Source organism: Vanessa cardui, chromosome 26 (assembly GCF_905220365.1).
Source record: "Vanessa cardui chromosome 26, ilVanCard2.1, whole genome shotgun sequence".
In the NCBI taxonomy this organism is placed as follows: Eukaryota; Metazoa; Arthropoda; class Insecta; order Lepidoptera; family Nymphalidae; genus Vanessa; species Vanessa cardui.
In genome coordinates, this window is record NC_061148.1 from 5,676,383 (window position 1) to 5,820,561 (window position 144,179).

A 144,179-nucleotide genomic window follows, 5' to 3' on the forward strand; every position below is an offset into this window, starting at 1 on the left:
AAAATAACCACTATAAAACGTATACCAAAATAACATTTTTTTACAATTTTTGTCCGTCTGTCTGTTCCGTCTAGTCTCTGGACCAGCTAGACCGAGTAAAGCCCTAGTAAAGAAGAAATAAGACTATTTTAATGAACACATAAAGTAAAACTATGAAATGCTGCTTATATACTAATAATATTAGTATTATACTAAAACTATTTTGGAAACACGCTGCATGTTTTGCTTTATGTTGTATGTACAGACCTACAGGCATCTTAACCAATGATCTCATATTCGAACCAAGCACTTTTTAAACATTTGTTTACAACATAAAGCATTTGTTTACAACCTCGTGCTTAGCGCTGAAGGAAAACGTCGAAATAACTTGCTTGTGTCTAATTTCAATAAAATTTTGGTCTGACTTGCTTATAAATATTGGAACAGCGTGGTGGAATACGCTCCAAAATCTACACAATAGCCTCCACCTTAGCCCAGCAGTGGGTCATTTAAGGCCATTACTTCTACTAACTTAAGGAACCCAAAAAAGGTCCCTTATATAGTTAAAGTCAAACAAAAGTCAGTCAAATGTTATTTAATACTAATAATATCAAATGGAAAATACAGCAAAAATATATACATATATCTTGTTAAAATCAATGTTTTGCGCCTCATACATTTTAATAACGAGACCTCTTCACACAAAAGAATGGAATATAAGGGCTTCACCTCTTAGCACCCTAAAAGAGAAAATTCATATAAGTTTCGTGTCGGAAGGGGTATAACCGCCCTCTCAAGGGCCCACTTTTCTATTCATAAGAGTAGACTCGGAGTCAGCGGCAAAAATTCAATATTTGAAAATGTTTTGATTTTATCAATTGAACGTTTATTTACTTCTACTTTAATGACGTCAGGAAACGAATATTCTTTAAATATATGTATACATGTGCGTCTCGGGATGTATTACAGGAGTGATAATGTAATATAAACTACTTAATATTGAAATTGTTTTACTTGAGAAAAGCTTAGATTATTACTAAAATTTTATGTATAATAATATGACAATTTATGAGCCAAGATGACTCATTGATTAAAACGCGTGCATCTGAACCAATGATTGCGGGTCCAAACCCAGGGAAGCGCCATGAAGTTTGTAATTCATCTCGTGCTCGGCTGTGAAGGAAAACATAATAATAAATACGAACCTGCATTGGAACAGCGTGATGGAATATGTTCCGAACCTTCTTCTCAAAGGGAGAGCAGTGGGAAATTTACAGACTTGATGTTGGTGTTAATTTAAGGAGTAGCAACTAGCAATTTATTAATAAAAAAATGTGTTGATTATAATTTAATTATGTACTGCAAATAGCTTCATCAAGCATAACACCTTGCCTTATTGCCTCAGCTGGTGACAGCGCTGGATTTTTTTTAACCAGAGGATCGTGCGATTCAACGGGGAACTACTGCGAGCATTCTTGCCACCATACCTTGCGGTTAAGATTTATACAGTAATTATTTTTAATTCATATTTGTATTATATTTAAGCACTTCATGTTACTAATTCTTATGTTAATAGACATTTATAATAATTCATGAATATGCAACATACATTAGGATTGTATGTATGCTCATTATAATTATTGCCTGCCTACCTCTACCATATGCATATGCATAGTGAAAGGGTAGCCAGATAGGCTGACGCTATAACGCGTTACGTAACGAAGCCTTACCCTCCCATAAGAAGTCATTACTTCAAAATTGTATTACTATATGTTTAAATGTCTTACTGCTTAGGCAAAAGATTTCTCTACGCTCGATGCTTTGATATTACTACACACAACCTACTTGTGGAACAAATTAACCAAACACATGCAAAATTCATCATATAGTAAATATGATGAATTTTGCATGTGTTTGGTATTATTGTGTATTTCATCCTCGAACACGATTTTCTTTTATACAGTTGTTTTATAACAACATAAGTGGAATTTAAGTTTAATAAAACAGTTGCAAGAGATCAAAATGTAGGTATCTTAAGTCTGAACTAAGAAATAGTTTCAAGCGTCGCTATCAACACAACCATTATTACTTACCGACTACCACATACCACCAGAAAACAGTTGACAGTAAAACTTAAAATATACTACATCTTATCTTGGTCAAATTATCTTTTATATTTAAAATTTAAATATAAAAAAATATATATTTTTAAATGTAAAAAAAAAGAGTAATTATTGAGTTTCTTGCCGGTTCTTCTCAGTAGAATCTAGTTTCCTTTAATTGTAAAATGACGATTTAAAAGTGCTTGTAAAAGTCCACTTGAATAAAGTTTATTTTGATCTGATTTGATTTGAGTTGAGTCGTCTACAATTAAAACAACTGTTTTTCTATACTTAAGCATAGTAGTAAATATATTGAATAGAATATAAATATACCTAAGTGTCTATTGCTCTTACACGACCGAAATACTGAATCAAATTTGATGAAATTTGGTATTAAACAAGTTTTAATTCCAAGGAAGGACATAGGCAGTAGAGAAAAACAAAATACTAGATTCAGTAAAAACTTTTTTATTTCCATATCTTCAAATATCAACATACTCATTTGTCAAACCATTACCATTAATACACGATTATTCTACAAAACACTATTAAGGGTCAGTCACACATGCGCGATTCGTGCTATCAAAAAGGATAACAATTCGACGTTGAAGACTTACTTTATCTCAAAAACGATACTTTACATATTTGAGAAACTGTCAATAAATCCCGTAAGTGTGACTCTTGCCTTAATCCACATCAGATTATTTTCTATTTACACATATTTTTACTATGCTACATTTTTAATTTTCGATAAATTTATCAACGTTTTAGTTTGAAAATTTTAAACAATTAAAAAAAAATGCAAATTATTTTTTATTTATTTTCGTTAATGCATGAACAGCTTAAGTAATGGCACTTTTTTATAATTACAGTTTAATAAAAAAAAACCTTTTATAGTTAATTGCACTAAAATCACCCAAAATGTTAACAGTTCATTAACCAAACCCATCAAAAGTTCACTAACTATTCCGTTTAATAAACTAAATAGTTTACTGAAACTAAAAACACGCTCGTATTATGTTAGATAATCATAAAATCATAATTGCGTACTCAAATAGAAAAGTGTTCAGATACATCAACTTAAGTATATACATTCTTTCATATTAATTTTACCTGATGGTATCGCTTTGTGCAAGCCCGTCTGGGTAGGTACCACGTTCTCATCAGTTATTCTACAGCTAAACAACAGTACTCAGTATGGTTGTGTTCTGGTTTGAAGGGTGAGTAAGCCAGTGTAACTACAGGCACAAGGGACATAACATCTTAGTTTCCAAAGTTGGTGGCACATTGAGGATGTAAGGAATAGTTAATATTTCTTACAGAGTCATTGTCTATGGGTGATGGTGACCACTAATCGTCAGGTGGCCCATGTGCATGTGCGCCAACCAATACTATAAAAAAACTCAAAACTTTCAACGTAACTTGAGTTACAAAAGAGGATTTATACTTAGAGAACATATAACTTAATAATAAGTAAATATGACATTTCTACACTGAAAGTATGAGACTAATGGCACCAAACAGATTCGTAGCGGCGAGTGGTCAGCGGGCTTTCAGTTCAATTGCTTAGTGAGCGTAAGCCACGACTATCCCAGAACTGAACGGTCCCTAATTCAGTGTTACAACACTGAACGCATTGTGATTTGTGACCTTTTGGAAGTACATTGATGCTTTCGAATCGTTATAGCACTTACTCACACTATGTCGTTGATAACAAACGTATGACATACACACACATGTACATAATTATCATTACATAGTATAAATCACATTACATTATAAACTCCTAAAATTATCAGTGTTTCTTCATTATATTGTCCATATATTATTTACAAAAAACCGTCCTCTCAAATCACTCTATCTATTAAAAAAAAGCCGCATCAAAATCCGTTGCTGACTTTTTAGATCTAAGCATACCTAGGGTCAGACAGCGGTAAGCGACTTTGTTTTAAACTATGTAATTATGTAAATGTATGTATGTACATTATATGTTATGTAATATGCAAAAAAATCGATTCAAAAGGATCAGTGTACTTTCAAAAGGTCACAAATCATAATGTGTTCTTCTCATTATTTTTTTCCCTAAACTAAAAAAAAAACTGATTTACTACCTAACTGTTCTAATGAAAACTTAAGCTGATCATACACGAACGTCAGTTCCGAATATTTTTTATTTATCTATATTATTTTATTTTTATCGAAATTATCATGAGCTATTTACATGAGATCTCTTTATAAAGCTAAAATTATTCTATAAAACAGCATTCATAAAAAAAAAGTCATCGAAATCTATTAAAATTACTATATTTAGAAATATTTTACAAATCATCAGTCTTAGTAAATAATTGATATTATTCGTGAAATTTATATTATTTAATTTAAAGTAATACATAATTACATACATAAATGCAAGTTAGTGAATGACACATATGATCAAAGTAAACATAGTGTTACGACTTCGAGGCCGTTGACAATTAAATGACTTTTAGTGATAGTGTTGCCATATAAAAAATAAATAATTTCCACTAGTAAAAATATTCAACGTAATATTTTTTTAAAATTCACGATTAATTCTAAATTTAAACGGATATGACAAGACAATCTCAAGTTATATATTTAAAAACTGAAGCAGGGCAGGCAAAACCTACCACTTAATAAGGAATTACTTTGATGGCAGTGATTGTTATTTTTTTATTTTGTAACCCAAACATCGAAAGATCGTTTAACAGTAACTTGTCATTTACTAACAGACCATAGCACTATAAATGTTTCAAATAATTCCTTACGTCATCACCACGAAGTCAACGGTTTAATATAGCTTAGTGGTAAAAAATCTTGTTTAATTTACAATATTAAGACAATAAAAAACATTGCCGAAAAATCCAATTAAGAATTTAAAAAAAATATACAATATTGTCTAATTAACTTTAATTACTTTTGGCCACCATTTTGTTTTCAAGACAGTCCTGTCGTTCGTTTTTAATCACCCTTAAATAGACTTAAATAGATAACTTAAAGTAGAATTCAAATCTTTGATATTTATACTTAAAGCTTTAAAGTTAGGCTTTTTAGGATCGTTCACGAATAAATGACACATTAGAAAATACCTAGAAGTACATAATACTTCTAAATAATAAACATCCTAAGTAACTAGTATCGAATAAAGCTTTTCATCCTATTGAGACGGTTCAAAACCATTTATAGTCGTATTCTAGAATATTCGTTTGTTTTGTTACACGTGTGTTCCAGAACCTGTGGGAGAATAATTAATTTAAAGCATTCGAAATTTAAAATCTTCATTGACGTCATTTATGTCACTTTAATTGTTGCTTGTGACAGTTTAATATATATATATGAGACAACATCACATACATTACTCTGATCCCAATGCAGCTAAAGCACTTGTGTTATGGAAAATCAGAAGTAACGACGTCACAAACACCCAGACTCAAGACAACATTGAAAACTAATGATAATCTACATTGACTCGGCCGGGAATCGAACCCAAGACCTCGGAGTGGCGTACCCATCAAAACCGATGTACACACCACTCGACCACGGAAATCTTCAAGTTTAAGAAGTCCTATATATATTCTACGAGAATAAATTAATGATATAAAATCGAAACAAAATATTTTTCACTATAACAAACTCAAATAATAATCCAAAACTGATTTTTAATATTCAATAGAAACAAAAATCAAAATAATATCCATTTGTTTGCAACATAGTTTACAAAATATATTAAATAATAGAACAAAAACTTCTAGTATTTCTACATTGTAAACTAAAGAATTAATGTCAAACAAAACCAAAAAAAAATGATTATTTTGAACGCAGCACGAATAAATTCCATTTTCGAAAATACTTTTTTTAAATATTCATACTTCTAATCAGACGTCAGTCAAATATTTTGTGCCTGTTTTGAAGGCTTTGATATTACTTTTTCCCCTCCAACTAAGCGTAAAGCCTGCCCCAGAAGTGGGTCCGGCTGTCCGAGGGGTCAAGATTAGGCTTGAGATGTCCGCGCCCCCAGAGGGCGTTGCTTTTCAAAAATCGAATACGAATATTCAATAGAAATAACGAGTGAGTTACCTTTGGTAGATATCTGTGACGAATGCATATTCCCCTGGCTCGTCGGTGGAAGGATATACAACGCCCCGGACGTTTGTGGGGGGGTTTTAGGCACCTAGATTGACAAAATCTATCAATTTGTATTAAATGGTACGATTAAATGAATACACAATAATATTGAAAATAAAAATAGTTTGATTTAAATCAATTTGCAATTTTAAATATTATTACAATTAACTTAAATATCTATGTATGTATCTTTATATTAAATGATATATTTAAGAGCCGAGATGGCTCAGTGGTTAGAACGCGTGCATCTTAACCGATGATTGTTGTTAAAACCCAGGCGCACCACTGAATACACATGTGCCCAATTTGTGTTTATAATTCATCTCGTGCTCTGCGAGGGTAATCATAGTGAGGAAACCTGCATGTATCTAACTTCATAGAAATTCTGCCACAAGTGTATTCCACCAATCCGAATTAGAATAGCGTCTTGAAATATGTTCCAAATACTTCTCCTCAAAGGGAGAGGAGGCCTAAGCCTATTAGTACGAAATTTACAGGCTGTTGATGATTTTTATATTTGTATCATGATTACTTACTTGGGGCTGAGCACTATTATTAGTAGGTGATGAAATGGGCGGACTGGTGAAGGGTCTTGTTGATGATGAAGATGGTGACGTCACCGACGTACCTAAGGACGATTACAAACTTTAAAATAATGCTATAATAAACACATAACAAATCACCGAACTAAATTTTTTGGAATACAAATGACATTTAAATAAAACATGCTGTATAATAATAATACATATAATATAAATATGACACAACATCACAAACATTACTCTGATCCCAATGTAAGATCCCAGTGTAAGCTAAGCACTTGTGTTAAGGAAAATCAAGAGTAACGACGGTACCACAAACACCCAGACCCAAGACAACTAATGGTAATCGACCTCGGAGTGGTCTACCTATGAAAACCGGAGAACGTCTGTATAAGTTTTTTTTTTTTTTTATTTAGTTACTTTAGATATGATTATATTTGTAAAGAATAGTTAGATTTAATGCTATGTTGTAAATGAAAACTAACTTACTTGGTGGACGATGATTTGTGTTTCTTAGTGTATAATACGGCGGTGGCGCGTTTTTAGCTGCGTTATTAACTGAAGGAACGTAAGCTGCAAACAAAATATATTTAAGACTATATGAGCTCCGCGTATTAACTCGTTATATATTGTTTTGAACCAATATTTGAGGAATTCGCTTAAATCTGACGATTTTAATGTCAAATATTAAAATGTACTTAAAACACCTGTATAATAATCCAATTATACACTTTACAATCATTACAAAAAAAAATTGATACTAATAAACATAAGAGATTACATTGATTCCACACAAAATAACTTAAAAGGTAAATGAAATAAACATTATCGTATATAACTCATTCCTTTTAGAAATTTTACAGATTAACTTTCATACTTAACTTTAAATATAAAGTCTAAATGTCAGTTCATAGAAATGTTTACAGACGGTGTAAGCTGGTGGTAGGCTGTCATAGCTTACTGTCAGTTTATTAATTTTTATTTTGCCTAGCATATCCCAATATAATAAAAAAAATCAAAACTCACGTAAGGGTCCGGCGTTCCCTCTTAAGTATGGATTTCCGTAAGTCGCCGCGTACCTCACATCCATTCCTGTCATTATAACTCCAGGGTTAGCCATCGGTATTACTGTTAAAAATCCATTTATTAAACTTAAAAAATATTCAATTAAATTTTTGTGTATGTGTGAGTAACATTCACATATGCACACCCTCACACACACTCACAAACAAAATTAAGTTTTGACCCATAAAAGCAATTTGTATTTTTAATAAAAGAAAGTATACGATACGATAAGATACCGTTTTGGATGACTTCGCTAAATAATTAATCCTGAAGTTATATTTATTCTGTAATAAATATTTCAAAGGAAAAGTTATTTGAGAAGAATGGATAAAGTAAACTCCAAAACAAACATAGTTTATTATGGTAACAGTTTGTAAATATCCCACAGATGGACTTAAAAGCTCCTCTCCTATTCACAGGATGAAACTTATTCCCTTACATTTGCCGTTTTGTTGGGTGTAATTTTACACTTGGATACACTTGAGCCAGCAAAAAATCCAATACTTTCAAGTACAATCCACATTATTTTGTTTAGCTTGTGAGGTTCGAACCCACAATACCTGTTCAGAATCTTCTTATCTAATCACCAAACCATCTCGGCTCATAATACATGGTAAGCTCCATAATATTCCCAGTAAAGTCTGACTAAGACAATATTATTGCAGGTACAAAACAAATGTCAATTTAAGCTTAACGCTCCACAGTCTTGCATATAAATACAACGTACCTAAAACAATACTACCAGAGGGATTATGACGTACTTAGTGTACCATCCATGCTAAGCGGGTATTCCATTAAATAGTCCAGCTATAGACTATTCCAACTAGAGCACTAGAGACAATTATACATCTGTGGCGTTAAATCGACGATATCATTTGAGATCTTGAATAATTAATATTAATTATGGATTGCCGAAAAAATTGGGAAAGTTGGTAATGGAACTTCGGTAGTAAACGCTAAAAGTTGGTGGTATGCCAGCTGATGGTAACTGGTGATCTTTAACCATCAGGTGGCATATTTGTCTATTTGACAACTAAAAAAACAAATCTCAAACAATGTAATATTTTCAACTTCTGCCATTAATTATACGAATACCCTTTTTCTTATTTTAATTTAACATTCATAAAGAGAGCCGAGATGTCTCAGCGGTTAGAACTCGTGCTAACTGGCTTAAACCCCGACAAGCACAATTTAATTTATATGTGCTTTGATTGTGTTTATTATTTATTTAATGTTCGGTGATGAAAGAAAACATCGCAACAATGAAATTTGGTTTCATGTGTATCCACCAAATCGAATTATAGCATGTTGGAATTCGTCCTTTTCCTCATAGTGAGAATAGGACCATTTACGAGCTGTTACTTACCATCTGGTCCTATCATTCCTCCGAGCCGACCACAGCTGCCTTGACGATTCAAAGAGCCACAGTGGCTCTGATATGTAGAAGCATCAGTACTTCTGGATAAAGACCCTGTCATGGAGTCATTGGACTGAGGTGGAGCGTAGTCTCTGGAATAGTCCACATAAGGTACGTAGCCATTCTGATCGTGAGTCTGTAAAGATGGATTTTATTATTCAAACTGCAATTGATAATAATCATACAGGCAATATGGCTAAATATTACTAACTACCTTGTTGGTCTAATGGCTATTTCTCATAGTAGGTTCTCAGAACCTAACCTCGAATTGAACCAAAATGAATATTCTCATAAGAAGTCTCAAGAGTAGTCTAGAGTTTGGTAGTGTCATGTTTCGGAAAATATGTTCAACCGTTTACCATACACCTGGAGTGTTTCTGGTCGTATATAATATGCTCTGCTTCGGCAGGCTTAAGGAACTTCCCGAATGAAGCTTATTAAGATACATGCAGATCGTGAAATGGTTTTTAATTTTATCCAATCTTAGTTAGGTATTTTATTAATTGATGACAAAACGATATTGGATTTAGAATTAATTACACCCTTACAATTATCTTAATGACATTCAAATTTTAATGTAAACTCAGTTTCATCGGATTCTGTATCAAATTACGGTTCCTATTCTAAAATTCGTATCACGTTTTGAATTATTTCACCAAGTAGTTTATAAGGAACCAGTTTTAGAAGATTTCCTTCTCTTAAGTAACCGACGGCTGATATAACTAATTAAAACTGATAGCTAGTCTTCTTCAGTCATAATCAAAGTTGTTTCTTTACTTGAATAAGTTTCAAGTTAAATAAACTCGTTAAAAAGATAATTTAAATATCGAATTTATATTTGAAATAAAACAAATTCCTTTCGAATGGAATCTCAGTGACTAAACAATCTTTTGTAAATAGTATTGTATCTCCTAGAAACAATTAAATCTAATTTAATCTATTGATTCAATATAATCCACATATTATGGGCTGTTTCTTTGGAAATCTGTTAATATATAAAGTTTTGAAATATATTTTGTCAAAATATGGTCAGTATGCATTTCCAACGTAAAATGTGATCATGAAATGGCATATGATTGAATATATTATTATTAACCCGACCCGAATTATATTATTTGAAACAAATTAACAGAGAAGACCGACTTTTGAATATTTTGTACGAGGGCCTTAGAAAAGATTAATTTGAAATTGCCGAGCTCTATTTCCTATGTACATTTGCGCAGAAATTAAGGAATATGTTCCAAACAACAAAAACAACAAGAGCCTGTAAATTCCCACTGCTGGGCTAAGGGCCTCCTCTCCCTTTAAGGAGAAGGTTTGGAACATATTCCACCACGCTGTTCCGATGCGGGTTGGTGGAATATACATGTAGCAGAATTTCTATGAAATTTGTCACAAGCAGGTTTCCTCACGATGTTTTCCTTCACCGCCGAGCACGAGATGAATAAAGACAAATTAAGCACATGAATCAGCGGTGCTTGCCTGGGTTTGAACCCGCTATCATCGGTTAAGATGCAAGCGTTCTAACCACTGGGCCATCTCTGCTCTTTCTGTTCCAAACGTTCTCCTCAAAAGGAGAGGAGGCCTTAGCCCGGCAATGGGCAATTTACAGGCTGTTGTTGTTGTTGTTGTAAGTAATTAAATATTATTTTAAAACAATGCTTTTAAACAGTTAATATAAAATAGTAGTAGCCAAATTACGCATGCTTGTAAAACATATTCGAAAGAGCACTCGAATGAAGTATATTTTGATACGAAAACTGATTTAGTGCTCCGTCATTGTCCAGTGTAAAGCATCGTGCTTTGACTCGAACAAATAGCTGGCCTGCACAATAGTAGCAGATGACATCATTGTGGATGGCCTACATTTGTACACGGTCGAGGACATATCTCAGATGAATTTAAATTCCGTAACACAGTGTTGTTGTTTAATGTCGTAATTTTCAAGTGGCATGAAGCCAAAACATGAACGGATCATTGGTTTGTTACAGCCTGTTTATAGTCCGTAATGGATCGCTGGAAATATGGGGGTAGTGCTAAACTTGAATAGAAAAGTTTAATGATTTAAATCGTTTAGTACACGACTGTACCATATGTCGAAAACTAAAAGTACAGTTGTATCATATTGTCATCAAATATCTCTTCAAAAGAATAATAATAATAATAATACATATATACATACATACATAATTATTACAATCAAATTTAAATATTTTTAATGATATTGTTTACATTTATGTTCATTAATATTATTGTAATTTTACTTCTTGATTTTTTTTACTTTGTAATTAGTAAACACACTGTATGTTTCCCAAATAAAAATAAAATGAAATAAAAAATAAATAAAGAATATACATGAAAATGTTACAGTACACTCATTAACGCCGTGGCTTAGGAGATATCAATTGCTTGACTAAAGTATTAATGGCATTATAAAGTGAATCCTCTCATAATGACTAACTAGTAGTATTCACAACATTTCGATGACGTATAAACATATTGTGGGACGCACATCATTGTTATTTTGAAAGAGCTGAGTTTGTGAAATCTTGGAAACTAACTTACGCTGTTTTCATGCGTGCCATAAAGTTATAATAGTTAATGACACATATCACAATCTATAGGGTTATTTCTCAACAAGAAAGTCGTATATCTCCACTATACACGTATGAAAATGGCATATTACTGTAAGTTAGTTGTCAATACTTCACGAGTGAGATACGAAGTGAATTATTACAGAATCACACTTCCTTTCTGCGGTGAGTTTCGAGTACCTACAATGTATAGCTCTACAAGTTGGTAAATATAACAAGATCGCTCTTACTTTTTAGTAACACAATGTATTAAAAATATCCTATTCAACTCTTTTGAACCTTGTGGGAATAGAGTATATTTAGGACAATAAATTTGGAGTAATATAAAGAGAAATATAAGTACCTTAAAATGGATGTTATGCAATGGCTGATTAAAGTCACCGCTGTATCTCTGATATTGTTTCATCAGCTCGTTGTCGTAGCCGGATTCTGGTAAAGGAACCGGTCCGGCTAATGGAAGTCCCAAATTAGTTGTCAAATGCAACGTCGTGTGAAGTTCCGTTTCAGACCCGTTGTTTGAAATATCCTAAAAGAGGTTTTCTAATACTTTCTTATCTCTATTCAATACATGATGACAATTAATAAAACTTCATAGAAAAAAATATGCCAGTGGATAAAACATTACGTTACATATTGGGCATTGTTTGGTTCGACCAAAATTGCGAGCTCAAGTCCAGAATCGTCGAATTAAAATAAAATATTTTACGAAAAATTACACCATTTTTATCATTAACGTTGACAGGACGGTCTATAATCAGCGGAATATATAGTCCATTAAAAAAATTTTTATAAAACTGTTCCAAAAATAATTCATAAATTAATCTATGATTATTTCTTACCATATCACAGCTTCCTTCAACTTGTCTCAGTTCCAATTTCAAGTCACTTATGTTTGAATTTCGATCACTATCTTTAAACTGATCACAAGTTTTACCTATTTCGGTAATATCTGGTTTTTTAACGTCTGATTTGTTAGTTCTTCGATGACACAGCATTATAACGAGCATTATAATAAGAATAGCTATAGTTATTGAGGAACCAGCTCCAACGATGACTATAAATGGAAGAGATTCTGTAACAAATTTATTATCATTAGAACTAAAAATTGCTTGAACTATTTTGTTCTTTTTGACGAACGTAATGAAGGTTATTCATTGATCATAGAATATATAAAATCAAATCATTTTATTTATTGAATAGTATTAACACCAACGATTTTAAAGGATTTTCTAAAAATCGCAGTTAAATATTTTAGATTTAATTACACTTTGAATAACAAAGGGGTATTAGACCAGTAATTAGGCCTCGTGAATTTCAATTAAAGATTGTTCTTAAGATGTGCTTGACAATCAAAATTCATATCATGATAATACATGGGTGTTAGATGAAAATCTTTCATATTTCTATTGCAGAACTAAACTAGGTCCGAAAACCCTTTTTAAAAAAGAGTTAGAAGTTCCTGTTTAAAAACATAAAAAAAAAATGTTAACTGTATCACTTTCTTTTGTCATTGTTATAATATAAATAAAAAAAGGTAGCACATGATAGATTAAAACTGGCTACTTTTCCAAAATAGATATTTAAAAAAAGAACAACTTATTGAAAAACAAATACTCACTATCCGGTATAAGGTTTATTTCCGCGCTGTCACTCCCGTAGGCATTTAAGGCTGTACAATTGTATGGACCAAAATGCTTCGCTTCACTTTTTCTGATAACCAGTGTGGATTTCGTTAGACCGTCCGGCAATGATTCTTCTAAGAATACGTATTCCTGTACAAAATCATATCATTACATAGTATAAAACAAAACTTACCTGTCTGTCCCTATGTTTGCTTAGATCTTTAAAATTACAACAGATTTTGAAGCGGTTTTTAATAGATAAATTGATTTCAGAGGAAGGTTTATATGTATACTACAAAAATTTGACACATGTGTAATCAACCAATCTGCGGTTGTAGACTAGTAGAGGTACAGTCAGAGTAAGAAAACCTTCGTCAGTTTTCAAATTGATTCCTTTACCAAGTCGTAAACTCTTACTACCTTTTGAAACTAAAGCACTTAACTGATAACTGCATATAAAATTAAACTCAAACTCAACACAAACTCAAATAACTTTATTCAATATAGAAGCATTACACTTTCTTATTGATGGTCAATTGAAACACTACCACCGGTTCGGAAAGAAAATACCCTGACCTGAGAAGATCCGGCGAAAGAAACTCAGCGGTTTTTTTTTTTTTTTTGTTTGTTTAATGTATTATATAAATAAACAATTTAATATGAGATGAAATAGCCAGGAGGCGATCGTTTCATTCCCAAGGTTAATAACGTTTTGCACACAAGCGCTCCTTAATAATTTTTTTAAATTTGGCAACAGACGCATTTTGAACGCTTTCTGGAATCCTGTCGTAAAACCGTATACATTGCCCCACAAAGGAGTTACTGAATCTACGCAGTCGAGTAACAGGAGTAACAAGTTTGTGTTTCTTCCTTGTACCAATGTTATGAGTATCACATTTTCTCATGAAATCATTAATATTTTTTCGTACATACATAACATTAGAGAATATATATTGAGAAACAACAGTCAGTTTCTTGATTTCTTTAAACTTATTCCTTAACGATTCTTTAGCTCCTAGGTTAAAGGTTGCGCGAATAGCCCTCTTCTGTAGCACAAATATGGTATGGATAGCGGCTGCATTGCCCCACAGCACAATACCGTATGACATTATACTATGAAAGTAGCTGAAATATACTAAGCGAGCCGTATCAAAATCGGTACATAATCTAATTTTTTTGACCGCGAATGCCGCAGAACTCAGTCTACTTGCCAATCCGTTAATATGGGGGCCCCATTGCAACTTGGCATCAACAATAAGGCCAAGAAACTCAGCAGAATCAATTGGATCCATCGATTCCCCGTTGATGAGTACATCGGCTTTTACATTTTGTACATTTGGTGTACTAAATTTCACAATTTTAGTTTTATTATTATTTAGTTTAAGATTATTTACGCTAAATCAATGTACTATATCAGCTATAGCATTGTTTACGTCGTCGTACTGTACCTGTTTTCTATTAATTTTAAAAACTAAGGAGGTGTCATCAGCAAGCAATACTATATCATGTTTGTTCCCAACAAGGAAGGGCAAGTCATTTATATATGTGAGAAACAGAAAAGGTCCAAGAATTGATCCCTGAGGGACCCCCATACCAACTGAGACCCTTTTTCCTTTAACGTCAACCCTCTGAATTCTATTGTTAAGATAGGAAGTCAGAAGGTCGAGCGCAGTTTCTCTAATTCCATAGTGATAAAGTTTCCTGACCAGAGTCTCATGTTGAACACAATCAAAGGCTTTGGATAAGTCACAGAAAATCCCTAAGGCATCCCGTAACTCTTCCCAGGCTTCATAGATATTCTTAATAAGCTCGATACCAGCGTCTGTAGTCGAGCGACCCCTCGTGAAGCCAAATTGTTTACTATGAAGCAGATTATGTTTGTTAAAGTGTTCTAATAATTGATTTAGAATTATTTTCTCAAATATTTTGCTCAGGGTAGGTAGAATTGAAATTGGCCTATAGTTGTTGGGGTCTGAAGAACTACCAGATTTAAATATTGGAATAACTTTACTATGTTTCATCAGGTCAGCAAATATACCACGTTGGACACAACTATTAAATATTAAAGCAAGATAAGGTACAATCACATCAATAATCGAATTTATAACCTTTAGAGAAATACCTCATAAATCAGCCGTTTTCTTCATGTCTAGTGACTTAAAGGCGCGTATTATGTCGTTGGGGTTTACAAGGTAAAATTGAACTTAGATTTGCAAGCTCTTACATTTTTTTTCATCAATGACTCTTCTTTGAACTTACATCCTATGACAAATTAGTTCTAAATAGTGTGACATCTTTGGACTACGTCTAGTTTTATATCAACATGAAACCTTTTTAATGGCGTAATTAGTCAATACAAATTAAAATTAGATATGATATCTTCTACTGAATTGTCAAAATATATCTGTCCTTTTCTTTTTTCTCTAACCTTTTCTTACCCCGACAGTACAATTTCTGATTGTAACTTTAATTTTTAAATAATTTGATAAAACTTACCTGATTATGAAAAGAATTAATTTCATTTCCAGCGAAAGTCCAAATCACCAGATCAGGTTTTGGTACAGAAAACGACACACATTCGATATGTACACTTCCACCTTCGACGCCGTATTGTGTTTTATTGGACATAATTTTTGGTGGACCTAAAAATGAAATCATGATTAACCAGGCCAAAAATTTTACTGAAAATACTTTTTTACTTCATAATAGGACTTGAAGCAAGCTAGTTTGGGAAGGTACCATACCGTCATTATATATTCTACTGGCAAAAATAGTAAATAGGTACGTTGTGTGTGTGTTTGGGTGTGTGCGTTTGTGTGTGTGTGTGGGTTGTTAGCAACTTCATAAATTATATGATACACTGGCTTTGTAGTGATGATGTACTTCTTTCTACGCAAATGTCTATAAGTGATGGTGACAATTTACCATCAGGTGATTCATTTGAACACCTTATTGTAGTATAAAAATAATTAAACAGAACTAACACAATACACACACCTACGATATACTAAGAATTTTTTATATGTGTAAATAGTCAAATCATTACTAATATTGTAGTTACGTCTTAGAGTATTATTTATTAAATTTAAGACATAATAATTCATTGATGAATTCAAATATAATAAGGTTTGCTATCGATATTAACACAATATGTTCTTAACCTATATTTAATAAACTTTATGTTATAATAACAATGATATTTAAACTAATGGTTGCTGTAATATTTTACCTGCTATAGCGTATTATATTCTGCATTTATAGCCGATGAAGGAAAACATCGCGAGGACACCTACGCTTTAGAAAACCTATCAATCTCGCTAACGAGTATTGGAACTCACGTTCTTTAACGGGGATTTAAACTAAATAATAACTTTTTACTGACGTATCCAAGTAAAATTGTACAAGACTTTTAAATTTTCAAGATGCTTTAAAAATAGAACGATGACGCGACTTCTATAAAAATTATGAACTCTCTTTCTTTTGTTATGACCTTCAGAATCTTTTGTTATGCTATACTTCTACAATATACGGATATTGATACATTGACACAAAAGAAGACATCTCTTATTAACGTAAACTAGTAGAGTACGAGTTGTGTTTGGAAATTAGAACTTATGACCATAGTTATTGAAACATGCCCAAAACAGTAGGGTATACTTGAAATGGAATATACTAGTATATTTTTAGAATTGAAGAAAGAAACAAGTACCAGCTGTTTTGTCATTTTTCATTGTGTTTTGCAAGTTAATTAACCTGACTCACTGAACAATTAGGTAAGTATTATAGCAATAGAAATAATACTGCTTGCCAGTGGTAAATTAATTGGTTAATTTTTGAATCCAATAAATCTGCATAAAGTGTCATGAGACTTGGCATTTAAGGTGAGACGGCAAAGGTACAACTACTATGTGTAAACTTCCGTCGACGCTATAGCACTAGGATCGTATATAATATATAAGGTGAGTGTTTTGATTAGAAGGCTGCCTTTTTAAAATCAATGTACAAAAACCTACCTTTTACGTAAACCATGGCTGGCGCTTCGATGTCTTGGTAGCCTTCTACACTAGCCCTACACCAGTATTGTCCTGCTGTATGCTTATTGATGGTGACTGTGAGGTTTGATGATTTTCCAGCTCTCTGTCAAAAGAATTTTCGTTATTACGAAAGCAATGTCAACATTTTTTGGTTCAGAAATGTTTCGAAAAGTTGGCTCAAAAAAAGCTTGCATCCACAACTGATTTCTAGCTTTCAGATTTTGCACGGAACGGAACGGATTTCGTACAAAAAATCATAGAATATGTAGCCTTATATGCGTAGCACTGAGTCCAACGAGTAAGGACTCCTAAAATCGAAATTAAAAAATATATTTTTTTCAAGAAGGTCATTAAGAGGACCTCTGGACCTTCATGTTCCAGTATAGAATTAATTGTAGAGCCTCCATCGACTCGAAAAGTAATCTTAATAGTATTTATATGTCTTTAATATTCGTTATAATCATTGAAAATAAAGTTATAATTTAAGATCATCGAAAATAATAATATGTTTAGTTGATATATTTTGAAATAGCAATACTAAAAATGTAGCCAGTTCAGAATATTATTTATAGAGTCATCATTTGCGTGCTCTGAACTGAAATATCGACATTTAATTGGAGTCTAACACGGATTAGATACAGCGTCGTAGCGTGTAGCTAACGTAATATGATTTGATCCTTTGCGATAAACAAACAGTCAGTAGCGTACTGACAGCTTTGGAGCATCGCATTTTGATTACTTTATTTTACTACGCTGAATCACAATTTACTGCTAGTCATTATTTAGTAACTGAAGTTGCAACTCACAAGATCATCAAATTATCCCTTCAATCTTTAAATACTATAGTCCCCACCTCTAAATTATATCAAGAATTTTTCACTATATTAGCAGAACTTGGTTGTACGTTAATTATCTAAGGCACTCTCTGAATAGCTTGAGAGAATCCTAAACGCAAGAGCAAGTCCTATACAATGTTTTGAATATTTTTTATGGTATAGGTACGTATAAATCCACCCATAGATGTTGATGCTGCAACCATTCCTTACATTTCCTATACCATCACCAAACTCGGTTACTTAGATGTTACGTTTCTTGAGCCTGTAGACACATTGACTCACTTATCATTCAAACTAGAAAACTCTAAGTGTTTGGCGGTATACCTGATGAATGGGATAACCTAGTAATCTCGCTACCTGAGCTGCCATTTCTTTAAATCAGCAGCTGTTTTATATGCAAAAATAACACCCAATAGTTTCCAAGCTAATATTCAAATAAGCTGAGCGAATTACCGAAATTATAGTAATGGATTATGAAAGGTGATAGGAGGTCTTTTGATATGAGAACGTCTTTTTTAGAAAGAATGCTCGACTGTATCACAGTTCCTCAATAGTTATTATACAAGTTATACTTACAATGATTTTATCGTGGTCATATCTCAACCAGAGAACCTTGGGCTGAGGATGTCCATCCACCAAGCAAGTCAGTGTTGCTGTCGATCCTATATCACCTTCCACGTTCTGAGGCTTGGATTTGAATGCAGGACCATCTGTTTTCAAATCCACTACTTTATTCTTATGTTACAAATTATCGATTAAAAGCAGAAAATTAGTTAACATACAATGTGATAGGCGTTTACTTTATACATTTATAAAAACCAAAACACAAACCTCATATGTAAATATTTAAAATATAAACAAATGCAAATTAAAAAGACGAAAGGAGAAAAAAAAACTTATCAATAATTAACCAATTAAAGAGGGTAACACTTCCTAATGTGATTGCTATTATAACTCTACATATCAATGTAAAGAGTGATATAATTGATCTGGTATAGTGTATAATATCTCCAAACATATAGTTGCTTATTTTATTGCCTCCATTGTTCCTTCTAATGCTAAGTGCTCCTTGGTATAGTCGCCAAGAGAATCGGAATCGCTATTCAACAGACAAAGGGTAACAAAAATTCCTCCAAACATTCTACATGGTTATGATCTTTACTTTTGATATTTCTAATGCTGATATATTTATAAATAAAGAAACTAAACAAAAACATGATATTAAAACAACTAAAATACTGGTACAAGCAATAAGAGATTCACAGGCATAAGTGTCAGACTATCATCAAACCACGTTTGCTAATTCTGAGAAGTTAAACAAAGTTCGTGCTGATAAATCTTCATTCGTCTGAAGCAAATTTAACAGCTACACCCATGAGGTAAAGGCCTATCAAAACAATCCGAAGTGAAACGTGTTTAAACTAAAATTCAATTAACTACATAGAAAATTACCTATTTAACAGTGACATTACACATACATATGAGAATACACTCACACATAAACACATGCATATTATTTTAATCTGACTAACAGGGTTCATTGCAGTAACGACAGCTACTAGTTAGAGATACTAGAAGTTACTGAATTTTAGATAGCTACCATTTAGATTCCCAATAAATCAACGTTTATATGATATGCACGAGACATGCTGGTATAGAAACTTACAATCAAAATATTTGATAATATGCGGTAGTATGAGTTTTGTCGCAGAGCACCTGAATATTTAATAAGAAATTCGAGTCTAAAACTTGAACATGCCTTTGAAAAGCGACGTCTCAAAGTTTAATACGATCCCGCGGGTATCGCGCGAAACTGTAGCCAAATGTATTTATTTTAAATCTCATATGAATCAATGTTTAATACCACTTCGAGACACTAATAATATTAATAATTTAAAATTACCATTTAAAACTAATAGCACCTTTATTTTTTTATCTTCATATTATTCATAATAGGCAAATCTGAATCGCGCTTTCAAAGTTTTCTATTAAGATTGCTATATATAGAATTAACTAAATTACATAGTAGACAATTGTTCCCTTGTGTTGTGCTTTTAGATATATCAATTACAATATTAATAACACAATCGTCATAATAATTAATAGTCAACAATCATCATCAACAACTTTAGTGAATGTCGAAAAATAATGTCGCATTACAGTTCTAAATTCAAATTCCATTTTCAGATACTGGATCACTCTTCATAATTCAAAATATAAACTGCCATTTTTAGAACAATCTATTTACACAATTCCAAATTCGAAAAGACATGAAAACAATTGTCTAAATATTGAAAAAAAAAATAAGAACAATTCTATTATATTTATCTACCAAATAGAACGTTGGAAATATAATTGGAATGACTTACAAGAAACTTCCAGGGTTTTAGACTCAGCGCTGTTGCCAACTTCGTTCTGAACATCGCATTTAACGGTCGCCTCATTGTACTTCCGAGACACATTTGATAAAACCTACAATAAATGGTAAATTCAGACTGGTCTTTCTTGGCAAATAAGCTCATGTTTCGCTTTAGAGCAAAAATGCTCTAGTTATTTTGTGGAAATAGAAGATCAAATTCAGAAACGATTCCTTATTTTTTCAGACACCTTAATTCTTCCTTCGTCAAGAGTATCATAAAGGAAATAAATAGAGTTGAAATTAAAAAGAATACAAAAGAATTATATCAAGATTTCATATTGCCAATCAATGAGGCTTAAACACTTTTTATTAATCTTGTATTTTTTTTTTTATATATATTTCATTTTAAGAAAACATCGTGGGAAACACTTGTATTAGATCACTTTTAGCTATTCTTGTATCCATGTATAGGAGTACAAACTTGTATGTGTCAGATAATACTCTGCTTCAAATGTACCAATCTGAATTGGAGCAGTGAGTTGAAGATGCTACATAACCTCCCCATCACTATCAACAGGATGAAATTTTCAGGCTGATAAAATTGCTGATTAAAAATGCTCGCATAACATAATAAAATGTATTCCAACAATCCAAATCATTAGTATTTTTAATTGAATTATGTGTGTGTTAAATAATACGGCAGAATAGTTGACGCAGTAATATTTTCAGGTTAATGAGCCGCAAATAGGTTGCCCATTTATGGCACATACGTAACTTTAGTGTAGGTGTGGTGTTTATTCCAATACAAAATAATGCACTGGTGTTACTTAATTGTATTTATTTAACCATGAAAATATCATATGTAGTCCATTTATGTGCATAGGAATATCGACTTTCACGTCGAAGCAATGTCGATCCATGTCGGTAAATTTACTGTGCTTTTTACACAAGGATATTGTCTGTTTTTTTTTTTTATGAAATTGTTACGTAAGCCAACTGAACTGAGACTAATCACCATAGACATTGGCGCCATAAGTAATTTTATTTTTATTTATTTTTATTTTTATTCATTCCTTACATCTCCAGTCCATCTCCAACTTTGGGAACAAAATTGTTATGTCCACTGTGCCTGTGTACACTAGTCTACTCAACCTTCAAACCAGATCAGAATATACTGAGTACTGCCGATTGGCGGAAGAATATAAAGTTGGTAGTACCTATGCAAACGGATTTGCACAAACTCCTACCACATACCGAGTTCTTCACCGCCTATACCTGATCAGTATACCGCATACAGTTAAGTAAAGTAAAGTAAAGTAACAATCTGTAAATTTCCCACTGCTGAGATAAGGCCTCCTCTTCCATTAAGAGGGTTTGGAATATATTCCACCACGCTGTTCCATTGCGGGTTGGTGGAATGCACATGTGGCATTTCGATGAAATTAGACACATGCAGGTTTCTTCACGATGCTTTCCTTCACCGCCGAGCACGAGATGAATTATAAATATATATAGTGGTGCTTGCCTGGGTTTGAACCCGCAATCATCGGTTAAAATGCACGTGTTCTAACCACTGGGCCATCTCAGCTCCGCATACAGTAGTACTAATAAAACCCGGCACACGTTTTCCTTTTTATATTTATTTAGTTCTATATCGATAAAAACGTACGATCTATATTGGCGAATAACAAAAAGGGATGGCAATAAAATATACCTCCATGCTCAAATGCATATCAATTGTCATTGTGATCGGTTCAACTGACTCACTTCTACATAAGTGGTAGCGGTGAGCTTTTCATCCAATTGTGAAAGTACGAAGACCTTATTCGGGAAAAAATTCAAATTCTAATATGGAAAATTATTTTACGTATACAGGTGAGATAAAATCGATGCAATCCTGAATATTTTTTTTTTGGTTAAATTTCACATCAATATTTCTAAAAGAGTCTAGTCTAATGGCATATCCTCTAGGAAAAATAATTAAAGCGTCTGCAACACTTGATAGAATATATTTTTGTGTGTTGTGTAATGAATGTATTCTTTCTATATCGCTTCATCTTATTAACACTCATCCTTTTTATTAACATCGTAAATCCATTTTTGTTTCAGTTATTATGGGCCGATAGCTGCACATAAAAAATCTGTTCAGGTCTCATTTTGAAGACCTCAAGCCATAGATATGCAGACATTTACAAAATTGTTTCATTTAACCAAAATATATTTTTTGAGAGAGAGAGGAAAAAAGGTAAGACGGTCCTAAAAATGTGTTGACTATTTGTGAAGTTTGGGAAACCCCTTAGTCTCATTGATAATGCTAAAAAATTGTCAAACATATTGGTCTCAAATGTTGATGAAATATTGCTCACAAATTTAACTTCAAATTTTTAAAGTCATTGTAACCAAATAATTTAATTCATTAAATATTACATATCAAAAAATAAATAGTAATGGTTACAAAAATTTAAACAAAAATTTCCCGAATAAAAATACTACACACAATTTGGTTGTATTTTTACTAACAACAATTTCATGATTCGAACAGGATCCTCACCGATCCCATACCAAATTCAATTATCGCGCTTCCTTATTTATGGCGTTAGTAACTTTATAAGGTAAAATTAAGTGGCGTTTAGCAGATACACGATTTTCATTTCTTTGCACAGATTTATTTGTACTAATATACTTTTTTTATTGGCTATTAGTAGTCGCCTGTGGTTTCGCTCGTTTTAGGATGTTGGTTGTTATATTATGTGTTATTAACACTTGACTATGAGGAGACAGAAAAAATAATAATGTAATGGCTATACATAACCATGTACCGTCGAACACACACGCGCGATCATACACACACACACACACACACCCACATACACACACACACACACACACACACACACACACACACACACACAAACACACACACACACACACACACACACCTAGTTTGGGCTCCTGTCTCCCACACATAATAGTATTCATTATTAACATACGTTTAAACTGTAATGTCTGTAATGTGGAAGAGAATAAATAAATTATTATTATTATTATATGTAAAGAAAAAAAGCAGCCTATGTATTTTCTTGTAGTTCAAGTTTGCTTCATAACAAATTTTATCAAATTCGGTTCAGCGGTATTGTCTTGAAAGAGCGACAGATAGACAGACAGACAGAATTACTATCACATTTATATATGAACTAGCGACCTGCCCCGGCTTCGCACGGATGCAATGCTGATACAAAATATACAGCAGACACTTTTAAACACTTCTAAAATTATCAGCGTTACTTTACACACATGACAACTGACAGCCTGAATGGCCGTATAGTATATTATGTAATAAAGTAACAGTAGTTCTAAATTTAACAGTCGACATGCTAAACTTTTTAAAGGGGTTAAAAATGTAAAAATAATTTCACCGAGGAAGACTATAAAATGCAAACAGCGTTAGGACATACACACAGACAGCGAAACCGCATGTTCATTTTAACATATTCCGTAAATTTAAATATTTTAAATTTTATAAATGCTAATATAAAAAATTGAGACCATAAAAACGGACCGTGTTTTTAAAACTACGTGGAATAAATTGGTTTTATACGACTCCACTTAAATTACTATAAATATGTAAATTTTAATATTTCATATTAAGCAGACAACCCAGACTTCACACGAGACTTCATTTTCATTTTCAAGGACTATTTACTACAGCTAAGTAATTCGTATGACCTTTATAGGCGTTTTCTGTGCCAGAAAGCGTTAAGTTAAGCGTCTTGTCATTTTTGACTTATGGTATATATAAGTTTTACTTTAACTATAACAATAAACAAGAATAACAGCCTGTAAATTTCCCACTGCTGGGCTAACTCCTCTCTCTATGAGGAGAAAACTTGGAACATATTCCATGATGCTATTCTACGCTTATTATACAGGTTGTTGGAATACACTTGTGGTAGAATTTCTATGAAAGTAGACACATGCAGGTTTCCTCACGATGTTTTCATGACAAATTAAGCACATGAATATTTAATGATTCTAGCCTGGATTTGAATCAGCAATCATCAATTAAGATGCACGCGTTCTAACCACTGGCCCATCTCGACTCCTTTTACTTTAACTATAAATGAAATAACACATTGCTTGTCAATTTGACGACTGCTATTAGGTATACAGGGTCTGTGGAAACGACCGTTCCTTACACTGTGAAAGTAGAGCCAACCACTGGATTAAAGAGGCACCTGCCTGTTATTACACTGACTTTGCCTCTCTACAAAGGAACATCATTTCGAACTATTGATTTTCGAGGTAGAATCACTATACCTTATAAGTACGGCTTCTTGCGGACAAACATTATGATTTCAATTTCATCCTCATGTGTTGTATGACATGTCTTATCTATCTATCTATCCTTATTAAACATTACAGCCCCTAAATTGAGTTTGTTACCATATTAATTAGAAACATTAAAACCAATAACTCGAGGTTTAACCACTGTACCTTATGAGTACGGCTTCTTGGGCACAAACATTATTATTTCAGTTTCATTGTCATGTGTTCTATGACATGACTTATCTATCTATCTATCTAACCTTATTAAACATTACAGTCCAAAAACAATCACAGCCTGTAAATTTCCCAATACTCTCCATCTTCCTTTGAGAGAAGGAAGCATATTATACAAAGCTACTCCAATATGATTTTCTGGATATACATGGGACAGAATTTCTTTGATAGTCACATACTTTTCTCACGATGTTTTCCCTGATCATCGAGTACGAGATGAATTATAAACACATATTTAAATTAAGAACATGAACATTCATTGGTTAATAACTTTTACATTCCAACGAGCTGAGATGGCCCAGTGGTTAGAACGCGTGCATCTTAACAGATGATTGCGAGTTCAAACCCAGGCAAGCACCACTATTTACATGTGCTTAATTTGTGTGTATAATTCATGTCTTGCTCGACGGTTAAGGAAAACATCGTGAGGGTTTCCTCACGATGTTTTCCTAATTCCTGCATGTGTCTAATTTCATTGGAATTCTGCCACACGTGCATTCCACCAAACCGCATTGGAACAGCGTGGTGGAATATGTTCCAAATCCTTAATGGAAGAGGGAACCTTACTCCAGCAATGGGAAATTTACGAACTGTTACTTTACTTTACTTTTTTTTCTTTACATTCAAACGAACTTTTCTATTAGAATTGATTAATTATAGTTAAGTATACTTACCAGTTCATTGCCCTTTGCGGATAGGACTTGTTCATTGTTAACGTACCATCTATAAGTGAGGTTGTTCGGATTAGCGGTAGCCTGGCAACCTGGGAAATTAAAATGTTTTTATTCTCACTTTTATATTAATTTAATATTGGTTTTATTAAAATTATTATGACGTCTGATTCAACTGGGTCTGCTTGATTGCTTTTGAAAAGTATATTATGTTATGAGATACAAGTGATGTCTTTGCTCGCATTGGAATCGTGAAGACCTTAATTTAAATATTACGATTAAATATTAATAATGTAATTACATGCATTTCAATTGTTACTCTTTGAACATAACATACTTTTTAAATTTATTTTTCCTTATTATTATTATCTTTAAGAAATATACAACAAAGTGGTTTTCTGTATTGACTGTATTGCAGTTATCCTATTAAAAATTAAACAACGGATTTTGTTGATTTAGTCAATTAGAAATATTGATAAATAAAAAATATTTTAATGTATATAAAGATACATGACTTTTCTGAACGTCTGTAACAAAAATTTTTTAAAAACTAAATCTTTTTCTAAGCCAGTTTTTTCCTAGTTTATAAATTAGATTATAATTATATTTAATTAATACATTTGACTTTCACTTGCATTTTTATCTAAAGTTATATATCTTAATTTTTATATATATTTATTAGTTAAGTTGCTAATGTTTACAATTCTTATATAAATGAATTAATAATACATTAATAAACCCAGTATTATCACTTGATTTTACTGACCTATAATTAACTTATCTCCTTCCAGGATACGGCCATTTGTTGCTCTGGACTTGATTACCAAACGTACCTTTGGTGCATACTGAACCTAAACAAATAAAAAAAAAATAATCAGACAGACGAACAAACAACCTCATACACTAAAGACATAGTATAGCATAGTACCGACTCCGCAACTGTCATCGGAATTTTGGAAGAAAAATTAAAGTGGAAATAAGCTTTTAACTAATATATTAATCATTAACTCTTAGTAATGTACTATATAGCTGACTTGCATGAAGTATATATGTAAATCAAAGATTTTTTTATCTTTTTCCTACTTCCACGTGAACAGGCTATAGAAATTCACGTGTCAGATAAAAATCTGTCATGTGTATATCTAAGAATCTGCATTTAGGCGACATTGTAGAATAGCCCAGTGGGTTATATAGACGTAGAGTTACTCTTCAAACACCACATACAACATACATATTAGCGATATAATACATTAATTAGGTGTTACCCAACTAATACAAAGCCTTATCACCCTTTACATAACCTTTTTAAGACTTACCAATTTTTCATAGTATATTTATCGTACCTCTAATATTTATATGAAGAAAATTATGTTAAAATATTATCCACTCTGTCGGTAATATATTTATGTATAAGAAAGATATAATACCGTGAGGAATATTTTATCAAGTAAGAGAAACAAGCTATATTAAATCATAAATACACAAGTATGTTTAAATAAGAAACGTTGTGATTACACACTAAAACGTTATAAAAACCGGCGAAGTGTGAGCCGGATTCTCGGACAAAGGGTTCCGTATCTATAAGAAGTGTATAGGAGAACCATCAAATATTTATTTTATACTTAGACAATATAATTATTTTTTTAAATAATTATTTTTAAATAAATATGAGACAACATCACATACATTACTCTGATCCCAATGTAAGTAGCTAAAGCACTTGTGTTATGGAAAATCACTAGTAACGACGCTACCACAGACACCCAGACCCAAGACAACATAGAATACTATAATATAATAATAATATAATAATAAAATAAATAAATATAAATATAATAATAATTATAATCTACATCGACTCGGGAATCGAACCAGGGACCTCGGAGTGGCGTACCCATTAAAACCGGTGTAGTCACCACCACCACACACGAGGAGGTCGAATTACATAATCTGTGAATATTTCAATTGTCTAATTCTAAAAGTAGTAGTAGGTAGTATGAGATGGTGACGGACGGATAGACAGGAACCCTAAAAAATATGGCCGCTACGAAACTCAATCGATTTTAAAAATTGTTGCTAAATGAAATCATTTATAATTAAGAATCATAAAATAAATCAAACATAGTAATAAACATAAATAATAATACACATCTTGATATTATAATAATATACAGCAACAAAGTATATACGCTCCACGTTCTCACAAGGGTAGAAAACGAGGGGAGGGCATGACGGCAAAATAAAACGTCATGTCGTTTGGAGTATGAGACTTACTCTCCTTTCACAAGGCACACCAATAGATTTTACATCAAATACTATTTCAATTTCTAAGAAAAGTTTTAATTTTATAAATTGACTGATAGTTATTGAAACCAAAACGTCGTATTTAAACAGGTATGGTCTTTTACTTGGTGGTAGGGCTTTGTGCAAGCCCGTCTGGGTAGGTACCACCCACTCATCAGTTATTCTACCGCCAAATAACAGTACTCACTATTGTTGTATTCCGGTCTGAAGGGTGAGTGAGCCAGTGTACAGGCTACAGGCACAAGGGACATAACATCTTAGTTCCCAAGGTTGGTGGCACATTGACGATGTGGGGAATAGTTAATATTTCTTACAGCGTCATTGTCTATGAGCGATGGTGACCACCTACCATCAGGTGGCCCATACCATAAAAAAAAAGTAAAGGTATGATTGTTTTTTATAGCCTTTATGACAATTATTAGATCAAATATTTAAACCATTTGTACCAGTTGCTGTTTCCCGCTCAGCAATCAATCTTAAAGGAGGTTATAGCATGCAGGAAATGGTGGTGTACAGTCAGGGTAAGAAAAGGTTCGTCACCTTAAGATCTATTTTCTTGTGCTCAGTATAAGCGATAATCTGCTTTACCGATCGAGAATGACATATTGCGTCGCAATGATTTGATGTTTAGATTCAAAAGGTACTAAGAGTTTAAGACTTGATAAAGGAATTAATTTGAAAACTGACTAAGGTTTTTTTTTCTTTAACTGTACGAATGTATTTACAAACACAGGTTCACTCTCATAATCCGATCGGAAAGATTTGAGTTGAGTTCAACTCAAATCTAACTGTGGATGAAATTGCAGAAATCCTTAAAAGAAAGTTAGGATGTTTATCCTAAATCCGTTTCGAAGCTATTGTAATGATCCTCATCCAATTATGATGAAAATTCCATTTGCTAAAAGTAGGTAGGAAGATTCTGGACCATTATTTACCTTATTTAATTGTTGTAATTACCTTATACCCTGGCAAGGCACGGATATCATATAAAAAAGTATGTCAAAAAAAGAATTAGGTATGTTTATTAATGTTAAAGTTTTTATATAAAAGGATATCAGCAAACATAATAAAAGACACACCCAACAACGAAACGAAAGAATGCAAGAACTTTCTCTTATTTAATTTTTAAACAATTTCCAAGAGCTTAAAGTCTCTTGGATATCTTGTAATTGGATTGTTATGTTCCGACCGAACTGAAGTCCCATTTAGAATAACTATTTTACAACTCATAATATGCTTTTTAATTTCAATTTTAACTAAGTCTGTGTAAACATTATTCTGGGAATTACTTTATTATGAATAAAAAACGTATAATTATTTTCTTGAATGGTTGAATGGTTTATAATGAGGTCACAAGTTCGATACCCGGTTGGAAACAAATGTCATTGGTATTAGAATTGGTTATTGGATGTTTGAAAGTCGTGATGGCCCAGTGGTTAGAACTCGTGCATGTTAACCGATGATTACGGGTTCAAACGCAGGCAAGCACCGCTGATTCATGTGCTTAATTTGTCTTTATAATTCATCTCGTGCTCAGTGGTGAAGGAAAACATCGTGAGGAAACCTGCATATGACAAATTTCATAGAAATTCTGACACATGTGTATTCCACCGACCCGCATTGGAACTGCGTGGTGGAATATGTTCCAAACCATCTCCTCAAAGGAAAAGGAGGCCTTTAGCCCAGCAGTGGGAATTTACAGGCTGTTGTTGTTTGTTTGTTTGAAAGTGGCACCGGTAACTGAAAAGTTATGTGAAAGCTGGCTGTCATGGTATGCTGCGGAGGAGTGAAGACTATGTTGTGAGGAAGGTCTTGAACAAGGACGCGGATGGTGAGGACCTCTATATAGGGGTGCCCAAATAAACGATGGATTCGAAATGGGATAAGCGCAGGAAGATCATGGTATTATAGATGAAATAATTTATCAGCTTCCATTGTTTAATTTTAATACCTCAGAAATCATTTAATGGGCTGCAAATTCTGCCGAATTGCCTTCCTTAGAACATATAGTGTGTTTAAATAAAACTATTTATAATGGATGAATCGCGTATATTAATTATTTTTAAACATCCCGACGTTTCGAGCACTTTGCAGTGTTCGTGGTCACGGGCAGACTAAGATGACATTTGTCTATTTGAAGAACAAAGGAAATATTATTAACAACTACCGCCAACGATTTCTCAATTGATATCTTGAGTAACGTTCCGGTTGCACGCAGAAGGCACTAACTGTATCTTTAGGTCTTGCAGTCTGTTGGATTTGGGATTTTAAATTTTTAATAAGTGGATCCCAGGTGTTAGAAAGTCTCCAACCATCTTCTCTATTGAAGTTCGGATGTTTTTGAATTTCAATAGCCTCGCGTATCATTCTAGGAATGAATCTGTGTTCTCTAGCGAGGATCTGTGGTTTATCAAATCGGATAAAATGGTTAGGTTTATCCAGAGCATGTTCACAGACTGCAGACTTAGAAGAACGCCTATTTTTGACATCTCCTATATGTTCCTTGACCCTGGTACCGATACTTCTCTTTGTTTGGCCTATGTAAGATAAACCACACTCACATTCGAGTTTATATACTCCTGCAGTTTGTAAAGGAATATTACTCTTGATAGGTCTCAAGAACTGGCTCACTTTCTTATGAGGCTTGTAAACGGTTTTAATTGAAGCTCGCTTCAAGATGTTGCCAATCCTGTCTGTAACTCCCTTCACATATGGTAGAAATGCAGGTTGTCGCTCAACTGTGGGTGGCTTGATACGGCTTCTGCGATGCTGGCGAGGCACGGGCAGCTTGTTCTGGTGGAGTGCAAGCTTGACCTGACGTAGCTCGTCCTCTAGGTGTTCAGCATCGCAGAGATGGTGGGCTCTCTGAAACAAAGATTTGCCAACGGTAGCTAACTGGCTAGGGTGGTGGTGCGAGTCACCATTGAGGTATTTGTTGGTGTGTGTGTGTTTAAAAGCTAAAGAGGCAAATAATTCTTTAGCTTTCCTTGACATCCTTATTATCAAGAATCCTGACAATACATTAAGTCACACAGTTTATAGGAAACCCACACACACCAACAAATACCTCAATGGTGACTCGCACCACCACCCTAGCCAGTTAGCTACCGTTGGCAAATCTTTGTTTCAGAGAGCCCACCATCTCTGCGATGCTGAACACCTAGAGGACGAGCTACGTCAGGTCAAGCTTGCACTCCACCAGAACAAGCTGCCCGTGCCTCGCCAGCATCGCAGAAGCCGTATCAAGCCACCCACAGTTGAGCGACAACCTGCATTTCTACCATATGTGAAGGGAGTTACAGACAGGATTGGCAACATCTTGAAGCGAGCTTCAATTAAAACCGTTTACAAGCCTCATAAGAAAGTGAGCCAGTTCTTGAGACCTATCAAGAGTAATATTCCTTTACAAACTGCAGGAGTATATAAACTCGAATGTGAGTGTGGTTTATCTTACATAGGCCAAACAAAGAGAAGTATCGGTACCAGGGTCAAGGAACATATAGGAGATGTCAAAAATAGGCGTTCTTCTAAGTCTGCAGTCTGTGAACATGCTCTGGATAAACCTAACCATTTTATCCGATTTGATAAACCACAGATCCTCGCTAGAGAACACAGATTCATTCCTAGAATGATACGCGAGGCTATTGAAATTCAAAAACATCCGAACTTCAATAGAGAAGATGGTTGGAGACTTTCTAACACCTGGGATCCACTTATTAAAAATTTAAAATCCCAAATCCAACAGACTGCAAGACCTAAAGATACAGTTAGTGCCTTCTGCGTGCAACCGGAACGTTACTCAAGATATCAATTGAGAAATCGTTGGCGGTAGTTGTTAATAATATTTCCTTTGTTCTTCAAATAGACAAATGTCATCTTAGTCTGCCCGTGACCACGAACACTGCAAAGTGCTCGAAACGTCGGGATGTTTAAAAATAATTAATATACGCGATTCATCCGTTATAAATAGTTTTATTTAAATGTGTAATCATCGCGAAAATTTAAGACAACATTACATATAGTGTGATCACACTGGTAACATCGCACCGTTGGCCATTCTTCTTTGAAATTTCCATGACCGAAATCCAAAATCCATCATCCTAATTATGGCCGTATAGGAACAGACACATGAGTTGATATAATAACAGTTCTTAAAATATCTTCAAATGATTCGACAACTCTAAGGATTAAAACTAAACTGAATGATAAAAAGCCTTCTTAACCGATGATTGCGTGTTCAAACCCAAGGAAGCACCACTGAATATTCATGTGCTTAATTTGTATTTATAATTCATCTCGAGCTTGAAAACATCGTGAGGAAACCTGCATGTGTCTAATTGCACAGAAATTCTGCCACGTTTGTATTTTACCAACCTGTATTGGAACAGGGTAGTGAAATATGTCCCAAACCTCGAAGCGGGAGACCTTTGCCCAGCAGTGGACACAGGCTGTTGTTATTCATATTATTGAGTGCTAATCTTTTATTAATTAAAAATATACGTGTGTTGTACTTTTCTCAGCTTAAGCATTTAATGGCTTAGTCTCGGATATCAAAAGTCTAGACGAAGCCGTAGGAAAGATGATAGATTATATGCGAACGAATGAACTAATTTAAAGACAATTTTCTGTCTGTACACACGGATTACTTCATTGAGCGTTCGACTATACTTAGGAAATGTTTTTCCAATGGAAAATTTCCATGGGCCATTGGAAATTTGTCTTGAATTGGACATCAGAAATATTTCTATGACAATGTTGTAATGATAAGTCTGTTGTTCAGGATACATAGCTCAGAGTGACGTAAGTAAATTTCGACGTTAATATTTTTTTAGGGATTTCATGAGATAAATTTCTCATACTAGGATACATTTCAGGAAAGAGCTGCGCAATGTCAGATATTTATAACCCTTACATAGAAAGTATTTCGTTAACTTTGTTGGTCCTTTAAGAAATGTTAAAACTAAGAAATCTGGCATCCTTATTCACTAAACTGTTAGTGAGTTAGTAAATGATTATTTGTTGGTTTCTGTATTTTTGTGCTTCGCGACTTCGTATGCGTGTGAATTTAACAAAAATGTTTTATTATAAACTAAGTTACTCCTTATCAAATCAGCTTTGGAAGTTATTCCACCACGCTGTTCCAATGTGGGTTGGTGGAATACACATGTGGAGAATTTCTATGAAATTAGACACATGCAGGTTTTCTCACGATGTTTTCCTTCACATGAGATGAATTATAAAGACAATTAAGCATATTTATATATACATATATGCTTCTAACCACTGGGCCATCTCAGTATACATAACACTCAATTTTTATTAAATATATAGAATTTATATTGCATAGAGGTAATTAACGAAATAATAAATATATTTTTGAAAGAAATGGTGACAATTTCGTATACGCGAGGAAAGATAAACTAATAGCATCTAGTTTCCGACTTCGATAAGTTAATAAATCCTTCCTGGGGCACGGTATTCGTTTCTCTAGCAAAATTCCACGGCTATATTTAACTTGCCTTAATAAAAAAATGCAACAAAAATACACAATAAGATATTACTGAATTCAAAATTATATTGAAAATAAAAAGCGTACATTGTACAAACGTTTAATTTAGTTAATCAACATACTCTGTTATTGGAATAAAGTTTCCTACCGGTTTTTTTCATTTTCCGAATGGGTGCCTATGGCCTTACATTCAATTCAATCAAATCAAATCCAAATTTATTCAAATAGGCTTTAAAACACTGTTGAATCGTCATTCTACAATTAAGTGAAGCTACCGCCGGTTCGGAAAATAGATTCTACCGAGAAGAACCGGCAAGAATATCAGTAGTTACTCTTTTCAGCATTTAAAAAATACAAAGTCATGTTAGTTAAATACAATTATTTAAATTAATATATCCTGCGTGGAAGTCAACAGGTATTAGCTCCACACTGTTTTATCATCTATAAAATCTTGTATTGAATAATTTGCTTGCTTTAGAAATGTTAACTTAATTACTATTTAATTTATTTTCTGTATTCTATGTATCTTTAGGCAATAGTGGCGTTATTGTATATTGGAACAGAACAGAAGTTAATCTATAATATATATATGTTCAATTCCCTAATATATAAATAACAAATTAACTTTCTCTGACTATGTTCCTGTCTGTCTGTTACTCCTTTACAGCCAAACCACTGAACCAAATGTGGTAAAATTTGGTATGAAGCAACCTTCAAATATATATTTATACCTAACTACTGACAACTAACCTTTCAAAGATTATATCCACAAACGAAAACTAGTAATAACATAAAATCCAATCTCAATATATATCAAAGACCTAAAAATAATGGAACATTAAAAAACTTCCCAGCGATGTAATACAGTCTTTGCTGACACTTCCAGAGCGTCGTCAGAAAATTACATAGCCTTCTTATTTTCACTTTACTAGTATAAAACCACGTCCAAAATATCATGATCCACCCTATTTTTCTACTCAGCACTAAAGTTGTGATAATTCGGAGAGACGCTGAAGATTCATGGGTCAAATTATCTTGGATGGCGTACGGCTATTCGGAAATTCTTGGTAAGACAAAAATTGTGGTGACGGCTTTCCTTTAGCGTCTGTTTCTTTATTTCGTTACGTTTTCCCTTTATCCGTTTATTGGCGACTCTGTCTTAAAGAGTAATTTATGTGTGCAATATGTACGTTTTATTTTATCTAATTCGATTTTATGACGCTATCGATGCAAGTTGAAATCTTTTGTTCTTACGTGGTACGTTTTATGTTCGTTCTTAATTAAACTATCCTGTACTCGGTCGAGTCTCGATACTCTTTCAAGAAATTATTTGAGAAATACTTGAACTTTCTATTTTTATATTTATTTAAAGGAATACGTGTCTTTTTAGAATAATGTTAATTTGTGTACACATAAGCTATAATAATAATTTATAGTATTGCCCTTACTAATGATATGTTATATATTTATTTATTCATTGTTAGGGTACAGAAAATATGTAGGTCACCTGACGCCCCCACGCACTCGTGTGCCAATTATATTATATAAAAATTTCTCTATAACAAATATTTAAAGAGATGAAAGCCAGAAACTTGTGTAAAAATATGTTATTATTTTATATACTTACTTAAGAATATTATTATGTATGTTTTTATGTAAAACATAAAAAATATCTAAGAAAGATTTCATGAAGTGTTTTATTGGTATATGATGATTGATGTTTAACTCATTAAAGGTTGTCGAGATACATAGGCATTTTATAATTTCAGCGTAAATCTTACGCTGACTTAAGATTTGTGTTTATGCTATTACTTGATTTGATAAATAATAAAGTAACGGTCTCGAACAAAGATCATAATAGATAGCTTTTGTTTTATAGCAATTGTGGGTTTAATACTTGATCATAAAATTGTTTGTAGAGGTTATACAGGTGCGTGTGTATTTGGAACCTTTTTAAAGCATTAGGGTAAAATAATTTCTTTCAGTCTTTACAGCGCTTCTCGCAGTCATATTTTGCATACTAAAGTAAAGTAAAGTAAAGTAACACCCTGTAGATTTCCCACTGCTGAGATAAGGCCTCCTCTTCCATTAAAGAAAGGGTTTGGAACATTCCACCACGCTGTTCCAATGCGGGTTGGTGGAATGCACATGTGGCAGAATTTCGAGAAATTAGACACATGCAGGTTTCCTCACGATGTTTTCCTTCACCACCGAGCACGAGATGATTATTAACAAAAGTTAAGCACATATGTATAGTGGTGCTTGCCTAGGTTTGAACCCGCAATCATCGTTTAAAATGCACGCGTTGAAACCACTGGGCCATCTCAGCTCTCATGATTTGTATAGTAACTACTTTTAATTTTAATCTGTATAAGGCCTTATCTTTCTTTGAAAACAAATATAACAAGCAAAACGCTTCCGTAAGGCAAAACTAGTATGGAAATTCAGAGCAAAGCCTTAAGAAAAACGTTTTACATTATATTACAAAAAAAAAAAATCCTCAGTAGGGATTTACGGCGAATAAAACAAATACAATTATATATAAAACTTTCGGATAAGTTGGCAACTTCAAAAATATTTGAGATAAGAATGACGTCAATAAGCCAAAGCCGTAGGCGGGATTACACATCCAATTTTCGCTGTAAATGTATTTATACTAGCTGAAATTGCGGCTTTACCTGCACTAAATTTATATAACACTCCAAGCCCCATTTTACCCCGTTAGGGCTGGAGTTTCGTAAAATCCATTCGAAACTAATATAGTCTAGTGTAATAATAATGATGGTAAATATTTATTGGCATGTATAATATACTTTCATATAACACCCTATAAAGAACCTTCTACAATCTACACCCAATAAAGAACCTAGATACAAAATTTCAAGCTTGTAGGTCTTATGGTTTCTGAGGTTTCATGATTAATCACTGAGTGGTATTTTATATAGAATTCTTTATATTTATATGGTAGCTGAGCTCTGGTTTTCTACCCACACTTTACATTAAATAAAAAAGTATTATTCTTTTATGATATTATTTGGCGGACGAACAAATGGGCCAACAAAAGGCAAGTAGTCACCACCATATATAATGGCGCTATAAGAAATATCATTCTTTACGTCGCCAAAGCACCACCAACCTTGGAAATTTGCATGTTAGGTCCTGTAGTTCCAATAATGAGTAATACTGTTTGGCGTTAGCTGGCGGATGAGTTGGTAGTACCTATCCAGGTGTGCTTGCACTAGCCCCATTTTTGATTTTAATGAAATCTACACTAATATTATAAAGAGGAAAACTTTGTTTGTTTGGTTGTAATGAATAGGCTCAAAAACTACTGGACCGATTTTAAAAATTCTTTCACCATTCGAAAGCTAAATTAATGCCGCATAACATAGGCTAAATTTTATTTCGAAAAAAAATAGGGTTCCGTAAGATATTTTGGGTTTTTCGGACAAAATGATGATTTTTTGCGTATGATGCCTAAACTATAAAAGATAGAACTATAAAATGTTCTAACTCCGGTCCTTAGAGGGCATAATGGCCTCCGACCCTAAGAACCTCATCAGATTCGTGGCTGATGTTGGTCTGGCTGAGGTGTTGTGATCACGAATTTGAGGTTTATCACAATAGATCCAAGCGCCGGTTGCAGTAATTCTTCAAATGTGACCGTGCCTCAGCAGTAGGGATATTAGAAGACAGATTATGAACCGTTATCTACGCGGGCGAAGCCGCGGGCGACCGCTAGTAATTAATATACTTAAACTACTAATTATAATCATTTATTTAAATTAGAATTCTTTCACCACGGACATGTAGATAAGAATTTAATTAAAGTTTTTCTTGTCTTTGGTAACACGCAAATGGCCAAATTAACTAAAAGGGGCTTTTTTATTGCTATGGGTTTGCGGACGAGCATATTGGCCAACTCATGGTAAGTGATTACCAACGCCCACAGATATTTGCGCTGTTAGAAATCGTCAATGCGCTACCAACCTAGAGAACTAAGATGTTATGTCCCTTGTGCCTGTAGTTACACTGGCTTAAATACCCTTCAAACTATATCACATAAATACTAAGTACTGTTGTTTGACGGTAGAATATCTAATGACTGGGTGGTACCCAGACGGACAAAGCCCTACCACCAAGCCACGATATCACAGACAGATACTTAGATTTTATTTTGTTTATATAATTTAATATTCACGTAAACATCACAGCTTTTAGAGTCCTCGAGAGTAAGACGTCGTTAAAATATGATGACGCATTATTTCAAATGAGAATTCGTGAGATAATTGCTTAGTGGATCTCATAAAAAAAATGTATTAAGATTTTTTCCCTTGATATTTTCGAACATGAATGGTATTTTTCTCTTTTTTTTTATAAAACTAATTATTTTATAGACTACGCTTGATGTTTGCTTATTATAATATAATGATGCTTATTTTAAACGTCTAGTATTATATAAACTTATTGGGATTTTTTTATTTGTATATATATCATACTAGTTCGCGCCCACAGGTTTGCTCGTGTTTAAGGGATTGATCATCAGGTGTTAGGTTAGGTTAGGTTAGGACCGGCTATACCTTGGATTTTCAGTTCAATTCAGTCATAAAATCGAAAGACAGAGATACAGACTTCCCTATTTATACTATTATTTATACATAATATTTATATACGTAGTAAGTATAAGTATTAGTGTGTAAATATTTGTATGTAAGTTTATGACTACACCGCCTACGCCGATGGTTTTGAAATCTCCCTTTGATTGGATTGTCTGGAAGAGATGGCTAATAAGCCATAAGTCCGCCCGTTGTACAACACTTTTAACTTTTCTTTTTTATATTATTTTTTTGTATTTTATTAATTTTGTGTTACTTTCTTTTTTTTGTTTGTGGTGTGCAATAAAGTATAATTCATTCATTCATTCATTAGTACAAAATTTATTATAGGTAATTTGGTGCAGACAGGTTTTGGTGTAATATTTTCATCAATTTTCCACCAGCAATATTGCTTGGTATAGTTGCTTTGTCAGTGTAACTACATGCACGAGGAACATGACATATATTTATTTGTAATTTTCTAAGGATAGTTGATGTATGGTTAATATTTGTTACAGTGTAGATCGCGCTTATGACCAGCAACCTATTTGACAGACATTTTAAATTTGCAACCTTTGAAATAATCTTTGTTAAATAAAAAAATTAACAAAAAGAAAAACCGACTTCAATCAAAACACTATTTTAAAACAAATAAAAATGCACTAAAAGGTAATAAAAATAATTGCATATTTAATATATTTTTAGAGTCCTCCTAGGTAAAATGATATGAAAAATATAAGTCTACTTAAAAGTCGATTTACGATTATATAACGTAGTTATTGTTACATTTGAAACCGGTGTCACACGAACTGATAACCTCCTACTTTTTGAAGTCGTTTGTTAAAAAAACATAAACATTATTAAAAAACAACTATTTCATATGCTTCAGATAGTCTTTAATTTATGATTCCTTTTTCTATCGAGATTACAAAAAATAGATAATGTAATTCGAAAATTCTAAGTTTGTCCTGTTAAACTTATCAGATTCTAGAAGTTTATGAAAGACTAATAGATTGATAGATTACTGAACTCAAAGTGCAAAGTTATCAAAGTTTTGTGATAAGTTTAACTTATGCTCTGAGTTGAAATTAATCGGTTTTATAGACTTCATATTTTTTTAAAGAATTTTTTTTTTTTTGAAATTCGAATCAATGTTTCTGTAAATGTCTGTTGAATGAACTGACTTTTATTAATAATAATCGTTTGATGTGATAAATATTATTTGAATTTTACAATTTAAGTGATAATGAATGGTTTCATTGTGGATCATAACTTATTCGCCTTTTAATGAGATTTCGAGAATATTCCATCATTATATGTATACATATATGATAATTTAAAAAAACCGGCAAAGAGCGTGTCGGACATGCACGTGAAAGGGTTCCGTAGCCATAAGATGGGCCATAAGTTGGAAATTTAGCAATCTCTCAATCTTTGCTATTTGGAAGGGAGGTAAAAAATAATTATATTTCGATAAATTTAAAAACCAATTTTTGGACTATCAGTCTCTCCACCAATTTTCGGCAATCGGTGCAGAAACAGCGGAGAACGAGCCAGGACAGACATAACGAAACTATATAGCTTCCTAGTAGACTACGGAACCCTAAAAAGTACATAATAACCTGATGACAGATCTTTATTAATAAAATAATATACATTCGTTGTAATACAAAAGGTATTACAACAACAACAACAGCCTGTAAATTCCCACTGCTGGGCTAAAGGCCTCCTCTCCCTTTTTGAGGAGAAGGTTTTTGGAACATATTCCACCACGCTGTTCCAATGCGGGTTGGTGGAATGCACATGTGGCAGAATTTCTATGAAATTTGTCACAGAAGGTTTCCTCACGATGTTTTCCTTCACCGCTGAGCACGAGATGAATTATAAAGACAAATTAAGCAAATATATATAGCGGTGCTTGCTTGGGTTTGAAGCCGCAATCATCGGTTAAGATGCACGCGTTCTAACCACTGGGCCATCTCGACTCTCAGTATTACAACGAATATATATTATTATTAATAAATTTAAAAAAAGAATCCTCTCGATATTGTTTACCGCCACGATTTACCGATACTTTAAAGAAGTGTTAATATTGTTACCATGCCCTATAAAAGGTGTTTATAGACCCTTACCTTTAACTTTATGGAGGCGGCTTTGTAAGCTCGATCTGCTGTATTTTGGGCTTGACAAGTGTACGTCTGGTCGTGATGCTGTCGCCTCGGTCGGAGGCGGAGCGTAGATCTGTATAAACATAGTCAAATTTACTTCATATGATCATGTTGGTATAAGTTTTGATCGCTCATAGGTTTGCACAGATACAACTATTTCTCGTTTACTCTTAAAATTCCCACGTGACATAAGCAAGCATTTTAATTATACTATTTAAACCCATTTAATTATATTAAAAATGTTTATGTTACTAAAAATAAATCTAATGTATATTATTGTTTAATTAATTCAGTCTGTGCTTGTAAGTTAATTAATGTTTTTATAATTTTAAGTGAAAGTAATTAAATTCGGTTTAATAATAAAACAAGAACTTGGCCTTTCCCACCCTTCACAGAAAAAACGGGGAAATATCATATTATAACATAATTTTTATAAATATTGAAATTAATAATTATATAATGAGCTTAAATACGTTTCTATATAGAATATAACTTACTACAATTCGTCCGGTCTATGTTTGATCAGATCGAGCGGCAACTTCCGAATTACTTCGTTTAAAAACCTTCTTTTAGAACTACAACAACAACAACAGCCTGTAAATTCCCACTGCTGGGCTAAAGGCCTCCTCTCCCTTTGAGGAGAAGGTTTGGAACATATTCCACCACGCTGTTCCAATGCGGGTTGTTGGAATACACATGTGGCAGAATTTCTATGAAATTTGTCACATGCAGGTTTCCTCACGAGGTTTTCCTACAGCACGAGATGAATTATAAAGACAAATTAAGCACATGAATCAGCGGTGCTTGCCTGGGTTTGAACCCACAATCATCGGTTAAGATGCACGAGTTCTAACCACTGGCCCATCTCGACTCTTTAGAACTACAATTTACACATATATTACTATTATAGTAACAGGTCAAACAGTATCTATATCTACCAGCTCATTCGTCTGCGCATGCGCAACTTGTATTGAATGAATGAAAATATCTTACCGAGCGATAAACCTCCGTCCGTCGCTCATCACCTCCACGGTGTAAGTGACCCCTTGACTTAGTACTCCACCATCACTGTCAACCCACGTGATCTATAACAATAACAAATATATTCATCTAATTATTATTATTTTTTTTTTTAAAAGTATAAGACAACCTCCGTGGTCGGATAGTGTGTTTTTCATGGGAACTCATGGCCACTCCGAGGTCCCGAGTTCGATTCCTGGCTGAGTCGATGTAGAAAAGGTAATTTAGTTTTCTATGTTGTTTTATGACTGGGTGTTTGTGATACCGACGTTACTTGTGATTTTCCATAGCACAAATGCTTTAGTTACTTACATTGGGATCATATTTATATTTATAAGAGTTGTACCTATTTTAAAGAAGGGCAAATATTTAACCCTATATTGAACCCAAAGTTTCTACAATGGCAATGAATCTAAGTCAGGATCGAAAGCCATGCCATTTTTAAAGAAGTACTAAATTTACAATTTACCCCCAACTTGAACGGAAAGTTTGTTCTATGAATAGAAAGGTAAAGGTCAAGATCCTTCATCTTTTACATCTCAATGTGAATCACCTGTAATTTGAGCGCTTGTTATATAATTAGTTATATAGTAGCTATTAAATCTAAAGGGACTTCACCATCCTATTAAAAGTTATTTTAAAACAGACATGAAATACTCACTTCAGCAGCGGGCTTCCCACCAACAGACACACACTCCAGTGTAACTTCGCCTTCTTCCACAGCTTCTATGGTAGGTCCTTTTAATATTTTCGGTGGTTCCGGAGGCACCAGTACGGTTAAACGTGCAGAACGAGATCGAATAGCCGGCTCACCTATGACAAATTATTTTGAATTAATAAGTAGTTACTACAAATTTAGTTCAATGTTGTGCCATAAACGAGCTGAAAATATAGTTATTTGAGCTGTGATTATTTGTATAAGGCTTAACATTGAAACCGTACACAGTTATTTTTTCATAAAAAAGTAAAAAGTAAAGTAACTAAATTTAAATTAAACTTAAATTTAACCTGTAAATTTCCCACGGCTGGCATAAGGCCTCCTCTTCCATTAAGAAGAGGGTTTGGAATATATTCCACCATGCTGTTCCAATGCGGGTTGGTGGAATGCACATGTGGCAGAATTTCGATGAAATTAGACACATGATGACAGACTCACGATGTTTTCCTTCACCGCCGAGCAAATTATGAATTATAAACACAAATTAAGCACATAGCTGGTGCTTGCCTGGGTTCTCGTTCAAACCACTGGGTCATATCATTTTTTCATATTTATTTTTAATATGAATAAGAAAAAATTGTAAATGCAACTGTTGAAAAAGAAGATAAAGTTAGACCTGGTGAGTTTTTCAGCGGATCTCCTCCTAAGGTGTTTCTTCTTGACAATCAATAAGTAAGGGTTACGCTTCTATGTTAAACAAAAATTTTGACTTTGACGATATAATTTATAAAACCTAAATATACTTTATTCAAGTAGGCTTTTACGAGCACTTTTGTATCATTATTTAACAGACCAAATTAAGTGTGGCAAGTGAGGCTATCACCGGTTCAGAATGCAGATTCTACCGAGAAAAATCGGGAAGAATATCAGTATTTACTTTTTTTATAAAGAAACAAATCTCTAATCCTGAAACTTGGATTGGTATTGGAATTTAGATTAAAGATCATTGAACGATAACGTACCATATTAAACATTTACAACGAATAAACGGTACACGAATTAATTCAGAACACTAATTAATAATTAGCGCAAATAATTCATTAATCCGAACTCGATTTGCAAACTAATGAAAAAGCTGAAATCATTAATACATAAATATAACAGAATATGTTTACTGAATTTGCGGTCAGCTAATAAACGCAAAACAATAACTCGAGTCCCAGCCATATTTCGTAATCCAACGTTACCACGGAACTAAGTCACCGCATAATTTCATTATAATGCTAAATCCGAACTAAAAGCTAACTTTTAACCTATAGTCATATATCACATGCGAGGCGATAGCTATTTTGAAGATATTTTTATTTGATTCGAAGGTTTTACTTTCGAATTTCAATATTTCAGGTAGGTATAAACGACAATATCAAATAGAATTGGTTATTTTTTTTAAATCTTTTATTTTAAATAGGTTACTAATACTCTCAAGCTATTCTTAAATAATTTCATTGATAAATACAGTTTAATGGATAAAAGCTATTTTTGACTGTGTAGGAGCCAGATCTAAGGTCACAGATCCCGATTCTAGTTTCAAACCCCAAGTAGTTCGATGAAAATTTATGGCGTTTTTGAGCCAAATTATCAGTAATGAGTCCAGAAACTTGGAGTCTTGTATAGTCCTGTGCCTTAGAAAGTACGTGAAGCTATTTATGAACTAAACGCTTTCTAGTCGTATTGGATTTGCAATCCTATCATACGAGAGGAAGGCACAGAAAGTACACCAGAATTTGCACACATACGTTTACATAATAAGTCATGCATAATCTCGTTTGTGACTGCAATCGATCAGAATAAGATCTTCATAAAAGATTTATACTTTTAATGAGCTTAAACTATCGTTACAGTAAAAAAAATCAAAGACAAACATCTCATCAACACTGAAGTGGAATCTGACCCTAAACCCGAAAATAAACTGCTATCTTAAATACATTAGGAAAAGGACCGAATGCTTCCAACAACTGTTGAAATTGAGGTGCAAAGTTGGAAATTCGATCTGAACTATTAGTTTAATAGCTTATTTTATAATCTGAATGAAATCCTGTCAAAGAACATTGTTACCGAACTAAAAGTTTCTGAAAGGCGCTATCCAGGCTAATTTTGGTGAGCGAATAGTTGGGAATTATAAGTACATGAACGAGTATTCGAATTCAATTGATCAGAATTTTGAATAAACATAATATACAAGACTATAAGATTGATAGAGTTAGCTTCTGTAGACAGACAGACGAATGGGTACATTATGATAAGCGGTCAGTACTTGAATTGGTGCTGGAAAAAATATAAACCATTCCTTAAATTAGCTTAGTGATGAAGTATACGTCTCACACGGAACGGCACAAGGATCGGTACTAGGACCATTGCACTACATAACGTACGTCAATGATTTAGAAAATGCAATTAAAAGTTGTGAAATGTATCAGTTTGCAGACGACACATGTCTCCTGTCAGCGCACAATAACATAGACGAAGCATTAAAACAAATTCAATCGGATTTTGACGTACTTGCGAAGTGGTCACATGATGTAGGTCTTGTAATAAATGTCACAAAGACAAATTCTATGTACATAAGTTCTAGTCACAACAGATATAATGGTAGTTTAAAGATCATTGCCCATAGTCATACATGTTTACACAGCAATAGTAATAATTATTGTAAATGTCCCTCATTAGATATGGTCCAAAACCAGCGATATCTTGGTTTAATTATTGATAACCGTCTTAAATGGAAAGACCATATAAATAGTGTCTGTGATAAGTTACGAGCCCTTTTAGCAAAATTTAGTTTATTACGTAATAAAATTCCATATTCAATTTTATTGATGATGTATAAAACTCTCGGCGAATCTATAATTTCATACGGACTCAGCAGCTATGGTTTAACAGGGAGAACACATATTAATCAAATTTATCAACTGCAGCTAAGACTGTTAAAAACGATTGTACCAAAAAAAATTAAAGAATTATATAAAACTAATTATCACAACTTATTTATTTATTGCAAGGTAATGCCAGTTAATATTAAAATTGATTTCATGCTACTAACAGATCAATATTTTAATTTTAATGTAAATCAAACAATAAATACTAATAATTATAACATGCAATTAAGAAATGTCAGTAATCAAAAATTAAATATTCCTAAATACAATAATAACTACGGCAAGCGAGTGTTGGAATATGTTATTCCTACTCTAATTAATAAAATCCCTATTGATATAAAAAAAACAATTAAACATAAAAAATTATAAAAACAAATTAAAAAAATTCTATTTGGAATATGCTGTATAGTGTAGCTATTCAAATTGTAAATTCCTGGAACTAGTTCAGTGCGCGAGCGTCGACTATTACTACAAAGCTATTATCTTGGTTCTACCCTCAATTTTGTATTTCTGTTACACTTATTATTTTTACTCATACTCATTGTTAATTCGTTATCATTTTAATATGTTGATATCGTCGTTTGAATCCGCGGTGCGCAGGAAAACCGACTGTGGTTTTTGTTGTACCGTATTGTGTATTATTAATGTATTGTTCTTTTGGTTTAATAAATAAATAAAAAAATAAAAATCGTCAATACGCTTCGAACCATGGAAACCAAATCAAAATAAACTTTATTCAAGTAGACTTTTACAAGCACTTTTGAATCGTCATTTTTAACATTTAAAAAACACAAAGTCATGTTAGTTAAATACAATTATTTAAATTAAGATATCCTGCTTGAAAGTCAACCATTACACTCATTCTATATATACGTATATTTTATGTGTCACGTGGCACACGAGCAGGAGTCTCACCTGATGGAATGTGCCTACCATCGTTAATGGACAATTGCAACACTGAGGGGCTAGCAGGTGCTTTGCTCACTAGGAAGGAGTACGCTCTTTTCTAGAAGGTGGGTTGGTACCACACACTCATCAGTTATTCTACTGCCAAACAACAGTACTCAGTGTTATGTTTCGGTTTGAAGGACGAGTAAGCCAGTGTAACTACAGGCACAAAGGACATAATATCTTAGTTCCCAAGGTTAGTGGCGCATTGACGATTTAAGGAATAGTTAATATTTCTTACAGTATGGGTGATGGTGACCACTTACCATCGGGTGGCCCATATGCTCGTCCGCCAACCTATACCATAAGAATGACGATATGATGTGACTTGCAAATTTAGACGATTGAGGTAACAATAATTTCGTGTTCATATAATATATTTCTCAATCTAAGGTATGATTCAGGTCTTCCCAGATATATTAAATAGCTTGAGTTCTGTTCGATAGTAACTCCACATAGTAACACCTATATAACAGTCTGTATAGGCTGAGCATTGCAAACGGAAGTGAAACAGCTATTTGGCTGCACCGTGTACATATATAGGCATGTATATAATAACTCAATTACCCAATACCACTGGAAACCAGAAAGGTGTGACATTAATCCTGCCTCTTAAGGTCATTGTACTATTGACAAGCTCCTTACCTAAAGGGAGAACTTGGCTATTAATTTTATTCATTCAAAGAAAACCTATCATCAATTAGCCTTTCAACTTCACTGGAATATATAATTATACAAATACCTAAATACACTTCATTTAAGTAGGTAGGTAGTTAATCTTGATACATACCACCAGTTTTAAGAAACTCAGTAGTTACTCTTTTCTATCAATCAAGACAAATACTAATAATTTTAATCATAACAATTATCAAACATACATATATAAAATACCATTTTTTTTAGTATGTACTTTATAAATGTAAAAAAAAAGTAACAGCCTCTAAATTTCCCACTGCTGGGCTAATGGCCTCCTCTCCCATTAAGGAGAGGGTTTTGAACATATCGGGTTGGTGGAATGCACATGTAGCAGAATATCAATGAAATTAGACACATGCAGGTTTCCTCACGATGTTTTCCTTCACCGCCGAGCACGAGATGAATTATAAACACAAATTAAGCACATATACTTAGTAGTGCGTGCCTGGGTTTGAACCCGAAATCATCGGTTAAGATGCACGAGTTCTAACCACTGGGCCATCTCGGCGTATTTTATATGCATGATAAAAGAGCTCGGAGTGCCAGTGCAGTATAATACCCCTTTTAAATATATATTTTTAAATGTGATGTAAAATTTTATTCAAATAAAGCAAATATAAGTTGTGACATATCCATATTGAATAAAAACATGCCGTACTTCAGTTTTACACTTCAATTATTCGTGTATATTTTACGGAACAGCAACGTTTCAAACAAAAGGTCGGCGAATGTAAAGAAAACGCCACTTTTACGAAACGGTCAGTACAAACAAGTTAAACCGTTGCGCCACAAGTTTGACTACATGCGAGGTTTTGTTAACGAAACTTTTAATCATTAAATTGTCAACTAAAGATGCAATAACACATGCATGCATGCCTATAAGTTCTGTATAGTATTCGACTTCTTTTAAATGTTAACTTCCTCCAAATATTACAACAACAACAACAATTACAACAGCCTGTCAAACTCGACCACGGATGCCTATTTTTGAAGAGGCATAATATGTTAGTTTTTGAAGTTGGCATTGATGACATAAGGAATAATACATTTTATCAGTCAATATATTACCATTGCGATTTCCATAAAACGCCTGGAAATTAAGCCTTCATTACCAACTTAGATATCCTTCAATTGATACATAGAATTGTAGATCCAAATTCCACTAAAAGAGACACTTTCCTCCTTCACATATATAGACCGCGCTATTGTTTTAACAAAAAGTTTAAAAAAATAATTCTTGTTATATATAAATTTTTCATACAACTTTGATCCAACAAAACTAGCGTCGAATTTAAACAGTAGTGTGGTGAATTAACCAGCTGAAAGTTTGTGCCATTTTACGACAGACGCTATCGCTGTGTTTGTTTAGCAGCCCGGTCTCTTGTTAAAAGCAAATTCTAATTTTATTTGCACAACCCTTACAATAAAGTTATCAGCTCCCACGTTTTGGGAGATATTTGCGTTCGTGTTTATATTGAAATGGATATTTTTGTGTATCAACTATTAATACTGTGTAATGTTTATTTCTCTTTTTAATTTAATAAAACAATAAAATTGGCAAATGTGCTTTTTAGGTTTTAGGTAGGCGGACGAGCATATGGGCCACCTAATAGTAAGTGGTCACCACCGTCTATAAACTATAGCGCTGTAAGAAATATTAATCATTCCTTACATCATCACCAACCTCGGGTACTAAGATATTATGTTACTTGTGCCAGTAATTAAGCTTAACACAGCAACACTGAGTACTGCTGTTTGGCGGTAGAATATCTGATGTTTGGGTGACGCAGACGTGCTTGCATAAAGTTTTATTACCTACATACTGATCTAAATGATGATAAGTAGTCACCATAACCAATAAAACCCTTTATGTCCCTGGTCCTTTCAAAAGAGCCAACCAACTCGAGCTTGAACAAGGCTTCAATTAAGTCATAATAGATCCTTGGTATACGTTGTTGTCTACCGACGATGAATATTAAACCGTGTGGTTGTGTATATATTTTTTTCAAAAACTGGAAGTTCATTTTGTAGCGTAAAGTACAGTTGTGAGTATCCATGCTAAACTGTTTATAATATAGGTATAGAGTCAATTTTTGAAATGACAACTTCTTATGAGAGAGTAAACCGCTTCGTTACGTAACGCGTTAAGGCGCCAGTCTGTTTGTCTTCGCTTTCTCTCACTCTTACACAGGTGAGCAGGCTCCGTCTCTCTCACTCTTACGCACAGCGCTAGTCATATTTTGCACAGTTTAAGTTATCACTTCCGTGGGGAGCCCGAGACCCACATTTATTGGTAAAGAAAAACGTCTAATTTCAGGTCAGTCTACAAAGTGTTGTTTTGTAGTAATACGAAAAGTAAACACAATCAGATAGAACCAACTATTACATACACTTGATTCATTAGTATATCTTCTACTTCTTGTTTCAAATAAAACTCGTGTAGGAAATAAACTCATGTTGAATATCAACGCTGATTAGTTAGAAAACTAGAGAATACACTAAGACGCCCTAAGGTCTTGCAGTTGAAACATTGTTCATGTTCGACATTGTTCCAAATTCAAAACTTTCGTCTTGCGTCTAAATGTGTGTATAGTTACAATGTCGTATGTAAATTATACAAGTGTACAGGCACTAGGGACCAATGCAAGGCGCCAATCTTGGACACAAAGTTTTGTCCAAGATTGGTGATATGAGCTATTTAATAAATGCTTTAAATTTCTTACGGCATCATTGTCTATGAGTATTTGTGACCAATAATCATCAGGTACTTCATTTGTCAATCGACTTACCTATTTAATAAAAAAGACTTGACTAGTTATTTTTTTTTTGTCAGCAAACCTGCATTATAAATTAAAGTTTTTGTATAAATTCGTATCAGTTGTAGATAAACAATACAAAGAAATAATATAGAAGCTTCGTTGGATCGAAAACTGTTGTAACTGACTTCTCCTGATAAGCTATTCTGATACTTATATCCGTTAGATATTATATATATTTTTACTTAATATCGCATATCCATTCCCATTATTCATTATCGAGCTCTTTTGTTAAAAAATATATCTATACAAACATATAATTACTATGGTAACTCTATCTTTTATAATGTCACAACCCATCCCTCTGTACCAAATTTAATGAAATTGATGCGAAACAAGCTTGAACCCTAAGGAAGAACATAACTAACGCCTACCAATCAAAGCATAGGCACGGGCTACATGTATGTATTACTATATTATACAAAAAATATACATTGAAGACAAATGAAACTTGTAAGTAGAATAAATACTTGAAAATGTACAAAAAGCGACCATTTTGCATTAGATATTAGTGGATCCTCTTCCATTTTTGTTTTTTTTTTCAGGTGCAAACAAGACCAACATTAATTTCGGGTTCAAAATTGTTACAGAATAAATTTCATCAAATTCAGTTCAATTGCTTGGTCATGAAGGCATAACAGATAGGACTTACTTTTCAATTTAAAACCAAGAGATTGCGGGTTCAAACTTGGGCTGGCATTGAATTTCCAAGTGTTTAATTTGAGTTTGTAATTCATCACTTGCTTGGCGGTGAATAAAATATTGTTAGGAAACCCTTTTGTTTCAAACCTTCTCCTCGATAAAGAGGGAGGACTTAGCCCAACAGTGGGTCATATACAGTTTGCTACTTAATTGACTTTATTAAATACTAAGACATACTAAATTTTTATACTGTGTATTTTAACATAATCAAATTCAAAAGTAAGACTCACAAAATATTCTTATTACCAAATTGAATTAATTTTATACCACCTTTTATTTTTAATATACCTACACAAAAAAGAACTCATTTTAACATCTTGTTGCTTTTAAACAAGCGGAATTTATACGTTTAATATTATTCCGTTAAAAGTTTGAGATAACTATTTTGTGGTTGAACCGAAACAGCAATTTTTAAACTTTTCTTTGTGAGCTAAACTATTTATAATTTAGTTAGCTTCCAGCCAGCAAAGTTCCTATGTTTATAGGAAATGGGTTACCTACTACAATATTCTTTACCGAAATTATAACCGACGGCAGAATAATGGCCTTTGTTCGTATTAAATTTAAGTGTACAAAAATTCTATATGAAATAAAAACGTTTTAAATTCAAAGCCAGTAAGGGTATGAAATTCTACAGTCTAATATATAATAAAAGCATTCAATTTGCTTTATTTCAGCCTTTTAATGCATTTTAGTATGATTTTAACCAGACTAAAATCAAAATATACATTATTCAAATAGGCTTTTACAAATCACTTTTGAATGGTTTTGCAAAACTATATTAGTTAAAGCTTCCACCGGTTCGGAATGTAGATTCTACGTGAAGAACCAGTTCAGAGTTACTTTAAAATTATATATTATGTATGTAATATATCCTACCTAGAAGTCAACATGTATTAGTTCGACGATTTTTGTCATCTGTAGAATCGTGTAAAGAATATTCGTTTTTATTTTATTTTATTTTTTATTTATTTTATGGAATAGGTTGGCGGACGAACATATGACCCACCTGATGGTAAGTGGTCACTATCACCCATAGACAATGACACTGTAAGAAATATTAACTATTCCTTACATCGTCATTGCGCCACCAACCTTGGGAACTAAGATGCTATGTCCCTTGTACCTGTAGTTACACTGGCTTACTCACCCTTCAAACCGGAACTAAACTAAACAACAATACTGCGTACTGTTGTTTAGCGGTAGAATATCTGATGAGTGGGTGGTGCCTACCCAGGCGGGCTTGCACAAAGCCTTACTACCAAGTAAATTTTATGAATAATATTTGTATTTATGAATTAATATAAAATAAGTAGTTAATCGTACTTTGGGAGATGATCGTTTTCAAACTGTTTTAAATAACGAAATTATATACTATCGTTATAGCATGAAAACCATACTTGTAAATGTCATTAAAACCTACTCAGTTCCTTTCACAGATTCTTCTCCGGTCTGAGGTCCGAGGTAGACTTTGTCTATGAATAAGCAAATTGAATACTTGTATTTTGAATTCAGATACTTAACTTTGACCTTGAATAGTACACATGATAACTGTTTAAACTGTACTAAAACATTCAAATCCCAGACTATTAAAACTTCAAATATGACCATTACAGTTCTCGACAACCTCTCATTTATTCTAATTGTCATTATATTTTCTAAATACTCTAATTTTTAGTCTATTTTTCTTCTATCTCTTGTTAAGGTCTCTTTTCTTTACTTAGTGGTAGGGCTCTATGACCTTCTGAGTAGGTACCACCTCATGTATCACACCGCCAAAGCAAGCTCAGAATTTTTATAATCTGATTTAGGCATCGTAACTTCAGACACAAGGGGGATGACTTTAGTTCGTAAGGTTGAAGGCGCATTGTTGTTGATGGAAATGGATATTATTAATAACAGCGTAAATGTCTACGATGAGTAACTCCTACTATTAACTACCCCCTTTGACCATCCACTTACCTATTATATACATATATCCAAAATGACTTAGAAATTATTCCCTGACCCTGTTGTTTCGATAAGTGGTGCCTATACTTATAGCAAATTTTTATCCAAATTAATTATGCGTTTACTCATGATTGCTTCTTCTACGTCTTGTATGTAAATTTATTATGTTTATGTAAGATTATATTAATGATAAAAAAGCGTGTAAAAAGACTTAGTATTTTTTTATTTCTAGGCTGGACATAAAATCTTTTTATTGTTGTTCACTGACATACTCTGGAATTAGAATTGTCGAATACTGAGTTTCTTGCCGGTTCTTCTCGGTCGAATCTATTTGTCGAACTGGTGCCACACTAAAATATTTAATGTAACAGTATAACGAGATGAAGTAGATTTATGAGTCTATTTGAAAAGACAGTATTTTAATTATGACTTTGATTTTTGAAACTGGCCTTAAAACAGATGACATTTTAGTGACACTTGTTTGGACCGCGTTGGGCCACCTCTATTCATAATTCACTTTAAGTTGCCAAAAAAGAACGATCAAAACTCGCCCAATAAAATTAGAACGCTCGCGTTAACGAAGTTTTCATTAATATTTCAAGGCGTCATTATTAATGTCTTGTTCACTCAAAACAAACCGAAATCTTTTACGTTTTTATATATAAATACCCTCTTTGTCATCCAAAACTTTATGGTTTCGAGATTGCTTCCGCAATCGCGAATTCGTGTCAAGCAATATGAAACTTTGTGGCGTTTTATTAAAGTTTATAATAATATTAGGCCCTGAGGCGACGAAAGTTCTTATCAGGGCAATTTGGGAGGTAAGACGAAAAACATGGTACGAAAAGTACACGCCACAAAAAGATATCAGAGGGTATAGAAGTGACATAGAATTAAGATTAATTTTATGACGTCATATTTCTTACTTTAACAATTTTCTTTTCAATACATTTTGACATAAATCTTCTCTATTAAATAAAAATAAATGATGACATTTTAAGTGTCCCTAAATCGAAGATCTGATTGTGCTGAAATTAAATTGGATATTAAAGATTGGTTTGTGATAGTCTGTGAACGATCTTGTCAAAAAAAAATTGTTATGTTTGTCGTTAAGCATTTATATCCTCACACTAACAGTGTCACATGTTCAATCGAGAGTAGTTAATTACTGAATTGGTAAAGCAACAGCCTGTAAATTTCCCACTGCTGGGATAAGACCTCCTCTTACATTGATGAGAGGGTTTGTAACATATTCCACCATGCTGTTCCAATGCGGGTTGATGGAATGCACACGAGGCAGAATTTCGATGAAATTAGACTCATGATGACAGATTCACGATGTTTTCCTTCATCGGCGAGCTCGAGATTAATTATAAACACAAATTAAGCACATAAATATAGTGGTGCTCGCCTGGGAATTAACCGGCAATCATCGGTTAAGATGCACGCGTTCTACCCACTAGGCCTTCTCAGCTCTAATTATAAAAAAATAAATATATGTTTGTAATAATGAGTTAAATAAAATGATTTTGTTGCCATGGGCTTTCATTTTCTTTTCTGAAGTCTCATCTAGCAGTATTTATACATAAGATCTGTGATCAGTGACTTTTGAATAATTCAAAATGATAACAACTGCAAAGAGACGCTATCACATCTGAGGTATGTTTCGATTCTTCTCTGTCATATTTCAAATTTCATAACAAAGTATAATTTTCTAAAATCGTTCTTCGAGACCATTTACAATGGAGACTAGCTAGCATCGCACGAAGTATTTACGATGATGTCGTTTTGACCAATCAGAACGATCCAGTGACCAATCAAAATAGAGACCAGCCAACTATGGAGCTGATAACGATGTTGGCTTGATCGATATCGGCAATGGTGGCCAATCTGAATACAGACCAGCCAACTACACAGGACATATCACAGTGCACAAGTGCATGCGCAAAAATAGGTGGATTCCCTATTCCCTTACTGATGAGACGGCAAATCCAACAGGACCGGAGATAGTCTAAGCACAGAACCAACGGCTTATTGTACAGGACCTCAAAATCTGTGGCATTTAAATTAGGTAGGAAGAGATTCAATTCATCATTACTACCAAGAATTTAGGATGTGAAAACAGATAATAATTCGTACACTGTCAGTCTCATTGTGTTTTTCTATTCATCAAATCCTACGATATATTTTTATACAATTAAAGAAATGAGTAGAAGGCTCACCAGATGGAAAGCGACCACTACCACCTATGGACATCTGCACCTCCGGGGGACTTGCAGGGGCAGTAGGCTCTTTTGTTTGTAGGTTCCTAAGACGTATTGGTTTGGAAAAACTGCTAACGAAAGCTGGTTCCACTAGCTCAGAGTGATTACACGAGGCAGAAAATGCCTTAAAAATCCCGCTGTTGTGAATTTTAGGACATATAGGTGATAAGGATAAAACTTAAAATTACAAAATTTACAGAGTCGATCTAACATTACTGATTCAGCCTACTTTTACAGCAGTACAAGATCTGATAAGATCTACTATCTATCCCCAACGCAGATAAATAGCCAACTTTTAATGTTAGTAGGGTTTAATATGGTAAGTTTTGTGTTGTCGTATAATAACGACACACGTTTAGTAACGCCTAAAACTTTTTATTCCCGTGGATAAAAACTAACCGATGTTTCTTGTTTGTAGCTTTTGGGATATTTAGTTTCGCGGACACATTCGAGTTTATATTAACCTTATACCTGTGTTTTTGGACGTGTTGGTAAGTGAAGACTAATGTATGGGCGCTGTAAGAAACATTAAACATTGCTTACGTAAGATGTTTTGTCTCTTTAGGATATAGTTTCACTGGCTTACTTCAAGTCAGAACACAACTATTTCAAGTACTGCTGATTGATATTAGAATATCTGATGATTATGTGGGAGATCCACGCGTCATTCCATTGCTCGCCTCTGGACAACACGGCAAAGGCGAGCGCGTCTTGGAGCGAGGACCGTGAAGCTCAAAACCAATCGCGATGGAGGATATCTGTGGGGGCCCTCAGCCCCATCTAGGAGACATAGGATATTAAGTCAATGTGGTAGCTACAAAGACTAATTTGTTATTTGTAATTTTCTTCGTGATTATAAGGGCGATTCAATTTTCTTGTTAAGTCAGTACAAGTAAAAATTAAAAATACAATGGAAATTATGTTATAAAATTCTTGATAAAATATTTTTTTCTACGATTAAGGAAAAGTTTTGAAAGAGTCTTGATAGTTAATTAAGATTATTAAAACAATTTTGATTATACCTAATTAGTTGTTTATAAAATTTGTTATTTTAATATTTACCTAATGATTTACTTAGTTTCTTTTATATTTTAAACGTTAATATTAAAATATAAATGTTTATTGAATTAAATAAATTTAAGAGATATGATTAAAAGATAACTTTCTGATTTTATAGTCGAGAAGTATATCTTTAGAGCCTTCGACTACTGACGACTGACTATATTCTAAACATACCGCATACATTGAAAAAAAGGAGGCCCAGAATTATATTTACACAAGCGGTACCAGGAGCTAATGAAGGGAGGCAGAATATAAGTTATCCTGAGAAATATATTATATACTTCTGCTATGAATAAGTCAAGTTATTTATTTAAACCTTTTTGCATGAACTACATAAAGTTTAGAAACAAAATGGGCGGCATTGTTTACAGTGCTCAATATGGAATAAAGTTGAATCCGTCACCGAGAAAGCCAAAGAGCGAGGCATTTACACGTTCATTCAATATTCAGGTTTTATCTTCTTCAATCTTCTAGCTTCAAATCCACTTAAACACTATTTTGTGATAGGCGGTGATAAAAAACGCACATATGTTTAATTTCAATAATATTCAGCCACTGTATCCACTAACTTGTATTGGAACAGCGTGATGGAATAAACTCCAAAAATTTTACTCAAAGGCTGTTTTTACTTTATTACATTACAAAGTTAAATCATCGTTCTCCATAAATGCCCAGCAATCAGTTAAAAGGATTGTTTCATTGGAAACAAAAGAGGCGTCCCCAACTGATTAGTAAATACACGTGTTCTAAATACGACCCTAAATAAACTGAGGGACAAAAACAATTACCATTTCGGGCACGAAGACCCACAAATAGGAATTAGTGTATGTCGTAATATAGACCCGATTCGTCATAATTGGGGCAAATAAAGGAACGTTTATATCAAACGATTTTATTGAATTGCGAATTATTTACCTTAACAATTAAATAAATTAACAACTTACCGGATTATATAAAAGGCAAATCTTTTTTTCATTTGCAACTAGGTTAATTAAATGTGATTATAAACATGGAATGTTATTATCATATTATGGGATTGTATTTACGTTATTTACTGAAATATGCTCGGCATATTTTGGTACACGTTAAATATACACGGGCGTTTTCTTGACGCTTTTTAAACGCGCGTCTCGAAAATGACCTAATATTTTTTCTGTGTATTTTTTTATGCCTGATGATCCCCAATTTTTTAAAAACTGTATTATACTGGTTTGAAATCGGAACACAGCAATGTGATGAACGGATGGTACCTACCCAGATACACACTTTCCTACAATATACAATAAAAACACTCAGGCGAACGCACTAACTAAAGCATCCTCTCCTTATTTCTATAAAGTCCTAATGTAACATTCATAAGCTGTACAAACGGGCGTTTTAAAAACCGTTCACTAATAGAAGCCACAAAGTAATTTCACTATTGCTGGTATTTCAACTGAATTCATAGCAAGTTTGTATCTAGCAATTTAATTTTGTAAATGTAATTTTAAATATTTGTCGACATCGTGAATATTTGCTTGGCATAAATTGCTGGCAGAGAATGCCAATGGCCTTAAATCCGATTTCAACATTGCAATTGCTTGTGATACAAGTTTTAATAAATAAAGTTTATTAAACTTTTATATACATTATCAGTATTAAAGAAATTACTAAACAAATCTAATGACTGTGATGATGTGATGGTGATGTCCTCAATATATTGGCTGTAAAGCTGGACAGTCCCCTCTGGAAATGCTGAGGTGGTGCACACGTATTATTAACGTAGGTTTAAGCCATCCACATCGCTCCATGGACCATCGTCCAGTGGTTAGAACACGTGCATCTTAACCAATGATTGCAGACACTGATTATTCATGTGCTTAATTTGTGTTTATAATTCATCTCGTGCTTGGCGGTGAAGGAAAACATCTTGAGGTGTGTCGCATGTGTAAATCCACCAACCCGCATTGGAACAGCGTGGTAGAATATGTTCCAAATCTTCTCCTCGAAGGGAGAAGAGGCCTAGCAGTGAGAAATTTACAGGCTGTTGTTGTAATTGATCGCTTTGTTTTTTTTTTGTTAAATTTTGTAATTATACTAATAATACATTCTTAAAAAAACATTATCTCATGGGCTAATATCTTTTTATTATTATTATTACTTTTTAATTAAATAATAAAACAAAAGTCTTACCTCTTGGTCCAGTACTGACTTGACACTGATAAAGCGCGTCGTCTTCCAATGCTACATCTCGTATATCTAATGAATAATCCCCTGAAACAAAAAATAAAATATAATAATTACCAAAAAACACAAAAAATCAAATTCCATATATCCGAGAGTACAACCGCATAACCTCTTAAATTGCAAAAAACGTAAAAATAATTCATCTATTAATGCCAGTTTAAATACATAGCAGATTTTGTTAAAAGAATAATTTATAGCAATGTCTTGCTTTGAATTTATTGAATGTGCCTTGAATGATTTATTCAGTAATAATTTCAATTAGATATATAGTCAGCCTTGGAATTTTGTAAGGATTCTAATGATAAACCAGACATCAAAATCTGTTCAGACATTTCAAAATTATAACGAAATAAAGTGACTCACTCTCGGGGTGTGTGGGACTCCCCGGTTCCCTGGACGCCGAGTGCGCCCAGGTCCACCGGGTTTACCCACTAAAAAACCAGCGGTACCCTCTCCGTCTTTCGGCGGGCGCCACGGGATCGCTTACGCATGCTACCGTGACAATGTCAACACCGACCAAAGACAATTATCAATCATCAAATTTGGTAGCAAAATTTTCAAGCACTTGTTTCTATATGTTTTTGTAAGTGCATAATGTTTGATGCATCACCCTTGCATATTAATCCAATTAGCACCAAATTAACATAAAACTTTATCCATTCAAGCAGCGCATATTCTGCTCTCAAGGGGCTCTTTTTCTGACGCATTCAGTATATCAACACAACAGACTAATATGCACAAATTAACATACAAGAAGCATTGTTGAAAACGGAATGAAAATCCCAATAGTCATTTCTGATATGATACATAAACATAGCAATGTGATAAATGGAGATCTCTAATATACTTATTAATTTTATTTTTTTATGCTGTAAGTTTGAGGAGGAGCATATCGGCCACCTGATGATAAGTGATCCACAACTGCCCATAGACATTAGCGCTGTAAGAAATATTAACAATTCCTCACATCGCCAATGCGCCACCAACCTTGAACCTTAAAACTAAGATGTTTTGTCTCTTGTACCTGTAGATACACTGGCTCACTCACCCTTCAAACCGAAACAACAATACTGAGAACTGTTGTTTGGCGGTAGAATATCTGATGTGTGGGTGGTACCTAGTCAGATCACCCTCCAAAATATAGACATAGATTAATCATTTCACTGTTTAAAAGTTTGTTAAGTATTACTTTCGAGAGTGTAAAAGTTCAAAATAAGAACAGTTCCAGGGTTGCTTACCTTCCTCATCGCTGCCAACCATTCTATAGCGTTCGTATCCCGTTAAATGCCTGTGAGTCCCGAGCCCGAAGTCATCCTTCGTCCATTGCAACTGACCAGCCTTGTTCACCACGCGACATGGTAACGTCACTCTTGTACCGACCACTGCACTCTGTCAATAAAGAAAAATAACTCATTGTCTTATTGTCATACTAGCAAGTTCTTCTAAATAGAATCTGCATTTCGAAGCAGTAATAGCTTCACTTAATATAATTTGCTTTTTTATGATATAGGTTGGCGGACGAGCATATGAGCCACCTGATGTTAAGTGGTCACCATCACCCATAGACAATGAAGCTGTAAGAAATATTAACTATTCTTTACATCGTCAATATGCCACCAACCTTGGGAACTAAGATGTTATGTCCCTTGTACCTGTAGTTACGCTGGCTTACTCACACTTTAAACCGGAACACAACAATACTGAGTACTGTTATTTGGCGGAAGAATAACTGATGAGGGGGTGGTACCTACCCAGACGGGCTAGCACAAAGCCCTACCACCAAGTAAAATTATATGTTATATCACGATTCAAAAGTCGCCAAATTAAATTAAGCATATTTTGATTGAGTTTATTGACGTCTATAAAATATATATAAACTGGGAATGTTCACCAGACAGATAGATCGGATTTGTTCCAATGCATTTGTGAGAAGATTTTTGGTAATTGAAAAGCACCATAAGTTTGTTGATTGATTCCTTTGAGAATGTATAGTTCATGCGGCGTAAATGACCATATACTTGTATGCATAGACTTAGAGATTCGGTTCTCTACACATTTCTAAAGGGTAGTAGACCACAGTATCTGATATTAATTTCAACTCTATGCATTCCTTAGAAAATGGGTCTTATCAGTCAGACAGAAAGACAAACAAACAGACGGACAAAAAATTTATCTTATAAAATTCCTTTTTCAAAATTTGATTTTATTTTTTTTAATTTGGGATACACGTTCAAAATGACGTATCACCATAATCAGTTGTCACATTTCTCAAGTGAGTTATGAAGTGAGTTCTTACAGAATCACACATCAAATATGTCAAGATGTTTTCTATTTACAGAATAATCCACCCAAAAGCGGCGAAATGCAGCTACTGAGACGTATACGACGGTCAACGCAAATATTTGAATCCTTTATACTGAACTAAATCTGACAAGTAAACGAAGAAACGTCTTATTTCATATTCGCGACATTTTCAATACTCGTTCAAACCAAACAGATATAACCAAATAGGTTTTATATATCTGTTTAGAATTTTAATGCAAACCAGTTGTACCTGCGAATTTGTGAACATTTGAATTTAACAATAAAGTTATTGTTGTAGTAAATCACTCCTTATTGCATCAGTTATCTGCCAGTGAAAGTCCTATCAAAATCGATCGAGCCGTTACTGAGATTAGTCGAAACAAATATACAACAACTGTGTATACATACAAATGCGTTTGTTTAAAAGCGGTTTTTTTAATAATACAAACAGATACTCCAATTTTCTTACATGTATAGATATACAAAACGCTTAATAAATATGCTACAGTATTGTAAAACTTTAAAAGGTCTTCAAAAAGCTGACATTAGTATATGTCTATCTCTTACTCAAATTACAATTTATCCTTTAATTTAAAAAAATATAATTATTAAAAAACCTTATATATAAATAATAATTATGTCATTAAGTAATTAAAATAAGTTGTGAATTTAATAAAGATCAATATGGCCTTTTACAGCATGTAATTGAAATGAATATTTTCGAAGATATTATAGATTTAAAACATAAGTACATAGCGGTTTATATTGTCTAATGACAAAAGAACTACTTTATAAGAAATTCTGTAGTATATTTTCGATAATATATATATTGAAGGGAAGCTTCATTATTGTTCTAAACTTGATAGCAATTCTGAAAACTGTAATGTCTATCTTCATTTTATATTTCATTGTGTTATTGCTCAATACAATATCATTGCTGTTTGTAATTACGTTAAGTACTTTATATTCATTTTTATAACGTGATAAAATGGAACATTTTCCAAGATTCCAAGTTACCGAGTCTATCTAATTAGATTTCGTTCGTACTTTGTGATACGAAATGTATGAAACAAATTACAATCGTAATAAATGCCTACCATTTGTTATCCGAGTTGATTTTATTTTTTATTTATGTTGGATAAAGTTTTCGGAATATAAATTTTTAGGCACATTTAAATGAATGAATAAATATCGATTTACAACAAAGTAATAGCTGATTAAAAATTCATACCTACTGTTCGCTGTAATTTATGATATTGGTAGAAGTTGGTCAGGTACAATTATTATATAATAATCATAATAGCATAATTGTTTACCACAGTGTGCGAGTGAGAAGTTCACCTTTATAGGAAAACGTTTGTGCAAGAAAGAGATGGATAATTATTCATAATTCCCTTTTCAAATTAGAAATAATACAGACAGTATATGACACTATCACTTAATATTGGTGGCGCATTGGCGATGAAAGGAATGATTAATGTTTCTCACAGCTTTAATAGTAAAGTAACAATCTGTACATTTCCCACTGCTGAGATAAGGCCTCCTCTCCAATTAAGGAGAGGATTTGGAACATATTCGACCACGCTGTTCCAATGCGGGTTGGTGGAATGCACATGTGGCAGAATTTCGATGAAATTACACACATGCAGTCTCCCTCACGATGTTTTCCTTCACCGCCGAACACGAGATGAATTATAAACACAAATTAAGCACATAAATATAGTGGTGCTTATCTGGGTTTGAACCCGCCTTCATTGGTTAAAAAATCTCAGCTCAATGTACTAATTCCATGCGATTTAATAAAACATAATTTATGCATTAAAATAGTTTTTGATTAATATATATCTTTATTTAAAATTAAAACGTTCACGATACTCAAAAAACATTCGTAGATAATGTCGAAATATCGAGCTCATAAAAGACATGGTTAATATCCCGTAATTAATAACTGTAATAATAAAAATAACCATGTTCATATAAAACACTCATCAGATATGCTACCGTCAAACAACAGTACTTCGTATTGTTGTCTTCCGGTTTGAACGGTGAGTGAGCCAGTGTAACTACAGGCACAAGGGACATAGCATCTTAGTTCTCAAGTAGTTGGTGGTGCATTGGCGATGTAAGGAATGGTTAATATTTCTAACAGTGCTAATATCTCTATGGGCGGTGGTGACCACTTACCATTATGTCGCCCATATGCTCGTCCCATATGTTTGTCGCAAAAGAACATTAAACATAATAAAATTAGCAGTGTGTGCATGTAATGCACACACTACTTTTAGCAATACATTACGTTACAAATGTTTTATGTATACCCTTATTCTACACGTGACCGAGAGGGGTAGTTAGTTAGGGTATTATTTGTAAAGGTAATTTCATCCATCACAAATAGCCACGCTAAATCAAAAAGGTCCCTTCTAATGAATAAATCAGAATCCCTCAAGAGCAACCAAAAATCAAAGTTGCGGGACTCGGAATATTAATTTAGGAAATTCCATTTCATAAATCAAACTTTCCAACCCGATTACAAACCTCTCTTATGTAAGGGTCTAGCCATAATGGTTTAAAAGTAATTAATTATTATATTTTCAATTATAAATATTTTTCTTCTGAAATGGCTGGACTTTAGGCTATTGTTTCAGCCTTTTAGTGTCCCACTGTTGGACTAAAGCCACTTTTCTATTTAAAAAAAAGGATTAGCAATTCTACCACAATACATTTAACATAATTTTATTGAAATTAAACATATGCCGTTTTTGTCACGATGTTTTTCCTTCACTGCGGAACCCTTAATTAACTATAAACTACATATATAGTGCTTGCCTGGATTTGAACCAGTATTCATCGGTTAAGATGCACGCGCTCTAACCTTGTGTTATTTTGGCTCATTCGAAAACAAACTTTATGCTTGATAAGCAGTATACTTTATGCTTGACAGGAAGTCGAGATGGCCCAGTTGTTAGAACGCGTGCATCTTAACCGATGATTGCGGGTTCAAGCCCAGGCAAGCACCGCTGATTCATGTGATTAACTTGACTTTATAATTCATCTCGTGCTCAGCGTTGAAGGAAAACATCCTGAGGAAACCTGCATGTGACAAATTTCATAGAAATTCTGCCACATGTGTATTCCACCAACCCGCATTGGAACAGCGTGGTGGAATATGTTCCAAACCTTCTCCTCAAGGGGAGAGGAGGCCTTTAGCCCAGCAGTGGGAATTTACGGGAAGTTATTGTTGTAAGCAGTATACGTTGGGAGTATTAGTAGTTGCCTGATTACATTATATGTTATTATAATAGTCAAAAAACTATGGGTACAAATATTGGCAAAGCTGCGTCTCGTTTTGAGGAAATCGTGATTGTGGATGCTTATTCAACCACGTCGCTCCAATGCGGATCAGAGGATACCTTTATATAGATTATCATGGAAATTCATTCAATTATGAACAGAAATTAAGACCAATTTTTAGGGCTCATTCATTTGTTCTTATTCAAATGTGAATCCTCTGTCATTGGTCATGATACTCGTGTTCTAATCACGGGCCATTTACGCTTTTTATTCTATCATATATATGTACAACCAATATGTTAAATCGTAACTAATATTCGAACTGTAATTATGATATATCTGGAATTGAATATATATTACAGTTTAATTGTAAATCGGCATCAATCACACTGTTTGGTTGGAGGACATTTGCAAATATTATGTATATTAATAGGAACTGTAGCGGGTACTCAACGCAAATTCGATGAACACTAAATCAACTAACTTAATAGTATTTATAATTTACAATTATTTACATAAACATATTAATATGACGGTAAGTATTTTACTGAAATTACCCTTCGTTTAAAAAAGTAATAAAAACAAATTCAAATCAAAATAAACTTTATTCAAGTAGGCTTTCACTTTTGAATCGTTTTACAATTAAGTGGTTTTAACCGGCGGTTCGGATAGTAGAGTCTACCGAGAAGAACCGGCAAGAAACTCAGTAGTTACTCTTTTTCAACATTTAAGAAATACAAAGTCATGTTAGTTAATACAATTATTTAAATTAATATAACCTGCTTGGAAGTCAACAGGTGAACTCCACTCTTTTTATCATCTATAAAATCTTGTTTCGAATAATATGCCATTTTTACCAATGTATTTTTTATAAGCGATTTGAATTTACGAAACGGCATAGTTAAAATTTAAAATGAATATGCAAATTTTTGCACCTATTTCCTTTTCTCTCCTAATCTGTCAGTCTTAAGGTTCTATTATTAACTTCAACATATTAAATAATACAGCATCAAGGGAACCTTCGAATTATTTTTCCAAGATATCAATAATCGTGTAATCGTCGTAATATAAATAATCGTGTAATGACATTTTTAAGTATGAATATATTAGTACGGAACAAGACACTTTGCGGCTCAGATCTGTGACACTTAAGTTGTGAATACTGTTGACGGTAGAATATACAAAAGACTATTAGTTGCCCGAGGCTTTGCTCGCATTTTGGGTGTTTGTTGTCATGTATTAGTTAAAAAAGGTAAGTTTAAGTTTGCTTCATACCAAATTTCATCAAACTCGGTTCAGCAGTTTAGTCGTGAAAGAGCAACAGACAGATAGACAGATACAGTTACTTTCACTTTTATAATATTAATATAGATGATGCTCTGGGTGAGTATTTATTTTTCGTTCGTCTTGTTACAAAACCCAATCACCATGGAATGAAAAATGCCTTCAGACTTATTTATTTTCCCTTATAGAACACTTGGTTTTGTGCAAACCCGTTTTGGTTGGTACAATTTACTTAACAGATATTTTACCGCCATACACCAGTACTCAGTTTTGTTGTGCTCCGGTTTGAATAGTGAATGAAATAATGTAACTACAGGCACAAGGAATACTAAATAATATCTTAGTAATTAAGGTAACTGGCACATTTATGATATAAGGAATGATAAATATTTCTTACAGCGCTATAAACTATGTGTGTCTGCTGATCATTTCCTCGTCCGTGTATTATAAAAAATACACGAAGTATATTCCTATATACATATATTTATAGTTACAACAGTGTGAACGAATCCTTAGGCTTTACATAAACAGTGCAAGTTGACTAAAGTGGGTTGTATTGAAAATATCGGACGATATTAAAAATTCTTTGCCCCGGGTACGTTAGAAACGGTTTTTCATGCTCGAATTATTCACGATATTCACGAATAAAAATATAAATGGTCAGTTTTTTTGTAGATTAAAATATATTTATTTCGAAATGTTTTTGTTCCATGATTATAATATTACTAAAACAAAATCCTTGATAAATAATTTGTTAGCATAATTGCTAACAAATTATTTATCAAGGATTTTTAGATTTAAAAGTCAGTTATATATTAATATATATAACTGACTAAATAGTTATTCAACAAACATAATCTTTTTTTTAATTGATAAAATTATACGGCAGACTGGCCAGACCAGACCAGGCCAGACTAGACCGCCTTATAGTGTCGTCAACAACACCCACAGACATCGCCAGTATAAGCGAGTACAGGTATCATTTCTGGAAGGCTGAAGGTTTTATGTCTCGATGGAGACGACACATCAGATCTATCACACACTAAAAGTATTTAAGATCAATATTAAAGCTTCAACGTGGTCTCCGAAGCACGGGAGTAATAATGTTAGAAGATACAAAGCAAAGCCGTAGGTGAAAAATATTTCTATTTAACTAGCTTTTGCCCAACGCCTTTTATGTGTTGATCGTCTGGTTTTGATTAGACTACTCATTCTCAGCCTTTTCCATATGCTTTGAGTAAATAAGGCTATTTCAATATTTCTAACAGATACTCCAATTTTATTACATGCATAGATTAAAATAATTTACAGAACCAATGCCTTTGGGCTGTGGTAACTAATCTACCTTCCATATCAGATGACCTTTTTGCTCGTCCACCTATATATCGTAGATATGAGTAAATAATGCAGTCTCACCTGATCCTGTGGTTCAATCGCAAACTTTTGCTGACTATACGCGCTTGCACAATCCATTAACAAATACAATAAAGTCCATTTCTTCAACATCACAACTAAGTCCACTATCCTCAAAAGCAGGAACAATGAATTTGTTTCTCTACTCGTCACCCTTAGTTTAACTACATTCCTGGTCGTATCTCTTTCTTTGAAAATATCTATAGGATTTATCTCTGTAACTACATCTGGTTTTCTATCATTCGCTATCTTAATATTGTCTTTAAATATGAGATTACTGTTCGGTGAATCATTGCATTTATAATTATCTTGATCGGTTTCTGTGTCCATTTTGTTCTATTGTTCTCGATTTGGTACTGAACAGCCATATGGCAAAGGCATCGAGGAATCTTCTCTAAGCGTATTCTTGAAGTTGTGAAAAATATCTGAAACAAAAATTTTGATTAATCGTCTAATATATTATTATCAGACAAATCAGCGCATGATGATGCATTATTTATGTCGAATTAATATTAGTTAATATTTAAGCAGTGAACTGCAAGACACTTCCTAAACAAACGCGTCCAAATCTGTTTCTTCTAATCTGTCTGGATGGATGTGGTACCGTCGTTACTTCTGATTTTCCATAACACAAGTGCTTCAGCTACTTACATTGATATCATAGTATGAACGTGATATTGTCCAATATTTATATTGTTAACGCTAACGCAAAAAAATATTCAAACGAAATGCGATTTACGATTTTCAAATATCTATTTTGAATATTGAGCTTTGGTTCATAAATAGAACGCGCATAAGGATTACGGGGGATTAAAAAAATCCGGGCAAATACCAGAGTAATTTCAAAAGCTAAGCTTGTGTACGATTCATCTCATGTTCAGTAAAGTAAAACATTGTGTATTGAATTTTAGCACATATTTACCTAATAATGAAGGAATGTAGAAGTGGATTGCGTTACTGAAACCGACGGAAAAGCTACATTTTTAATTATGATAAAATGTTCTTATTTGAAAACGTTTAATTAAACATTTCGAATTTTGATACCGTTCGAAATTTAAATTTGAAAAGGTAAAGGCACAGCTCGTAAATGTTAGGCGCTGTTGTTTAAGGATGCTTTTTAAAGACAGTCAACTTATATCCTCTATTCTACCTTTAGTTCCGATCAATGGGTGATGAATGGACACATGCCAGAAATTATTTCATTACAAATAGATTTTCTCATCAACAAGCAAAAGATGGATAAACAAAATACATAAAAAAAACCCACTGTATTTTGGTCCTGAAACAAGGTACCTGTAACTTTTGGTTTAAACCTGGATTTCGAGTCACCAGTATTTTTGTACGAATCATTTATATATAAAGACTAGCTGTGCGCGCCACCTTGTACGCGTTTTAATTTAACAAAAAACATATAATTTTTGTAGCCTAAGTTACTCCCTATTATATCAGTTATCTGCTAATGAAAGTCCCGTCAAAATAGATCCAACTATTCCAGAGACTAGCCGGAACAAACAAACAGAGAGACAGACAGACAGTACGACAAAAATTTCATAAAATAGTATAGTAAAAATATACCGTGTATATATACGCATGTATACATATGCATTGAGTAAAAAAGGCCTATTTTAATTTTACAAACAGACACTCCAATTTTATTATATCTATAGATATATTATTTAGCTTCCACAGCAATGCCCACATATATTAAGATAGCAAAATTGTTATACCAGAATATAACCAATCTCTAATCCAACATTCATTCAAATAATTTCATCAATTTTGGTTTGATTGAATAACGAAGTCAAACAAACTTTCCCATTTATAATATAAATATAACGATAATACTAGAAGCCATACTGTCGCCATTTTCGGTAAACTATTTCACGTGATAAAATTTAAAATGACATGATTTACGTTATTTTTTCATGTTGAAACGCGTACAAATGGATTTATTTAATCACAGCGAATATTTTTGTGACCGCAAAAATTAAACCACAAGCTTATATCAGTATGTATTGCCGCTATAAATAATTTTAGTTAACCATTTCAACTGAAATATATCATAGAAACGTGAAAACGACTATTTCACGTTGTGTCACGTGATATTCCTGGCTGTATAGTATATTTTATTGCATTCCCAGTGTCTGTCTGTTACTGGACTGCTGAAAAATTTGATTTTTATATAACACTAAGGTATATAAAGCATGTTTTTAAAATCAAAAATCATTTTCTGGAAATTACGTTTTACCACCCACTCGTCACCTATTTTACTACCAAACAGCCATCAGTGTTGCCGTATTTAAATTTCTTGTGACTCGGTACGATAGATAACAAAAATAATTTTCCCGAAACAGTTATCGAATGATCCTCAATAAATATTGTAATAATAATAAAAATCCGACCACAATCGACCATAGAGTTACAAAAAAATTAAATCAATCTATCAATGATATCCTGCACAAAGATTGTGCACTAAAAATTAAACAGTACTTCCAAAATCAATGTATCACAACCTTGGGAACTAAGATCTTAAGTCCCTTGCGCTTTAGACAATTCTAAATCAGTAGTTCCCAAGCCTATGTTTCTCGGGGACCACTTTCAAAATTTTATTGGTTTCGGTGGACCCCTACTGCTACATTTCTACCACACTCTTAATGTCACCAAAAAATAAAAATCGTGTCGCTTCTGAGTTCTGTCCCTATATTCCGATAGGTAAACTAAAAACGAAAAATAGTACATTTTCTAACACCATACTTATTAAAAGAATAGAATTACAAGAAAAAAATTAATAAGGTAATACAATTACTGTGCTTACATTTTTGCTCTTTACCATCAAAAGCAGATAAATTTTCGTGGACCCCCATTAACACATTAGGTACACCACCTGGACTAATATCAAATCAATCCCACAGCGAATGCCACAAAAACAATCCACTTGGAAATCTTCATGGAAAAATTTGCCGATACATCAGTCCGAGAGTATCTTAAATACTGGATACGATAAATCAATATACCTCAAGACATATGGGCCATTATAAATTCTAAAATACATAAACCTGTCCGGACCACAGAATGAACACTAATAAATAATTTGGATCGGTTGCAAGACGGCAGTTTCTGCTGCATTGCTTCGTACAAGAGAGTATCGTTTAGATGGACGCTACTAATGGTTCGTTCGAGTTTAATCGATTGGAAAACTATCGAATCGCTAATATATCTCTCCTGGAATGAGGATTGCACTCACATAATTTAGCCTTTGAATGTATGTATTATGTACTTTGAAAAGGTAACCAAGAATCTTTTGAAAATATGGAGGAAATAAGGATGACATACTTTGAACCCATACCAAACGATGGTTACTTGGAAATTTAGTGCGGTCTAATCGGTTATATTGGCAATGATGTCAAGATGTAAGTAATTAATTTTATATCGATTTTGATCAGTTTCGCTTGGATTTCAATAAAGTGAAGGTATACTTATATCTATATATGTATATTCGAATCTGTACATTTAAAAATTATTCGATACCAAACTCGATACAATTGTCATTTTATTGTTTCTTTCCTGTCATATCCACCACTTTGGATTTGATATTATGACGTCACATGCTCTATAAGACGCACGAATCTAAAACGAAAGTACTGAATTACTCGGCTAAATATCACAAGCGCTTTATAAACTACATGGAAAATCTCCTTTTTGCTCGCTCAAAACCAAGGCTTAAGTTACCTTAAATTATATACAAAACCCGTAGTAGGGTACATCTAAAACTACTCCTATTACATAAAGTACACGATCTTTACTTTTTCCGTCTCTTTTACACCTAAGCATCAGCTATGAGGTTGACAGAGATAGATGACCTTTGAAATTTCAAGTTGCAGTTATTTCGCTGAATCTCGTAGGAATTTTCAAGTATTTCACGACATATATAAGTAAGGAAATCCGAAATTTATAACGGTAATGGCTAACTTGTGTGCAATGGACCGATACTTCGATATATTTTGACGAAACTACGTCGTCTGGTTGAAAATATTTTAACAGTTTTGAAAGCAAACACACGTTGTTTTATAAAATGTAATACTAGGAACTCGTTTCGGATTCACACGAGTAGAAAAAGGGCTTATGTAAAGCGTTTATACCGTAAATATACTACTTTATTGGATTACACAGGATAAAGTAAAGCACCATGATCAGCATTATTTCTCCGACACATTCAATCGTCATATTCCACGCAATTTAACTGAAACCATAATTAATTACAGATTTAAATCTTTCTCGTTAATCCAATCAATCAACCTATCAACCAAAGTTTTTAATTTTTTCGCCTTCATTGTCACACATTGTCATGTACATTATTTATTAACTGATACATGACGGCGTTGCCTGGTGTACACGATACATTCGTTATTATATATGTTTCGAAATCTTCAATGATAATAAAATTTAAGATGTTATCACAAATTGTTGCATGGGCTTAACTTGTACGTAGTTTAACGTTGGAATTATTTTTTTCAAATCAATTTTACACCCACGTGATATCCGTAAACGTTTTTACATGAGGCCTTCTATTAAAAACTTCGCAATAAGTATTTTCAGGAACTCTTCAACTCTTCATTTTTCACCTTTTTAAAACATACACACATTGAAACGAATTATTGATTATTTTCTTTTTGTCCAAATTTATTAACCAGAAAAGAAAATGGCTCTTATAATGATAATGATAAACCTTTAATTGGGGACAAAGATATTAGATCCCTTGTGCCTCTTGTTACTGACTCACTCAGCCTTCAAATCGGAATACAACAATATTAATAACTAGAAGACGCTAGCTGGTTCGCTCGTTTTTCCGTATTGGTTGTTATTTGTTAAGGAAAAAGTAGCCTATGTCATTTCTTGGACTCAAGTTTGCTTCATACCAAATTCGGTTGAGCGGTTATGGTTATGATATTAATATATATGTTGATGATACAATATGTTCTAATCAGGCTATACCACCAAGCTGACATTGAAGCTTAAATAGCTCAAGATAATAGTCACCTGAGTTGTGACGTGCCATTTCCTTCCGACATCTGTATTTCCTGAGCATTATATGGTTAGCGACAAGGGATACGCAGGTATGATTGAAGCCATAAGCCTAGATCATTATAATCTATATTAATATTATGAATGTGAAAGTAACTCTGTCTGTCTTTCACGACCAAACCGCTGAACGGATTTTGATGAAATTTATTATGAAGCAAATTTGAACTCCAAAAAAGGACATACTTTCTTCCTGGCACATGACAACAAACACGCTAAAACGAGTGGGCTTTCACGGGCAACTACTAGTATAAACATATAGGTAATCATGAAACATCTAAATTTATGATTAAAAGACATAATTAAACACCTACTTTTTAAGTTTATATATTTAAGTTTATATAATATGCAAAGCAATAACATTTTTAGTATATATCTTATGTACACGCGAGATTATTTGCTCATATAGTGCGTAGGTATGATGACGTCAGAGGATCATGCCTTTTGCCGTTTGGCATACAGTTTTATATCACCCCAAAGGCTACCCATAAATGTTTCACACTAAAAGAAATTGACAAATTATTTTATTTAATACAAGTTTTTTCATCGTCAATCACACCATCAAAGATTTGAAACTTGTGCAGTCTTTCACTAAATATTAATACGCAAACATACCCAAAGCGCTACAGCTATCATATTAAAGAAAATATTAAAACATTGACGAGGTGCATAAAGAGAAAATCGATTAAATTATATCACGCTATTTCCACACAGATACTAGATTAAGGTTATATTATAAATATTACCTCGGGGAGCATTTTCGGGTTCGCTTATTATAAGGCATTGTTATTTTATATGAATTTATTGTTGTCAATTATTCAACCGGCAGGCTAATTGTGAAATACGGTCGTAATCACAATTTCGTTGTAAAAATTGAAAGCAATCGAATTAAAGCTTCATTTCTGACAGTTATAATGATAGATGTGTCAAATCAGATCAGTAGAGTGATTTTGTCGATCTCGAATTCACCATGGAACATGATCCGATGAAAATCAAAAAGTGATCTATAAAATCATTTAAAAGATAAAATGAGCGATACGAATGATAGTATAAATGTTACGAGTGAGATACGAAGTGACTTCTTACAGAATAGAACTGTTGTTTAGATTTAATAATGACAACGATTATAATTTTATGTATTAAAAAAAAAAATTGACAGAAGAAGCTTATTTAAAACATATATTCTAAACAAAATTAATAAATGCAATGAACAGACTATTTAAAATATATGTCCTAACTAAATTAAATAAATAAAATCCTTTTAAACCTTCTTTTAAAATTGACAAATTTAAATAAAAATAAAAATAATTTTAACTAAACAACTGGAGATTTATGTTTCACATCAGATATCAATCAACACATTTTTTTATGCGTTAATTGGTGTATAACATTATTAAGTTTATATTTACCATGTACACTAAAAAAGTCGAGTAAATTTTATTATATTGATTTTCATTCCAACCTCACAGATTTATTTTTTTAGTTTTTCATAAGTAAAGTAACAGCCCGTAAATTTCCCACTGCTGGGCTAAGGCCTCCTCTTCCATTAATGATAGGGTTTGGAACATATTCCACCACGCTGTTCCAATGTTGGTTGGTGGAATACAAATGTGGCAGGATTTTGATGAAATTAGACACATGCAGGTTTTCCTCACGATGTTTTCCTTAACCGCCGAGCACGAGATGAATTATAATCACAAATTAAGCTCATATATATAGTGATGTTTGCCTGGGATTGAAACCGAAATCATCGCTTAAGATGCAGGCGTTCTGACCATTGGGCCATCTCAGCTCATTTTTTCAGCATAACACGTATCATATTATAAATTGAAAACTTGCTTACCACTGTCTGTCCGTACGTATTGCATTTTTAAAATGACGCAACGGATTTTGATGCGTTGTTTTAATAGATAATAATTCGAGAGAGAGGTTTCTGTATATAGTACGTGGACAATATAAAAAATCACTGATAATTTAGACAATCTACTATATATAGTATCAGCATTGCATCCGTGCGAAGGCGAGTCGTGTCGCTAGTTAATTACAAATATTATTAAAGTAAAGTTAGTAACAGTCTGGAAATTTCCCACTGCTGGGCTAAGGTATCCACTCTCATTAACGAGAAGGCTTGGAACATATTCCACCACGCTGTGCCAACGCGGGTTGGTGGAAATTAGAATTATAGAATGTTTATGAAATTAGACACATGCAGGTTTCCTCACGATGTTTTCCTTCACCGCCGAGCACGAAATGAAGTATCAAGGAATTAAGCACATATATATAGTTGTACTTGCCTGGGTTTGAACTCGAAATCATCGATTAAGATGCACGCGTTCTAACCAATGGGTCATCTCGGCTCTCAAATAATACAAGTACCCAATGAATTTTACCTAAATTAACGTTTGAGTTTATACATCAGCAGAAAAATTATCACATATCTTATCTTTCATCTATTATATCTTCTATCTCATAACTTTCTTCTGTAACTAAATCATTAACCGCTCATGATCTCCACTGGACCAAGCCGATGATCCAATTAAAACAAATGAACAGTTAATTCTATTTAAACCAAAGCATTCATTGTCTTCTTTTAAAAGCATTAGTACCCAATCGTGTGAATCTGTTCCTTTCATGGCGATAAGAAATTGTAACATCTTTGATTCCCTTGTGAATGTCATAAATAATTCAGAGCGCACTGCGATCAACGATCATTCATTATGATTATTACCGTTTTTTAAATGTCAAAACATTAATATCAGTTGTAATAAGTACAGGCATACTTACTAATGGAATGAGAGCCAGGGATCGGCAGACTACTTATAGTAGCAAGATCACGTTTTGAAAGTCGATTTTTATGCTCTTCGACTCCATGGCATGGCAAGGAACCCTCGATGGGAATAGTGAGCCTAAAATTCACCAACAACAGGTGAAGCAATATACCAGGCAGTTATATGGGGCTCATTTGCTCTTGGACTATAAGATAATGTCTTTAATGAAAAACAAGTATTGATGTTGGAAAATAAGAGAAGAGTTTTACTATGATATAAATAATGAGCCGAGATGGCCCAGGGGTTAGAGCGCGTGCATCTTAACCGATGATTGCGGGTTCGAGCACCACAGAATTTTCTTTTTTTTTTTAATAATTGGGTAGGCATATGACGTCAGCTGGTGGTAAGTGGAAATGGAGTCTAAACGCGAAGACGACTAGTACAGCAAGAATTAGCTGCACTAGTCACCCTCACCATGGCCCGCAAGATGCATTTTCACGCTTCGTTTGAAGGCACCCAGATTATAAGAGGAGGGGAACACGTGTGCTGGTAAAGAGTTCCATTTTTTGGCGGTGCGACAAAGAAAAGACCTCATATGATAATATGTCGATTTGCTCGAACTTGACGGTGAAGGAAAACATCGTGAAGTAATCTGTGTGTGTTTAATTACAAATGTCGAAATTCTGCCCCGTTGTAGGGCTTTGTGTAAACCCGCCTGTTTTCTTCTAGTGAAGGATGTGTCTCTTGAAGGTTGATATAGCCAATATAACTACAAGCACAAGTTAAGTATTTTCCATTCCTATTTTAAACGATGTGATGTAACCACTACGCTAATTATACCTTTAGCAAATGTAAGAGAAAATAAAAATTTAATTAAAACTTTAAAATAACCTACAAAAGGCCGAAATTATCTAGCAAGATATTTGAGACGTCAAACGACTTAATTCGTTCGTAACTTGAATCGGACTTAGATTTTCAATATTCATGCAATAATGGATCTTATTTCATTGAATTAAGACTCAATTTGTATTAATACGAGAGAGACCCTCTATTTAATTCTGGATTCGGTCCAAAACGTGCCTGCACTATAATTCTTCGTGTGCCTGAATTGGATATTACAGTATAAAATTATTTTATTCGGTCAATTAAGGCTTACAAATGACATTATTATATACACATTAAATGTCTATATGTGAAATAAAAATATTTTTGTAATTCCTTACAGTTTAAATCAATAAATCCTTCTTGGAGCAAGTTCCATCCGTTTCTATAATAAAAATCCGCATACATTTTCAACTTTGCCGTTTCGTAAATTCAAATCGTTTGTAAAAAATACATAGATGATAAAAAAGCGTGGAGTTAATACCTGTTGACTTCCGATCAGGTTATATTGACACCGGCTCCAAATATACCAATAACTATAACTACGTTATATAATCGTTAATCGACTTTAAGTAGTCTAATCTATTTCATTTCATTCTTCTTGGGAGGACTCTAAAAATATGTTGAATACGCAATTATTTTTATTACTTTTTAGTGCATATTCATTTGTTTTAAAATAGTGTTTTGTTTGAAGTCGGTTTTTGTTTATGTTAAAATTTTTATTTATTTTTATTGAATGATTGATTGATTGATCTAACTAGGATGATCAGACTGTATTCTAAGATTAATTTTTGCTAACTTGAATAAATTATTTCTTGTCAAGACTTAGTACATGAAAGAAATCCTTAAGTAAAATCAATATTACCTATAATAAATACATAAATATGTGTCAACATCACATACATTACTGATCCCAATATAACTAGCTAAAACACTCGTGTTATGTAAAATTAGAAGTCATAACGTTACCACAAACACACATACCCAAGACAACCCTGACCGGTGAACTTGAACCCGGGACCTCGAAGTGGCGTACCCATGTACACCGGTGTACATACTTCTTAACCACGGAGGTCATACAGGAGCTCTTGGTATACCCCGGGAATTCCCCCTAGGTGTTGGAGGCCCGCATAGACAGGCCGACCGTCAGGGCGTCATGGTAGCATGCGTAAGTGATCCCGTGGCGCCCGCCGAAAGACGGAGAGGGTACCCCTGGTATTTTATTGTGTAAGCCCAGTGGATCTGGGCGCATTCGGCTTCCAGGAAACCGGGGAGTCCCATAGCCCCCCCCCCACTTTCCACCACGTGGGGAAAGCGCGTAAAGCGTATTTCCAGAGACAAAAAAGAAAAAAAAGGAGCTCTTGGGATGGGATGGGAAATTATTTGAACATCATGTAAATTTTTATATTGATATATTTTTATATGAATGTGTATTATCTTTTATATGTGTTATGTTATTATTAAAGCATTAATTTAGGCTGAGGCTACAAATATTGAAATTGCTTTCGTTACAAAAATAAGCTATCCGGGCTAATTATAATCTAAGTATTGGAGACTCCCGTCGAGATCTTTTATCAACGAAGATATATTTATATTAGCGTAACTACATGCAACGATATATGATCACAATAATATTTATCATTCAATACACAAACACGGATGTTAATGAGCCGCGATGGCCCAGTGGTTTGAAGGCGAACAACTTAAACGATAGTTGCGGGTTCATACCCAGATAAGACCAACTGAATTTTCAAGTGCTTAATATGTGTTGAAAACCTGCATATGCCACGTATCAATACCACAATACGCATTTTGGAACGACGTGATGGAATATGTTCCTTTTCTCCTCAAAGGAAGACGAAGCCTTAGCCCAGCAGTGGGAAATTTACAGGCTATTGACTATTAAGATTAAACTTATTATACCAAGTATTCAATACCGCAGGATCAATAAATTCTTCCAAGGGCGGTATCCTTTCTATAACAAAATTCCTGAGATATACTAAACTTCAATTAATTAGTTTCATTAAAATTTCTATGTAATTTAATTGTTTAAGAATAACTACTGAACTTCGAAGGAGCTTTTCGATACCAACATTCCGTAGAGGGCATTAATATAATCTTGTAAAACGAAAATTCCAAAGAGCAAATTCAACATACTACTCGTATATTATAATCTATATAATATAATATATATAAATATTATAAATGTGAAAGTATCTCTGCCTGTCTGTCTGTCTTTCACGACCAAACTTCTGAACCGAATTTGATGAAATTCTATATGAAGTAAACTTAAACTCCAAGAATGGACATAAGCTAGTTTTTCTACATATAGTCTTGACACATGACAACCAACGCCCTAAAACCTGAACAAAGCCTTTAGCCTAGTTTTACATAAAAATAACTACTGAAATTACTTCAATATGTATTTACGATTATTTGCTTCTCATTTTATAATTATACATTATGATAATTTCAAGTGGTAGTGCCACGCTGTATACCTTCGGGTTACAGCCGAATGGGCCGGCACGCCCGGGGAAGTACCACTCTCTCACTTAAAATCGGCGTAAAGTGGTGGCTATGCTACCGCGTTTCGTCCGGTAAGTGAGAGTTCCGGAGGCCCAATCCCCCTCCCCCCCAAAACTTGATGGTTGTGCAGAATTTGGTTAAATTACCCCAGGAGGGTACCATCAGCGACAGCGGTGGAGAATCCCTCTCTGGGCATCCATGCTCAGGACGTACACCGCCTGAGCAGGGATGCCCAGGCTGCCCTCCGAATTCTGGGGGGGGCAATTTTGCGCTCGCCACTGTTCGGGGCAAGCGGAGCAGGCATCATAAGGCAACCCCTACCACCCTCGCTGTGGACTTCTGCAACATAAGGGGACTCAACTCCAACCTCAACGCCGTTCACTACCATCTGGAAACGGCGAAGCCGGCCTTGCTCTTTCTAACCGAGACCCAGATATCTTCTCCTGCCGATACGACTTTTCTCTCGTACCCTGGGTACAAATTGGAACATTCTTTTATACCACGAGCTGGGGTATGCGTTTACGTCAGAGATGATATCTGTTCTCGACGCCTCGGCAGCCTTGAAGGACAGGACCTATCGATTATCTGGCTACGTGTAGACTGCGATGATCATCCGCGAATCTATGCGTGCCTTTATAGGTCCCATAGCGGTAATGCCGAAACCGACCGACTGGTTGAGCACGTCCAAATGGCTACAGATTCCGTGCTTCAGCAGATTCCATCCGCAGAGATCATTATTCTGGGTGACTTTAATGCTCACCACGCAGAATGGCTCGGCTCACGCACCACCGATCATGCGGGTAGATCTGTTCTGGACTTCGCTCTAGCATATGATCTGACACAACTGGTCAACTCGCCAACGCGAATACCGGATGTGGAGGATCATACACCTTCCCTGTTGGACCTTCTGCTGACTTCGCATCCGGATGGCTATCAGGTTATCGTCGATCCCCCTCTGGGCTCGTCTGACCACTGTCTCGTCCGGAGTACAGTGCCGGTTGTGCGGTACTCACGGCCTCGGTTTGTTGGGTGCCGCCGAGTATGGCACTACAAGTCAGCAGATTGGGATGGGATGCGGTCTTTTTTTGCATCGTACCCATGGGGGCAGATTTGTTTCTCGCCGGATGATCCGAACGCTGCTGCTGACTCTGTTGCCGATGTGGTGCTTCAGGGTATGGAACTATTCATTCCTTACTCTGCAGTACCCATCGGTGGCAAGTCCCAGCCTTGGTTTGGTCGTTTCTGCAAAACGGCATCACGCCGAAAGTGGGAACGCTATCAAACCTGGGCTAATGCATCTGCGTCTCGTGATGTAAATACCAGCGCATTCAAAAAGGAATATAACTCTGCCTCTAGGTCCCTCAAAAACGTGATTGCTAGGGCGAAGACGGAGTACATTGGCAGAATTGGCGAGAGACTGGTGCGTCTCCCTTCAGGAACACGAGCGTTCTGGTCTCTCGCTAAGGCTGTCTTAGGGAATTTCTGTCAGCCCTCTTTTCCATCTCTGCACAGGGACGGTGAGTCATTGGCCCATACCGCGAAAGAGAAAGCTGATCTTTTAGGCTCTCTCTTCGCGTCGAACTCGACTCTGGATGACCAAGGAAAATCTCCACCAACAATTCCGCGGTGTGATACCACGATGCCGGAAGTTAAATTCCGGCAAAGTGCAGTTCGTAAAGCACTTCTTTCCTTGGACATTCATAAGTCGAGCGGACCCGATGGTATCCCTCCAATCGTGCTACGGACATGTGCTCCCGAGTTGGCACCGGTCTTAACGCGTCTTTTCCGGCAATCCTACACATTAGGCGTCGTCCCGAATTCCTGGAAGACAGCTTTGGTGCATCCGATCCCTAAAAAAGGCAACCGCTCAGACCCGTCCAATTATAGGCCTATAGCCATCACCTCCTTGCTCTCCAAGATAATGGAGTCCCTTATTAACTGCCAGCTCCTGCGGTACCTAGAGGAGAATCAGCTGATTAGTGACCGCCAGTACGGTTTCCGTCGGGGTCGCTCAGCCGGTGATCTTCTAGTTTACCTTACTCATAGGTGGGCTGAAGCAGTTGAGAGCAAGGGGGAGGCATTAGCAGCCAGCTTGGACATAGCGAAGGCCTTCGATCGCGTATGGCACAAAGCGCTTCTTTCGAAGCTTCCTTCCTATGGGCTTCCCGGGAAATTATGCAATTGGATTACCAGCTTTTTGGCAGATCGGAGCATCAAGGTCGTTGTCGACGGTGCATGCTCTGACTTAAAATTCGTCAATGCTGGTGTTCCACAAGGCTGCGTTCTATCACCCACTCTGTTTCTTCTGCATATCAATGATTTGTTGCAAATCGGGAACATTCATTGCTATGCAGACGACAGTACCGTTGACACCTTATACACCGGCCGCGCTAATATTTCTCGGGAAAACGTCGAAGAGAACCGGAACAAACTTGTGTCTGAAATCGAGTCTTCATTAAACGAAGTCTCGAATTGGGGCCGGCTAAATCTAGTCCATTTCAACCCCAAAAAGACGCAAGTTTGCGCGTTAACCGCTAAAAAAACACCATTTGTCGTATCTCCACGATTTGAGAACATTCCGATAGCCGCTACAGGTAGTATCGGAATACTTGGCGTTGATATTTCGAGCCTCGTTCAGTTCCGCGGTCAATTGGAAGGCAAAGCCAAATTGGCTTCAAAAAAGCTGGGCGTGCTCAGCAAGGCGAGACAGTATTTCACGTCGGCCCATCGCCTAAAACTTTACAAGGCGCAAATTCGGCCTCACATGGAGTACTGCTCTCACCTCTGGGCGGGTGCTCCCCAGTACCAGCTCCTTCCATTTGACCGCATCCAACGTAGAGCGGCTCGAGTTATCGACGATCAAGCCCTTTCCGATCTCCTTGATCCTTTGGCTTTGCGTAGAGATGTCGGATCACTCTGCATCTTCTACCGAATTTTTCACGGGGAATGTTCCGAGGAATTGTTCGGATTAATCCCGGCTGCTGAATTTCACCTTCGGACATCTCGTCAAAATTCTAAGTTTCACCCGCACCATCTTGATGTCCGAAAATCCACAACAGCGCGATTTCTTAGACATTTTCTGCCTCGCACAACCACTTTGTGGAACCAGCTTTCGCCGGCGGTTTTTCCGAACCGATACGACATGGGAACCTTCAAGAAAAGAGCCTACTCCTTTCTCAAAGGCCGGCAACGCACCTGCAAGCCCCCGGGTGTTGCAGATGTCCGTGGGCGGTGGTAGTCACTTTCCATCAGGTGAGCCTCCTGCTCGTTTGCCACCTATGCCATAAAAAAAAAAAAAAAAAAAAAAAAAAAATGAATTGAATCTGAATTATACAAATTTACCATTATCTTTTTTTTTTATTTATTTATTTATTTTTGTACGGTAGATATATTTATAATATTTGTGTATTTAGATGTAGTATAAGTATAATAATTTAATATATATGTATTTATTCTATTATATATATTTATGTAAGCGTAATATATATTATATTAATATTGTTTCTTTTATATAATGTTACTAAGAGTATCTAATGTTGCACTATTTATACCTGCTATATAACACTATCTCTTACAGCTGTGGGTTGGCTGGAAGAAATTTCTTTTAGAAATAAGCCCGCCATTGTAAACAAAAATTTCATGTTTAAAACTTCTATGTAAAATTTCTCAGTGCAATAAAGAGTATTATATTCAGAAACTAGTCGTCGTCCACGGCAGAATTAATAACATTAAATGCTCAAATATATACAAATATGAACTAAAAGTAGTTACTTTATAAATTTTGAATTGAATTGAAAATTTGAATGCTGGCAAGAATGCTAGCAGCATTTCTCCCTTGAATCGCTATTCCGATCCTCTGGGCAAAAAAAGAACCAGCGCTCCTGTCACCAGTGGACGAGGCGAGGTGTTATACTTTTGATGAAGCTTTTTGCACCACTACTCCAAGGGCCAAGCGTTTTGACAGCAAATGGAACAAAAAAGTAATTAGATATAATACACTAATATTTAGTTTTTTTTTTTTGCTTCAGCTTTTTTCGCAGCGGCACCGGCTCTTAACATTGTTTCTCGGATATGAGATGGGGCCAACGTGTCAACGCATGTAGCGTCCCACACAAGGGCCCGACTTCGCTCCCAGGGAACCAATGTTAATCCATCAGGTCTCTTACCATCATCACGACTAATTCCACGAGGCTCAGTAAGAGCAGGAACGTCGATGGTGGCAAGAGTTCTTTTTATTATGTCATTAAGAGATATTATTTAGGTTTAAGAAAAAAATGTAGTAAATGTAAATGTGTAATATCCTTGAAGTTCAAGTTTGATTCACACCAAATTTCATCAATGAAAGAGCGATGGACAGTCAGACAGACACAGCTACTTTCAGATTCATAATATTTATATAGACATTACCAACCACAGAAATATCATTCAAGAACGACGATACAAAACAACATTCGATATTTTTCGATTTTCTGAAAAACGGTATACACAATACATGGAACCTAGGTTTGATACTTCAATCGTCAAAGCTTTTATAATAATCGGTTTAGCTGTTTCCGCGTAATCGGAACATAGATCCAAAAACACTCGCCGATCAATATTTGTGGCCTGATATTAACCCTTACTTATACAATAACAACAACACTCTGTACATTTTCCACTGCTGGGCAAAGGTCTCGTCTCCCTTTGAGGAGGAGGTTTGGAACATATTAGGCAGAACTTCTATGAAATTAGACACATCATCGGTTAAGATGCACGCGTTCTAACCACTGGGCCATTTCGGCTCACTTATAAGCAGAAGAAAAACCGGTGAACATCTGTTACTACGCACGGTACTGAATATATTACAAAATTTGTTTATTTACGATATCACATTAGAAACTTCTATATTGTCCATGTATTATATATAAAAACCTTCCTCTCGAAAAACTCTATTAAAAAAACCGCATCAAAACCCGTTGCGCTATTTTAAGATCTAAGCGTACATAGGGACAGACAGGGGTAAGCGACTTTGTTTTATACTGTTAATGTAATATAAAATATAATATAATATATCATGTAATATGCCTTTTGTTTAGTAATGCGAAATTAATACCGTTTAGAGCAATTTTCTTTTAGTGATTTGTATTGTAATCAAAAATGTATAGTAGGTACGACACAACTTAGATGTATCGTAAAACCGATCATATCCGAATTTAGTACGTTATTCCAAATTATCAATATTTATTTCCTATGTGAATATGATCTTTACACAAACGCAATAACTTTGACCTAATATATTCGTCAAATTGCCACGTCGATTTACATGCACTTGCTTTCTCGGGTTGAACTAAAGGGAGCTATTTCTATTAGTTGTATAAATCTGCAGTAATAGGTTTCATTGATTTTTCCATGCATATGCATACCACCAACCCGCATTGGAAAAGCGTGGTTGAATAAGTTCCAAACCCTCTCCTTAATGGAAGAGGAGACCTTATCCCAGCAGTGGGAAATTTACTTTTATACGTTGGTATTCCATAAAAAAAAATTCTAGAAATATCTCGAAACTCGACTATGCAATGTCAGACAGTAATATGTGACGTGACCTTTATAAAAATTATATTTAAAAACACGCATACGAATGCTTTCCTATATATATCACCCTCACTCAGTTGTCAATATGCCAAGATTGACATGAAGTGAGTTCTTATAGAAAATCTTGGCCGTTCCGTTTGGAGGGGCGAGTAAGCCAGTACCCATTATAAGCATAAGGGTCGTCTTCATGTTCACATCTTAGATCGCAAACTCATAGGGGCTTTAATGATGTAAGGACTTATAAAGTATCTTTCAACGCCCCAAGCATAATACACTTATAATAACAGCCTCTGCTTTCTAAGAGAAGGTAAGAAGCATATTCCACCACGCTGTTCCAATGTTGGTTGGATTTCGTTGAAATTAGACACATGCAGGTTTCAGCTCGTGATGAATTGTAAACACAAATTAAGCACATGAACATCCAATCAATCAATAACCTGTTCAAATCCTCTCAATCATCGGTTAAGAATTAAGATGTACGTTCTAACCGCTAGGCCATCTCGACTCGGCATAAAAAACTCACCTAAAGGCAAATCGCCTTCCAATTATAAATTTAAAAAAAAAACAGTTAACATCTGATCAAAGATATAAATACTCATCCTTTTTTAATTAATGTCAAAATTTATTTAACGTATTACGATAGTGTTAACAAATTTATTTGTTGCCAGTGTAATTATTACAGGCGCTTAAATAAACTCAATCAAAAAACTACTGTTTGATGTTAGTATCAATTAATTCCAATAAATGTTATCGATAGATCTGTTTGAGATATAGCTGTTTATCTAATATAGATAAAGATCTCCATTCGAATAGATAAGATAGATATAAAAATCTTAGAAAGCCGAATTGGGAAATGTTCTTTTCCAATTAGTTGTGTTTTTTATGTTTTGTTTGTGAGTTTTTTTTTATGGAAATACTATTGGGTAAAATCGATTTTGTATTTCTTTTTATTATTATTAGATAGTAAAAGACTTTCATGATATACTTTATTACTCGGTGGCAGGTCTTTGTGCAAGCCCGTCTGGGTAGGTACCACCCACTCGTCAGATATTCTACCACTAAATAATAGTACTCAGTATTGTTATGTTCCATTTTGAAGGGTGAGTGAGTTTGTATTTTATTGTTACATTGTAACTACAGGTACAAGACACATAACTTATTTCTTACAGTGTCAGAGTCTTCGGGCGGTGACCACTTACCATGAGGTGCTCGTCCGTCTACCTATTACATAAAAAAGTAAAAAATATATTTTATATGTATAATATATTAAAGAATATGTTAACATATATAACATATTTTTATGTGAGATGGTTTTATGATCCTTTATCGCGTATTTCATACTTAAGTAAATTGACTACTTGATGGTAAATGATGACTAATAAAAGACTTTCAAAATCAAAGTATATTTGTTCAAGTAAACCTTTCAATTGTCATTTTACAAAACTATATCAAAAGGAAAGTACCATCGGTTCAGAATGTTAATTCTACTGAAGAACCGACAAGAAGCTCTACGATTATTTTAGAAATGGTTACAATGTTAACTATTATTGCTAGTACCACACAGATTAGACATAAAACCTGATACTTACATATCACAAGTGCACTCGTAACTCGAGCTATCAAATCTTATTCAAAATTAAATTGAAAACACATGTATAAAAACCAGCAATTTCGTTGCTTAATTTCATTTCTATAACATTTCAAGCTCAAAAGCCTTTTTTTAATTTATTAGAGTGTTTATGAAAAAATACGGTCAATAAAACGATTGTTATTATAATCGAAGTTACGATGAATTAGCACCTGCTGCAATGTATAGGAAGAGGTCATGTTAGAAGCGGAAGCGTTTTATTGGCAATATTCCACAAACGTATACGCTATATTTCTGTATTGTTTTATTTCATTTCACCTAATGACTTTCAAATGATATTTATTTATTTTATTGACGACACTTGGTTACTTATTTAAAATTTTACCTCTTTACTAAATTCAGAGGCTTCAATTGAAACTTACTTTCAACATACGACCTTTTGCACTTGCGATAGCTAATACTACACAAAACAACGTGTAAGTACTTTGGATACTTTATATTTGAGTTTGAAAATACTTATTACTTAAGTTAGAATCCGCTTTTATTTTATACTATTGATGATTATGTTATAGACATATGCGTTAAATGGAATAACATAATGAGAGTCGAGATGGCCCAGTGGTAAGAACGCGTGCATCTTAACCGATGATCGCGGGTTCAAACCCAGGCAAGCACCGCTGATTCATGTGCTTAATTTGTCTTTGTAATTCATCTCGTGCTCAGCGGTGAAGGAAAACATCGTGAGGAAACCTGCATGTGACAAATTTCATAGAAATTCTGCTACATGTGTATTCCACCAACCCGCATTGGAACAGCGTGGTGGAATATTATGTTCCAAACCTTCTCCTCAAAAGGAGAGGAGGCCTTTAGCCCAGCAGTGGGAATTTACAGGCTGTTGTTGTTGTTGTTGAATAACATAATCCTTTTATCAGAGCTATAAAGCATTTGTATAGCGTCATTCTTATCTCTGATTGGTGGATAAAATGCAATTCCGATGATTAGAACCAATAGGATAACGAGCAGGTGACGACTGGCGATGTCATCAATAGTAATAGTGGGATCAAGAGACTACACTATACAGGAATCTTTCAATAACATTGAAATAAATAGTTTTAATTAAAAACGCTTCGCTTATCACTCAGGACACTAAACATAGGGTCACATTCCACGAAGCCAGGTGGCGAGTAGCAGCGAGATTTATTCTCAAGAATAGAATACTCGAGACGCCCTCTTACGTTTGCGGAGGGGCGTCTAAATTTAGTACTCATATATTATTTGGTACTTGTGTAATTGTTTACGTCTGTGCATAGTTTTAATGACTATAAAGGTTGTATTCCATAGCAATTTGACTTTGTAATTGAGATATGGAAATGGCTATTCTATATTCCGCTGGATAGTATTTTCCATAATCCGAATCTAACAATGTTGATATATTTATCAAGGCTAGTCTGAAGCCTTATATTAATATTAATACTTTTTAATTTTACATTATTTTCCAAAATTACTAGCAGTTGGCCTGTAATTTTGGACACTAAGAAACCATCTTACTAATAATACCTATGAAAGATGTTTTGATGTTTGCTAATTAATTATGCAAAACCGTCTTAAATCTTTAACTTCTTATCTGGAACGATTTAAATTAAAAATTGAAATTACTTATTATTATTTGTGAAAACCCGTGTGGGTAGGTACCACCCACTCGTGAATTATTCTACCGCCAAACAACAGTACTCAGTATTTTTGTGTTCCGGTTTGAAGGGTAAGTGAGCCAGTATAACTACAGGCACAAGGGACATAATATCTTAGTTCCCAAGGTTAGTGGCGCATTGACTATTTAAGGAATAGTTAATATTTCTTACAGCGTCATTGTCTATGGGTAATGGTGACCACTTACCATCAGGTGACCTATATGCTCGTCCGCAAACAAATACCATAAAAAAAATTGAAATAGTGATACGTTATGTCCTTATTTACCTCATACATATATATATTTACTATCACATATTACATTTTGACATTTCACACTCTTATTCTGCAATAAGTTATAGTCTTGTTACAGAATAGCCCTACAGATGCAGATCCCAAGGTATCATTACCGATACAAATAAGTAGAATTGCCCTCGGTTACGATTAAGATGAGTTTAATTTTCGCGAGGAATAGGCGAAATTATATTGTAATAGAAACGAGACCGTATTAAAATTGTAACGTCTTTACTATTTAAATCACTCAAACTTCACAACACTTATATTTTTACACTACACAGTTTTTTACTCCACATTAGGATTTAAGTTATAGTAAAAAAAACAACTTTTATAATAGAGTTATTTATTAATCAGCACTCCTTTCTTGTTCGTGTCTAGCCAACGAATGGCCGGTTGTCTGACTTTATTTATAAGCTTAATTTCTAGTCAAAATAAAAACCATGTTATTATTCAAAATAAATATTAAAAATCTAAACGGAAAGAATAAATTTAAAAACTACAATATTTTAGGATATAGTTTATGCTTTATTTCAGTATTCTATTTTACCTTTATATAATTAAATGAAAATATATAAAGTCTGTAACAAAATTGTTATACGTTAGTAGAATTACCTCTGTATAACATGACTAGCTAAAGTACGTCACGCGTTCCGATGATTCATTTGTTTATAAACAAAACTATCCACTACGTTTATAATGATTTATAACGCGCTTATTACTATGTTTACGCTGCTAGTAACTTAGACGCTAGTAACTTAGACGCAAATGTCAAACTCAATATCATGAATGCGTTCATATTAATAAATAAAAAATATTAACAAAAAGAAAAACCGACTTCAAACAAATCACTAATTTAAAACAAATAAACATCTAAAAAGTAATAGAAATAACTGGGTATTCAATATATATGTATATATTTTTAGAGTCCTCCTAAGTAAAATGAAATGAAATATATTAGACTACTTAAAAGTCGATTTACGATTATACAACGTAGTTAGGGTTAGTGTTATATTTGGAGCCGGTGTCAGCCACGGGCACGCGCCACAACAATCAAAAGAAAGAAGCGTTACGAGCCCCTTGATTGACCCAGTATATTATCGTATAAAAGGTCATTGGTAAAAAACATATTTCTTATGGTATTCTTGTAGATCTCTTGATAGATATATTGTAGGGTTTTTTTGGCTGACAACGAAAAAAAAAATATCCAAATCGGTCCACCTAGTAAAAAGTTATGAGGTAACAAACATAAAAAAATACAGGGGAATTCATAACCTCCTCCTTTTTCAAGCCGGTTGAATGAATTATGTGTGATTCGTGTATTAAATATTACTACATATTTAATAGGTGACTTTTAATAATCGTTCTCTCTCTTACTCTCATGATTGATTTGACATTTGAAAGAAGAAGTTACAGCGTTGTTTAACACACCTAATATAAATTGTATTATTTCCGTAGAATGCACTAAGTATATTTAGATAAGTCTAATGCTGTTGTTGTGAGCGAGTACTATATAAAAGTAAAAAGTAAAGTAACAGCCACTGTAACAGCCACTGCTTGGCTAGGGCCTCCTCTCCCATTAAGAAGAGAATTTGGAACATATTCCACCACGCTGTTCCAATGCTGGTTCTTCGAATACACTAGTGGCATTATTTCAATGAAATTAGACACGAGGTTTCCTCATGATGTTTTCCTTCACCGCCGAGTACGAAATGAATTATAAACACAAATTAAGCACTTATATATAGTGGTGCTTGCCTGGGTTTGAACCCGAAATCATCGGTTAAGATGCACGCGTTAAACACTGGGCCATCTCGTCTCTATATATATATATACTATATACTCACACATATTTTTATAAATACGTTTTTATATAATGGACAGCCTCATTAGTTTAGTGACTATATATAAGGCCAAAGATTCTGGTTTCAAAACCCTATTCAGGCTAATAAAGGATTATTGCGTTTGTCTTTCGAAAAATTAGTGATAGCATCCTGAAGTCTGAAAATTGAAAGTGTACACTCACGAGCCTCGGAAAGCACGTAATACCACTTTTAAGATTGGATTTGCTTACCACCTATTATAAGAGGAAACAGAGTAATCCCATCCTATCCTAAGTCCTGCATAGTTACCTGGTCACCCTAAAGGCAGTTGAAATCGATACGATATCCATCCATACGACATCATCATATATAATAATATATATCTATATTGAAAGGTAATTGATTTTTATTTTTATTTAGTTACATCCCTACGGGATAGAATCAAACATCATGGCAGGTGTAACGGATATGGTCCGCTGTAGACAGTATACAGGATGTTCACAAATACACTATCGATTAATGCAATCTGCGAAAGTATTTACTATGCTAGTGTATATAAATAAAAGATAATTATCTGTGCGTCGAGATAATTGTGTAAAGATTTAAATTTCGAATTCATATGTCAACAGATTGTAAAGTCCGTTATTTTATAATGAACTTGAATAGATCGGTAACTTTATTTGAATTTGTTTTTAATATAATGGACCAATCAGAAGCAATTGTTTATAAGTTTTATATTAAAATATCTGACACTCGTTCAAGCCTTTTTCATACATAATTTCATCAAATTCGGTTCAGAGTTTTGGTGTAAAAGACAGACATACTGTCAGTGCTACTTACGATTTTGAATGATTTGAATATTCCAATGACACACAGATGTTCAAATAGATTAACCAAATCAGTAAACTATTCCAGACATTTACTGTAATCGTTAAAGTTAAGATGATGTATCCCAATGTACTTTTAATAACACTGGCTCACTTACCCATACCTGATATACAATACAAGTTTAAACAAAGACCTAACTGTTCAACATTTAGATTAGTTAATGATGCACTAGCTGTGCCCGCGACCGTGTACACGTTTGAATTTAACAAAACTAAATATTATTGTAGCCTAAGTTACTCCTTATTATATCAGTTATCTGCCGGTGAAAGTCCCGTCAAAATCGGTCCAGCGGTTGCGGAATTAGCTGGAACAAACAGACAGACAGAGCGACAAAAAATTGTACAAAATTGTAATTTGGATTGTGGTATGTATATCGTGTCTACATATATATGCATTGAGTAAAAAAGGGAAATTTTAATATTACAAACAGACACTCCAATTTTATTATATGTATTTATACTAATCTCAATCTATAGATTGAATGTTTTATAAAACATTCAAATATTTTATTCCGTGACATTCTGTATAGTGCAGTTCCGTATAAGTGATAAGTTTGTCTCGCTCACACTAAAGTGTATTGAACTTTTAAAGAACCTCACATATCATCCAGTTTATAAATACCTCCGCACTCCTATTTCCCGTACAGAAATAGAGCTCTTTTAAACTTAGTTGCTATCGTAAAAAGACCCATGATTTGTAACATCATAAAAGATGGCAAAGATCATCAATACTGGATACTAGATGAACGACCAATTTAAAAAGATACACCATTTAAAATTTTCATAAAGATACAAGGGAGCTTATTGATTGGTTTGTACAAAACCAGCCAGTTTTATTTGATATCGAATCGTGTACATTATGTACTTACTGATGGATCCCAGACATTCATCGCTAAGCGGAAAGACAAACTACTTTTTATATACATTTGTAATGTGGTTTGTGGTTGACGCCACACATTGGCACGTCAAAGTTAATTATGAACAAAATTCTAAAATATTTTCCAATTCAATAATTGTATACGATTTTGACGAAATCTAAACACAGTTGATCTTGTTGCGAATAAAAATTATCTCCTGCTCGGCGGTGAAGGAAAACATCGTGAGGAAACCTGCATGTGTCTAATTTCATCAAAAAATCTGCCACATTTGCATTCCACCAACCCTTATTGGAACAGCGTGGCGGAATGTATTCCAAACCTTCTTCTCAATGGGAGAGGAGGGCTGTTACTTTACTTTTACTTTTTTACCTCTAAAAACCCTTACGTCCATACTCCCATTTGTCTGACAGAGATTTTAAGGCTCGAATGCATTCGGGTTTGATTTGCAAATCGAGTCAAAAATATATTACAATGCTGTTAAGGAATTTAGACAATGCAGAAATTATTCTTATAAATATATAGTGATAAAAAGACATAAGAACCATAATAGTGTTTTTGGAAAATGAAACATAAGGTTTTTAATTCAAAGCTCATTTTCCAATAATACTATTTTTGTGTTTACCGTTTCTTTCTATCCACTAACGATACTGCCCTTTCTGAAATCATACAAACAATATAAAAATAATGACAGATGACGGCTGAGACATGAGCAGCGGTTATCAAAAGATAAATAAAATTCTTAATTCAAATGTTTATTGCTTTCCACGCAGGATATAAATAATTTTACCTTATTGTCACAAACTTTGTAATTAGATAATAAATGTTTGTAAAGTGTTATCTTCCTGGTAGAATCTACTTTCCAAACCGGTAGCTTGATATTTTATTGTAACTGTGCCAGAGCTGAGATGGCCCAGTGGTTTGATCGCGTACATCTTAACCGATGATTGCGTGTTCAAGCCCAGACAAGCATCACTGAATTTTCATGTGCTTAATTAGTGTTTATAATTCATTAGGAAACATGTGTCTGATTTCAACGAATCTCCAAACCTTCTCCTCAACGGGAGAGGAGGCCTAAGCCCAACAGTGGGAAATATACAGGATGTTGTTGTTGTACCAACTGTAACATAACTATAATAAAAAATATTTAGATCTTAGTAAATAATATTGAACATACAAATCTGTTTATATATGTAGAGTCAAGTATAGTATAATAATAATAAGTAATCAAGGAAATGATCTATTTAAAACCACAGCCTCAGATATTGTAGAATAACCATAAACTAAACAGGAATTGAATCATAACTGTTATTTTATTGTGACCACATAGATGTGGTCACGGAACACAGCGGTTACTAGTTAGTTTACTGATTCATTGAAGCTAGAAATGGTTTTAGTATGCACGTATTGAATGTCTCTTTTTCTTAGTGATCGCTCATTGGTCTAAATTTGTAAACACAATCGTGATACAAACATTTTATTGGTTTATACTAAAACAAAAATAAAATAGAAAAAGTCCTATACATAAAAGAATTAAAAAAAGTCTTTTCATCGATTCTTTTGATGGTATAGGTTGGCGGACGAGCATATGGGCCACCTGATGGTAAGTGATCATCATCACCCATAGACAACGAAGCTGAAAGAAATATTAACTATTCCTTACATCGTCAATGTGCCACCAACCTTGGGGACTAAGATGTTATGTCCGTTGTGCCTGTAGTTACACTGGCTCACTCACCCTTTAAACTGGAACACAACTATACTGAGTACTGTTGTCTGGCGGTAGCATAACTGATGAGTGGGTGGTATCTACCCAGACGGGCTTGCACAAAGCTCTACCACCAAGTATTCATCGATATGACTATACATAGGTCTACCTAAATACACACGAATATTTTTCACATTATGTAACACTAGCACACATAGCTCTTAGAAGCCGTGCATCTTAACTGACGATTACAGGTTCAAACCCAAACAAAGAAAAACCTAACAAAGCTCCATCGCCCGACCAGAATTTAAGTCTCGGAACTCAAACTTGGGGCCTCGAAAGCCAGACACTCAACCACGTAGTACTTAAAAGTACATTTATAATATTAATACTCTAGCGTAGAGTTCATGTTGCCAAAATTACAAATTAATTCACAAGGAGACAATAATTTACCTTAAAACTGTAACGAGGTAACATTAAGGTTACCTAAATGTTTTAGTCTAGACCCAAGTTACCACAGACTTCGGTCTAAGCTCTACTTAAAAGCGACTTCTGCTGTGCTTTTAAACATTAAGAATTTAAATCTTAATGTTTTCATTTTCGAAACAATTGAATATTTATTTATATAAGTAACAGCTTGTGAATATTTAACCGCTAAGTTAAGGCCTTTGAAAAGGAGGATTGGAGGTTATTCCATCACGCTTCCCCAGAGTAGATCGGTTAATTCATATAGGGCAGAATTTCCTTGAAATGTTCAGGTTTTATTTATGTTATTTTCCTTCACCGCTGAGCACGAGATGAATCATAAATACAAATTAAGCACGTGGAAATCCAGTGGTGATTGCCTGGGTTCGAACCTGCAATCATCGGCTAAGATGCAAATATATGTTTTTTTAATTTACTAAAATCAATATTATATTCCTATGTTCTACATTTAATGCTCTTCTGTACTTCTTTATTATATTCATTATTTGAAAATACCAAAATTACATGATAAACACTAAACAGGGAAAGACAAACAGTTTATTACCCTTTTCTCCTTTTATTGTCCACCGATTTTCTTTTGTTTTAGTGGTAACCGTAGAGTTATGTATTTGTCGAATCAATTAAAAAAAAAAAAAACGTTCGAATTATGAAAAATTCATTCATTCATTTAAAAAAAATATAAAAACTTTTTATTTAAGTGTCAATAAATTTTGTATCTAAGTTTTACAAGATTGGCAAGTTTGGTTAGAAATATTGGAAGTGTTCGGTACATCAAACTTTGGTACAAAATATTTCTCTGAGCAAGAAGGTGTCTACAAAAGGAACGAAACTATGTTTACTGCTCTGCTATATTTATTTATTTAAGAGAATAAGAAGTCCATTTCATCGACAGGAGCATCTTTGATAGTTTTTTTTCAGTCAACATAAAAAAGTATGAAGTATGCTTACTAGTAAATTAGCATTATTTTTTGGCAATTGACTTAAATATGATGCATTACCATTTGTAAGGATTTACTTTTTTAGCTGAAAATTCAATTAACAGTCAGCCTTTAAACCAACATCAGTTAAGATGCACACGTTCTAACCACTGGGCCAAGTTGGATCAGTTATATAGTAAAGTAACTATTTTAATCTTCCAATTAATTAAGGTTTCAAAATATCCAAAATAAATATATAAATAATCATCAAAACAAAATAACAATAATTTTATTTAATAAAGTTATTTTTAATAGTATTACCGTATAAAAGCCAGTGTAACATTTCGTCCAAAACAAATGAGGGCTCAAAGGGTTTAGGATAAAATTGTCTGAGCGTAACGTTGGCAAATTAACACGTGCCTCGCGAAATCCCCACGGATTGTAAAACGTGTCAAAATATCGAATGAAACAAATAACTGTCTTTTATTTATTTTAAATATCTTTATTGAAACTAGTCGTCACCGGTTTCGCTCGCGTTTTAGGGGTTGTATTGTCATGTGTAAGGCAAGAAAAGTAGCCTATATCTTACCTTGGAGTTCCAATTTGCTTCGTACCAAATTTCATGGAATTCGGTTCAGTGGTTTGGTAGTGAAGGGCGACGAACAGACTCATAGAGTTACTTTAAGTAACAACCTGTTAATTTCCCACTGCTGGGCTAAGGTCTCCTCGTCCATAAGGGAGAGGGTTTGACACATATTCCGCCACGCTGTTCCAATGCGGGTTCATGGAATGCACATGTGGCAGAATTTCAATTAAATTAGACACACATGCAGGCTTCCTCACGAGATGAATTATAAACACAAATTAAGCACATATATATTTATAGTGTTGCTTGCCTGGGTTTGTTCAAACCCAGGCAAGCAACACTATAAATATATATGTGCTTAATTTCAGTTAAAATGCACGCGATCTAACCACTGGACCATCTCAACTCTTACACATTTATAATATTAGCATAGAAGTATAGCTTAAAACTACAATGCTGGGCGTAAGAATGTTGATGTGAAATGTCTATATGCTCGCCATTTTGACTCGTATGCCGTGACGGAAAATTACATGACACTCTATTATGCCAACGTTACCTCTATATACTCCCTCGTGTGCGTGCCATATGTAGCATGTAATTAGTCCATATAGGTAGTATTTTGTAAGAAAGCTCAATCTTTCTCATTTATTTAAAAATATATGTATTTCCTTTTTTTTCATTCAAAATTATTTCAATAATCATCTATTTCGTCGATTCATGTTTATGAAGCGTCATGGGATAGCCACATATACATATACATTTTTACGATTGATTTAACTGATTGAGATTAATAAAGGAAGAAACGATATTCAATAATCATATTCCAAGAACACATTTTTATGAATAATTTTTTCTTCTGATATTGATATAAAATATTTATATTCAAAATAAATCGTTAAATATAAAATACTGTAAAAAATGACATATAAATACGCAGACATGGTTCTGTAGAAAACATACGAATAGTCTTTTCCTATTACATAACGGCAGAACCCAAATAAACAACATTTAATATAGATTTGAAGCCATATCATTGGTTGAGAGCTTGAATATGATATTAATTATGGATTTGCCAGATAATGGCGTTTTAAACGTCGACGAAGCTGTTATCGGAACTTTTGGAAGTGAAATAAAGTATCATATAATAATAAAATATAAAGTATAGTATAATAAAGAGCCAGTGCAACTACAGGCACAAGGGACATAATATCTTAGTTCCAAAGGTTAGTGGTGCATTGACGATTTAAGGAATACTTAATATTTCTTACAGCGTCATTGTCTATGGGTGATGGTGACCACTTACCATTAGATGGCCCATATGCTCGTCCGCCAACCTATATTATAAAAAAAGCCTAGAGTTAATGAAGCTTCTAGCATGTGCTTCAGGATATGTCACTCTCGAATTGTTTCAGTATTGTCATTCAATCAGACAATAAGAATTAGGAATCAATACAGTACACATATATGTATTTGATCATAAATATTTCTGGTTTTTCCGAAAATTTTCAGAAATATCTAAAAACACACCGACAACACAGGCCACCGTGTAATTTGATTTCGCGTCGAATATTGTATCCATTCCCAGCAATAAAACCTTATAAACAATATCACAACGAAACAAGCTTTTACAAATGATATAAATCTTCATAAATTTTACTTCGCCGACTCCAAGTTTCGTAACTGTAAATGGATACAATATTGTCGAACGAAATATTGAAGAATGGATATTTTTAATGGTTATTATGTTTTGGTACATTTTGAGGCTGTATAAGGCTGACCGAAAAATAAATTCACTTACGCCGTACAAATTATAGAAGCAAAACTTCTCAAAATATGCGACTTTTGTGACTCTTAAGATTATTTCTTTCCTCTCTTATATATCGAAATGTGCCACAAAATGTCGCGCCCAAAATTTTCGATTATCGAAACGCCATCTTAGAAGTTTTACTTCTAAACATTACACACAAATTCGACCTTGAAATTTCATTTCATTATAAAAGAAGCTGTTCAAAGACTCATTTGAAACTATTTAAAGATGGCTATAGATAACAATCTAAACGATTGCAAGTGATTAAAGTCACCACACAGCCATATATTTTCATTAAGCACTAGTATTTTAGTTCTAAGCTACATTTGTAGAGCGAATTACTTCTGAGTTCTAGAAGCATCCTTTCTAGAAACTTCGGGTACTTATTTCATTTTTCCATTACTCATTTTTCATTTATCTCAATAATAAGCTTCCCTAATAATATTGTTGTTTTAGTAAGTTATTATTTTTACCATCTCTTCCAGGCATGAGGTTTAAACGCAAACTATCACGTTTGCTGAAACGTAACATCTATACGAGTTGCAGCGCCTTTGTGTTTATAATTCATCTCGTGCTCGGCGGCGAAGGAAAACATCATAAGTAAGCATATGTACGATATAATTCTGCATTATGTGTATCCCATACCGCAAAGGAAATCATCTTTGGAAGTTTTCCTCTAAATATGGTGTTGATGATCCTTTAAATTTGGTGATGGTGATCATTTAAAGAAGATGATCATGATGACGTTTATAAACAGCATCCCTTGATTTTGAAGTTATTGTTCGGGTTGGGAATTTCAAGTGACCTTGAAAAAATAGATAAAGTTTCCTTTAGAGCGACAGATCTTTTGAAAATGGTTATGTCATCTTAATACACCTATAAACTTCATCAATATAACTAATATATTACGAAAATATATTAATTATAACATAGGTTAGGTTAGATTAGGTTTTGGTATATAGTCAAGCCACGGTATCATGCGAAAGCGATCCCGTGGCGCCCGCCGAGAGACGGTGAAGGTACCGCTAGTTTTTTAGCGGGTAAACCCGGTGGAAATGGGTACACTCGGCGTCCAGGAAACCGGGGAGTCCCACACCCCCCCCCACTTTCCATCACATGGGGGAAGCGCGTAAAGCGTTTTTCCAGCGATAAAAAATAAAAAACTATGGTTTTGGTATATAACGCTTTTTCCTTTCTTGACATCTCTGCCCGTTCTATTTATTTTAAGCCACGTAACCGAACTTCACTCGTTCAAAATATAAGTACCTGTATCCAGTTGCCAGACAGACCTGAGAGAAGATTACTGGTTCAACTCTGGATCCTCAGACTTGAACCAGTAATTAGTAAAGTACACACCTCCATTTAGTAAAGTATAATTCACGTCATACCCATCGGTGATGGAAAATAGCATATGGAACTATTGTGTGATGAAATCTACCTCACGTATTTACCAAAACAAATTGGAGCAACTTAGTGGAATAAACGCAAGAACTTTCCAATCAAAATATCAGATCTGAGTAGTGGAATTTTACAGGCTGTTCCTTTTTTAAATTGTTGCCGTTATTTAATTCTGGTACTTCTTACAAATATCCGTTATGTTTTTTCCACTTCATTCATCCGATCTTATTTAATCGTCTGCATAAGACTGTCTCGTAAAAAAAAAACATTTTACGTCTATTTCAATGGTAATGTTTCTCGTCAGTATAAAATTATACTTATGTCAAATGAACCGACGTGTTTACGGTGCCTAGTATACGTTTGACGTAATGGATTATTTTAAAGGAGACGTTTTATTTTAAGCCACGTAACCGAACTTCACTCGTTCAAAATATAAGTACCTGTATCCAGTTGCCAGACAGACCTGAGAGAAGATTACTGGTTCAACTCTGGATCCTCAGACTTGAACCAGTAATTAGTAAAGTACACACCTCCATTTAGTAAAGTATAATTCACGTCATACCCATCGGTGATGGAAAATAGCATATGGAACTATTGTGTGATGAAATCTACCTCACGTATTTACCAAAACAAATTGGAGCAACTTAGTGGAATAAACGCAAGAACTTTCCAATCAAAATATCAGATCTGAGTAGTGGAATTTTACAGGCTGTTCCTTTTTTAAATTGTTGCCGTTATTTAATTCTGGAACTTTTTACAAATAAATTCGTTTCCGTTATGTTTTTTCCACTTCATTCATCCGCTCTTATCTAATCGTCTGCATAAGACTGTCTCGTATAAAAAAAACATTTTACGTCCATTTCAATGGTAATGTTTCTCGTCAGTATAAAATTATACTTATGTCAAATGAACCGACGTGTTTACGGTGCCTAGTATACGTTTGACGTTTTGTAATAATGGATTATTTTAAAGGAGACGTTTTAAGTAATTGCGAAGGAACTTTCGTTTGTAATGCAAAGGTTTTTTTTAGTAGCGTGTTTATACAAAAGAAACGTTTTATTGTCAAATGGAGTGATAAATACTTTTTCACGTTTGTTCTACTAGTTATTTTATTTATATTAGTATTATAAATGTGATAGTAACTATGTCTGTCTGTCGCTCTTTCACGACCAAACTGCTGAACCGAATTTTGCAAAATTTGGTATGAAGCTAACTTGAACTCCAAGCAGGAACATAGGCTACTTTTTTCAGACAACGCTAAAAGCGAGCGAAGCCACGGGTCACAGCTAGTTTTCAATATAATACCCTTAACAACATTATGGGTAGTATTTATCAAATGAAACTTGAAATGAATTTCATTATTGAAGCGATTGAAACGAATATGAAATCTGCAATTTTCCAACAGCCATCTTAGAATCGTCATTTTTATGACGTACTGTATTCCACTAATCAAACCATTTCATTTGGCACCCTTATGGGGATTGTAAAAAACCTAATCACTGTTTTGTGGTGGCGGCCATTTTGGATTTGCTTTGAAATTATATGTGTTTAATTCTATTGTCATCACAACTAAACGTGTGTATCAAATATCATATCTTCTACCAAATACAAATCAAACTTAATCCAAGAAACAAATACGACAAGCTAAGTACAACCGTTTAAAAATGTAACAGTCTGTATAATGAACATATCCCACTGCTGCGCTAGATTCTTTTGTATTTTAAAGTAAAGATTAAAAGTATGTCGGTATTTCCTTGAAGCCGAGAACTAGATGAATTATATAGTTAAGGGGACTACATGAGCTAAATGCAAGTTTTAAAATGCCAAAAAGTATATAATCCAATGCAATAAACCAAATGAAAAAAATATATGTTAATCTTCAGGATAGATGCTAGTTATTAATTGTGTTGAAAACATGATGTAATTAATTTGGTACGATAGAAAAAAATCGCAAAGTTACCTCTAAAAAAGTCTTTTATTGTTTTTTAACTACACTTATATACCTTCAATAATTTTGGTCTTTTGTCAGATTATTCTACAAACAATATACTAAAAATTTATTTTCTTAATTATTTAGTAAAATCAATAGATTTTTTTTAAATCAGATTTTCTTATTAAAACAATACAAATAATTCTAATATCCAAACTATTTTTATGAGATTTATGACTAAACCCACTGTGATTGACCGAGTTAACCAATAATTCTACTAAACCGACTTGACGATATTATTTTTATAGTAACTTTTTGATGCTGACTTTTTTAACTTAATTTTTTTTGTCTTTGTGTACCGATATTAGTAAAACGAACAAACTCTACGCTTTTTGTCAATGTACAAATTACGAACAGTTCCAATTTTATTTAATAAATCGCTTAACAAACTTACAAAATTTAAAAATAGGTACGATTTAATATTTAGTATTACAACTAATTGAATTGATACAGTAAAAATTAAAGAAAAAAATGTTTAAATTAACTATTTTTTGTACATAAAGTTTAAGAAAAATTATAACATTTTACCAAAATGCAAAAGTAATTTAAATTGTTCATTCATTATGATCAAGAACTTTCTAGAAATACGAAATAGGTACTATTTTTACTATTGAAAGTACCACCAAAGAAACCATGGAAGGAACGAATGTCACTTGTGAGATGACGTCAGACAGGGAAGTATGGAGGAAGACATATCTCCCTGACCCCAAATCTAATCGGGATAAAGGCGGATGATAAATATACATTAAAAATGACGAATATATTCCTCATCGTTAAATTGTTAAGACTGTTAGTTTATAATTAAACTGTCACACATTGTGTTTTTTATGATATAGGTTGGCGGACGCCATCACCCATAGACAATGACGCTGTAAGAAATATTAACTGTTCCTTACATCATCAATATGCCACCAACCTTGGGAACTAAGATGTTATGTCCCTCGTAGTTACACTGGCTCACTCACCCTTCAAACCGGAACACAACAAAACTGAGTACTGTTATTTGGCGGTAGAATAACTGGTGAGTGGGTCCTACCCAGACGGGCTTGCACAAAGCCCTAACACCAAGTAAATATAATTGTGTATTTTAAACCGTCTGCAGTAGCTTTAAATCATCTGATATAATCTTGTAAAATGACAAGGGATCCTGCTCATAAGAGGCTACTTGAATAAAGTATGTTTAATCTGATTCGATGTTTAAAAAGTATTCGAGTATGTTTGTTTACACGTTTGAACAGCTGGACAGCGATTACGTCTTGGAATATTTAGGAAGGCAAGCAAATGAGACATTTGTTGGTGAGTTAGCCCACACACACTCACACACATTGACGAAGCAATACATATAAGCACTATATTGACGACCTCCGTGGTTTAGTGGTGTGTACACCGGTTTTCATGGGTACGCCACTCCGAGGTCCCGGGTTCGATTCCCAGCCGAGTCAATGTAGATTATCATTAGTTTTCTATGTTGTCTTGGGTCTGGGTGTTTGTGGTACCGTCGTTACTTCTGATATTCCATAACACAAGTGCTTTAGCTACTTATATTGGGATCAAAGTAATGTAAGTGATGTTATCTCATTGTCTCATAAACTGTAATAAAACTGCTCACATAACATTAAATTACCAATCGATACATATATTATTTATCCGCGTATTGTATATAATTATCTCCTTTTACCGCCCATCCACCAATCTGGCTTTCTTCTACACTCCCCGTTCAAAATCCACCGTCTTTTGTTTTTCTCGTGCCAGGCAGTACCAGCTCGCCGCACCACGCCACGAGAGGAAGTGACGGGAGTCCCACTATACGGTGTCGATAACCGAATCAATAATTATACTAATAAATGTTATTTCAAATAAAAACGTATTTCATAATTAAAGTCGTACTAAATATTATTATTTCAATTCAAATTATATAAGTATATTTAAAAAATCATGAAAATACTCTGTCAGTATGCTACTTTGATGCCTGTGATTATTTAAATATTGTAAAGAAATATGTTTGTGTGTGTATAATCTTCGAAACTAATGATTCAAATTTACATTATTTGAGGAAGCTATTTATTTATATCATATCAATTTATTTATTAATTAATTGCAGCCGTGGCAAGCCGGGGCTCTTCGCTAGTTATGAGGTAATTAAGTGTTACCAGATTTTAAATTGAAAAAAAAAATACATAAGATTTGCAAATGGTCTGGATGCCACATAATGACACTTTCTATGTTGGTCAGGTATAATTCGTCCTTAAATTAAAGTTAGTTTTTGTTAACACAAACCAGTTATGAGATTTTTGACCATATAACAGGTGTATTTTATCGTCTACGACCTTAAAAAAAGGAGGCGGTTTTTGTATTTTATTTGGGGACCACTTCATTAACTGGGCTGAAGAGTGCTCTGTTTTATTCCAAGATGTTATCTATTTAACAATGTTGAGTTCCATCGAAAATATTCTAGCAATTCCAAACGTCTATATGTAATAATGTTTTGTGTATTCTCTATCATTCTTGACGTTCACGAAGTTTTTTTTTTTTTATATATATGTCAAATAAATACGTATAGTACGACACAACTTAGATGTAGCATCGGCAATTTCGTAAAACCGGTTAAATCCGAATTTACTACTATATCTCAAATTATCAATATTTATTTCTCATACGAATATGATCTTAACACAACCGTAATAACTTGTAATATCATATGACCTAATATATTCGTCAATTTGACGCATCGATTTACATGCACTTGCTTTCTCTGACGCGTGAATCTGAAGCGACGAATAGCGTCGAATGGCGCGATAGGGAGCTATTTCTATTGGTTGTGTAAATCGGCAGTAATCGGTTTTATTTTCATTCCATTGCATTTTATTTAAATATAGACAACGAAAGAAAATTTTCGAGAAATTAAAATAATACTACCGACCCGCCCCGGTTTTGCGCGAGTGAAATTAATTATTAAAGAAAAAAATACTTTAATATTCAGGGATTACTCCCTACATGGAAATAAAATAACTTTACCTACATATAACGTTACTTTATATATTAATGCAAAGTAAATATTTAATATACATATATATTGAGAAACATTTTCATTGCTCCACAATTTTTACCATTAAAATTTCTATACCATTTAAAATTTATAATAATAATAAATAAATATGAGACAACATCACATACATTACTCTGATCCCAATGTAAGTAGCTGAAGCACTTGTGTTATGGAAATCAGAAGTAACGACGGTACCACAAACACCCAGACCCAAGACAACATAGAAAACTAATGGTAATCTACATCGACTCGGCCGGGAATCGAACCCGGGACCTCAGAGTGGCGTACCCATGAAAACCGGTGTACACACCACTCGACCATGGAGGTCGTCAAAACAATTTAAAATTTATGAAAACTAAATATTCGTATATTATATCAAATTACTTTTTTGTTCCATTCGCAGTCGAAACGCTTGGCCCTTGGAGTAGTGGTGCAAAAAGCTTCATCAAAAGTAACAGCTCGCCTCATTGCCTCCACTGGTGACAGGAGGGCTGGTTCGTTTTTTGCCCAGAGGATCGGAATTGCGATTCAACGGGGAAATGCTGCTAGCATTCTTGCCACCATTCCACGCGGTCAAGATGTATACACTATACAGTAACTAGTTTTAGTTCATATTTGTATATATTCAAGCATTTAAGGTTATTAATTCTTATGTTAATAAAATGTAATATACTATTTTATGAGATATTATTAGTTTTAAATATATGTAATATATAATGATAATTACAACATAACATTTTTAGAAATGTGCAATCGGAAACAAACGAAATCTCGCTTCACAGTTTTCATTTCACGTTATATGAGATATGGTTACAGAAAACTAAATATTTTTCAATTTAGAGTCATTCAATGTCGAAGTCATTTCTGCTATTAAAACTGATTTTAATCCATTCTTGGTATTCACATAGCCAGCTTAAAGTTACTATTTGAACTTCGAACAATTATTTTGCTAATCTTTACATTTTCTTTTACATTAATAACCTGTAAATTTTCCACAGCTGGGCTATTTAGCGGATAAGTGGATACACATGGGGCAGAATTTCATTGAAATCAGTCACATGCATTTCCTCACGATGTTTTCCTTTACCGCTAACATAAAATACAAACACAAATTAAGCACATAAAAATGCAGTGGTACCTGGGGCTTAAACATACAAACACGGTTAAGACGCACGCGTTCTAACCACTGGGCCATCTCGGCTCTTATTTACTTTGCTAATAAAACCATTAAATGTCAAAGTATTTAAGCAGACAAATGCGCTGACACGCCAGTATTGTGTATGTTGTTTGTTTAAGATGCAATTCTATCGAATTTTATAGAACAACACTTACGTCACATTCACAGCTGAAACCTATCATATATCATAATATGAGATAATAATGTTAACAACAATGTATTCGAGTGTCCGTATACATAAAGGCTTTTCACACGTGTGCCATTATCATTAGCCACCCAAGATGTTAACATCTTATATATTTAGTAGTAAGTTGTATTTATTTATTTAGGGTTTCAGCACACTGACGATATTGCGAAGCGAAGGATTAAATACTTGTTGACTTCCAGGAAGGATAAATTATATTCGTATATAATTGTATGCATACTTGATTACATTATCTATATATGCCGATATTAAATTTATTAAAAAAAAAAAACCGCTGAGTTTCTTTCGCCGGCCCTTCTCAGGTCAGGATATTTTCTTTTCCGAACCGGTGGCAGTGTTTCAATTGACCATCAATAAGAAAGTGTAATACTTCAATATTGAATAAAGTTATTTGAGTTCGAGTTTGAGTTTAAAGTGCTATGCTGAGCCTTTATTTGTTTCAGTAGTTTCAGGCCTTATAACAATAATTATTAACATTACTATTGTAAACATTATAATAGCAGTTGATTGTATCAATATTGTTTATTGACCACTTAAGTCAAATAAAGTAAAATGTTATATGACAGTAAACATACAACATATTGCCGATATCGTCTTTGAAAGATTGGTTCAAATGAGCAAAGAAACTTTGTATGGATATTCCAATTTTGAAAATAGAATTATGGAAGTTGAAAAAGGTTTCAGTTTACAAATAAAAATCGCATCGAAGCTGTGTTATATCTAACTGCACAGATTAAAAATCTCTCTCAGATCGGGAAGAGATGGCTACCTAGCCATGAGTCCGCTAATTGTACAAGACATAAATTTGTTTATATCTTTTTAGTTTTATTTTTAGTATTATTATTACTATTTATTTTATGTTTGTGATGTACAAAAATAAATACGTAGGAATTATTAACAATAAGCACTATATTTATATAAAAAAAAAAACAATTAAAAATAGATGCGGAATTTATCTTGACCGCGTGGAATGATGGCAAGAATGCTAGCAGCATTTCCCCGTTGAATCGCAATACCGATCCTCTGAGCAAAAAAACGAACCAGCCCTGTCACCAGTGGAGGCAATAAGATATTTTACTCCAAGGGTCAAAGTGTTTATTAAATAAAGTAGATATATTAACAATAACATTTTTCTTTGCCATTACCATTTTATACATTTTTTTATGGAATATGTTGGCGGACGAATCCACCTGATGGTAAGTGGTCACTATCACCCATAGACAATGACGCTGTAAGAAATATTAACTATTCTTTACATCGTCAATGTGCCACTAACCTTGGGAACTAGGATGCTATGTCTCTTGTGCCTGTAGTTACACTGGCTCCCTCACGCTTCAAATCGGTACACAACAATACTGCGTACTGTTGTTTAACGGTAGAATATCTGATGAGTGGGTGGTACCTGTCCAGGCAGATATGCACAAAGCCCTAATACCAAGTAAGGTATATCGAAACAACATGTTCATTAAAAAGCGTTTAACTTATAATGTAGTAGTAGTAGAGTAGTAACAGTATATACATTTCCTACTGCTGAGATAAGGTCTCCTCTCTCTCCTGTCCTCAAGAGGGATTGGAACATATTCCACCACGATGTTCCAATGCGGGTTGGTGGAATGCACATGTGGCAGAATTTCGATGAAATTAGACACATGCAGGTTTCCACACGATGTTTTCCTTCACCGCCGAGCACGAGATAAATTATAAACACAATTAAGCACATATATATAGCGGTGCTTGCCTTGGTTTGAACCCGCAGTCGTCGGTTAAGATGCACGCGTTCTTACCACTGGGCCATCTCAACTCATAATGTACATACTTTCACATAAAAGATTTGCAATGTATTTAAGTGTCCAGCAATAAAAATAGTTATTACGTAATTAGAGAAAACTTAATTAAATTTATATACCGTTAATATTAAGCTTGATATCGCTAATTGAAATTAATACAGTTCTTAACTTGTCCGGCTTCAGATAACTTCGATAAAAAAAAACGTCTTTGTTATATTTAACTTCTTTCTGCCTTTGTGATATATTTGAAGTCGTTTTATTAAACAAATTGAATAAAATGTATGTAATAGGTTATTTGACAAAGCGAAAAATAAATTGTGTATTTTTGTAATCAGTGTATATTATGAGTTTAAAAATGGTTATTAACTAACGGAAGTTGAAAATAATACTTAATTTATTCAAAAATCTAAAAAGAAAAATGTTTTTTTTTTATCAAACGTTTGTCACGTGACACAAAACGCTCCTTATTGACCGGGCTTGTGATGAAATCACTTTCTTGTGAAACTTGCTTTTCTCCTATATGTACCACAGATTAAAATACAGGAAAGTGACGTCACCGACCATTGCAGCGCCATATTGTCCAAGTAGCGTTTTCGCGCGTTATTTAAATATGGAATTATTAATATGATATTTTTCAACAAATATGTACTATAAATAAAAAAACCAACTTTTACTGGGTTCCTTAAATTCTACTAAATAATATATAATGGATTTTAAAAACCAGTCAAATAGCCTACTCTTGATTAATTAAAGTAATATATTCGAAACATCGTGTATGTGTTTTTTTAAACTTATCCACCGGATGAGCGGTTCCAATAGACCATATTTTTACCTGCTTTAACCTCTAAAAAACCACCCTAGCAATCAAACCTATCACCGACTGTAGTGATTTTGAATAGCCACAGGTAATAATGGAGGTAGCCCGCAACGAATTATGTTATTGAAACGACTACCAGAAAACGACTACTGTATCAAAATAAACACAAATATAGAACACGAAACAGAAGTGAGAATAAAAACGCTAATACATAGAAATATTTCTTTTTAATTTTTGTTACTTGTTCTCGCCCGCGGCTTCGCTTGTTTTTTTATAAAACACAGACTTCTAACCCCCGTTTTACACTATTTAAAGTAAAAAAAGTAAAGTAACAGCCTGTAAATTACCGACTGATGGGCTAAGGCCTCCTCTCCTATTAAGGAGAGGGTTTGGAACATATTCCACCACGCTGTTCCAATGCGGGTTGGTGGAATGCACATGTGGCCGAATTTCATTGAAATTAGACACATGCAGGTTTCCTCACGTTGTTTTCCTTCACCGCTGAGTACGAGATGAATTATAAACACAAATTAAGCAGATATATGTAGTGGTGCTTGCCTGGGTTTGGACCCGAAATAATCGGTTAAGATGCACGCGTTCTAACCACTGGGCCATCTCAGCTTACACTCTTTGGGGTAGTGTTTGTTAAATCCGTTTTTAGCGGATGTATGCCCTATTAGGAACCTTGCTAAAAACTTAGTAAAAAAATTAGTTAAAAAGTTTGTAAGTATTATTATGTAACTATTACAGTTTCTGAGATTTTGTAATTAATCAATAAGTATTAAATTAATAAGTATTGAGTATATTTCGCTGCTATACATATAAATATAGATTTACAAATGTTTCATGAAATTACTTTATAATAATGTGGCGACATCAAAATTCTTTTTTTAAATTGTCCAATTGGAAGCCAGATTTGTCAAAAGTATTATTGGCAATTAAATAAAAATTAAATAAAATCTGCCCACTGAATTATCAGGAGTAAGAGACGTGATGTTATAAATAAAGTCGAAAATGGACAATCGAACGATTATTTTACCTATTTAATAATAGTTTAATTAATAATAAGGCTTATATGACATTAGTACTTCGTCTGGCAGTTAGGAGACAGCTGAAATTACCATAAATTGCCGTTCAGCTGGGCTTTTATTACAGATTTCGGTTCAATTATGTGTTAATTTATTCTGGAACTAAGGATTATTGAATAATCATTATTGGTTAGTGTTCATATTTAATTATATATTTTAAGCTATATTTGAGTACAATGGAATTATATTTCATTGGAGTAGATTTTTAAAAGCACTTTCAATCGTCATTGGGTTCCAGAATTGTTTTAAAAGGAAAGCTATCACCGGTTCCTACTGTAAACTTTCTATACAACAACAACAACAGCCTGTAAATTTCCCATTGCTGGGCCAAAGCCTCCTCTTCCTTTGAGGAGAAGGTTCGAAACATTACACCACGCTGTTCGAATGCGGGTTGGTGGAATACACATGTGACAGAATTTCTATGAAATTAGACATAAAACCTGCATGTGTCTAATTTCATCCTCACGATATTTTCATTCTCCGCCGAGCACGAGATGAATTATAACACAAAATTGGTAAGCACATGAATATTCCCGTGAACCCGAAATCATCGGTTAAGATGCACGCGTTCTAACCACTGGGCCATCTCAGCTGTTCTCTATATTGTTATCAAATAAACACTCATAGAAAACACACAGATATTCTTATTATAAATTGATACCAACTTCAAAAGCTTATAAGCATTTATTCTTGTCAATATCCGAACGCAAATATTATTATAAACCAAAATAATACAATCGCAATAAGTAAATTAAAGTGTACAGAGGCGATCTAATCCTAATAAGGGATCTCTTCCGACCTTTGATGTTGAAATAAGATCTTGTAACGAAGGGTTATGTTTGCAACAGGATTATGCCAAGTTATATTTGTAATGGTCGTTAAGCTGTTTTGGCAATTAAAAAATCATTTTTAATTATAGCCTCAATTATAAATCTTCAACAACAACAACAACAGCCTGTAAATTCACACTGCTGGGCTAAAGGCCTCCTCTCCCTTTGAGGAGAAAGTTTGGAACATATTCCACCAAGCTGTTCCAATGCGGGTTGGTGAAATACACATGTGGCAGAATTTCTATGAAATTTGTCACATGCAGGTTTCCTCACGATGTTTTCCTTCACCGCTGAGCACGAGATGAATTATAAAGACAAATTAAGCACATGAATCAGCGGTGCTTGCCTGGGTTTGAACCCGCAATCATCGGTTAACATGTAACACATGACACCCAGCCCCTAAAACACGATCGAAGCCGCTGGCAACAACTAGTTGGATATAAAACAGTGTTTTATAGAGAATAAAAAAGCGTGGAGTGAATACCTTTTGACTTCCAAACAGGATATATTAATTAATTAATTTAAATAATTGTATTTAACTAACTTGACTTTGTATTTTTTAAGTGTTTAAAAAGAGTAACTACTGAGTATCTTGCCGGTTTTTCTCGGTAGAATCTACTTTCCGAACCGGTGGCACTTAATTGTAAAATGACGATTTAAAAGTGCTTGTAAAAGCCTACGTGAATAAAGTTTATTTTGATTTTGACAATTAATAAAAAATAATGTTAGTAAGAAAACATTATTTATTATTAATTATTTATTTATTAACAGGCACAAAGGACATAACATCTTAGTTCGCAAGGTTGTTGGCACATTGACGATGTAAAGAAAAGTTAATATTTCTTACAGCGTCATTGTCTATGGGTGATGGCGACCACTTACCATCAGGTATCCCATATGCTCGTCCGCCAACCTATACCATAAAGCACGAGATTAATTGAATGCAGTACGTGAAAACGCTCTAGAGTACAGTGGGAGAATGACCCGCGATCCTCGTTGAAAATACAAACGTTTTATCTATTGGACCATCTCGTATCTCCAAATAATAGTCCAAATATATTTCCAAACGCTTGTCGTGTATAGAAAGGTTTTATATATTTTATCTAAATCTGATATAAATACCTTCGCCTCGTTTTAACGATAAATCGTAAACCATTTGTTTTATCTGTTTCCCGACGAGCAGACTGTTTGTCTATTATTAGATATCTAGGATATATCTAGGATAGAAGATTTACTAACTTCCAGTACCAAAGACGCAGATCGTAAAAAACTCAAGACGAGTATCTGTTGCAGTAATTCCCAGTAGTGAAATGCATTCTGGGTCTTTGTAAAACAATGCATTTAGGACATCTTAATTTAGTTTCATTGCTTTGTTTTTTCTCTATCATTTAGGATGAAAGAAATAATTTCACAAATATTGATAAAAAAACAGTAATATATTATTTTGTCAAATTCCTTTATCAAGTCTTTAACTCTTAGTACCTTTTGAATCTAAACATCAAATCATTGCGACGCAATATGTCATTCTCGATCGGTAAAGCAGATTATCGCTCATACTGAGCACACGAAAATAGATCTTAAGGTGACGAACCTTTTCTCACCCCGACTGTACACTATATTATCCATTAATGTCTTCAAATCTCTAAAGTAGACCAGTAACGCCATCTATTACTAATTCACGGTACTTTTGGACTATTTGAATATACATTAACAAATACATTTTAAATTTATATGATAGCAGAAAGCAAAATAAAATCGTATCGAACTAAAAATTTATATTCAAGGATATAAAACGTAAACTTTAAAATGCATCAGATATTTAAAAGTATAATCGATTCGTCCATCGTGGTGTATTCGCTCGCTTAAATTGTTTAAAGGATTGCAACGTACGAATCGATTATGTCAATTATACACTCATCAATTCAACTCATAAATAAAACCGGCCTTCCATACCGATGACATTAAATCTTTGCAATTCGACAGAACAATTGCTTAAAAATCGACGTGTAGTTTCAATAATAATCAATCAATTGAACGTCAAACATATACTTTCGAGATTAAATAATTCACTTTGAAAAAAGTCACACATCCCTTTGACGTGAATAATCCAATCCATTTCATTGGTCCGGAGCGGCCATGTTTTTTTGGGTGTTTTTTGTGTCGTGATAACTTGTTTTTGTATAACCATGGGAAAAGGTTCTTTAAACAACAGGTGCTACCGGACCTTTTTTTTTAATGGCGTTTATTTTAATCTGTTACTGGGTCGAATGGATTCTACGTCAAATGTGTAACATTGACACAACAATGAATGAATGATTCGATTTTTACCTTCAACGCGTTTATTTTGAAAGCAATTTTAAACGAAACTAATTTGCCTTAAAAAATAATTACTTCGGGTATGAAATTTTAGTTTTATGTATATTTAAAATCGCTTTTTATAGCAAGCGTTATATTTTGAATTTTAACTGGATTTTATTAAAGTTTTTATTTGAGGAAATTTTATACAAAGCGTTGGTCATAAATTTCAGAATGAGCGGTTCACTAAGCACGATTACTAATAAAGGATTATTTATTTGAAGTGTTATTTATTTAGTAACTAACTCTACCCTAAGTTACCGGTTTATGCTTAATCATAATACATATGTGTTCTAATATAATCTACAAATATTGTACTATATAGTTTTAGTAGTTATATAATCTATATGGTTTTTTTATTTGTAACAACAACAACATCAACAGCCTCCTCTCCCTTTGAGAAGAAGATTTGGACCATATTCCACCACGCTTTTCCAATGCGGGTTGGTGGAATACACATGTGAAATTTGTCACATGCAGGTTTCCTCACGATGTTTTGTTTCACAAATTAAGCACATGAATCAGTGGTGCTTGCCTGGGTTTAAACCCGTAATCATCGGTTAAGATGCACGCGTTCTAAACACTGGGCTATCTCGACTCTTATTTGTAACAATCTTAAACATTTTTCTTAAGGTATAATTTCAACCACGCTTCATTTTTTTAACAATAAATAAAAAAAGAGTTTAATTTAAAATGTGACGTCAAACGAACATATACTTTTAATTACTTATTTATCTATTATATATTTTGGTACCATATGCTTCTGTTTGTTTCGACTAATCTCTGGAACGGCTGGACCGATTTTGACGGGACTTTCACTGGCAGATAGCTGCTGTATTATGAAGTAACTACTTTTAATTTAGAATTATATATAAAATAATAATATAGTGACACTTCAAAGATCAAATACTCTTCAGTACCGCGGTCCGGCTTCGCCGTCTCGCCGTTTTCCTCCCTCTTACAACTTAATGTCACAAAAGCTTCCTAATACAGAATTAATAAGTAATAGTAAAATTTACGATGTGAATAATAGCTTTTGTTTTTAAATTCAAATGCACACAAAGTCGCGGGCACAGCTAGTTTCAAATAAAATGATATACTACGAAATATGATACAAAAAAAATCGTGTCAAATGTAGCGTCAAAAAAAGAGAGTTTACATTTAAATATCTATCAGATATCATAAACAATAATGTTATAAAAGTGAATATATTTCGTTAAAGTTAAGACCTTTTATATATAAACAAAAAAAAAGTAGCTCTATTTACATACGCAACACATTCAATTTAAATTGAATATAAATAAATTGCTTAATGAAAAATAAATATGTTCGCGCATTGAACTGTACGAATTGTTTTCACTAACAATTATTTGTCATTGTTATTGTTTGAATAAATAACGTAATAAAACAAATTAAATACACGATAAATATTTGAATTCGTAATATTTAAATAAATAAGAATTTATCGATATTATGTATCAAGGACATCGTTTATTTCAGTAAAGAACTGAAGTGTATATAATGAGAAGTTGACACGTATAATATTACTATCTTAATTGGCTAAAACATAAAAAAAAAACAATTCGAATACCAAGGAAATTAAAACAGGATCATCTCGGTACGATACTGAATGGCTACTAATACACATTAAAAAATTTCTAGATTATCAACCAAATCAAATTTGATCAGCGTGTTGGAATAAGCTATGAGAGGAAGCCCAATTGTGGGACAGGTAATTTTTAAGCGATGGCATGTTAATAATCCTTGACATCTACAATCTATAATAATCTTAAAATAATATGTCCTGACTGATTCATTCATAATTGACGAGCGTAAATTTAGTAAGCCCTAAGTTCCCAAGGGTGGTGGTGACCACTTACCATCAGGTGGTCCATTTGCTCGTTCGCGGTATGGTAAAAAATCAAACAAGATTCAGTAAAAAAAACTAGTTTATTGCAAGACTCAGTACAGAAACAAATATGTGTAACAACCGGTATGATACGTGCACTAAAGTTGAACTATTCTATAAAAACGAACTCGAAACACGACGTAAAACTCGATCATAAAATGTAAGAATGCGATATAGTCTACAATAATGTTAATATAATCGTAACACTAGCTAATATATATACTATCTAAAACGACTAGGAAACAACATCGGACCTTTCCTTGCAAAATTTACTTCTATATATAAATTAACACTAAGCCATCACAACATAACATTACATAGTATGTAAATAAAAATTTTCACAAAAATAAAAAGCGAATTCAAACAAAACACTACTTAAAATATATATATATGCAAAAAGTAATAAAATAATTGCGTATTCAACGTATTTTTTAGAGTCCTTCTAAGTAAAATTAAATGAAAAACACTAGACTATTTAAAAGTCGATTAACGATTATATAACCTAGTTATAGTTATTGTTATGTATGGAGTCGGTCCACACAGTTAAAAGTTATGAGGTAACATACACCAAAAAAAAATACAGACAAATTGATAACCTCCTCCTTTTTGAAGTCGGTTGAAAACGAAGTCACTTACCGCTGTCTGTTCCTATGTATGCTTGGATCTTTAAAATTACGTACCGGATTATAATAGATAGAGTGATTCGAGAAGAATGGTTTTGAATAGACATAGACAATATAATAAAGAAACACTGATAATTTTAAAAGTTTCTAATGTGATGTTCGGTTAAGATGCACGCGTTCTAACCACTGGGCCATCTCAGCTCTTCGTCGAGATGGCCCAGTGGTTAGAACGCGTGCATCTTAACCCATGACTGCGCGTTCAAACCCATGCAATCACCGCTATATATATGTGCTTAATTTGTGTTTATAATTCATCTCGTGCTCGGCGGTGAAGGAAAACATTGTGAGGAAACCTGCATGTGTCTAATTTCATCGAAATTCTGCCACATGTGCATTCCACCAACCCGCATTGGAACAGCGTGGTGGAATATGTTCCAAACCCTCTCATTCATGGAAGAGGAGGCCTTATCTCAGCAGTGGGAAATTTACAGGCTGTTTACTTAAGTTTCTTTACTTTAATGTGATGTAAAATAATAAACAATTTTTTACTATATTTAGTATCAGCACTGCATCCGTGCGAAGCCGGTCCGGGTCGCTTGTGTAAGCATAAAATTATGAATGATTCTTTAAAATAAATTAATGCAACCAACATCTGGATTAGAAATTTGTTTTCTGAAAACCAGAAATTGTAAACGTGATGAACAATGTGTCTATCAAGTTTTAAATGACAAAGGTTTTAAAGTAAAAATATGTTACACGATTTTAACCCCTAAGGGTATTTTTAAATATATATATCAAAATAAGTCTACTTTTAAACTAGATTACAGCTCCCTCTCCGAACTTAATACATTTTGTAAATAAGTTCTCAATTCAAGTCGTTCAGAAGTTATACGATCAGTAACAGATGGACCGACGATTATATATACATAAAAAAACTTAAAGGATACAACCATTAAAACAGCGTATCTCTTCGAGATATTTTACGAGCGAATCAAGTATCAGATATCCAAAATTTTCTTATAGAACAGATTTGTTGCAATTGATTTAACTAATAAAAACATGAGATAACATTTACTCTTTTATAATTATACAATCAAATATAATCCATTCGATTTTAAACCTTATATTAAGGTGTTAAGGTTCAAAAAGCCTGTAATTGCCTATTGCTGGACTAAGGCCTCTTCCACAGTAGGGGTTTAAAAGCATATTCCAATACGCTGCTCCAATAAGAAACGATTGACGAATTAAAGGAATTTTGATTCATTTGTTTGCGATAGTTTACTTCACAGCCGAACTAATGATGAATTGTAAACACGAATTAACCATATTAACATTGGGTGGTTCCGTAGTGTTGGGAGGGCTTTTAGCAAGAGTGAATACCACCACGCATCATACATACTACCAAAGATAGATATATATAATACTTAGTATGGTGATGTTCCAGTTAGACAGTTTTACTTGGTGGTAGGGCTTTGTGCAAGCCTGGGTAGGTACCACCCACTCATCAGTTATTCTACCGCCAAATAACAGTACTTAGTATTGTTGTGTTCCGATTTGAAGGGTGAGTGAGCCAATGTAACTACAGGCACAAGGGACATAACATGTTAGTTCCCAAGGTTGGTGGCACATTGACGATATAAGGAATAGTTAATAGTCTTACAGCTTCATTGTCTATGGGTGATGGTGACTTACCATCAGGTGGCCCATATGCTCGTCCGCCAACCTATACCATAAAGAAAAAGAATACTAAGTGAGACAGTGTAACTACGGACACATATCATATTGTTATGAGAAATGATTAATATTTCTTACAATACAAGAGATAAAAAATACAAAACTACCACTAATTCTTTCTACTAAGTTATGTTATTTTTCTTGGTTTTAAGGTCGAATACGCCAGTTCGCTATGACTGCATGAGAACCGAGGTGAAATCAGAATAAGAATCAATATTATACTTTATTCAAGTAGACTTTCACAAGCTATTTTGAATCGTCATTTACCAACATTTTTATATTAAGTGAACCTACTACTGTTCGGAAAGTAGATTCTATTAAGAACCAGTATGAAACTTACAATGATATAAATACTAGTAGTAGCCCGCCGCTTCGCTCGCTTAGCGTCAGACAGTGTTACTTTCACATTTATAATATTAATATAGATGTTATATCCTGCCTGGAATTCAAAAATCATTTAATAGAATCAGTAATGATTGGGTTAAGGGGGATTTTTTCGCTGGAAAAACGCATTATGCGTTTCCCCCACATTTAGCAGGGGAGGGGGCTGATACGTAGGACTCACCTATCCTGCCCAAAACACCTAGTGCATACTAGTACTCCAAAAAAGCAGAGGTACCCACATAAATAGCACAGTATAGTCTGTAGATAAAAAAACTCGAAATAAGCTCCCGTATTTGTATTGATTTACCATATACCCATACAAGCACCGCTATATATATGTGCTTAATTTGTGTTTATAATTCATCTCGTGCTCGGCGGTGAAGGAAAACATCGCGAGGAAACCTGCATTTGTGTCTGTCAAATTTCATAGAAATTCTGCCACATGTGCATTCCACCAACCCGCATTGGAACAGCGTGGTGCAATATGTTCCAAACCCTTTCATTAATGGAAGAGGAGGCCTTATCTCAGCAGTGGGAGTGTATAGGCTGTTACTTTTTATTTATATTGATTTATTTTCGTCAATATTATAAAACGTTTCGTAAATCAGGGTTCCTATATAATATATCATTCATTCGAGACGTCAGTGTGATTTTACGATACTTATCCAATAATTGTGGGTAAAGTGGGTAATTGGTTACCGTAATAACAGTAAACCAGTCTTTTCCGGACTTAATAAATACTTTGGCGGGAATCGAAATACAAAAACTAGAACTTAAAATTCGTTATTTAAAATTAGTATTCCATATTCGAATATTTAAATTTGTCTATTGAACTATGACGATAAATTTGAAGCTAGGAGTTGTAAAAATTATACCTAAAGGAGTTGATAAGTTAATGTCGGAAATGCAAACACCATAAAGATGATATAAGGTACAATTCTTGTGTTAATACGTTCGAGAACGTTCCAGAAGCAAGTGACAGATTTCAAAATAAACATTATTAACAAAACAATATGAACATTATTTAAGACCCAGTGATAAAGCATTGAAAGAGTAAAATTGACGACCTCCGTGGTCGAGTGGTGTGTACACCGGTTTTCATGGGTACGCCACTCCGAGGTCCCGGGTTCGATTCCCGGCCGAGTCAATGTAGATTATCATTAGTTTTCTATGTTGTCTTGAGTCTGGGTGTTTGTGTTACCGTCGTTACTTCTGATTTCCATAACACAAGTGCTTTAGCTACTTACATTGGGATCAAAGTAATGTATGTGATGTTGCCTCTTATTATTATTATTATTAAAATAAAGTAGACATTTTGTGAGACCTAATAAATAATTGTTTACTATATGACATTGTGTTAATAAAGACATATATAATAGGATTCAGGATCGAATCTGCGACTTGTTTGCTAAGTAAACCGTTTTTCAATTGACGTTTGTTTTTTTTTTTTAATTATCAAAGAAGGCGAAGATAATGGTGCCTTCGTCCATAGTCACTAATAATGTAAAGAGCTACTTCCTTTACCTTCAATACGCTCATCAAAGGGTTCCAAGACATTTTATCTTGAGCCTGTAATTATACTTACTGAGTCACCCGTCAAACCGTAACACAGCAATACAAAATATGCTACTACAGTACCATAGACTATTTATAATTTTACTAATATAATTTAGGAACTAAAAGTTATTATAACAATGTATTTTATAAATGATTAAAATATCTCGATATGTCTAAATTAAAAAAAAAAATCAACGAATTCATTCTGTCTCAATAAATCGCTTGAAGCTTATCTATAATCAAAACTGTACTTAAATAAACAAAAATAAGACGCCGAATAAACTAAAATAAACTTAATATGAACAAAATTTAATTTAAAAAATCTAAGAAGTATTGCATTGCATTAATTGTCTGTTTCATAAAAAAAAAAAACAATACTTCATATTAAAGTTTATATAACATTAAATATAAAAACTTCTTAAATTATGATTATTACTATAAATATTATAAATTTGTAATATTATGTATTTGTTTGTTTGCATTTATTACCGGTTTACCGTATTTGGTACACAAATAGATCGCATTTGTATATATGTTGGAAATGTTTGTCCAAAACAAACACATGAAACGAGAAATCGCGGGATAAAGTAATTATAGCTTATACGAAGGCTAATTAATAGTTATGATAATGTTCTCATTTTAAAACGAAATCGTTTTTCAATAAAATTAATTGTCATATAAACTTACCGATATCCTTTTAAAATCCAAACATAACCACACAATATCACTGACAGGATTATTCGAATGTGTTCCAAATTAAAAAAAAAAAGTTATGGAACCTCTTTTCGTAACTTTTTCAAAGTCCGTATACACGCGTCACGATATTCCGAATTCGAAATTCAATCGACGTAAGTACAACCGGATAGAGCGATGCCCGGGCAAGTACTGAATAGAAATGGTTTCCCGCCCTTATATCACAGACTAACAATACACAGATATGATAAAGTTATTCCATTGTTTGATAGATCTGTTATTGGGAAAATAAACAATATAATTAAATGATTGATATAACAATAACTGTTAATATAGATAACAAATAATACTATGCAGCTTGAATAAGTTTAAAATTATTTGCATTAAATAGAAAATATCACGGAACGCATCCATATGTATAATAAATATCTGATCTTTAAAATATAGACATAAATGAAGCTTAATGTTTTTTTAACTTTGCTAAATTTGGTTGTATTTTCTAATAACTCATTATTTCCTAATTATCATTATTAATATAATTAAAAATGTGTATATTATTTTATTTGTTTTTTATGCATAATTAAATTAAAAATAATATTGAATATTATCAAAAAATATACCCCAACAATTTAAAAAAAAGAATACAATTAAAACATTAAAACCTCTTACAACTCGAGTAGAATATGCATTTACTCTATGACATGTGAATATAGCTATCCTTTTTCGTAATATGATTTAAATGTATCCGTCCTTCTCGCACAGCACTGCAGCACTTTTATACTATTAATACCAAGCGTTAGTGAACTTGGCGAAATGTAATTATTCGTTTTTATGGTAACTGTTTGTCTAAGTTACTTTAAAGTGGAAAAGAAATCTTTACTTCGTAAGAAATTTATTTTTATTTTACTTTTAAAAAATTGTTCCTGTTTGCAAATGTTTTGTTTTGTATTAGCCATAATTCGAATGAATTCTATTTTTGAAAAAATATCTGTACAGCCGTTGAATTGTATTGCGAGTTTTATTGGGTTATGCTTATATAGAATTTGATATTTAAATCGAATTTTATAAAAAAATATATCAATTTGGGGAACTAAGATCCTAAGTCTCTATGGCCTCTAAATTAGACTCTAGCTAATCAGCTAACTCACCCTGAACGAAAAAAAAACAATAATAAGGATTGCTTATTTTGATCTTATTTCAATGACATTTTGTCTGTTTGAAATTTGTATGACAGTCTCTCACAATTTCATCTGAAAAACTGCTTTTGAGCCTTGAGTGCCTCTGACATCTTCTATGAAGTAGCATGGCCCTTCCTCCGCCTCAAAAACGAAAAGCGTAAATCCCAGCGATAGAAGAATTATAGTCTATTTTGCAATTATCAAACAATTGTGTTTCTTGTGTTTGTGTTTTTACAAAATCTCTCTGAAATGGGGTTGTCTGGAAGAGATATTTTATTATTACTATATTTTTGTTGCATTTCAATATTTTTCTAGTCCTAAGATTTCTGTATTTTATATTTGTGGTGTACAAGTAGTGTAAAGTATTGCAGTTATTTTAAACGGGATATTTACCACGTGCTTTATTTTTATACGGCAGAGTCTTGTGAACAAGACATTCGTAGATAATGTCGAAATATCAAGATCCAAATGTAAATAAAAAGCATGGTAAATACATCGTTTTAAACAACTGTACAGATAAAAGTAACCATGTTAATTTCAAATATTATATACAATAAAGTATATTAAAAAATAAACAATATATTTTTTTAAGATAACCTTCCATTTACCTATCCGACGTCTGATGTTGCCCAACCAGTTTGTCATAAACCATAGCGTGTCTGGAGCGAGCTCCTTATTCATTTTACAGAAGTAAGGCTGTAAAATTAACAGGTTCTATTGATTACTCTTATATAGAACTTGTGACCCGCCCCGGCTTCGCACGGGTGCAATACATGTACTAAATATACTACAGAATTTGTTTATTTACGACATCACATTAAAAACTTCTAAAATTATCAGTGTCTCTTTACTATATTGTTCATGTAGTATATACAAAAACCTTCTTCTGGAATCGCTATATCTATTAAAAAAAAAACCGCATCAAAATCCGTTACGTAGTTTTAAAGATTTAAGCATACATAGGGATATAGGGACAGAGAAAGCGACTTTGTTTTATACTATGTAGTGACGAAGATCTGATACTTGAAGCATATTAATTTGATTTAATTTTAGTATAAGTACCAAAAATACTAGTAACACAGATGTATAAATAATTATGTACTAGATGTCGTCTTAATATGTAACTGTAATAAGTTGATAACATATGCACTTTAAAACTCCACGCTTTATAATGTACGAGTAGTCGCCCGTGGATTTGCTCGCGATCCAGAGTGTGGTTGTCATGTGTTGGGCAAAAAGTAGCCTATATGCTTTCTTGGAGTTCAAGTTAGCTTCATACCAAATTTCATCAAAGTTGGTCGTGAAAGAGTTACTCAGACAGACAGAGTTACTCTTACATTTATAACATTAATAGAGATAAATATTTATATTAAAAAATAATGTACTCCATTAAAGTATGCATAAGCCAGAAAAAACAATGTTTTAGAACCAATTTTCGACTTCTTCTGGCACGGGAGCTCACGGCACTCAAAAGAAGAAGTCAACCTTTGAGAATTATTGTACTGTCGTGGTTATTATTGATTGATTGATTATTGATGAAATAAACATTTATTATTACTATTATTAAATTGCTGCGATATCGTTGGACAGCTTCATTGATCTATGATGTTCATGGATTTGAGAAAAATCGGCGTTTCGAACGTCGACGACATTAAGATGGATTTAAGTAGTTAAGTGTAATAGTTGTTGTATTGAATAAAATACGTAAATTGACCTCCGTGGTCGACTAGTGTGTACTCCAGTTTGCATGGGTACACCACTCCGAAGTCCCGGGTTCGTTTCCCGACCGAGTTGTTGTAGAAAAAGTTCATTAGTTTTCTATGCTGTTTCGGGTCTTGGTATTTATGGTACCGTGCTTTAGCTACTACTTTGGGAGCAGAATAATGTATGTGATGTTGTTCAATATATATGTATATCTTTTTCCCTACTATTGAAATAGGTTGTGTGTGAGTTTTTTTTTATCCATAACTTATAGGATAGCGTTCACGCACACATCCGCAGACCTGTTTTTTTCAGGTAATATTTTAGTATGATCATTTAAGTGCATAATTTTTTATTGATATTGTTTGAATTTTATTATATTATTTAAGAATAACTTCTCACACACATACATATGTAATACCCTAATATTGAATAGCTTTTTTTTAATATTAATATTAAATTATTTCTCGTCCGTCTAATCTCGTCGTTATTTTCTATAATATCATCCGTTCTCGTATCTAAAGTATATGTACATATTGAAAAAGTACCTTTATGCATATAAATAATTAATAAGTACCAATTTATCCAAACTAATTTATAACCTTACGTAAATACATTGCCGGTTTATTTTGATAGCTTAAATTAATGTTGTATATAAATTAGAACCATGTAAATTTAAAACCACCCTTTTGACCTTGAAGTCGTTATTAACATCCTCAGTGATAGAACCTTTGAACCTCCATAAACCATGTACAGAATAAGCAACACTGTTGGAGCGTCTGTGAAGATTTTCGACGTATTACCATCAATGGATTGAGCACAAGTTATATACGATAATTAGATTTTCACAAACGAAAGTACCTTGTAAGGTTGGTATAGTACGACACAACTTAGATGTAGCATCGCCAAAATTCGTAAAACCGATCACAAGCGAATTTAGTACGCCTTCCCAAATTTATCAATATATATATTTCTTATGTGAATACGACCTTTACACAAACGTAATAAATCGTTATCATATGAATATATTCGGCGATTCACATGCACTTGCTTTCTCGGTTTGAACTGACACGAGAATCTATGGCGACGAATAGCGTCGAATGGTGGGACAGGGAGGTGTTTCAATTGGTTCTGTAAATCGGCAGTAATCTGTTTAATTGAATTTGCCGATATTACATTTAAGTTGTGTCGTACTACACATTGCTTTGAGATTTAAGACCTTTTCCATAATTTATAAAAATATGCATGAAGGTACAGATTATTCTTAATATAAATTTTACTAAATTAAAATTGGGAATGAATTTATGTCACACTAAACTAATTTACAACTGATCATCATAATATTGGTAAAGGCATTTTTTGTTATGGCATAGGAAGGATGGGCGCCCGGTAATGGAAGTGAAGCGTTCTGGCGAAATCCCAAAAATATTAAAAGACATTCTTTACTGGTCCAAGATTTAACCATAATCAGCAAGACAAAACACGGGACCTGAGTGTTTATCACCCCATGAAACCTGGATTAACACTTTCAACAACAAGTCAATCGCCACATAACCAATACTCTGATAGATTTTCAAAGCACAGACAAACCTGTAGGCCTTAAATTTAGAGATATTATCCGTAGTTAATAAGCGAAGACCAGATTCGTAGACTAAGCATTTATCAATTTCAATTAAGTTAAGCTTCGTTTAAATTTAAATGTTCAGTATACGTATATCTTATCGAAGATCGTGGGATCAAACCCAAACAAGAACCATGGAATCTTCACGAGATTTTGGTTCTATATCTTTGAGATAACAGATAAAAAAATCCCAAAAACATCCTTACAATGGCGTCTCTCGCTTTAGAGGAGGTTTAGGATCAATAGATTCTTACTATTTTGCTGTATACTTCACCGAATTGACCTTTTCATCGTATAATAAGCTAATGAGAAACGCAAATTATTAGCTATATTTAGCCTGTCTTGTTAAAATGTTTAAATTACTTTTTTGCCGATCTCGAACATTATATCAAAAATTGGGACCATGTATTTTTTTACTATAAATTAGGTATCAAAATCTTCTTTTATTAAATTTCCATTTTCATAATAAATTTCTATCATAAAGGTTTAATTTAATGAAAAGGTCTAAAGACTGTTTCATATAAAAACAAATTAGGCACTTATTATTCAAGAATACGTGAATGGTCGTCTTTTTGTGATGTTTCTCGTGAAAATTTATCAAAGGAACGTTTCTTTAGCGGCGTAATTAATCATCGTTAATGAGATTTAGCACTTAGCCGCAAAAAATAAAACAGGTAAAATGGAAACGGTAATGTTTTGATAAAATTTGAGATCTAATAGCGGTGACCGTGGATTCGTTCGAACTAAAAGTTGGAACAAATAACTGACCTTGCCTTTTTATATGAAAGAGGTGGATCGATTTTCAAAACGTCTTCCTAATTGTCACCAATACCCAATGATTGGAGACTGCGAAAAACATTAGCCATCTCTTGTATTGTACATGTGCCATCGACCTTGGGATTAAGATTTGATGTCCCTTGTGAATGTAGTTATAGTAGCTTAGTGATATTTTAAATTGGAACACAAAAATACAAAGTATTAATATTTGTTGGTAAAACGTGTTATAAGTGGTTGGCACCAACTCAGATGGGCTTGCACAAAATTAAATTCACCTTATGAAGAAAGGGCTGATAATTAAGCTAGATGAGTATCTAAGTAACAACTCAACATACATGCTTGTCACAAACTTAGATTAGTATTTTCTCCACTTTTTTTAAGAAAGTCTGTAAATAGCCTAGATAAATCGTTACCCTCTTTTAACAAAGTACAGCACCTAGGTCACGACTATGCATCACTGTGAAAATGCCAATATACATAGCATTATCGAATTTCTTTTCGACATACGAGCATGCAGATACCCTTGTGTCCTATTCGTCTCCATTGATAAATGATAAGCCCCAGATTTACGCATAAATCGCGATTTTAGTTAAAGATCTACTGGGGAATATCTGGACATCAATGTGCCGATTATTTATGAGTCTTCCAAGATCAATTTATCAAAAACTAACTCTAGATGTGTTTGATTAACAGCAATTGCACAACCTATTTTGTAAAAATATATCACTGATATATACGTGGTGGTAGGGCTTTGTGCAAGCCCGTCTGGGTAGGTACCACCCACTCATCAGTTATTCTACCGCCAAATAACAGTACTCAGTATTGTTGTATTTCGGTTTGAAGGGTGAGTGAGCCAGTGTAACTACAGGCACAAGGGACATAACATGTTAGTTCCCAAGGTTGGTGGCACATTGACGATGTAAGGAATAGTTAATATTTCTTACTGCGTCATTGTCTATGGGTGATGGTGACCACTTAACATCAGGTGGCACATACGCTCATCCGCCAACCTATAACATAAAAAAAGAAAAAATGTCTAATTGCGTAAAAATTCTGCTACATGTGAATTCCACCAACCCACATTGGAAAAACGTGGTTTAATATGATCCAAATATCCTCAAAAGAGAGAGGAGGCCTTAGCCCAGCAGTGGGAAATTTACAGGCTATTGTTGTTGTTGTTATAGAAAAATATTCAATTAGGTTTTTTGATATCTTACTTACTCTATACATAAATAAACACAACAAAGTTTATTCATACTAGCAGAAAATCATTATTCACGTGTACTTGATAATTATAACCTTAAGAATAAAAATCAATATTATTAGACCTTTACAGAAATTCACCCCCAAGATACTTTAATTATTTTTAGGTGACATGAAGTCCACCGTTTGTCCCATTTACTTTATCTTGGCTGATAAAGTATTTAAATAAAAAAATAAGAAATTATTCCAATTTCGGAGAACCGATTAAATTTCCTAATTTTGTAACTGATATAATGTTTTCAGTACATTTTCATTAAATCAAGTTTTTCACTATCGAGATGACCTTGAATTTATACAACCGCTGATCAAAGAACTTTCCGTTTACGGAAAAGGTTTAGAGTTTTCACTACGCTGCTCAATTGCGGATTCGTGGCTACAAACGTGGCAGAATTTCATTGAAATTAGATTTCCATAGAGCAAGAGCAAGCTTTGACGACCTCCGTGGTCGATGGTGTACACCGGTTTTCATGTTTTTGCTTCAAAAAGTTCATTAGTTTTCTATGTTGTCTTGGGTCTAGGTGTTTTTGGTACCGCCTTTACTTCAGATTTCTAATTTCCATAACAAAAGTGCTTTACATTCCGGGTAGTGTATGTGATGTTGTCCAATAATTATTTATTTATTTATAATATTTACACCGAAACAATAGCCTGTAATATTCCCACTGCTGGGCTAAGGCCTTCTATCCCTTTGAGGAGAAGGTTTGCAACATATTCCACCACGCTGTTCACACAGTGCGGGTTGGTGGAATACACGAGTGACAGAATTTCTATGAAATTAGACACATGCAGATTTTCTCAAGATGTTTCTCTTCACCGCCAAGAACGTTATGAATAATATACACAAATTAAGCACATGAAATCCCAGTGATACATGTCCGGGTTTGAACTGGGAATTTTTGTTCAAGATCTCGTAACAATTTGATTTTGTCAAAATGTCTACTTGAGTTAAATGAAAATAAGTAAACACAGGAAAACATCTTACTCCAAAAGGGTTCTCAACCCTCGTTAAAAATTCCTACCTTCCTACCTAATCAGTTTATTTAGTTGGACGCACGAAAGCTTTTACTAATATGGTATCTTTCTGCGAATCCTTATAAACTTAGATTAGGACACAGGCTAAAGCATATTAAGTTACTTACTTACAATGTACAGCGTGACGAAATTACTTAGACGTAATGTTTAAGACGTTAAACTTAAAAAGATTTTTCTAAGAATACCCTTGGATCTATAGCTTAGTTTTGATGACCTCCGTGGTCGAGTAGTGTGTACACCGGCTTTCAGGGTTACGTCACTCTGAGGTCCCGGGTTCGATTCCCGGCTGGGGCGATGTAGAAAAAGTTCGTTAGTTTTCCATGTTGTCTTGGGTCTAGAACCCAAGAACCACCCAAGTGTTTGTGGTACCATCGTTACTTCGGATTTTTCATAACACAAGTGCTTTAGCTACTTACATTGGGATCAGAGTAATGTAAGTGATGTTGTCGAATATTTATTTATACAGTTTAGTAAACTCGCTTATCTTACTTTGAATTCAAATTTCGAACAAATCACCTACCTACATTTTAAAATTTCGAATTATTTATTTTTTCTTCTCGGTCTTTTATTCACAGAAAAGGAAATACTTATGTAGTACTCAGATATAGTTTAAGGGCTCGAAGCGTGATATATACTAAAATTAGTGGTAAAAATTGCATGTAATAAATTCGCGTGTGAACATGTGAGAGCATTATATAACAATATCAAATTACACGTATCTCTTAAAGAGCAAGATTTAGGGCTTACATAATACTGTTCCAAAGTGATCTAGGGAATATACGTTTGTCAGAATTTCTTCCACCTTGTATCTTAGATTTTTTATAAACGTGTGAGTAAATTTTGAAGTGAATAATTTGTAAAATATTTTCTCTTATTCCAAATTATATCAATGTTCTGTTCAGTCCAATATTTAATCCAATACTTTGGCTTAAAGATGCTAAAACAAGAAAAAATATTTGAAGATAATTTTTTGGTCAGAAAATGCAAATTCCGTTTCATTAGGATCGTTGCCAATATTTCTTTAATCAATATTTTTACATATTTACTGATTTTAAATGTATGATGTTATTTAATAGTTTATGCCATAACAAATAGAAGCAAAATTATTATGTAAAATATTCAAGCTTTTGTATTCAATGATCGTACTGATCGTACTTCGGAGAAGAATATTCCCTAAATTAAAAATCATTTACCCATTTTAGTAATAAAAATAAATAAGGCAAGAGGCAATTTTTTGATTCCCAAGGTGCACTATCATGTATGAACTCAATGCCTGTATAATGTGTTATAAAAAAAAACCATAACATTATTTTTTTCATTTGATTTGATACATTATGCAGACAACTATTAAGAATGGTTTAAGTTAAAAATTATTATTATCTTGACAAATATGTGTTCGTAACTTTTAGATATAGGTGTATTTTTAATTATTTTTCTGATTGTACACAAAATTTGTATCTAAATTAATAATTTTGATGTTTCTAGTAACTTAATCATATTTACTTTTTTTTGTATCTCAATTATTCATGCATGCTGACCTATGACCTATTCCAATTATGGAAGAACATTTTTTATGCAATTACTAATGTTGTAACTTCTGTTGTCCCTAAATAAATAAATGTTAATAGTTTACCAAATATACATAACTAGTAGACGCCCGCGGCTTAGCTCGCGTTTTAGGGTGTTGGTTGTCATGTGTCAGGCAAAAAAGCCTATGTCCTTTCTTGGAATTCAAATTCGGTTCATTGGTTTGGTCGTGAAAGAGCGGCAGAGAGAGAGAGAGTTACTTTTACATTTATAGAATATAGATAAGTCAACATGAGCAGCTTGAAAGTTTCTCAAGGTCTTCTGGAAGAGGTGAAGGTCGGCAGCATATTCCACGCTGATTCAATGCGGGTTGGCGGAATACTCATGTGGCAAAATTTCACTGAAAGTAAACTCATGCATCCTCACAATTACCGCCGATATGAGAACACATCTCAAGCACATGAAAATTCAATTTTGCTCGCCTGATTTTGAACCAGCGATCGATTAATATACACGCCACTGGGCTTCGGATATATAATAAATCAACTACTTAATCTGTTTTTTTTAATTAGCGTTTTAGCTGTACTCAGGTATTTCAAGGACGAAAATTAAAAACAAATATTTTTAAAGGCATAAGATATTTATACTACAACAACATACTAACATCAACAAAACGATCATATTCCGAGAAAGGAATAATGACGATTGTCTGGATTCTATACTCTCATAAGAAAACCTCAAATAGACAGTGTAGCTGTCTCTTTCACACGTGCGACATAAATCATCCGTCTCGCTCGTACCGTTGTCACTTGCTGATCAAGCTTTTTTCGATTCGTCACAGGTGCAAGAGTAGTATATCTAAAACTTTTAGATTAATCAAGGATTTGTTGTTAACAAATACTATAATTTTCTGTGTAATAGTTACAAATGATTATAAGGGAAACTTAAGTTTGTAATAGTTTAAATCCAATCTATAATTAATATTATAAATGTGAAAGTAACTCTGTATGTCTGTCGCTTTTTCATGACCAAACCGCGTAAATGAATTTCATAAAATTTGGTTTGAAGCAAACTTGAACTCCAATGAAGAACATAGGCTACTTTTTTACAAATGACAACCAACGCCCCAAAAACGCGAGCGAAACCGCGTGCGACTACTAGTATAGTATAATTCGATTGTATTATATTTGGAATTACATAATTAGGGGGATTAAATTACATAACAATGGTTTATATTGGGAAGCTTAGATATCAGACGTCAGCAATTATGTTAGCAAATAGTCTACAATCTAGTTTAATTTGCTTAATTTAATAAAGTTATTCGACACTAATAAGTTTAGATATCACTGCGATACCATTTTTATAAAATAGGTTGGCGGACGAGCATATGTTCCACTGGATGGTAAGTGGTCACCATCATAGACAATGACGCTGTAAGGAATATTAACTATTCCTTAAATCGTCAATGCGCCACCAACCTTGGGAACTAAGATGTTATGTCCCTTGTGCCTGTAGTTACACTGGCTCACTCACCCTTCAAACCGGAACACAACAATACTGAGTACTATTGTATTGCTGTAGAATATCTGATGAATAACCTATCCAGGCGGGCTTGCACAAAGCCCTACCACCGAGTGAACCACCTTTGAACTTCTTTCCTACTATTTAATTTTGTTATTAATCACTACCGCTAGCAATAATTTACGAATGCTTACTATTACTACCAATAGTAAATAAATCAAGGTGTTGATCATCACGAGTTATCAGTTAGGCATATTCTCGTTATCAGACAGGATGATATTCAAAATATATGTCTAGTCGTTCACGTTCTTAATACTTTTCTTCCAATATATTTGAAACATCCTTTTTTTTTCATTGTCATGTGTTCGACGTTATACAGACGTCACCAGAATGTACGGTAAAAATAATATAGATATCATCTAAACTGCATTACTATCGGTTTGGTAAAATAAATGTTAATTTTCAGACATTTATAATATACGTTAAATTCAGTCATAAAATTAACCAAAAATATTTACTGATAAGTTATATCTGTATTATTTAATTATACTACAATTACTTGATAACCTTGCACACCCGATTTCTTACATGAACAATACTTGATACTTGAAGCCGTTATTCTCGATATATAAAACAAGTTATACCAATAGGTATGTAAATAATATCGTTTCTTATTATAGTTTCATAATCTTTATATTCATATTATAGTATTATATTCATATTATCATAATAGTTTTATAACTTTTTGGTGGTCACTACCACTCACTCATCACTTATTCTTCCGCCAAATAACAGTACTCAGTATTGTAGTGTTCCAGTTTGAAGGGTGAGTGAGCCAGTGTAAATACAGGCACAAGGGACATAACGTCTTAGTTGCCAAGGTTGGAAGCACATTGACCATGTAAAGATTATTTAATAATTCTTACAGCGTCTATGGGTGATGGTGACCACTTACCAGCAGGTGGCCCATATGCTCGTCCGCCAACCTAACATAAAAAAATCTACATTATCTATGTCAATATTATAAATGTGACAGCAAACCTCCGTCTGTGGCTCTTTCAAATTTGATGAAATTTGGTGTGAAGCAAACTTAAACTCCAAGAAAGGATGAGACTGCTTATTGTCTCACACATGACTACCAACATCCTAAAACGCGAGTAATGCCGCGGGCGTCTACTAGTATACATATTAGAATCATCTGAGTGCTAGTAGAGTATAATAGAATCGATCCATCTTAAGAGCCGACTAAGGGGTTATTAAGCAATTCCATCAAATAATTGAGTACCCAATAGAAAGTCCATTGCGTACTAGCTTTATATGTTGTCGGAACATAAATATGCTTCAAAATAATTTCATCATTATCATAAAGGAATCTTAGGTCAGATGAATTAAAATTTTTAATAAGTACCATTAACTGTAATATAATGAAAATACATTTTATTATTGTGTTCTCGTTGTATGAAATCGTCGCTGTGATTGGCCAACGCTTCTGATTGGTTATCGCAAATATAGTCAAATTAACATCCAATAATCGAAATATTAATTAATCTGGTAAAAATCAACTTAAGAAACTAAAAATATATTTATAAAAATTTAAGTAATTTGCAACGTTTTATATATTCGAAATACACAGCAACTTTAACGAGTACATATTATATAAAACTTATAATCATGAGGTGCTGTTTAAGTATTTGTAAAAAGAGATCCTCCATTTTGATATACTATACGATATTACAACAATGCGACACGATTGATTTTGATTAAAACTTTTTCTACAGTGAATTTAAAGACAAAATGGACAAAAAAATACATTATATTATTATAACCTATTAGAAGCTTTGTAATATCAAGATCTTAACTGGAAGTCTTCAAATCCAACTAAGCCTTTAAAATTTGATGTTTAATTTTCTTTAGTAACTCATGTCGAAAGCAACAGGAAATCTGCCAGATAGATGAAATTCTGCCATATAATTATACTCACCTGTACCTATATGCTGTAATGTATAGGCATAGGAAAAGAGAGAGTTAAGTGTACCTAAGTCTTTTTCGACAGACAGACAGACTTTATAAAGGATCTTATAACTAATAAGACAACATTGTCCTACCTCCTATTTTGAACTATTTATCTTTTTTTTATTTAGGTTATGCTTGACATAAAAAAAAACTATATATTATAAGTTCTAAATTCTATACCAAACCTATAGAAATACTATAGGAATGTTAGAAAACTGTTAGTTAAAACATTCATCTAATATTTTCCCTATACATTAGTCACTGACCTGCACAAGTCGCAGTTTCTTGTTATTTACTCCCGGGCCCTTTGATGCGTTCACGCCTGACAAGTTAGCAGCAACGCGGTTAAAATTTAATCTTTTGGACACGCTAAGAAGTTTAAAACACTATTTGATATATAAAAAAAGTCTCGACGATTCTTCGTAATAATGATTTCTCATCGTGACTTCCGGATGAGTTTTTTACTTTAAAAATAAAGTTTTTTCAAAAATTTTAAGGATTACAAAATGCAGAACTTTTGATGTGTATAAATAATAACACATATACCGATTTTGATGATTATATTCGTATTCATTTTCAATTAGCTTTTACGCTGGTGGTACGGGTAGGTTAATAGGTTTGTGCAAGCCCGCCTAGGTAGGTACCACCCACTCAGTGACTCATAAGATATTCTACCGCTAAACAACAGTAGTGAGCCAGTGTAACTACAGGCACAAGGGATATAGCATCTTAGTCCCCAAGGTTGGTGGCGCATTGACGATATAAGGAATAGTTAATATTTCTTACAGCGTCATTGTCTATAGGTGATGGTGACCACTTACCATCAGGTGGCCCATATGCTCCTCCGGCAACCTATTCCATAAAAAAAAAAACAAAGAGATTGTTTGTCTTATATAATTATAATCTCTTTAATTTGTGGCAGAGGTTTGTGTTAGCCTGTTGTTAGAGTTATTTTTTACATAGTATAACTATAATTTATTAGAATAATTTAGTTAACAATATGTCGATTGACTATTTTTAGAATATGTTTTTTTTAACGATTAATACTAGCCGATTGTCTGATACTGGCCGGTGAGAAAAAGAATGTCAAGAAATCGAATGCGGCGGCAATGTTTGGTGATATTTATATTATTAATTTAGAAATAATGAGAATGAGAGAGAATAAAAGAACTAAAATTTAAAATTGGAATTCGAAAATTTTAAAACGATAAAATTTTCAAATTGAGATTGCAAATAAATAAATGACTAGAAATTAAATTTAAATTATAACTTTTTTAATAAAATTCTTTCTGTATCGTTAATGTTCTTTTAGAATTATTAAACACACTTTCCTGGCTATACTTTTAACGAATTCCACAATCGACTTACGAGTATAATGAAATTTTTCCCTCGCCTTGAAGTCACTCCAAAGAGCTGCCTTACAAGGGCCGTGCTACCGTCATTTCTGTAATTATCTACTTTTACGAAATGTTCAAAAGAGGGTTACTTTTGAGTACGTGTAATTTTCGAATATACGTACACATCTCACTATATTATACGAATTAATGATACTTGTGTAAGGAATCGCGAAATAATTTATTAATATATTTAAAATACTTTATTGCCCAACTCATCATCATTACAAAGTATTAAACAAAGTAGTTTACTGCCGTCTGTCCCTATGTACATATGCCTAGTTCATTAAAATTACCATAAAATTAAGTAAAATAAATACCAGTCCTGCACTTACATTAATACATAAGATAAACACAAAATATTAGATACATCGTACGCAATAGAGTCTTATAGCTTATAGCGATCTCTCACAGACAACCTTTAATGATAGAATCTTAGAACGAAAACAGGTAGTACAGAAATAGATAAAGAAATGATACAAATTTATAATATAAGAATATTTATACTAAAGTATAAAAATAAACTACACAATTATAAATCTCGAATAAAAAACACAATAAAATATAATATATATACATAATTATAAACTACATATTTTACTTATAGCATACACTATTTAGCAGCAATATATCTATATGTTACAAACAAAACTATTCTTACCGCTGTCTGTCCCTATGTATACTTATACCTTTACAATTACACAACAGATTTTGATACAGTTTTTTTAATAGATAGAGTGATTCGAGAGGAAGGTTTTTGTATATGTATATATATATATATATATATATATATATATTATATACGTGGAAAACGTAGTAAATATCTCTGATAATTTATACATTCTCTACTATATTTAGTATTAGCAATGCACCCGTGCGGAGCCGGGTCGTGTCGCTAGTTTATTTTTAATAGATGAACATTTACTGTATGAGTCGAGATGGCTCAGTGGTTAGATCGTGTGCATCTTAACCGATGATTGCGGGTTCAAACCCAGGCAAGCACCGCTGATTCATGTGCTTAATTTGTCTTTATAATTCATCTCGTACTCGGCGGTGAAGGAAAACATCGTGAGGAAACCTGCATGTGACATATTTCATAGAAATTCTGCCACATGTGTATTCCACCAACCCGCATTGGAACAGCGTGGTGGAATATGTTCCAAACCTTCTCCTCTAAGGGAGAGGAGGCCTTTAGCCCAGCAGTGGTAATTTACAGGCTGTTGTTGTTGTTTTGTTGATTTACTGTATATCAATGAATTTATGATATTATTATAAACAAATTCATTGTATTTCGTTAAAGCCAAATATATTTCTGGAAATTTCTTTTTCTAAGTGCCTGCAACATAGGATTAAGCGTCACCCTTACAAATGTCACTTGACACCAACTACTAACCTTTCGCCAGACGTTTTCTACACAAAAACGGGACCGTTACGAAACTATTGGTTGTAAGCACTCGAACGCATTCCGATGAAATTACTAACTGTCAAGTTATACAACCATAAAGGATAATTGTTGTAAACCGTTTCAACGGATATTTTAATTTTCAATAATAATTTTAGCATTTTAACATTCTCGTATCACCTTGCTTGCTTGATCTGACCGATGGTACAACTACACAGTTAGATTTTTGGACATAGATGGCAAACGAGCAGGAGGCTCACCTGATGGAAAGTGACTACCACCGCCCATGGACATCTGCAACACCAGGGGGCTTGAATATGCGTTGCCAGCCTTTAATAATAATAACATTGTAATAATTGATACAGCAAAGATACATTTAATTAACAACTATTTATGGATTACTTCACGACCAGATAAGGCCGTCGGTTCCAAAGTCCTGGGTTCAATTACCAAGTCGCGTTGGAAAAGCATTGTTGTTCTTTCGAAATTTCCATCCAAATTGGAGTCTGAAAGGAGCTGAAATATATAATTCTTGCAAAGCAGGTAAAGCCTTTCGTCCTGCATCTGAACTCTTTCCGGATCGGATTAAAAAAGTGAGGGAATAGAGATTGCACATGTGTTTGTGCAAAAACTTGTGCACTATAATGTGTCTTGTGTAGTTAACTGGTCTCCCTCGATAATGGCCATTGTTGCTGTAATCACTCAGAAGGACATCGTGATTAGTATTATTTATTGAGTGATTGAAATCACTCATGACTTTAATGATTTGCTCGCCAAAGATGTTACACTTTACAGCACAACCTTCCTTTTTACTGACTTTTAGGCTGAGTAATATTTCGTGGTATGTACAAGCGAGACTAGTTAGGTCCACACACATGATGTTCTTCCAAAAAAAACAATACTTAGTATTGTCGTATTTCGGTTTTAACTCACAAGAGCGAGCCAGTCTACACGGACAAGGGACATAACAACTTAGTTTTAAAGCTGTTGCATTGGTGATATCTATAAATAATTAATATTTACAGTCCCGATGTCTCCTGGCAGTGATAACCACTTACCATATACAGAATCAAATCAAAATATCCTATATTGTACACGAATAAATAAATAATTTAAACACGATTGAGAAAGATGCATAAGAGGCGGCCATATTGCTATAATAGCGATCTCTTCCAGGCAACCTTAAGGTAGAGGAGAGAAACAGACAGAAAGAGGTAGGGGTGTACAAAACAGATATAATCTAATGTAATAAAATATTAATATATTTAAAAATTAAATAAAACAATGTACAGTACCTGATCTCAAAAATGCATACATATAATTATGTACTTATCTTATTAGATATAAAATAATATATAAAAAAAAAACTAAATTAATGTCTTGCGAACAAAAAAAAAAGAAAAAAGTAATTTAGTACAGCAATTAAGTTACATATAGAAAAAATACATATAGTACACATAAACCACCCTTTAAAACTAGAAGTTTTAAAGGATACTCCTTAAGGGTATTCCTATTCGAGTTGATTGAACACAATGTTGCCAATTCTCAAAACATGCAGTTTTGACTCACGATTTTATCTTCTCCATTGATTAGAGATTTAACCTTAAAATTCATTTATCCAGGATTTGAACCCGCAATCATCTACCAAGATTCAAGTTCGCATCACCCTGACTCTATCATTTAATTGAAAAGAAAATTTTCTAAGTACCCCCCAAGATGTCTTTTCGGTACCAGGGAATCATAAGACGTCTAGGGCTTAAATGGACTTAATTCCACAGTTCCACAATTAGCGCTTGGACGAGACCAGGGACTATTACACACTAATTTCCCGGAAGATAATTCGAGTGTAAAATTTAAACGGAACTACAACAAAGCGCTACGAGCCTCGTTTACAAATTAATTTACACTAAATGAAACCTCTGAAAATTAATTTGTCTTATAATATTATAGTTTTGATTGCTACTTGTACAAGTTTGGATAGACCCTTCCAAAATCTACCACTAAGTAGTGATACTGGGTATTGTTGTGATCCAGTTTGCAGCGTGAGTGACCCAGCGTAATGTTAAGGTTAGGTTAAGTGAGTTCATAAGCGCATTGGCAATGCAAGGAATGGTTACAGCTCTATATTGCCTTACAGTGACACGTCTATATGAGCGACCACTGACCATCAAGTGGCTCATTTATGAGTTTTGCTGTTGTACACAAACACGCACGCACGCAGTTATAAAGAAAATAAAGAAAAAGCATCTTTCGAATATAAACACACACACACACACACACACACACACACAAACAAACACACGTATATAAACACGCACGCACGCAGTCAAATTGAAAAAAAGGAAACTCATCTTCTGAATACACTCACACACAGAAAGACAAACGTATACACAAACTCGCACAAAAGCAGTCAAAAAGAAAATAAAGAAAACGCATCTTGTGAATATACACACACGCATACAAAAACACGTATACGCATACACGCACACACGCGCACCCATTCACATAAGCACGCACGCAATTCACACACCTCCTCTAATAAATTCAGTATTTGTATGATTTTTCTATGTTATATCAGTTCTAAAATTAGTCTTACTTTTTAATAATATACATTTTATATTTCTTCCGTAATTCATTAGTTAAATAAATAAAATGTTATCTTAGAAAAGAAATGGAGTATATGCTTTAAAGAATGGCTCACTTCCAGTATACTGTAAAATTGTTTATGAAATAAATTGATTATTATTGTAAGATAAATGAACTTTATTGTTATTTTATACTTTGTGTACGTTGCGTTTACAGCGCTGCAACCGCTTCATCAGCAAACGAAAGCGTCACAGCTCCAAGACAATAAAAACATGAAAATTGCGACGTCACTTTTCAATAAAATATAATTAAATGTATACACAAGGCATTTATTTTTAATTAAAAGCGAAGCGAAGTCATTAATAAAATACAAAATAAAAGGTACATTATTGACTCAATACAGAAAGGTTATCCATCAAAACAGAAATTGAGTTACAAATTACGAATAAAACACAAAACATCTAATCAAAACTCTTCTTGTTTCAAAACAATGAGAAACATAATACAATCGCTTTTCGTTCGAAACGAAAGCTGGTTGTCCATTAAACGTTCAGCATTGCATAGCGCTCCATCGCTTTATAATAAAGTAAATTTAAGTAAAGTAACAGCCTGTACATTTCCCACTGAGATAAAGCGTCCTCTTCCATTAAGGAGAGGGTTTGGAACATATTCCACCACGCTGTTCCAATTCGAGTTGGTGGAATGCGCATGTGGCAGAATTTCGATGAAATTAGACACATGCAGGTTTCCTCACGATGTTTTCCTTCACCGCCGAGCACGATGTGAATTATAAACACAAATTAAGCACATATAATTATATAGTGGTGCTTGCCTGGGTTTGAACCCGCAATCATCGGTAAAGATGCACGCGTTCTAACCGCTGTTCCATCTCAGCGCTTTATAATGCTCCCATAAAATGCTCAATCCTAAAAACATTATAAGCATGAATGACTTTGAACACAAATAAGTGATTCGAAGGAAAGTGCTTTTATTCGTCTCAGCGAATGGAAAGATATCTGTATCCCCGTGTGACGTCACAGAAATACTTGCACATATTAGTTAAGTTCTGAATATTGAAAACGTTCTAAGTCTTAGCTAGACTTGACTTAATATTTGAAGGTCATCGTTTCCTTATGAAGAGAGGGACTTAATACCTTTTTAACCTACGAGGTGTAGGTAAAACAGGTATTAAGTCCCTCTAAATCTATCTCTTTAAAAGTCTTATTCTTTTGTTTTCGGATATTTGCTTATATTCTTTATTTAAATTACCGCTGAGAAAAAATTAAGACGCGAGTACTACTATTATACTATTTATATATTTTCCTTTTATTATTAAAGCATTATTACATATTTATATAATTGACAAACAAAGTAACAAAAGAATATAATAAGTGAAATTAAAACTATACCTACTTATTATGGTCCTACCTATATCACACAAACAGTAATCCATATTGTACCTCAATAAGGATTCATTTAAAAAACTAGCCTTTTCAACCGACTTCCAAAAGGAGGAGGTTATCAATTCGTCTGTATTTTTTTTTTTTTTTTTTTTTTTTTTTTTTTTTTTTTTTTTTTTTTTTATGTTTGTTACCTCATAACTTTTTACTGGGTGGACCGATTTTGATAATTTTTTTTTTGATTGAAAGGTAGTGCTTCCCGTGGGGTCCCATTTTTTTTATTTTTTTTTCCGATGATGGTATCCATGTGAAAACGACATAAGTCTTAAATTTGCATTATGTATATGCGCGACAAATAGGTGAATAACTGAAAATCACGTTAACCAATTTTGATAATTCTTTTTTTGTTATAAAATAAATACTTCAAGGGTAATTTGGTGAAAGTTTGGTAAGGTTCTGAGCACAGGATCCATGACAAAGTAACGGAACGGAAGGGAACGGAACAATTCTCAGGAGCACGTTAGCGATACTCGGTCGAATCTTTTATTTATAGGTTATTTGGATATTTGAGTCACCTTCCATAATGTGGTTATGTTTATGTAATTATCATAGTCGAATATTATAATCAAGTAGCTACCCACCCCGGTTTCACACGGGTGCAATACTGATACTAAATATACTACAGAATTTCTTTATATACGACATCACATCGCAAACTTCTAAAATTATCAGTGTTTCTTTACTATATTGTTCATGTATTATATACACAAACCTTCCCCTTGAATCACACTATCTTTTAAAACAAACCGAATCAAAATCCGTTGCGTAGATTTAAAGATATAGGGACAGAGAAAGCGACTTTGTTTTATACTATGTAGTGATGGAACTCCTATACGGCTCGCAGTTAGGGTGCGATATGAGGCAGAATTTCTTACTATCTTTAATCAAATTTTGTGTATGTGATGTGATGTCATATGATGTACGAAATATAGTTGGTCTTTTTCAAAGGTTTTTTGCTGAGTTCGATTACAGCTCTTTCGAGGGATCCTTGTAGTTTACGCCGCGTGACGTATTAAATCCGCATTTTCGAAAGTCTATTTTTGCTTTATTCGCAAGTTTCCTTCGAAATTGTCCTCGAAGTAGTTTCTGACTCATATAAACGGAACGCTTAATCTATCCATATTAAAAAAAATTAGTTAGTCAACATCAGCTTCACTTAAAATCAAAAAATAAATAAAATTTTAACAAAAAGAAAAACCGACTTCAAACAAAACACTATTTTAAAACAAATGAATATGCACGAAAAAGTAATAAAAATAATTGCGTATTCAACATATTTTTTAGAGTCTTCCTAAGTTAAATGAAATGAAAAATATTAGACTACTTAAAAGTCGATTAACGATTATATCATGTAGTTATAATTATTGTTATATTTGGAGTCGGTGTCAGCCAATAAAACCCTACAGTATATCTATCAAAAAACAATACGAGAATACTTTAACAAATATGTTTTTTACAAATTACCTTTTACACAATAATATACTGGATCAATCAAGGGGCTCGTATCGCTTCTTTCTTTTGATTGTTGGGGCAAGGGCACCGTGGCTGACACCGGCTCCAAATATAACAATAATTATAACTACATGATATAATCGTTAATCGACTTTTAAGTAGTCTAATATTTTTCATTTCATTTAACTTAGGAAGACTCTAAAAAATATGTTGAATACGCAATTATTTTTATTACTTTTTCGTGCATATTCATTTGTTTTAAAATAGTGTTTTGTTTGAAGTCGGTTTTTCTTTTTGTTAAAATTTTATTTATCAGAGACTCAAACTATCTCCAGAACAAGACAATGAATTAATTCAGCGGAATGAGAAGGTAACAGTGTTATTTAATTCAAAAAGGAAGAGGTTTTTGTTTTTTTTATGTTTCTTACCTCATAACTTTTCACTGGCCGAACCGATTTTGATATATTTTTTTTTAAAGGTAGAGCTTCAAATTTTCCCGAGAGCTGACACCGGCTCCAAATATAACAATAATTGTAACTACGTTATATAATCGTAAATCGACTTTTAAGTAGTCTATTTTTTTTTCATTTCATATTACCTAGGAGGACTTTCAAAAATTTTTTGAATACGCAATTATTTTAATACTTTTGAGTGCATATTAATGTAAAATGTTGTTTTGTTTGAAGTCGGTTTTTCTTTTTGTTTAAATTTTTAGTTATATACCATATTAGCGACCGGCTTCGCAGTGGTCCATGGTCCACTGATATTAAGTAACCTACAGATTTTTACTTGTTTCTTTACTATATTATCCATGTATTATATACAAAAACATTCCTCTCGAATCACTCTATCCATAAAAAAAACGCATTAAATCCGTTGCGTAATTTTAAACATCTAAGCATACATAGGGACAAACTGCGGTAAGCGGCCTTGTTTAATACTATGTAATTATATTAATATAGAATAATTATTCACACTTGGAAAAGTCATTCTGAAGAAACTGAATGATGTAATAAATAAACTAAACGGCTCCTAAATAAAGTCATTCGATTTATTTTACATCCTCGTAGACTGTATTACTCCTTTTGGTTCTCAACTTAAAAGGTTTTTCGATCTCGAACGCATATTTACGAGCGTACTTAGTACCCTATATTGTGCTGTGTAAACATTTTTATTCCATATATTTGCTTCAAATTTAAATTTCTTGTTGACATACGTCCAGTAAACTGTTGATGATATAGAACATACTACCTGCGCCTGCGACCTTAATAATAAAATATATTATAGCCTAAGTTACTCCCTGTTATATCAGTTATCTGCCAGTTAAAGTCCCGTCAAAATCGGTCCAGCCGTTCCAGAGATTAGCCGTAACAAACATACAATCAGACCGCCAAAAATCTAATAATTGTTATTTTGGCATGTGTACCGTGAATATGTTTGGTATGTACATTTGCATTGAGTAAAAAATGGTTATTTTAATATTGCAAACAGACACTCCAATTTTATTATTTGTATAGATATTTGCTTCAAATTTAAACTTCTTGTTGACATACGTCCAGTAAACTCTTGATGATATATTACATACTAATCGTTCTAGATTGTAGTCAATTCTGTTGATTGATGTTAAATGTAAAAGCACCCTTTGGGCTCCATGCCCGAAAATCCACAACAACGCGATTTTTTAAACATATTCTGTATCGAACAACCACTCTGTGGAACCAGCTTTCGCCAACTGTTCTCCTTAACCGACACGACTTGGGAACCTTAAAGTAAAGAGCGTACACTTTAATTAAAAGTCGGCAACGCACCTACAAGCCCCCTGGTGTTGCAAATGTTCATAGGCAGTGGTAGTCACTATCCATCAGGTGAGCCTCCTGTTCGTTTGCGCCCTATAACATAAAAAAGTGAGATCCACCTCATGCATCCCCAATGGGAGAATTAAGACAGAAAATATACATATACAATAAAAAATTACAAATTAAATTATATTTGTTAGTACACGCTGATAACTTCGCGTAGAAGGGATCGTCTTCGTTCATTAAAAGGACAACTCTTAATCAGTACAATAATTAAATAATAAAAAAAAAGTTTAAATTTTTTACTGTGTTGGTTTACAGGTAAAGGTGACCACGGGAGAGTGTTTAGTACATTTGTAAATGTTACCATCAATTGACATAAAAAAATAAAGATCAAAGATTATTGAAATTTTCAGAGTAGAAATATACTCATTGTTACAAACAAATTTCAATACCTACACAAACATTTAAAATTAAATTTCACTAACAATATACTTAGGTATTTTTTCTTTGTTTTTAAACGAGAAAAACGTTTAATCATTGTAGATAAGTCTAATTTATTTAAAAGGTTTGTAATCCTAAATAGAGGCGTTAAAATTCAGCGAGCTTTCAAAATGTATTTTTAACCACGAATTCATACCCTAGGTATGTATAAATAAGCAAAAACAATACGTAGTACGATTCAGTACCTACTTTTTTCGCCTTTTTTATTAACTGTTTTATTTTTGACAGCCGTTGATAAATTTCAGATGTATCAATAAAAAAAAAGAAAATGGGAGAGAAAAGTTGCATAATTGTTTATTATAATTATTATGGTTAGATTTAAATCACACAGCGAATAATAGTTATATAATAAAACCCAGTTCTAACATGTTTTTTTTTGTAAATGTACTTACTAGATTCTATTACATATGTCATAATATATACAACAAAGAAACGTCTTTTATAATAGAACAAATGTCCTCTTGCGTTAGAGAATTTTAGATCACTAGTTCAGTCTGAATAACACCCACGTCTGAATTGCCTTTATATTTATGAGAAGTAATTAACTCTAAGTGTAGAGGCGCGCGCATAAATAAACTCACTTGAAGATAAACATTAAAAATACAAAAGCACGTTAAACTCTGGACACGTTTCAATGAAACGTTACAAGTAAAACGTTGCATTTAATTTGCACGCTTGGTTTCTAAGTGATCTTAAAACTTTCTTTTCAATAGTTTTATTACAGTACGACACAACTTAGATGTATCATCGGCAAAATTCGTAAAACCGATCACATCTGATTTAATTACGCTATCCCTAATTATCAATATTTATTTCTTATGTGAATATGATCTTTACACAAACGTAATAACTTGTATTAATATATGACTTGTATTAATATGTATATTCGTCAATTTCACACGTCGATTTACATGCACTTGCTTTCTCGGGTTGACGCGAGAGTCTTTAGCGACGAATAGCGTCGACTGGCGCGATATTTTTCCATTGGTTGTATAAATCGGCAGTAATATGCTACTTGTAAGTAGTGTCGTAATATACGTTACCAGTAGTCGCCCTTGCCTTTCGCTTTTCAGAGGTTGCTCGTCTGCTGTTAGACTTAAAAAAAATTCTTTGTAGTTTCTTGAAGTTCAAGGCAATTCGGTTAAATGGTTACAAATAGATAAAACAAGTTATTTTTCCATTGTCAATCGTTACACAGTATAAAACAAAGTCGCTTACCGCTGTCTGTCCCTATGTATGCTTAGATCTTTTATTTAATAGATAGAATGATTCGAGAGATTGTTTTTTTATTTGTAATACTGGACTATATATAAAGAAACACTGATAATTTTAGAAGTTTCTAATGTGTTGTCGTAAATAACACAATTGTTGCGCTTAGATTGAAAACGTTGGCTGAACCCTACGAGATAGATCAAAATGATGTCCTACAGAATTGTGCATTTTAAAAAGGTCTTCGAAAACTTCCAGGGAGGTATACGTTAGTTCCTAGGGATAACATGTCTAACGAATGAAAACTGTGAACGTTGTAAGAGATTCTGTAGTATATTTAGTATAAGCATTGCATCCATGCGAAGCCGGGTCGGGAGTATTAGTGTAAATTAGTAAATACATTGTTTGCATTATATCTTTTTTTATCTTATATCTACTATTATCAGGAACAGGAAGATTTTTATTTTATTTTATTTATTTATTAGATCACCAACAAAATACATACTAAAAAAATTCCAAATACATGAATAAAAAATAAGACTAGTGGTATCTTACTTATAGGTGATAACAGCATGCACAATTTGGCATTAAAACGTAAAACTAAAGACTAAAATTAATGAAATAGTTCCGCTGAATAATAAAAACAATTTCATTTTTACGTTGTATAATGCCAGGAAATAAATTTCTGGCATTCCTCACTAAAAGGCATGTTTAAGAAAAGCTTATTACCTACTTAAATTTAAATGAAAATATAATGTCCTGAAGTGTCCTGACCTATTTATGTCATGAAGGCATTTAGCGGAGAATAGTAAACTATGAAGATGATAATATCCCTTGTGCCTTTATATAGAAATCCAAGAATAGCAACTATTTCTACTTGATAGTAGAAAATGCATAAAATCGGTACCTACTCAGATAGCCTTGAACAAAAACACATTCGTTTAAAAATAACTTACTTGGTAGTAGGGCTTTGTGCAAGCCCGACTGGGTAGGTACCACCCACTCATCAGATATTCTACCACTAAACAACAATACGCAGTATTGTTGTGTTCCGGTTTGAAGGGTGAGTAATTCAGTGTAACTATAGGCACAAGGGACATAGCATCTTAGTTCCCAAGGTTGGTGGCGCATTGACGCGTCATTGTCTATGGGTGATGATGACCACTTACCATCAGGTGGCTCATATGCTCGTCCGCCAACCTATTCCATAAAATAAAAAATAAATAACGGTGGAACCCATTGAGTTTGAGTTTCCCCAGACAAGAGCCATCAACTTTTGAGGTATACAATGACATGTGCAATACTGACTTAATCACCATTTAAACCAAGGAAATACAATAATACTAAGCAATAACTCGATTTCTTGCTAGTTCTCTAGAATCTACATTCAGCACCGTTTCACGTTTCATACAATAGACAATAACAACAAAAGCCTGTAAATTTCATACTGCTGGTCTAAGGCCTGCTTTTCCTTTGAGGAGAAGATTTGGAGCATATTCCACCACTTTCTCCAATGCTGTTCACATGTGGCAGAAGTAAAGTAAAGTAACAGCCTGTAAATTTCCCACTGCTGAGATAAGGCCTCCTCTTCCATTAAGGAGAGGGTTTGGAACATATTCCACCACGCTGTTCCAATACGGGTTGGTAGAATGCACATGTGGCAGAATTTCGATGAAATTAGACACATGCAGGTTTCCTCACGATGTTTTCCTTCACCGCCGAGCACGAGATGAATTATAAACACAAATTAAGCACATGAAAATTCAGTGTTGCTTGCCTGGGTTTGAACCCGCAATTATTAACTAAGATGTACGTTTTCTAACCACTGGGCTATCTCGGCTCGTTAGTTCAAAAGTTTTTATAAAAACCTACTTGAATAAAATACATCTTATATATAAATATAAATAAGCAATGCTGCTAAGATTACCTTGTCAGAAATTCCAATTATTTCTTACTGAACAGACTTAGAGGTTCAATTCTCTATACTTGACATCTACATCCTCACGATCTAGTTATAAAAGTCAGATACATAATAATATCAATAAATATTGACTTAAATATTAATCATAAGACGACCTCTGTGGTCGAGTAGTGTGTACCGAGTTCGATTCCCGGAGTGGATGTAGAAAAAGTTCATTAATTTTCTATGTTGTTTTGGATCTGGATATTTGTGGTACCTTCGCTACTTCCGATTTTCCATAACACAACTTTAGCAACTTACATTGAGATCAGAGTAATGCATGTGATATCCAATAAAAAAAAATTAATAAAAAATATTTCATTTCCCAACAAACCACAGCTTTATATTAATTTATTCATTTGTTTTCACAATTCAATTCTAATTAATTCCCCTCCTTTATTCGTGGTCTGGTGGGAGTCATGGAGTATTTAATTTATTAGAATTTTGCAAAACAATGCGATTACATCATTAGACTTGACTGACAGTTCATTTGTTTCATTATTAGGTATTTAATTGTTAACGAACTCTGATAATAAAGGTTTGTTTATAATTACCCGGCTTTTCATCGGGAAAATGCTTTTTTGTTGTAAAGAAATGCCTGGAGGAGAACTTGTGTATCTAAATAATCATTCACAGA

At 33.6% G+C, this 144,179-nt stretch overlaps 1 protein-coding gene across 1 annotated transcript; it reads right to left on the reverse strand.

The window, feature by feature from the left end:
• Positions 1-6,090: 6,090 nt before the first annotated feature.
• LOC124540661 (irregular chiasm C-roughest protein-like) lies at positions 6,091-117,324 on the reverse strand. The gene is made up of 21 exons (XM_047118328.1): positions 117,141-117,324; positions 66,074-66,495; positions 59,017-59,167; positions 57,725-57,805; positions 42,182-42,333; positions 41,494-41,585; positions 40,465-40,573; positions 26,691-26,775; positions 25,928-26,016; positions 20,704-20,806; positions 18,911-19,044; positions 17,478-17,601; positions 15,961-16,106; positions 13,461-13,614; positions 12,682-12,914; positions 12,186-12,368; positions 9,198-9,384; positions 7,793-7,894; positions 7,256-7,339; positions 6,761-6,852; positions 6,091-6,270 (listed from the first exon to the last, which is right to left on the reverse strand). The coding sequence occupies exons 2-21, from the start codon at positions 66,398-66,400 to the stop codon at positions 6,091-6,093; spliced, it is 2,808 nt and encodes a 935-aa protein (XP_046974284.1). The 5' UTR covers positions 66,401-66,495; positions 117,141-117,324.
• Positions 117,325-144,179: the final 26,855 nt, after the last annotated feature.

Bases quoted from the DNA above. Each gene is read 5' to 3' on its own strand.
- LOC124540661 (XM_047118328.1), bottom strand. From the start codon at position 66,400: ATGGACACAGAAACCGATCAAGATAATTATAAATGCAATGATTCACCG. The intron at 42,334-57,724 runs GTAAGACTTTTG...AATTTGTCATAG, and splicing joins AGTCAGTACTGGACCAAGAG to GTGAGCCGGCTATTCGATCT. The intron at 6,271-6,760 runs GTAAGTAATCAT...TTGTCAATCTAG, and splicing joins ATAATAGTGCTCAGCCCCAA to GTGCCTAAAACCCCCCCACA.